The sequence below is a fragment of the Arachis ipaensis genome, chromosome B8, assembly GCF_059453495.1.
Source record: "Arachis ipaensis isolate K30076 ecotype BB chromosome B8, ASM5945349v1, whole genome shotgun sequence".
In the NCBI taxonomy this organism is placed as follows: Eukaryota; Viridiplantae; Streptophyta; class Magnoliopsida; order Fabales; family Fabaceae; genus Arachis; species Arachis ipaensis.
The window spans coordinates 73,724,601-73,868,779 of record NC_142443.1 but is presented as its reverse complement, the minus strand read 5'-3'; the positions used below and the strand labels follow the sequence as shown (position 1 = coordinate 73,868,779).

The 144,179-nt window shown below is 38.2% G+C and overlaps 1 protein-coding gene and 1 pseudogene across 1 annotated transcript; both read left to right on the top strand.

The window, feature by feature from the left end:
* LOC107611162 (putative exonuclease domain-containing protein At3g15140) overlaps positions 1-524 on the top strand; it is a 3,016-nt pseudogene extending 2,492 nt beyond the window's left edge.
* Positions 525-768: 244 nt separating this feature from the next.
* On the top strand, positions 769-1,063 carry LOC148548494 (protein transport protein Sec61 subunit gamma-like). The gene is made up of 2 exons (XM_088497374.1): positions 769-862; positions 948-1,063. Exons 1-2 carry the CDS (start codon positions 769-771, stop codon positions 1,061-1,063), a joined length of 210 nt encoding a protein of 69 aa, XP_088353500.1.
* Positions 1,064-144,179: the final 143,116 nt, after the last annotated feature.

Here is a 144,179-nt window from a genome sequence, read left to right as displayed (position 1 = left end):
ATGCCAGCTCATTTAGTTAGAATGATAGCTAAATTAGTTAGTCTTCCAGTAGCTTCCAGTAGAGTGTAGCTTGTGTAAATAGTAGCAACGTAACTAATTCGCAGTAGATGAGTTCATTCTCCCAATTTACATCAGCTTCATTCTTCTTTTCTTCCCTTTTTCTCCTCTCCTTCATCAAATTCTATGTTTCCCTTCACTCAATTTCTCATCCTTCTCTCAAGAGCTCACACCATAGAGATTGATGAGAGCTCCATCTTCTTAGGATGCAGTTTCCAGAGTTTATTGGCTTGGTTTTGTCTTAATCTTAGTGGTAAGGGTAGATCAAAGATCGGAGCATGAAAAATGTACGACAAACAAGACAAAAAATATAAATACTATATAAAATTCATAAGCTTGAGCTTTTAGCAAGTTTCTTCCATTGACTGACTGACAGCATAAAATTGATTAAATTTCAGACTGCTGCAGTTTTGCTTTTTGATTTGTTCTGCATAATATTAATATTTTGGGTGGCTGAAACTTCTTAATCTGTTCTTTTTAGATTCATATTTATTTCTACCATATCTTTCAAATTATTGTTCTGTGTGTCCATAGCTAGCACTTTTTTTTTCCTCTTCTATATTCCCCCTGCTTATCATCATCTCTCCTGTTTTTTGGTATATGGTTTCCATTTGTCTTTGATGCATGTTATTGCCTATTTAGGAATATTCCTTGAGGAATGGACTCTCTTTGTCGAAATTCAATTTTTGTTTCGAAAGCACAAGACAGACAATGGACGCCATTGATTCAGTGTTCGAACCTCCCAGAGGGTTCTCCAAGGACAGCGTAAGGCTCATCAAGCGTTGCCATAAACCCGATGGCAAAGGTACCTTTTTTTTATTAATTTAATTATGATTATTTTGAGTTGAATCACGATGCTGTGAATCTAAATTTTTCCTTTTCGTTTGTAGAATATTACAAGGTTGCTATTAGTACTGCAATTGGAATTACGGTTATGGGATTCATTGGCTTCTTCGTCAAGCTCATCTTCATTCCCATTAACAACATCATCGTCGGATCTGGTTAGGTATATGATTTCTAATTATTTATTTTTCAAAAATTTGTGAAATTTTTAAAAATTGTTGTGTTTATAGCTTAGCTTGATGTGTTGTTTGAGTGTGGTGCAGCAATTTGCTATGAAACTATGAATAAGGAGTTTAAAAGGGGGAAATTGTAATGTTGTTTTATTGTATTCAGAATGTGGTTGGTTTTGTGCTTTCTTACTGTTACTTGAGATTAGGGTTTGAAATTATGAAAATTTACTTTAGATGAAGTTCTTTCATACAGTTACTGTTCTGTGCATAGTTCATTATTGAGAGGGTGTGGTAGATTTACAAATCAATTTTCTTCTTTCTAGATATTAGAGAGGGAGCAATGTCTTTTGATTATACCAGTGAACTTTATTGAAACTTGTATGTTCTTCACTTTTTTGTGTTGTTTTTGCTTATGTTGAAATTAATAGAATAGGTCTATAATTAATACATATTTGCAGGATGATGAGAGCCACAATCACAGAGTGTTTTAAAGCAAATGGTAGCAGGAGTTCTTCCTCCCACATCAACTTTTTATTAATCATAGTTCTGCTGTATATCACTTTTTGTTTTTCCATCCTTCATATCTTTGGGAACATTACAGTTTTAATTTAAATTATTATTATAGCATGTAAATAATTAATGTAAATAAATAAAAAATTATTTCTTATGCCTTCTAATTTTCTGTTTTTAATTATGATAGAACTGTAATTTTTTAATTATTATTATGCATTCTAATTTTTTCTTTTTTTTTTTAATTTGACAAAGGAATAGGCCACGCTTTGAAAAGCGTGGCTGTATGTGCTCTATCGGCACGCTTTCAAAGCGTAGCCAAAACCAACTTTCTTGGCACCCCTCAAAAGTGTGGCGATATGTGAACTTTTCGGTACGCTTTAAAAGCGTACCGATAGATTAACACCTATGGCCACGCTTTTAAGCGTGGCAAGATTTGAAAGCATGGCCAAAAAGAAAGCGTCCCGATAGATCTACAAAAGCGTGGCAATAGAGCAACCGGCACGCTGGCAGATGTGACCCTTTCAAAAGCGTACCGATAGCTCAAAAAGCGTGGCGAAAAGCTATTGGCACGCTTTTAAAGCGTGGCAAAAAGCTTATTTTCTTATAGTGTGAATCTTTGATTAACCTAAGCTCTCACCTAACACATATAACAACCTATACAATTCTAATACACAACCTAGCTACTCATGATTCCTACTTTTTCACATACTCATGCATTCTCTGTAATTCATATTCCATATGCATTGATTTTTATTGAACTTTACTTTGGGGCATTTTTGTCCTCTTTTTATTTCTTTTTCTCTTTTTTTTTCTTTTTTTCTTCTATATATATATATTTTTTTCTTTTATATATATATATATATATGTTCTTTTTCTTTTTCTTTATCATTTTTTTTTCTAAAGTATGTACAAACATATCAATCCATATGATTTTATATATGGTGCATGAATATGTACCCAATTCCCAAAAATCTTTAACAAAAATACAAAAATACACTTTTCTCTCAACCAATGTCCCAAGTCTCCCATATCCAAACGATACACACCCTCACTAGCCTAAGCTAATCAAAGATCCAAATCAAGGAGATTTATTGTTTTTTCACGTAGGGGTAGTGATGTGCTAACATTAAGAACAAAAGCGATTAAATAGGCTCAAAATTGGCTAAAAATGGTTGATGAAAGGTAGGCTATTTGGGTAAGTAAGCTAAATGAAATGATAGCCTCAATCATATAAATGCATGTATACATGGAATGATGGACATATAGAATCAAACAAATTAAAGATTACAATCATAGAAAAAGAACAATGCACACAAGAATGGAAAATAAGTGGTTAATAGATGTAACCACACAATTTGGCTCAAAACTCACATGCTTGTGTTCTTAGCTCAAAAACCATGTTCCAAAATACATTCTTCAAACAAGTTTGTCACAAATTTTTTTTTTCAAATTGGTAGGGTGCCCTAAAAATAATTTTTCTTGGAAAAGAAATCATCACCCTAACCAAGTAGTCCTAACATAAAAAGGAAGTGGTAAAAATATGTACAAATTCTAACTAACATGCAACCTATCATGCAATACAACAACTAACTAACAAAGACAAAAATTAAAAAAATTGGTGTTGAAAAAGAAAATTGTTACCCATGGAGATCGGTCGGACGACCTCCCCACACTTAGAAATTTGCACCGTCCTCGGTGCATACAAAGAAGAACAAGGTGGATTGATTGCTACAATTGATGAGTGATAAACCCCGCTTTTAGGGTTTATCATGCATAGATTTAAGGGGCTTTGTCAATAATCTTCTACACTTATTCATATAAAATTGCATGATTTTGTGTTCCTTTCCCCATTTTGCCTCATAGATGAAAATATGCTTCCTTTGCATCAAAATTGATACATTGTAATCCTCCTCTATTACCATTCGATGCCTTGATCTGTTTGTTAAGTGATTTCAGAAGTTACAGGGCAAAAATGGCTAATAGGACTAAAGGAAGCATGCATAAATGGAAGGAGCATGGAATAAATTAAAGATTTGAAGTTTGCACATGCACGCGCATGCACACCGTGCGCGTACGCGTGGATGCGTACACCCAGAGCCAGCGCAGTGGAGCTGAGCGAGGAGCCGACGCGCTTATATGGCTGGACCATATCTCCTATGACGCTCGCGCGCACCGTATACGTGGATGCGTACACCCGGAGCCAGCATAGTGGAGCCGAGCAAGGAGTCGGCGTGCTTATATGGCTAGACCATATCTCCTATGACGCTCTCGCGCACCATACGCCTGCGCACAGATCGCAAAAAGACACCAGGGACGCGTACGCGTGCCGTGCGCTTACGCGTCGATGGACGCATGTGATTTTTTAATCAAAATACGTGACCAACGATTTCAAGGAGTCCCAGGCCCTGTTTTGGAGCAGAATTTTGGAGGAAAAAGCTTAAGAAGACCAAGGATTAGGAGTGTTAGGATAATTAGTCATAATTCTAGATATTTTTAGAGAGTTAGATACATTTTGTTTTTAGAGAGAGAAACTCCAACTTCTCTCTAGGTTCTCACTTCCATCATTGCAAGTTTCCTTTGAATTCTTAGTGAGATCTATTGCTAATTGACTTTTTGTTTTGATACAAGCGTAGATCTACTCTTCTCCTACTCTTAATTGATGTTCTTTTGATTCAATCTCTTAGATCTAGATTTGTTTGATTTTGTTACTTTGGATTTGGATTAATGAATTGTGTCATTTCATTCAATTGCTCTATTGTTGATGATTGTTTGGATTAGATAGTTTTAATTCAGTTTCCTTTTCTCAATTACATCATGTCTTCTATAATTGTCTACCAATTGTTTGTGAAAATGACAACCCTAGCTATGGAGTAGACTTTCCTTACTTGGCTTAGGGGTTGAGTTATTGGAGGCACTTAAATAGTGGATATCAATTGTAGATTATGAATTGAGAATTGCTAATTTACTTGGAGTGCACTAAAGCTAGACTTCTCTAGGGTGAGACTAGGACTTGTGACTCAAGTTAGTTACTCTCACTTGACTTTCCTCCGTTGTTAAGGGGGTTAACTAAGTGAAACAATAATCAACTCTTATTTTAATTGAAGGAAACTATAATGATGGAGGAAACTATAATTTACTTGGAGTGCACTAAAGCTAGACTTCTCTAGGGTGAGACTAGGACTTGTGACTCAAGTTAGTTATTCTCACTTGACTTTCCTCCGTTGTTAAGGGGGTTAACTAAGTGAAACAATAATCAACTCTTATTTTAATTGAAGGAAACTATAATGATGGAACTTCCAATGCTTACCCTTAGCCAAGGCCTTTATCTCAATTAATTGTCGTTTGCTTGTGTTAGCTTGAATTCTTGCATTAACTCTCAAAACCGTAAAAGCTTTCCTAATCAATGATGTGCATTCTAAGGCAATTCCTAGGGAGAATGACCCGGGATCAACACTCTCGGTCATAGATATTAGAATTGTTTGATGCGATATTTGCGTGTTGGTTAGACTATACTCACGATTGAATTCATTACTAATTTCTAACTGGCATAAGAATATTTAGTTCATCAAATGGTGCCATTGCCGGGGAGTTGCTTATGTGTGCCATTCTATTGGTTAGTGTGAATATGTTGATATGTGAATATTTTCAATTCTCTCTTAATTGATTATTTGTTTGATTGTTACATAGGATTAGATTTTGCTTAGATACTAATTGATGTCATGAGCTTCTTATCTCCTTCATTGTATGACGCGTTCACTACCAAATTCGAGCTTAGCACCATTTGATTCAGAAATTGAAAGAACTTTGCTTCATATTAGGCAAGCTCGGAGGCGGTTAGCCTTTGAAGAAGGTGAAAAGATTTTTACCAATTCACCAACCATATCATCGTCATCCAACGAAGGCACTAATTATTCTTCCATTGATACTACTAATAGTTCTTCTTTTAATTTAGGTTCTGACAACATGGCCGCTCCAAGGAGAGTTACTCTCAAGGAAGCAGGTGCACCGGATTTTGTTCTCCAACCTCTACATGTGCTTCATCCCAACTTGAATGCAAACTTTGAACTCAAGACCGCTCTCATCAATCTCTTACCAAAGTTCCATGGACTTCCCGCACAAGATCCAATTAGACACCTCAAGGACTTTCATGGTGTATGCTCGACTACTAGGCGGGAAGGATCCGATGAAGTGGCTATATAGTTGTTTGCCTTCCCTTTCTCTCTTGAGGGAAGAGCCAAGGAGTGGTTCTATACTTTACCTAGTGATGTTGTGTCCGATTGGGACTTGCTTAGAAGAGAATTCCTTGATAAATTCATGCCCGTGGAAATGGCAGACAAGCTAAGGAAGGAGATCTCATGTATTGTGCAAGGCGAGATGGAAACTTTATATGAATATTGGGAGCGATTTCGAAAACTCCTTGATTCATGTCCTAACCACATAATTGACACTCAAGTCTTGCTTAGCTATGTATGCCAAGGCATGAGGGAGCAAGATAAGAATTTGTTGGATGCTTCAAGCAACGGTTCTTTGTCAAAGTATAGGATGGCGGAGGAGGCATGACAACTCATTACCGACTTGGCCGAGTCCACTCAACATGCTAGACGGAGAGTTAATCGCCCAAGGGCCATGAATGAAGTTTCTTCTAGTGGTGAGACCGCTACCCTTACTAAGACCTTGTGTGAGATGACAAGCCTTCTAAAGCAATTTCAAGTGAATCAACAACAACCTCCACCTCAACAACATTCACCTTCCCCTCAAAACCAACAATGTCAACAATTGGTCCCCCAAAAAGTGTGTGGCATTTGCTTATGCTACTCCCACTACACGGATGAATATCCAAGTCTCCAAGAAGATAACACTCTAGCGGCTACCCACAACTTTTATGATCGCTCCTATTATGAACGTGCTAATCAAGGATATCATAACCAAGGGAGCAATTACAACCAAGGGTACCCCCAACAAGGAGGCAACTATAACTAAGGGAGTAACAACTCTAATCAAAGATGGAGGGATAACTCCAACCAAAGTTGGCGGGATAATTATCAACAAGGAGGAAGGGACAATGGAGGCAACCAAAGGTGGAACAACAACACTCCACAAAATCGTTATTCATAAAACCCTCCCAACCAACAACCAAATCAAGGAAGGAACTATCAACCCTACATACCACCTCATAGACAACCACTTCCACCCAACCAACCCCAAGCACCACAAATCACCTATCCCTCCGCATCTCCAAATCAAGATGACACACTCCGGTCCATACTCCAAAGACAAAAAGAACTCCAAAATACACTCAACTCAAGTCTGAATGGTCTCACTTCCACCCTCCAAGCTCTCATTGCTCGCATGGAGCCACCTTCTACTTCCACTCCTCAAGCCTCAACCTCTAGTGCTATACCTTCTCAACCTTTACCTAACCCTAAGGGTGGAATCAACGCCGTAACCTTGAAGTCCAAAACTCAATTGAAAGAAAGGGACTCAAAAGCACCTAGTCCAGTGAAAGTCACTCAAGAGGAAGATGGAGTTGAGATAGAAGAAATCGAAGAGGAGGAGGAATCACATGTGGTAGTTGAAGATAAAGACCCTCAACCAAGGAGTGAAATCCCTAGAAAGGAGCAATTCTTGGAGGAAGTGGCTCAACCAATCCCATTTCCTACATTGGCAAGAAAGGCTAAGAAGCGTGTGGAACATAACCCAACAATGGTAAAGATGTTCAAGAAAGTGGAGGTAACTATCCCCCTCTTTGATGCTATACATCAAGTATCTAAATATGCGAAATTTCTTAAGGACTTGTGTATGAACAAAGATAGAATTCATGAGTTGGAAACCATTCCATTGGGGACTTCCATTTCGGCTTTGATGGGATCTATTCCAGAAAAGTGTGTTGATCCGGGTCCTTATTTAGTCTCTTGTGTCATTGATGGAGTTCAATTCATTGACTGTATGTACGACCTTGGTGCATGCGTTAGCATTATGCCTCTTTTCATTTATCATCTATTGAAGCTCCCACCGTTGAAGCGGTCGGCGGCTAGGTTTGTCTTGGCGGACAAGAGCATAATAACCGTGTTGGGTATTGCGGAAGATGTGTTGGTCGACATAAAGGGTTTGATATTTCCAATTGATTTCCATATCATTGAGATGCCACCAAGTGAATCTGAGAGGGCATTATCCATCCTACTTGGGAGGCCGTTTTTGAGGACCTCTAGATTCAAGTTGAATGTCCATTCGGGAACCTACTCATTTGAAATAGATGGGAGATTTGTAAGTTTTAGCCTAGAAGAAGCAATGAGGCACCTACCGGAGAACCATTCCATATTCCGGTGTGATCTAATTGACAACAATGTGGCCGAAGTGCGTTAGGCAAAGCTAGAAGAAAAACATATGATTGAAGAAGATAGTGAAGATCCAAGTGAAGAAGTTCAAGTGACAAGCCAAGAGCAAAAGCTAGAATTGAAGCCACTACCACCCCACCTAAAGTATTCATACCTTGATGAAGCCCATAAATTCCCAGTGATCATAGCAGGCGAACTAAATCCTCAACAAGAAGAGAAGTTGCTATGTGTTTTGAGGAAAAACAAAAGGGCGATAGGGTGGAGTTTAGCGGATCTAGTGGGGATAAGTCTCCAAGTGTGTGCACACCGGATCTTTTTGGAAGAAGAAGCTAGACCCATGAGACAACCTCAAAGGCGATTGAATCCTACTATTTTGGAGGTTGTCAAGAAAGAGGTAACCCGGTTAGTTGAGGCGGACATCATCTACCCCATTTCAGATAGTGAATGGGTGAGTCCCGTTCAAGTTGTGCCAAAGAAGTCCAGGGTAACCACAATCATGAATGAAAGCAGGGAGCTCATAGCAACACGAGTGCAAAACTCTTGGCGAGTATGCATAGACTATCGAAGGTTGAACTCGGCTACTAGAAAAGATCATTTTCCACTTCCGTTTATCGATCAAATGCTCGATCGATTATCCGGTAAATCCCATTATTGCTTTCTAGATGGCTATTTGGGATACTTCCAAATACACATTGCTCTAGAGGACCAAGAAAAAACAACATTTACTTGCCCTTTTGGAACTTAGGCCTACAAGCGTATGCCATTCGGCTTATGCAATGCACCAGCAACTTTCCAAAGGTACATGATGAGCATATTTGCGGATTTCCTAGAGCAATACATGGAGGTATTCATGGATGACTTCACGGTATATGGTGATTCTTTTGATCACTGCTTAGATAATCTTGAAAAAGTTTTTGAAAGATGTACTAAAACCAACCTTGTCTTGAATTTTGAGAAGTGTCATTTCATGGTTAGGCAAGGGATAGTTTTAGGACATATTGTTTCCAAAGATGGAATTTCCGTAGATCCGACAAAGATTAATGTCATATCTAGTTTGCCTTACCCCTCTTCCGAGAGGGAGGTCCGCTCTTTCCTTGGACATGCAGGATTTTATCGGAGATTCATAAAGGATTTTAGCAAGGTAGCATTGCCTCTCTCAAGGTTGTTGCAAAAGGATGTTGCGTTTGATTTAAGCAAGGAATGCATGGAGGTTTTTGACAAGCTCAAGGTAGCATTGACCCAAGCTCCTATTGTGCGAGTGCCGGATTGGAGTCGGCCATTTGAAAGAATGTGTGATACTTCAAATTTTGCCGTGGGAGCCACGTTAACACAACGTGAGGGTAAGAATCCATATGTCATAGCCTATGCATCGAAAACACTAGATGGAGCCCAATCCAACTACACTACCACCGAAAAAGAACTTATGGCCATTGTCTTTGCCTTGGACAAGTTCCGAGCATATCTACTTGGTTCAAAGGTGGTAGTGTATTCGGATCATGCGGCGTTAAAGTATTTGTTGGCTAAGAAGGAATTCAAACCGAGATTGATTAGATGGGTTCTATTGTTGCAAGAATTCGACTTGGAAATTAAGGATAGGAGTGGTACACAAAACCTAGTGGCAGACCACTTACGTCGCCTTGAACATACAAAAGGTGATACCACTCCTATTAATAATTCTTTTCCCTTTGAGGGCTCGCATGCAATCTCGGAAACCATTCCTTGGTATGCACCGATCGCCAATTACTTGGTATCTCGCTCCTTTCCTCCTAATCTCTCCAAACATCAAAGGGATAAGCTAACAAGTGAATCCAAATACTATGTGTGGGATGACCCATACCTTTGGAGATGTAGGGCGAATCAAGTAATTCGGAGGTGCATTCCACAAACCGAATTCCACTCAATCTTGGAAGCTTGCCACTCCTCCGACGGAGGAGGCCATTTTGGACCTCAAAGAACGGCGAGGAAAATCCTAGATTGTGGATTTTGGTGGCCAAATCTTTTCAAGGACTCTTCTCATTTTTGTAAATCTTGTTCTCAATGCATTAGATTTGGTAATATCTCCAAGAAGGATGAAATTTCCCAACAAACCATGCTATTTTGTGAGATTTTTTATGTGTGGGAAATCGACTTCATGGGGCCATTCCCAAATTCTAATGGTTTTCTCTACATTCTACTTGTCGTTGATTATGTGTCCAAATGGGTGGAAGCGATACCCACCCGGACGGACGATGCTAATGTGGTCCTTTCTTTTATGAGAAACAATATCATTTGTAGATTTGGATCGCCACGAGCAATCGTGAGCGACCAAGGCTCACATTTTTGCAAAAAAAGAATGGAAGTGCTAATGAGGAAATATGGCATCATGCAAAAAGTAGCCACGGCCTACCACCCACAAACAAACGGCCAAGCCGAGGTTTCAAATCGGGAGATTAAACGCATCTTAGAAAGGATTGTGAAACCCAATAGGAAAGATTGGAGTGCCAAGCTCACCGATGCATTATGGACCTACCGAACGGCATACAAAATGCCAATTGGCATGAGTCTCTTTCGGTTGGTATATGGCAAGGCTTGCCACTTACCGGTGGAGATAGAGCACAAGACATATTGGGCCATCAAGGAGTGTAATCCAAGTTTGGGTGGAGCCGGAATAGAGAGAAAGCTACAACTAACGGAGTTGGAATGTTTGAGACTTGAAACTTATGAGAACTCTAGACTTTACAAGGAGAAAATTAAAGTCGTGCATGATAGGAACATAAGAGGTAAAAAATTTAAAGCCGGTGATTGATTGAAGGATTTATACCGGTTCGGAATTCCACAAAATAATTCCGTTGTTAGTATAGTCCAAACCAATAGTCAATCTTCAAATCAAATTAAATTTGATTGTCACAAGTAACAAACCCCAAATAAGAATTAACCGAAGTATTTAGACTCCAGGTCGTCTCACAAGAAATTGCAATGAAGTGATCAATTATTGGCTATGAAAATGCAAGGGGGTTTAAATTTTGTATTTTTGCAAGAAATTAAATGGTAAGAAAAGTAAACTAACAAGAACTAATAAAAGAAATGAAAAGTACTCTTGGCTAGACATATGTAATTGAGGTCACCATCCTTGTCTACAAACCAAACATTGATAATTATGAGAGGCCAACCTATTAAGTCTACTTCCAAAAGCCTTAAGTACGTAATATCTACTCCTAGGCTTGAAGTATGTCAAATAGGCTTGATCACATCAACCCATAATTTCCAACCTATCTACTAATTAGATTAGTAATGGGTTGGTGTCAATGAGTATCAAATTGATCACCAAGGATTCTCAAATCACCAAATCATTGAGACCTAATGACTCAAGGTCACTCAATTCTCTTAGCCTAGGCCAAGAGTAAAGGAAACTACTCAAAAACTAAAAGAAACATTTTAACAAACACCTAGAGTGCAAGGAAAGTAAACATCACAAAATGCTAGAATTAATGAAAACCCATAACTACCATAAGCAAGAAATCAATAATAACAACTAAGATAAGCAATAAAAAAGCATGGAAACATAAAATTACATTAGAGAAAATTAAGATCCAACAATGGTTCATCAACATAAAAGAGAGAGAAAAATAAGAAATCAACAAGAGAAACTAAGAAGATTATGACAATAGAACACTAAAATATAATGAGAATTAAAATCAAAACAAGAATTGAAAGAGAAATTTGAGAGTGATTAACCTAACTTTACCCTAATTTGTATCCTAAATCTAGAGAGAGGAGAGAGCCTCTCTCTCTAGAATTCTATCCTAAAACATGATGAAAACTAAACTATGACTACTTGGTTCATTCCCCCATCAATCCTTGGGTTCAATAGCATCAGAAATGAGTTGGATTGGGCCCAAAATGAGCTACAAATCACTGGCCACGATTTCACTTTTAATGGGCAATGTGCAGCATCAGCGTGCACGCGTACATGGCGCGTGCGCGCCCCTGAACATGAAGTAACATATGGCAAATTTTATATCATTTCGAAGTCCCAGATGTTACCTTTCCAACGCAACTGAATCCGCCTCACTTAAATCACTGTAGCTCAAGTTATGGTCGATTGAGTGCGAAGAGGTCAGACTTGACAGCTTTACGGTTCCTTCATTTCTTCATGAGTTCTCCCACTTTGCATACTTTTCTCTTCACTTCTTCCATCCGATACTTGCCTTATGAACCTGAAATTACTCAACAAACATATCAAGGCATCGAATGGAATTAAAGTGAATTAAAATCACCAATTTTAGGGCCTAAAAAGCATGTTTTCACATTTAAGCACAAATCAAGGGAGAATTGCAAAACCATGCTATTTCATTGAATAAATGTGGGAAAAGGTGATAAAATCCCCCAAATTAAGCACAAGATAAACCACAAAATTGGGGTTTATCAAATTTCCCCACACTTAAACCAAGCATGTCCTCATGCTAAGAATAAAGAAGGACAAGAAAAGGGGTATGAACATTTATTCAATGCAAATAAACTATATGCTCCTATCTATATGCATGCAACTAAATGCAAAATGATTCTACCTACTTGGTTAAAAGTAAATCAATCCCCAAGAACACATATAAGCAAGTAGGGCAAAGGTCATATGACGACTCATAAACTCTACCAATTCAAATATCAAAATGAAGTTCAAATAGACTTGCAAGAAGAACGCTCATGAAAGCCGGGAACAAGGAATTGAGCATCAAACCCTCACCGGAAGTGTATCCGCTCTAATCGCTCAAGTGTATAGGGTCGATTCACTCAATTCTCTTCTACTCATGCTTTCCATGATTTGTTTTTCATCTAACAATCAACAATTATTCAATGCATGTATACATTCATCATGAGGACTTGTTCATAGGTTCATATGGTCAAGTGAGCTTGAAATTTGAATTTTTGATTAGCCAAAGCTCTCACCTAACACATATAACAACCTATACAATTCTAATACACAACCTAGTGATAAACCCCAATTTTGTGGTTTATCTTGTGCTTAATTTGGGGGATTTTATCAATTTTTCTCACATTTATTCAATGAAATAGCATGGTTTTGTAATTCTCCCTTGATTCGTGCTTAAATGTGAAAACATGCTTTTTAGGCCTTAAAATAGCTAAATTTAATCCACTTTAATTCCATTCAATGACTTGATATGTTTGTTAAGTGATTTCAGGTTTAGAAGGCAAGTATTGGATGGAAGAAGTGAGGAGAAAAGCATGCAAAGTGGGAGAACTCTTGAAGAAATGAAGGAACCGTAAAGCTGTCAAGCCTGACCTCTTCGCTCTCAAACGACCATAACTTGAGCTACAGAGGTCCAAATGAGGCGGTTCCAATTGCGTTGGAAAGCTAACATCCGGGGCTTTGTAATAACATAAAATTCGCCATATGTTGCTTCACTTTTAGGGGCGCGCACATGCCATGTACGCGTGCGCGCCGATGTTGCACGTGGATCCATTTTGCGCAACTTGTTGGGGGTGATTTCTGAAGCATTTTGGGCCCAATCCAACTCATTTCTGATGCTATTGAACCCAAGGAGTGAGGGGGAGAATAAACCAAGTAGTCATAGTTTAGTTTTCATCATGTTTTAGGGTAGAATTCTAGAGAAAGAGGCTCTCTCCTCTCTCTAGATTTAGGATAGAAATTAGGGTAAAGTTAGGTTAATCACTCTTAAATTTCTCTTTCAATTCTTGTTTTGATTTTAGTTCTCATTATATTTTAGTGATCTATTGTCTCAATCTTCTTAGTTTCTCTTGTTAATTTCTTATGTTGCTCTCTTTTATGTTTATGAACAATTGTTGGATCTTAATTTTCTTTAATGCAATTTTATGTTTCCATGTTTCTTTTATGTGATCTTCATTGTTATTGTTGATTTCTTACTTATGTTAGTTATGGGTTTCTTTTAATTTTTGCATTTTATGATGTTTGCTTTTATTGCACACTAGGTGTTTGATAGAATGTTTCTTTTAGTTTTTGAGTAGTTTTCTTGACTCTTGGCCTAGGCTAAGGGAATTGAGTGACCTTGAGTCATTGGGTCTCATTGAATTGGTGATTTGAGAACCCTTGGTGATCAATTTGATACTCATTGACGCCAACCCACTACTAATCTAATTAGTAGGTAGGTTGGGACTTATGGGTTGATGTGATCAAAGCCATTTGACGTACTTCAATTCTAGGAGTAGATATTACGTACTTAAGACTTTTGGAAGTAGATTTAATGAGCTTGGCCTCTCATAATTATCAATGTATGGTTTGTTGACAAGGATAGTGATCTCAATTACCTATGTCTAGCCAAGAGTTGTTTTCCTTTATTTTATTAGTTAATTGTTCATTTACTTTTCTTGCCATTCATTTTCTTGCCAAAACACAAAATCAAACCCCCTTGCATCTTCATAGCCAATAATTGATCACTTCATTGCAATTCCTTGTGAGACAACCCGGAGTCTAAATACTTCGGTAAATTTTCATTTGGGGTTTGTTAATTGTGACACAACCAAATTTTTTATTGGGAGGATTGTTTGTTGGTGTAGAACTATACTTGCAACGAGAATTCAATTGTGAAATTCTATTCCGACACGTCAATTTTCTTGAATCAAAATGGCGCCGTTACCGGGGAGTTGCAATGGTGTTACATTATTGGCTATTGTTAATATGTGAATATGTTTGCCTTTTGTTTGTTTGTTAGTTTTTCTTAGGTTTAGGACTTTGTTCTCATTTTTGTTAGTTTTTGTTTTTATTTGCTATTATGAATTCTCACCCCTTTGGCTATGAGTTTGGCTCAAATTATGTTGTAGGGAATAGAAGCTTCAATGGAAATATGCATCAAGGATAGAACAATCAAAGATGGGAGGAGCCTCAAGGGATTGATCAACCTTCTTGGCAACAACAACCTCCGGATTCTTATGGGTATAATTCTCATCCTAATGCATATCAATCTAATGGATGTGGTGACCTTTATTGTAATTGTCAACAACCACCACCACATGCCTATGAACCACCCCCTCAACATGATTTTGAACCACATTACTCACAAGTCCCCTACCACCAAACACCTCATTATGAACCTAATCCTTATCCACCATACCAACCACCTTATGAACCATATGAACCATACATGGAACCACCACCATTCCAACACAATTACTCTCAAGAACCACCTCAATATACGTCATCTCCATACCCTTACCAAGATGAACCAACTTCCAATTATGAAATCTCCTTCCCAAACAATGAACCTTCTTTTTCTACACCACCTCCAATGGATGATCCTCTCCAAGAATGTGTTAGTTCTTATATTCGAAGGCAAGAGAACCAAAAGGAGTTTAAGGAGCTAGAAGCCAAGATGGCTATCCTAGCAGAAGCCGTTAGCAATATGGTCTCCTCCCGCCTAAGCCTATGCGATCAAGGAACTCCCATTGTTGAATGTGGAGAAGTAATCAAGGAGCATAGTGAGGGAGTGAGCTTAGAGCTTCAAGGTGAAGAAGAGGAGTTGAAGCAAGAATTGTCACAAGGGGAAGAAGTTGAGATAAATGAGCCAGAAGAAGTGGTTGAAGATCTAGGAGATGTAGGAAGTCCATGGGAATGTAAAATTAGAGAGCCCTCTTCCAAGATGTTTGATGTTGATGTTGAGGAGGGTGTACAACCTCCAAAGCATATCATGATTGAAGACTTTGAAGAGGTTAATCAAGAGATGAATTCAATCATTGAGGAGTTCCTATCTACAATTGAATCCTCTCTCATTGGGATTGAAATTGAGGTCAAAGAAGAAGATGTACAACCTCTCATGACCTTGGTGAGCAATAAAAAAGAGATTGAATAGGAAGAGAGCTACCAAGAGGAAGAAGTTAAAGTTGAAGAAAGTTGTAGAGAGGTGGAGGTAGTCAAGAAGGAGCACAAGGGCGTAGACCTCGCATTGGCTAAGTGTGGGGAGGTCCCCCTTCCTAAGTCACCATCATCCAACACAACATTCAAGTGGATAAAATTCTTATCTCTAATCTTTACTTTCCCACTTGAATATGGTTTGATTGAAAATGATGGTCAACTTAGAGCTCTTTGTGGAGTTAAGAGTAAGAGAGAGTTGTGTAGTGGTTGGGAACATCACTCTAAGTTTATAATGATTGCATGCTCAAAGTTGAATAGCAATAGTTGGTGTACAACCAAATTGCATGGGTCTAGGAGAATGTTTGGGTGCTTAATTGAGAATTCTTAGGTCATGCCACCCAATTGGAATCATAATGATCAATTTGAAGATGGGTGTCAAAACAAAGTGTGGGATCCCGGATTGCACAAGGAGAATCAACTTTGGGAGCTCATGGTTTGTGAAGAACTCCATCAAAGCTTGAAGATATTAACATTGAAGAATGGAGCTTATTGGAGACTCAAGCATTGGTGGATGTTCAAGGATAGCTTCAAGCACAAGCCACCTTGAGAGGAGCTCCCCATAAGTCCAACTTAAGGACAATAAACAAAAGTGCTAGGTGGGAGACACCCCACCATGGTAATATCTTTTCATTTTCTCTTTTGTAAATATTGTTAGCATTAGTTCAAATTCATGTTTAGAGTAGTTTGTTGAGTTTATTTGGTAGTTTGATATGTTAAATAAGGTTTTAAGGTGTTTTGGGTAGCTGTTTGGAGGTTTGGAATGCTTGGTTTGGTGCAAGAACTTGAAAACAAATTTTTGAAAAACAGAGCACCAACCCGCGCGTGCGCGCACCTGGCGCGTACGCGCGCCTCAAGCATTTTCGATCATCCACGCGGACGCGCCATGTATGCGTACGTGTGGATGCAAAAATTTCCACCCCAGCCTAAAATCAGAGAGTTATGCCCAGTTTGTGCCTATTCTGTGCCCGCACTGACGCGCAGGCGTACTTGGCGCGTCCGCGTCGATCGCCATCTTCACATCCGCGCGTAAGCGTACATGGCGCGTACGCGCCCTTCGGCCAAACTGCGCATCGGCGCGGAAGTGTGCATGACGCGTCCACGCCTGTCAAAAAAAATTTTTTTTTTCTTTTCTTCCAATTTCTTTTATTGCATTTGCTTATTTTCATTTATTGCATTTTAATTTTGTTTTTATAGCTTGTTCTTGTTTTCTTTTCTAAGTTTCTTATTTTAATAATGGTGCTGGATTCTTATATTCAATTGTTGAGAATTTCTTGGTTAATCTTGGTGCTTTGTGACTTGTTTGACATTAATTGTAATATTTGCTCTACACACAAGATTAGTGCTTTAGTCCGTCCTGACTCATGATCCCTTATTTCTGTACCTCATCATCATTGAGTTAGGATGGGACCAAATGCTCTCATGCTTATCACTAATCTTGTTTGTGTCAATTCTTGATTAAGCTTGATGCAACATGTTCTTCATGTCATGTACCCATGCTTTAACTTGTTCTTGCATCAAGTATTAGTTGATATGCCCTTTGCCTATATTGCTTTCTCACTCACATGCGTAGCTAACATGTAGTGAGAACCTTACTCTTATTTGGCATTAGCCCCCGCTTATGTTCTACTTGCTTTGCTATCTTTGTTGTAGGCTTAATTTTCTTTCTTTTTCTCTCCTTTGAGGTTGGCCACCAAGAAGGAAAGAAATGGAAAAGCTTCAAATGGGGCAACAAACAAGTTCACCCGCACAACCCTTTGAAGAAACTCATCAATTGCAGCAACCCCTCCACCTTGCTCTTCTTTGCATGCACTGAGGACGGTGCAAATTTCTAAGTATGGGGAGGTCGTCCGACCGATCTCCATGGGTAACAATTTCTTTCTTTCAACACCAATTTTTAAAATTTTTTTCTTTGTTAGTTAGTTGTTGCATTGCATGATAGGTTGCATGTTAGTTAGAATTTGTACATATTTCACCATTTCTTTTTATGTTAGGACTACTTGGTTAGGGTGATGACTTCTTTTCCAAGAAAAATTATTTTTAGGGCACCCTACCAATTTAAATTTTTTTTTGACAAACTTGCTTGAAGAATGTATTTTGGAACATGGTTTTTGAGCTAAGAACACAAGCATGTGAGTTTTGAGTCCAATTGTGTGGTTACATCTTATAACCACTTATTTTCATTCTTGTGTGCATTGTTCTCTTTCTATGATTGTAATCTTTGATTTGTTTGATTCTATATGTCCATTGTTCCATATATACATGCATTTATATGATTGAGGCCACCATTTCATTTAGCTCACTTACCCAAATAGCCTACCTTTCATCAACCATTGTTAGCCAATTTGAGCCCATTTAATCCCTTTTGTTCTTAATTGTAGCACATCACTATCCATAAGCGAAAAACAATAAATGTCCTTAATTTGGATCTTTAATTAGCTTAGGCTAGTGAGAGTGTGTATCATTTGGGTATGGGAAAATTGGGACATTGGTTGAGGTAAAAGTGTAATTTTTATTTTTGTTGAAAATATTGGAAATTGGGTACATATTCATGCACTATATGTAAAACCATATGCATTGATACGTTTGTATATACTTTAGAAAAAAATGATAAAGAAAAAAAAAAGAAAAAGAACATATACATATATATATATATAAGAAAAAAATATATATAGAAAAAGAAAAAAAAAGAAAAAGAAATAAAAAGGGGACAGAAATGCCCCAAAGTAAAGTTCAATAAAAATCAATGCATATGAGTATGTGAAAAAGTAAGAATCATGGGTAGCTAGGTATTGTGTTAGAATTATATAGGTTGTTATATGTGTTTGGTGAGATCTTAGGTTAATCAAAGATTCGAATTTCAAGCTCACTTAACCATATGCATCCCACCTTGACCCTAGCCCCATTACAACCTATGAACAAGTCCTCATGATAAATGTATGCATGCATTGAATAATTGTTGATTGTTAGATGAAAAATAAATCTTGGAAAGCATGAGTAGAAGAGAATTGAGTGATCGACCCTATACACTAGAGCGACTAGAGCGGATACACATCCGGTGAGGGTTCGATGCTCAATTCCTTGTTCCCGACATTCATGAACGCTTTTCTTGCAAGTCTATTTGTACTTTATTTTGATATTCAAATTGGTAAGATTCATGAATCATCATACTACTTAGCCCTACTTGTTCATATGTGTTCTTGGGGAATGATTTACTTTTAACCAAGTAGGTAGAAGTATTTTGCATTTAGTTGCATGCATGTAGATAGGTTTATATAGTTTCTTTGCATTAAATAAATGTTCATACCCCTTTTCTTGTCCTTCTTTATTCTTAGCATGAGGACATGCTTGGTTTAAGTGTGGGGAGATTTGATATACCCCAATTTTATGGTTTATCTTGTGCTTAATTTGGAGGATTTTATTAACTTTTCTCACATTTATTCAATGAAATAGCATGGTTTTGTAATTCTCCCTTGATTTGTGCTTAAATGTGAAAACATGCTTTTTAGGCCTTAAAATAGCTAAATTTAATCCCCTTTAATTCCATTCGATGCCTTGATATGTTTGTTAAGTGATTTCAGGTTTAGAAGGCAAGTATTGGATGGAAGAAGTGAGGAGAAAAGCATGCAAAGTGGGAGAACTCATGAAGAAATGAAGGAACCGTAAAGTTGTCAAGTCTGACCTCTTCGCACTCAAACAACCATAACTTGAGCTACATAGGTCCAAATGAGGCGGTTCTAATTGCGTTGAAAAGCTAACATCCGGGGCTTCGAAATGATATAAAATTTTCCATATGTTATTTTGCTTTTAGAGGCGTTCACGCGCCATGTACGCGTGCGCGCCGATGTTGCACGTGGATCCATTTTGGGCAACTCATTGGGGGCAATTTCTGAAGCATTTTGGACCCAATCCAACTCATTTCTGATGCTATTGAACCCAAGGATTGAGGGGGGAATAAATCAAGTAGTCATAGTTTAGTTCTCATCATGTTTTAGGGTAGAATTCTAGAGAGAGAGGCTAGCCTCTCCTCTCTCTAGATTTATGATAGAAATTAGGGTAAAGTTAGGTTAATCACTCTTAAATTTCTCTTTCAATTCTTGTTTTGATTTTAGTTCTCATTATATTTTAGTGATATATTGTCTCAATCTTCTTAGTTTCTCTTGTTAATTTCTTTTGTTGCTCTTTTTTATGTTTATGAACAATTGTTGGATCTTAATTTTTTTTAATGCAATTTTATGTTTCCATGTTTCTTTTATGTGATCTTCATTGTTATTGTTGATTTCTTACTTATGTTAGTTATGGGTTTCTTTTAATTCTTGCATTTTATGATGTTTACTTTTATTGCACACTAGGTGTTTGATAGAATGTTTCTTTTAGTTTTTGAGTAGTTTTCTTGACTCTTGGCCTAGGCTAAGGGAATTGAGTGACCTTGAGTCATTGGGTCTCATTGAATTGGTGATTTGAGAACCCTTGGTGATCAATTTGATACTCATTGACGCCAACCCACTACTAATCTAATTAGTAGGTAGGTTGGGACTTATGGGTTGATGTGATCAAAGCCATTTGACATACTTCAAGTCTAGGAGTAGATATTAGGTACTTAAGACTTTTGGAAGTAGACTTAATGAGCTTGGCCTCTCATAATTATCAATGTATGGTTTGTTGACAAGGATGGTGATCTCAATTACCTATGTCTAGCCAAGAGTTATTTTCCTTTTGTTTTATTAGTTAATTGTTCATTTATTTTTCTTGCCATTCATTTTCTTGCCAAAACACAAAATCAAACCCCCCTTGCATCTTCATAGCCAATAATTGATCACTTCATTGCAATTCCTTGTGAGACGACCCGGAGTCTAAATACTTCGGTAAATTTTCATTTGGGGTTTGTTAATTGTGACACAACCAAATTTTTGATTGGGAGGATTGTTTGTTGGTGTAGAACTATACTTGCAACGAGAATTCAATTGTGAAAATCTATACTGACACGACAATTTTCTTGAATCACCTAGCTACCCATGATTCCCACTTTTTCACATACTCATGCATTCTTTTTGATTCACCATACATATGCATTGATTTTTGTTGAACTTTACTTTGGGGCATTTTTGTCCCCTTTTTATTGATTTTCTTTTTCTATTTATTTTTCTTTTTCTTTTTCTATAATTTTTTTCTTTATATATATATATATATTATTTTTTTTTCACATTTGTTTTCTAAAGTATATACAAATGTATCAGTGCATATGGGTTTACATATAGTGCATGAATATGTATCCAATTACCAATATTTTTAACAAAAATAAAAATTACACTTTTACCTCAACTAATGTCCCAAGTTTCCCATACCCACATGATACACACCCTCACTAACCTAAGCTAATGAAAGATCCAAATTAAGGACATTTATTGTTTTTTTCACTTAAGCGTAGTGATGTACTATAGTTAAGAACAAAATGGATTCAATAGGCTCAAATTTGGCTAACAATGGTTGATGAAGGGTAGGCTATTTGGGTAAGTGAGCTAAATGAAATGATGGCCTCAATCATATAAATGCATGTATACATGGAATAAGGGACATAAAGAATCAAACAAATGAAAGATTACAATCATAGAGAAAGAACAATGCACACAAGAATGGAAAATTAGTGGTTATATGATGTAACCACACAATTAGGCTCAAAACTTACATGCTTGTGTTCTTAGCTCGAAAACCATGTTCCAAAATAAATTCTTCAAGCAAGTTTATCACAAAAATTTTTTTTTTCAAATTGGTAGGGTGCCCTAGAACAATTTTTCTTGGAAAAGAAATCATCACCCTAACAAAGTAGTCCTAACATAAAAAGAAGTGGTAAAATATGTACAAATTTTAACTATCATGCAATGCAATAACTAACTAACAAAGAAATTTAAAAATTGGTGTTGAAAAAGGAAATTGTTACCCATGGAGGTTGGTCGGACGACCTCCCCACACTTAGAAATTTGCACCGTCCTCGGTGTATGCAAAGAAGAGTAAAGTGGACGGGTTGCTACAATTGATGAGTTTCTTCAAAGGGTTGTGCGGGTGAACTTGTTTGTTGCCCCCATTTAGAACTTTTCCCTCTTTTTCCTTCTTGATGGCCAACCTAAAAGGAAAGAAAAGAAAGAAAATTATGCCTACAACAAAGATAGCAAAGAAAATATAACATAGGCGAGGGCTAATGTCAAATAAGAGTAGGGTCCTCACTACATGTTAGCTACGCATGTGTGTGAGAAAGCAATATAGACAAAGGACATATCAACTAACACTTGATGCAAGAGTAGAGTCAAAGCATGAAGAGCACTTAAAAGCATCAAGTTCAACTAGAAAGGGTGGGTCATGAAAGACATGCAAGTTCATATCAATGCACAAAGAATATAAGAGTCATACAAGATTAAGCATTGATTTAAAAGTTTCATCACCCAACAATATCAAACAAGTCAAGAAGCACCAAGAATAACCAAGAAATTCTCAACAATTGAATATAAGAATCTAACACCATTATTAAAACAATGAACATAGAAAAGAAAACATGAACAAGCTATAAAAATAAAATTAAAATGCAATGAATGATAATATTCAAATGCAACATATAAAAGAAGATTAAAATAAGAAAAATAAAGAGTGAAAATTTTGAAAACAAAGTAAGAAAGGAAGAAAGAAGAAGAAAGAAAGAGGAAGAAACTAGAAGGAAAAGAAGAGAAGAAGGAAAAAAGAAAACAGGGCAGAACAGGGAAAAAATAGGGCACGGAGGGCGACGCGTATGCGTCACGCACGCGTGCGCGTGGGTGGGCAGGCGAGACAGGCGACGCGGACGCGCATAGCACGCATACGCATGGATGTGAAGTTGGCGACCGACGCGGACGCGTCATGTACGCTTGCGCGTTAGGTCGCGGGCACAGAATATGCACAACTTTGGCACAACTCTCTGTTTTTGTACCAGGAGTGTTAGATGCACCACCGGCATGCGCAGATGCCCATTTTTTTTTAAAACAGGGCACTCCTCTAATCTATAAGCATTCTAAAACAACCAAAAATCAAATTTAACAATAAATCTTTTTGGTTTTTGAAAAATTTTCAAACATACTAAAAACAAAACTTAACTACAAGTAAAATACAATTCAACAATAACTAGACTAATCAAAGCATGAATGCAACAAAAATACCTATCTATAAAAGCAAAATGCATAAGAGTATAGAAAATAAGAAGAACTACCTACAATGGCAACTCCAATCACTTATTAACCAAATCTAAAAGAGAGTGGAAAGAGTTTACCATAGTGGGGTGTCTCCCACCTAGCACTTTTAGTTTAAGTCCTTAAGTTGGACATTTGGAAGGCTCCTTGTTATGGTGGCTTATGCCTGTACTCATCTTGAAACCTCCACCAATGCTTGGACTTCAAGTAAGCTCCAAAATTCAAAATCAATGGCACCAAGCTTTGATGAAGTTCCACACAAGCTACGGGCTTCCAAAATTGATCTTCATATATTCCCGGATCCCAAATATTGTTTCTACACCCATCTTCAAGTTGATAATCACAATTCCAATTGGATGAGAAGTGATCCAAATTCTCAAGTAAACACCAAAGCATCTTCCTAGACCCCTTTAGTTGAGAACTATACCAACCATTGCACTTAGACTTTGAGTTTCCAACCAAAAGGAACCTTGATTGGCATTTTCACCCACTAATAAATTCTCTTTTGCTCTTAACCCCACAAAGAGCTCTAAGTTGCCCATCCGTCTCAATCAAACCATATTCAAGTGGGAAAGTAAAAATTAGAGATAAGAATTTTACCCACTTGAATATTATGTTGGATGGTGACTTAGGAAGGGACGTCTCCAATGGTCTTGTAAGTTCCATTCCCTTGTGCTCTTCTTTGAATACCTCCACCTCTTGGCAAGCTTCTTCCATGTTCACCTCTTGACAAGGCTCTTCATGTTCAATTACTTCATCACCAACCTTTTCTAGCTCTTCTCCATTCTTCATATCACAACTTGGAGGTAATGTGGAACTTGTCTCAACATCCACCTCATTTTCAATAGGAGAAGATTCCTCAAATACCAAAGGATCATGTGTTGGTGTGGGCTCATCTCCAAGAGAAAGATTTGTTATTTGCTCACCTTCTTCCAATTCTTCATCTTTCATTATATGCTTAGGAGGTTGCGCATTATCCTCCTCAACACCAAATTCAAGCTCATTGGAAGAAGGTTCAACAACTTCCATAAGATAATCAACAATATCACTTGGAGTGGAAATGTTCTCAAGCTTGAAATCCACCTCTTGTTCAACTTCCTCTAGCTCTTCAACCACTTCTTCTTCATTAACAATCCATTCACTCTCCACTTGTTGCAAGACATACCCCATTTCCTTGTCCTCATGTTGAGATTCTAAAATCTCCTTCATGCTCCTTTCTTCATTTGATTCATCACATTCATTCGTGGAGGTGCTTTTCTTATTGCATGAGTCCCGTGAGTCCAAGGTGGCTTTAATTTTAGCAAGGTTAGCCTCAATAACTTCATTCCTCCTCCTTTGGGCTTCCTCTTGCTCTTTTTGACGGATTATTGCTTGAAGCCGATCCATTGCTTCCTTGAGATGATCCATTGGCTCTTGGATGGATGGGTATGGGTGTTCTTCCATAGAACAGCAAGAGAAAATAAAAACAAAACTAGTAAGAACTAATAAAAACTAACTCCTAGAACAAATAAAAACTAGCAAAGAAGTATATTAACAAATATACAACAGCCAATAACATAACACCATTGCAACTCTCTGGCAACGGCGCCATTAATTTGATTGAAGGATTTATACCAGTTCGGAATTCCACAAAATAATTCCGTTGTTAGTATAGTCCAAACCAATAGTCAATCCTCAAATCAAATTAAATTTGGTTGTCACAAGTAACAAATCCCAAATAAGAATTAACCGAAGTATTTAGACTCCAGGTCGTCTCACAAGGAATTGCAATGAAGTGATCAATTATTGGCTATGAAAATGCAAGGGGGGTTTAAATTTTGTATTTTTGCAAGAAATTAAATGGTAAGAAAAGTAAACTAACAAGAACTAATAAAAGAAATGAAAAGTACTTTTGGCTAGACATAGGTAATTGAGGTCACCATCCTTGTCTACAAACCAAACATTGATAATTATGAGAGGCCAACCTATTAAGTCTACTTCCAAAAGCCTTAAGTACGTAATATCTACTCCTAGACTTGAAGTATGTCAAATAGGCTTGATCACATCAACCCATAAGTCCCAACCTATCTACTAATTAGATTAGTAATGGGTTGGTGTCAATGAGTATCAAATTGATCACCAAGGGTTCTCAAATCACCAAATTATTGAGACCCAATGACTCAAGGTCACTCAATTCCCTTAGCCTAGGCCAAGAGTAAAGGAAACTACTCAAAAACTAAAAGAAATATTTTAACAAACACCTAGAGTGCAAGGAAAGTAAACATCACAAAATGCTAGAATTAATAAAAACCCATAACTATCATAAGCAATAAATCAACAATAACAACTAAGTTAAGCAATAAAAAAGCATGGAAACATAAAATTGCATTAGAGAAAATTAAGATCCAACAATGGTTCCTCAACATAAAAGAGAGAGCAAAATAAGAAATCAACAAGAGAAACTAATAAGATTAAGACAATAGAACACTAACATATAATGAGAATTAAAATCAAAACAAGAATTGAAAGAGAAATTTGAGAGTGATTAACCTAACTTTACCCTAATTTGTATCCTAAATCTAGAGAGAGGAGAGAGCCTCTCTCTCTAGAATTCTATCCTAAAACATGATGAAAACTAAACTATGACTACTTGGTTCATTCCCCCCTCAATCCTTGGGTTCAATAGCATCATAAATGAGTTGGATTGGACCCAAAATGAGCTACAAATCGCTGGCCACGATTTCACTTTTAATGGGCCATGTGCAGCATCAGCGCGCACGCGTACATGGCGCGTGCGCGCTCCTGAACGCGAAGAAACATATGAAAAATTTTATATCATTTTGAAGCCCCAGATGTTAGCTTTCCAACGCAACTAAAACCGTCTCATTTGGATCTCTGTAGCTCAAGTTATGATCGAATGAGTGCGAAGAGGTCAGGCTTGACAACTTTACAGTTCCTTCGTTTCTTCATGAGTTCTCCCACTTTGCATGCTTTTCTCTTCACTTCTTCCATCTGATACATGCCTTATGAACCTGAAATTACTCAACAAACATATCAAGGCATCGAATGGAATTAAAGTGAATTAAAATCACCAATTTTAGGGCCTAAAAAGCATGTTTTCACATTTAAGCACAAATAAGGGAGAATTGCAAAACCATGCTATTTCATTGAATAAATGTGGGAAAAGGTGATAAAATCCCCCAAATTAAGCACAAAATAAACCACAAAATTGGGGTTTATCAGTGATCTAGTCCTTCTTTACAATTCTAGATTGAGATTGTTGCCCAGAAAATTAAGGTCAATATGGGAAGGCCCGTATCAAGTAGTGAAAGTGGAACCCTATGGGGTTTACCATTTGCGCCATCCCTCAAGTTCGGATATCTTCAAGGTCATTGGGCACCATCTCAAGTTGTATCATGGTGAGCAAATGAAGAGCAACAAGGAGATTGAGGTATTCCTTTTGGAAGATGCACCTCTTGGTAAAGAGCAATGAGCTAGTGGAAGTCTAACTTAAGGACAATAAACAAAAGTGCTAGGTGGGAGACACCCCACCATGGTGAGATTTATCCTTTTTACCCTTTTGTATATAGTTCTTACAATCTTGATTGTTTTGCGATTGCTTAGCTATAGTCTTATTTGATTAGAGTTAATTGTGAATACCTTGGATAATTTGTTCATGAAGACTTGCATTTAGTTTTCAATGAATGAATTGATTATGTGGTAGAAGAACACCCCTTCTTTAGGTTTTGCAATAGGTTTTGGGTGTTTTTAGCCTATTTGGCTTGTTTGACCATTAAATTCATGATAATTAGGCAGTCTTCATGCGCATTCAAAAAAAATATAATAAAAAGGGGGCACGTGTGTGCGCACTAGGCGCGTACGCGTCCATAAGCCTTCGCAGCTCTTAGGCCATTTTCCAGAGAGTTGTGCAAACTCTGGGCCAGTTCTGGGCCCTGGGCACAAACACAGTCACGTGTGCGCACACTGTGCGCGTACGCGTCCATGGCCATTTGCGCAAAAGCACGCGTCTGCGCCCTGTGCGCGTCCGCGCCACTATTGCGATTTGCAATCCTGGGCCATTCCTCCCGAGAGTTGTGCCCAAGTTGGGCAACCTCATGCTACTGGTCCACCTCATCCGCACCACCAAAATCATCCATGCAATGTATAGAGGAACTCCACAAGAAGCTTGACCGTTATGAGCAGCGTAACCAACGCCGATACGCTTTTGTCAAGAAGCTTCTAAGTTGCCTAGCACCACCTATGGAAGAACCGGAAATTTCCACGTCCACCGGCACCGATAATGAGAAAAGCGATAATGAAGAAGAGGATGGACACTCGGAAGCCACTCAACCACTGCGTCTCACTCAAGGCACGGAGGACTGTGCCAACTTCTAAGTGTGGGGAGTCGGTCGGCCGACCGGTCTTCATAGGTAACACCCGAATAAATTCTTTGAATCTCTTTTGTTAATTAGGAAAGATTGCATAATTAGGTTTTTCACCCCTTTTTTACCCCTTTGCATGTTAGTATCTCTTAATAAATCCACTTGGTTAGAGTAATGACTTCTCTCCTAGAAAACTAGAATTTTAGGGCGACCCTACCAATTTTGAAAAAAAAAAATAATTTTTTGATGCTAAGCTTGTTCGAAGAATGTAATTTGGAACATGGATTTTGAGTCAAGAACACAAGAAAGTGAGTTTTGAGCCTAATTGCATGGTTACATCTTATAACCACTTATTTTCCTTCTTGTGTGCATCGTTCTCTCTCTATGATTGTGATCTTTAATTTGTTTGACTCTATATGTCCAATGTTATATGTATGAATGCATGTGCATGATTGAGGCCATCAATTCACTTTGCTATTTACCCAAATGAACTTACCTTATAACAACCATTGCAACCAATTTTGAGCCTACACTTAACCCGCTTATTCTTAATTTTAGCACATCACAAGCCAAAGGTGAAAAACCATGAATGTCCCTATTTGAATCCTTGAATAGCTTAGGCTAGTGCGTATGTGCCGTTCAAGTGTGGGAAAACGCAGGGAAGCATTGGTTGAGATAAGAGCATGTTATTTTTGTTGAAAATATTGGGAAGTGGATACATACTCATGTGTTGATTAAATGTATAGACCTTATGCATTGACGTTCCTGTATAAAGTTGAAAAAAATATATGAAAAAAAAAGAAAGAAAGAGAAAAGACAAGAAAAGAAAAGAAAAGGGGACAAAATGCCCCAAGGTAAGGCTTAGAGACAAATCAATGCATATGTGTAATGATCAAAAGTAAATGCATGAGTATGTGAAAAGTGAGGAATGGGTAGTTAGGTTATTACATAATTGTATAGGATGTTATATAGGCTAGGTGGGAGGCTCAAGTTAATCAAGGGATTCAATTTTTAGCCCACTTAGCCAAATATATAACCCTACCTTAACCTTAACCCCATTACAACCTAAGGAAAGACCTCATGATATATGTATGCATGCATAGAACAATTGTTGATTGTTAGAGGAAGAACAAATTTTGGAGGAGCATGAAGTAGGGGAGGATTGAGTGATCAACCCTATACACCGAGCGAATAGAGTGCAAATACTTCCGGTGAGGGGTTCGAAGCTCAATTCCTTGTTCCCGGCTCTCGCGAGCATTCTTCATGCAAGCTATGCATATTTCACTTTGATACTAGAATTGGTAGAGTTCATACATTGCTCATCATCTTGCCCTATGTGTGTATATATATATTCTAGGAAGATTGAATTGCTCTTGACCAAGTAGATAGTAGCATACACCCTAGTTGCATTCATGTAGGTAGATTGCATTCCATGAGTCCCACTCTCTTGTGATCCTTTAATCCTTTTCTTTTCTTTAGCACGAGGACATGCTATACTTTAAGTATGGGAAGATTGATAAACCCTGCGTTTAGGGTTTATCATGCATAGATTTAAGGGGCTTTGTCAATAATCTCCCACAATTATTCATATAAAATTCCATGATTTTGTGTTCCTTTTCCCATTTTGCCTCATAGATGAAAATATGCTTCTTTTGCATCAAAATTGATACATTGTAATCCTCCTCTATTACCATTCGATGCTTTGATCCGTTTGTTAAGTGATTTCAAAAGTTACAGGGCAAAAATGGCTAAGAGGAGTGAAGGAAGCATGCATGAATGGAAGGAGCATGGAATAAATTAATGATTTGAAGTTTGCACATGCATGCGGACGCGCACCGTGCGCGTACGTGTGGATGCATACACCCGGAGCCAGCGCAGTGGAGCCGAGCGAGGAGCCGGTGCGCTTATATGGCTGGACCATATCTCCTATGACGCTCGCGCGCACCATACGCCAGCGCGCAGATCGCAAAAAGACACCAGGGACGCGTATGCGTGCCGTGCGCGTACGCGTCGATAGACGCACGTGGGTTTTTAATCAAAATACGTGACTAGCGATTTCAAGGAGTCCCAGGCCCTGTTTTGGAGCAGAATTTTGGAGGGAAAAGCATAAGAAGACCAAGGATTAGGAGTGTTAGGACAATTAGTCATAATTCTAGATATTTTTAGTGAGTTAGTTACATTTTGTTTTTAGAGAGAGAAACTCTAACTTCTCTCTAGGTTCTCACTTCCTCCATTGCAAGTTTCCTTTGAATTCTTAGTGAGATCTATTGCTAATTGACTTTTTGTTTTGATAAAAGTGTAGATCTACTCTTCTCCTACTCTTAATTGATGTTCTTTTGATTCAATCTCTTAGATCTAGATTTGTTTGATTTTGTTACTTTGGATTTGGATTAATGAATTGTGTCATTTCATTCAATTGCTCTATTGTTGATGATTGTTTGGATTAGATGGTTTTAATTCAGTTTCTTTTTCTCAATTACATCATGTCTTCTATAATTGCCTACCAATTGTTTGTGAAAATGACAACCCTAGCTATGGAGTAGATTTTCCTTACATGGCTTAGGGGTTGAGTTATTGGAGGCACTTAAATAGTGGATATCAATTGTAGATTATGAATTGAGAATTGCTAATTGACTTGGAGCGCACTAAAGCTAGACTTCTCTAGGGTGAGACTAGGACTTGTGACTCAAGTTAGTTACTCTCACTTGACTTTCGTCCGTTGTTAAGGGGGTTAACTAATTGAAGCAATAATCAACTCTTATTTTAATTGAAGGAAACTATAATGATGGAACTTCCAATGCTTACCCTTAGCCAAGACCTTTATCTCAATTAATTATCGTTTGCTTGTGTTAGCTTAAATTCTTACATCAACTCTCAAAACCGTAAAAGCCTTCCTAATCAATGATGTGCATCCTAAGGCAATTCCTAGGGAGAACGACCCCGGATCAACACTCTCGGTCATAGATATTAGAATTGTTTGATGCGATATTTGCGTGTTGGTTAGACTATACTCACAATTTAATTCAATACTAATTTCTAACCGGCATAAGAATATTTGGTTTATCAATGAGCTTCTTCAAAAGGTTGTGCGGGTGAACTTGTTTATTGCCCCATTTAGAAGCCTTTCCAATCTTTTCCTTCTTGGTGGCCAACCTAAAAGGAAAGAGAAAGAAGGATAATTAAGCCTACATCAAAGATATCAAAGCAAGTAGAACATAGGCGGGGGCTAATGCCAAATAAGAGTAAGGTTCTCACTACATGTTAGCTACGCATGTAAGTGAGAAAACAATATAGGCAAAGGGCATGTCAACTAATACTTGATGCAAGAGTAAAGTCAAAGCATAGGTACATGAAATGAAAACCATGTTGCATCAAGCTTAATTAACAATTGACACAAACAAGATTAGTGATATGCATGAGAGCATTTGGTCCCATCCTAACTCAATGATGATGAGGTATAAAACAAGGGATCATAAGTCAGGAAGGACTAAAGCACTAATCTTGTGTGTAGAGCAAATATTACAATTAATGCAACAAGTCACAGAGCACCAATACTGACCAAGAAAGTCTCAACAATTGATTAGGAAAGTTCAACACCATTATTAAAATAAGAAACTTAGAAAAGAAAATAAGAACAAGCTATAAAAATAAAATTAAAATGCAATGAATGATAATATGCAAATGCAACATATAAAAGAAGATGAAAATAAGAAAAATAAAGAGTGAAAATTTTGAAAGAAAAGTAAGAAAGGAAGAAAGAAGAAGAAAGAAAGAGGAAGAAACTAGAAGGAAAAGAAGAGAAGAAGGGAGAAAGAGAACAGGGCAGAACAGGGGAAAAACAGGGCACGGAGGGTGACGCGTACGCGCACAGCACGCGTGCGCGTCGGTGGGCAGGCTGGACAAGCGACGCGTATGCGCATAGCACGCATACGCATGGATGTGTAGATGGTGACCGACGCGTACACGTCATGCACACTTGCGCATGGTCGCGGGCACAGAATAGGCACAATTTTGGCACAACTCTCTAGTTTTTGTACCAGGAGTGTTTGATGCACTACCAACGCGTGTGCGCACAGCACGCTCGCGCGCGGATGCTTCCTTTTTTTTAAAGATGCTTAGAATAGAAATAGGGTACTCTCCTAATCTATAAGCATTCTAAAACAATCACAAATCAAATTTAACAACAAATCTTTTTGGTTTTTGAAAAATTTTCGAATACACTAAAAACAAAACTTATACTACAAGCAAAATGCAACTCAACAACAACTAAACTAACCAAAACAAACTAAGAAACAACCAATCAATCAAAGCAAAATGTATAAGAGTATAGAAAATAACAAAAACTACCTACAATGGCAACTCCAATCACTTATTAACCAAATCTAAAAGAGAGTGGAAAGAGTTTACCATGATGGGGTGTCTCCCACCTAGCACTTTTAGTTTAAGTCCTTAAGTTGGACATTTGGAAAGCTCCTTGTCATGGTGGCTTATGCTTGAACTCATCTTGAAACTTCTACTAATGCTTGGAGTTCAAGTAAGCTCCAAAATTCAAGATCAATGGCACCAAGCTTTGATGAAGTTCCACACAAGCTAAGGACTTCCAAAATTGGTCTTCATATATTCCCATATCCCAATTCTTGTTTCTACACCCATCTTCAAGTTGGTCATCAAGATTCCAATTGGGTGAGAAGTGATCCGAATTCTCAAGTAAATACCAAAGCATCTTCCTAGACCCCTTTAGTTGAGAACTATACCAACCATTGCACTTAGACTTTGAGTTTCCAACCATAAGGAACCTTGACTGGCATTTCCACCCACTAATAAATTCTCTTTTGCTCTTAACCCCACAAAGAGCTCTAAGTTTCCCATCCGTCTCAATCAAACCATATTCAAGTGGGAAAGTAAAGATTAGAGATAAGAATTTTACCCACTTGAATGTTATGTTGGATGGTGACTTAGGAAGGGACGTCTCTAATGGTCTTGTAAGTTCCATTCTCTTGTGCTCTTCTTTGAATACCTCCACCTCTTGGCAAGCTTCTTCCATGTTCACCTCTTGACAAGACTCTTCATGTCTAATTACTTCCTCACCAACCTCTTCTAGCTCTTCTCCATTCTTCATATCACAACTTGGAGGTAATGTGGAACTTGTCTCAACATCCACCCCAATTTCAAGAGGAGAAGATTCCTTGAATACCAAAGGATCATGTGTTGGTGTGGGCTCATCTCGAAGAGGAAGATTTGTTAATTGCTCACCTTCTTCCAATTCTTCATCATTCATTATATTCTTAGGAGGTTGCATTATCCTCCTCAACACCAAATTCAAGCTCATTAGAGGAAGGTTCAACAACTTCCACAAAATCATCAACAATGTCACTTGGTGTGGAAGTGTTCTCAAGCTTGAAATCCACCTCTTGTTCAACTTTGCCTAGGCTTTCAACAACTTCTTCTTCATTAACAATCTCTTCACTCTCCACTTGTTGCAAGACATACCCCATCTCCTTGTCCTCATGTTGAGATTCTAAAATCTCCTTCATGCTCCTTTCTTCGGTTGATTTCTCACATTCATCCGTGGAGATGCTTTGCTTGTTGCATGAGTCCCATGAGTCCAAGTTGGCTTTAATTTTGGCAAGGTTGGCCTCAATAGCTTCATAATTCTTTTGGGCTCTCTCCTCTTGCTCCTTTTGACAGATTATTGCTTGAAGCCGATCCATTGCTTCCTTGAGACGATCCATTGGCTCTTGGATGGATGGATATGGGTATTCTTCCATAGAGGGTTGTGGTGGGGAGGGGAATTCATTTTGTGGTTGAAAGTTATCATACATGGGAGGTGATTCATCTTGGTGATAATATGGAGGTGGTGGTTCTTGAGGGTATTGGTGGTGGAATTGGGGTGGTTCTTCATATGGTTCATATGGTTCACAAGGTGGTTGGTATGGTGGATATGGGTTGGGGTCATATGGAGGTGTTTGGTGAAAAGAGGCTTGTGAGTAAGGTTGTTCAAAATCATGTTGAGGAGGTGGTTCATAGGCATATGGTGGTGGTTGTTGACAATCACAATAAGGGTCACCACATCCATTAGATTGACATGCATTAGGATTAGGATTATACGCATAAGAATCCGGAGGTTGTTGTTGCCAAGAATGTTGATCAATCCCTTGAGGCTCCTCCCATCTTTGATTGTTCCATCCTTGATGCACATCCTCATTGTAGCTCCCATTCCCTACAACATAATTTGAGCCAAACTTATAGCCAAAGGGATGAGAATTCATAATAGAAAATAAAAACAAAAGCTACAAAAATAAGCAACAAGTCCTAAGCCTAACAGAAGCTAACAAACAAGCAAAAGACAAACATATTCACATATTCACAATAGCCAATAATATAACACCATTTCAACTCCCAGGCAACGGCGCCATTTTGATAATAGAGAATTTGTAGTGCCGGTATAGAATTTCTCAAAATTAATTCTCGTTGCAAGTATAGTTCTATACCAACAAACAATCCTTCCAATAAAAAATTTGAGTTGTCATAAATAACAAACCCCAAATAAGAATTAACCGAAGTATTTGAACTCCGGGTCGTCTCACAAGGAATTGCAATGAAATGAATGATTATTGGCTATGGAGGAACAAAGGGGTTTGATTTTTATATTGTTGCAAGAAATTAAATGACAAGAAAATAAAATAACAAGAACTAATAAAATAAGGGAAAATACTCTTGGCTAGACATAGGTAATTGAGATTACCATCCTTGTCTACAAACTAAATATTGATAATTATGAGAGGCCAACCTATTAAGTCTACCTCCAAAAGCTTTAAGTACGTAATATCTACTCCTAAGCTTGAGGTACGTCAAATAGGCTTGATCACATCAACCCATAAGTCCCAACCTATCTACTAATTAGATTAGTAGTGCGTTAGTGTCAATGAGTATCAAATTGATCACCAAGGGTTCTCAAATCACCAATTCAATGAGACCCAATGACTCAAGGTCACTTAATTCCCTTAGCCTAGGCCAAGAGCAAGGAAAGCTACTCAAAATCTAGTGAAAGCATTTTAACAAACACCTAGAGTGCAAGAAAAGTAAACATCACAAAATGATAGAATTAGTGAAACTCATGACTACCACAAGCAAGAAATCAATAATAATAACTAAGATAAACATATAAGAGCTTGGAAACATAAAATTGCATTAAAGAAAATTAAGATCAAACAATGTTCATAAACATAAAAGGGAGCAAAATAAGAAATTAACAAGAGAAACTAAGAAGATTAAGACAATAGCACACTAAAATATAAAGAGAATTGAAATCAAAGCAAGAATTGAAAGTGAAATTTGAGAGTGATTATCCTAACTTTATCCTAATTTCAATCCTAAATCTAGAGAGAGGAGAGAGCCTCTCTCTCTAGAATTCTATCCTAAAACATGATGAAAACTAAACTATGACTACTTGGTTCATTCCTCCCTCAATCCTTGGGTTCAATAGCATCAAAAATGGGTTGGATTGGACCCAAAATGAGCTGCAAAATCGCTGGCCACGATTTCACTTTAGTGAACCACGTGCTCCATCGGCACGCATGCGTACATGGCGCGTGCCTGCCCCTATACGTCAGGCAACTATGGAAAATTTTATATCATTTTGAAGCCCCGGATGTTAGATTTCCAATGCAACTAAAACCGCCTCATTTGGACCTTTGTAGCTCAAGTTATGGTCGATTGAGTGCGAAGAGGTCAGGCTTGACAGCTTTACGGTTCCTTCATTTCTTCATGAGTTCTCCCACTTTGCATGCTTTTCTCCTCACTTCTTCCAACCAATACTTGCCTTATGGACCAGAAATCACTCTACAAACATATCAAGGCATCGAATAGAATTAAAGTGAATTAAAATCACCAATTTTAGGGCCTAAAAAGCATGTTTTCACATTTAAGCACAAATCAAGGGAGAATTGCAAAACCATGCTATTTCATTGAATAAATGTGAAAAAAGTTGATAAAATCCCCCAAATTAAGCACAAGATAAACCACAAAATCGGGGTTTATCAATGTTCAAGGATAGCTTCAAGCACAAGCCACCTTGAGAGGAGCTCCCCATAAGTCCAACTTAAGGACAATAAACAAAAGTGCTAGGTGGGAGACACCCCACCATGGTAACTTCTTTTCACTTTTCTCTTTTGTACATATTGGTAATTAGTTTAAATTTCATGTTTGGTTGAGTTTTTTGAGTATCATTGATAGTTTAGTATGTTAAATAAGGTTCTAAGGTGTTTTCGTAGCTGTTTGGAGGTTTAGAATGCTTGGATTGGTGCAAAAACATAGAAATTTTTTTTTGAAAAAACAGAGCACCATCCACGCGTACGCGCACCTCTTGCGTACGCGTGCATTAAGCATTTTTGCCTCTCCACGTGCACGCGCCACGTACGCGTACGCATGGATTGTAAGATTTTGCCTCCCCGCCATTTTCCCGAGAGTTGCGCTTACACTGCGCTAGCACTATGCCTGAGGCACAAGTGAACTCGCGCGTACGCACACCTGACGAGTACGCACCACTCTCGAAATAACCCATCGACGCGGACGCGCCATGTACCCGTACACATCGCGTCCATTGCACCATCATCCACGCGCGCGCGCTGTGCACGTGTACGCGTGGATGCCCTTCGTTCACTCTATTTCTTTTCTTCTCCTCTTCCGATTTCTTTCCTTCTCATTTCTTCTTCCCTTCTCCTACCCCTTATCCAACACTCCCAAACACCATTGATAACCATTTATTTTAGTTAGTTAATTAGTTAGTTAGTTAGTTGATTAGTTAGTTTTAGTTCAGTTCTCATTTCAATTTCTCTTTTTCATTATAAGTGTTGGATTATTGATTTTGTTTGCTATTCATTGCTGCTTATTCTTAATTGCATTCTATCTTAGCATAATTAATTTTTGATATTCATTGTTGGATTCCTTGATTGAGGTTATCTTTTGCTACTTGGATTTGAGCTCTTCATGCTTACCTTTTGAACATACCAAGTGATGAGAATTGCCTTCGGGCTTGTAACTCTTCTTGAATTGCATGTTGTAGCTAGCCACCATGTGATTTGAATGCTTTCCCTCGAGTAGGCAAGTTCTTGATGGTTGATGTTGAGCATTTACCTTAATGCATTGTGCTTCATGATCATATGCATCCATATGCTTTTGGCTTGAATGTTTTCATGCTTCTTTAATGCTTGTTTTACCTTACAAGTTTATCTAAAGCATCTCAAGCACACTAGGACAAGTGAAGTGTATGCTTCTTTTGTGACATCACTTTTTATGTTAGTGTGTTCTAAAAGGCGCCTAATTTAGAATTCACACACCTTTTTGTCATTAATGTCACACTAATTCACTCACTCAATTCTAGCGATTATTACCTCATTCTAACAATGTATGCTTCCTTGCTTATGTATTTTCTCATCTATGGTATTGTTTTATACTTTGCATGATTGATGCACTACAAGCAAAAACGGAAGCAAGACTAAGAACACGTAGCAACCGGTTGATCTACCAGCTGAAGGTGGCAATCCGGAAAGTCGCCGTACCCCCTTGCTCATCTTTGAATGCACCAAGGATGGTGCAAACTTTTATGTGTGGGGAGGTCGTCCGACCGTTCGGCAATTTTGGGTGACAAGTTTTTAATCTCAACACTTTTGCATTTCATTTTAGGTTTTAGGATTTTTGTTGCATTTTCTTATTTTTGCATATATATACACAATAAGCTTAGTCAAAATAATGAAATTTTTATGAAATCTATCTATAGGGCACCTCAATTGATTTGAGTGAAAACTTTTCATTGAACTTGCTTGAATTATATATATTGTGGAACATGGTTTTTGAGCTAAGAAAACAAGCTTGTGAGTTTTGAGCCTAATGGTGTGGTTACATCTTATAACCACTTATTTCCCTTTCTTGTGTGCATTATTCTCTTTTTATGATTGTAATCTTTGATTTGTTTGATTCTTTATGTCCATTATTTTGTGTATTCATGCATTTATATGATTGAGGCCATCGTTTCATTTATCTCACTCACCCAAATAGCATTACCTTTTATCTTCCATTGTTAGCCAATTTGAGCCTACGATTAACCCACTTGTTCTTAATTAGCACATTACAAACCTAAAGCGAAAAACAATAAATGTCCTTTATTTGGATCTTTGATTAGCTTAGGCTAGTAAGTGTGTATCATTCAAGTGTGGGAAAACTTGGGACATTGGTTGAATAAAATGGTATTTTTGTATTTTTATTGTAAATATTGGGAATTGGGTACATTCTCATGTGTAATAAATGTAAAACCTTATGCATTGATGCTTTTATATATATAGAAAAAGAAAAGAAAAAAAAGGTGAATGAGAAAAGAAAAGAAAAGAAGAAAAAAGAAGAGTATGGAAAAAAAAAAGAGAAGAAAGTAATAAAAGGGAACAAAATGCCTCAAAGTGAAGCCCAATAAAATCAATGCATAAGTGTTGTGAAATGAAAATAAAATGCATGAGTATGTGAAAAAGTGAGAAATGGGTAGTTAGGTTAGCTTTGAAATTGTATAGGTTGTCATAGGTTAGGTGGGAAGTTTAAGTTGATCAAAGATTCAAATTTCAAGCTCACTTGACCAAATATGCATCCTACCTTGACCCTAGCCCATTACAACCGATGAATAAGACCTCATGATACTTGTATACATGCATGGAATAAATGTTGATTGTTAGATGAAAAATAAATCTTAGAAAGCATGAAATAAAGGAGAATTGAGAGAATCAACCCTAAACACTTGAGCGAATAGAGTGCAAACACATCCGGTGAGGGTTCGACTGCTCAATTACATGTTTTCACCTATCATCACTCTTTTCTTGCAAGTTTGTAAAAATATTTAATAACTCAATTCAATTGTGGATTAGATTTGCTATTGCCTTAGCCCTTGTGCTTATATTGATATTCTTGGGAATCGGTTATTTTGGCTAAGCAATTGCATTCATATAGATAGTTGCATATAGGTAGATTGGATTTAGTTAGTTTTCATTGAATAAATGTTGACACCCTTTGTTCTCTCTTGGATCAAGCATGAGGACATGCTTGTTTTAAGTGTGGGGAGGTTGATAAACCCCATATTTAGGGTTTATCTTGTATTGATTTTAGGGGATTTTATCACCTTTTACCCACATTTATTCAACGAAATAGCATGGTTTCATGATTGTCTCTCAATTTGTGCTTATGTGTAAAAACATGCTTTCTAGGTCCTTAATTGTTGATTTTAATTCACCTTTGATTCCACTAAATGCCTTGATTTGTTTGTTAAGTGATTTCAGGTTGAAAAGGCTAGAAATGGATCAAGGGAGTGAAGAGGAAAGCATGCAAAATGGAGAAATCATGAAAAGCCAAAGATTTGGAAAACACCCATGGACGCGCGCGCGCACTATGCGCCTACGCGTGGATTACGGAAAGCTCCATGGACGCGTACGCTGGTGCACAAAATTGTGATCTCAACTGTGCCAACATCTTAGTACGCACGATTGTAATCTCAATTATTCTTCACAACTCCACACAACTAACCAGCAAGTGCACTGGGTCGTCCAAGTAATAAACCTTACGTGAGTAAGGGTCGATCCCACGGAGATTGTCGGCTTGAAGCAAGCTATGGTCATCCTTGTAAATCTCAGTCAGGCGGATTCAAATGGTTATAAGGTTTTGATAATTAAAAGATAAATAAAATATAAAATAGGGTAGAAATACTTATGTAATTTATTGGTGGGAATTTCAGATAAGCGTCTGGATATGCTTTGTTGCTTCAGAACCTCTGCTTTCCTATTGCCTTCTTCCAACCATGCATTACCTCCTTCCATGGCAAGCTGTATGATCCTCTCGGATGAAAATAAATCCATCTGCGCTGTCACCGCAGGGCTAATCATCTGTCAGTTCCCGCTAGTGTCGGAATAGGACCATTGTCCTTTTGCACATTGTCACTTGTGCCCCACATTCGCATGTTTGAAGCTCGTCACAGTCATCCCTTCCCAGATCCTACACAGAATACCACAGATAAGGTTTAGACTTTTCGGATCCTGGATCATACTCAGAATACCACAGATAAGGTTTAGACTTTCCGGATCTAGGAATGCTGCCTTTATTCTAGCCTATACCACGAAGGTTCTAATCTTAGATTAGAAACCCAAGAGAATATACTCCAGCTGTCGTCCAATGACTACGTTGAACGTCATGTAGATCGCTTTGTGGTTGTCAGGCACGCGACCTTGGCTAAGCGAGTAACGAAGATTGGGTGATTGTCACGGGTCACCCCTTCATTCTGACTTAACTAAATTAAGTACGAGAGTATATCTTGGAGAAGAAGTAGGCGTGAATTGGATAGAAAAACAATAGTAATTGCATTAATTCAAGAAGAACAGCAGAGCTCCACACCTTAATCTATGGGGTGTAGAAACTCCACCGTTGAAAATACATAAGTGAAAGGTCTAGGCATGGCCGTGAGGCCAGCCCCCAAACGTGTACAATACAAAATGTAAAAATGTCATATCTATCTCTAAATAAATCTCTAAAAGTAGTTTTTATACTAAGCTAGCAACTAGGGTTTACAGAAAATGAGTAACTAAATGCAGATAGTACAGAAATCCACTTTCGGGACCCACTTGGTGTGTGCTTGGGCTGAGCATTGAAGCTTTTTCGTGCTTAGGCTATTCCTGGAGTTAAACGCTAGCTTTGGTGCCAGTTTGGGCGTTTAACTCCAATTCTGGTACCAGTTTGGGCGTTTTACGCCAGAATTCCTTGGGCTGACTTTGAAAGCCAGTTTGGGCCATCAAATCTCAAGCAATGTATGGACTATTATATATTGCTGGAAAGCCCAGTATGTCTACTTTCCAAATAAATTGAGAGCGTGCCAATTGGGCTTCTGTAGCTCCAAAAAAGTCACTTCGAGTGCAAGGAGGTCAGAATCTAACAACATCTGCAGTCCCTTTTCAGCCTCTGAATCAGATTTTTGCTCAGGCCCCTCAATTTCAGCCAGAAAATACCTAAAATCACAAAAAAACACACAAACTCATAGTAAAGTCCAGAAATGTGATTTTGGAATAAAAACTAATAAAAATATAATAAAAAGTAATTAAATTATACTAAAAACTATGTAAAAATAATGCCAAAAAGGGTATAAATTATCCGCTCATCACAACACCAAACTTAAATTGTTGCTTGTCCCCAAGCAACTGAAATGAAAATAGGATAAAAAGAAGAGAATATACAATGAATTCTAAACTTATCAATGAAAATTAGTTTCAATTAGATGAGCGGGACTTGTAGCCTTTTTGCTTCTGAACAGTTTTGGCATCTCACTTTATCCTTTGAAGTTCAGAATGATTGGCTTCTATAGGAACTCAGAATTCAGATAGTGTTATTGATTCTCCTAGTTCAGTATGTTGATTCTTGAACACAACTACTTTATGAGTCTTGGCCGTGACCCTAAGCATTTTGTTTTCCAGTATTACCACCGGATACATAAATGCCACAGACACATAACTGGGTGAACCTTTTTAGATTGTGATTCAGCTTTGCTAGAGTCCCCAGTTAGAGGTGTCCAGAGCTCTTAAGCACACTCTTTTTGCTTTGGACCACGACTTTAACCGCTCAGTGTCAAGCTTTTCACTTGACACCTTCACGCCACAAGCACATGGTTAGGGACAGCTTGGTTTAGCCGCTTAGGCCAGGATTTTATTCCTGTGGACCCTCCTATCCATTAATTCTCAAAGCCTCGGATCCTTTTTCTACCCTTGCCTTTTGGTTTAAAGGGTTACTGGCTTTTTCTGCTTGCTTTTTCTTTTTCTTTCTTTTTTTTCGCCATTTTTTCTTTTTTTTTCTGCAAGCTTTGTGTTCACTGCTTTTTCTTGCTTCAAGAATCAATTTTATGATTTTTCAGATTATCAAATAACATTTCTCCTTTTTTTTTATTCTTTCAAGAGCCAACAATTTTAACATTCATAAACAACAAATTCAAAAATATGCACTATTCAAGCATTCATTCAGAAAATAAAAAGTATTGTCACCACATCAAAATAATTAAACTGATTTCAAGATAGAATTCAAAATCATGTACTTCTTGTTCTTTTGCAATTAAAACATTTTTCATTTAAGAAAGGTGATGGATTCATAGGACATTCATAGCTTTAAGACATAGACACTAGACACTAATGATCATATAAGAAAGACACAAACATAAAACATAAAGCATAGGGAACGAAAAACAGAAAAATAAAGAACAAGGAAATTAAAGAACAGGTCCACCTTAGTGATGGCGGCTAGTTCTTCCTCTTGAAGATCCCATGGAGTGCTTTAGCTCCTCAATGTCTCTTCCTTGCCTTTGTTGCTCCTCCCTCATGGCTCTTTGGTCTTCTCTAATTTCATGGAGGAGGATGGAATGCTCTTGGTGTTCCACCCTTAGTTGTCCCATGTTGGAACTCAATTCTCCTAGGGAGGTGTTGATTTGCTCCCAATAGTTTTGTGGAGGAAAATGCATCCCTTGAGGCATCTCAGAGATTTCATGATGAGGAATTTCCTCATGCTCTTATTGAGGTCCATGAGTGGGCTCTCTTATTTGCTCCATCCTCTTTCTAGTGATGGGCTTATCCTGTTCAATGAGGGTGTCTTCCTCTATGACAACTCCAGCTGAATTGCATAGGTGACAAATGAGATGAGGGAAGGCTAACCTTGCCAAAGTAGAGGACTTGTCCGCCACCTTATAGAGTTCTAAGGATATGATCTCATGAACTTCTACTTCCTCTCTATTCATGATACTATGGATCATGATAGCCCGGTTTATAGTAACTTCAGACCGGTTGCTAGTTGGAATGATAGAGCGTTGGATGAACTCCAACCATCCCCTTGCCACTGGCTTGAGGTCAAGCCTTCTTAGTTGAACCGGCTTGTCTCTTGAATCTCTCTTCCATTGAGTGCCTTCCACACAAATGTCCCTAAGAACTTGGTCCAACCTTTGATCAAAGTTGACCCTTCTAGTGAAAGGGTGAGGATCTCCTTGCATCATTGGCAAGTTGAATGCTAGCCTCACATTTTCTAGACTAAAATCTAAGTATTTCCCCCGAACCATTGTGAGCCAATTCTTTGGGTTCGGGTTCACACTTTGGTCATGGTTCTTAGTGATCCATGCATTAGCATGGAACTCTTAAACCATTAAGATCCTGACTTGTTGAATGAGGTTGGTGAGGATTTCCCAACCTCTTCTTCGAACTTCATGTCGGATCTCCGGATACTCACTCTTTTTGAGTTTGAAGGGGACCTTGAGGATCACCTTTTTCTTGGCCACAACTTCATAGAAGTGGTCTTGATGGACCTTTGAGATGAATCTCTCCATCTCCCATGACTCGGAGGTGAAAGCAATTGTCTTCCCTTTCCTCTTTCTAGAGGTTTCTCTGGCCTTTGGTGCCATTAGTGGTTATAGAAAATAAAAAGCTTAAGCTTTTCCCACACCAAACTTAGAGGATTTGCTCGTCCTCGAGCAAAAGTAGAAAGAAAGGAGTAGAAGAAGAAAAAATAGAGGAGATGGAGGGGGCTATGTGTTTCGGCCAAGAGGGAGAGAAGTGTGTATGTTGTGTGAAAATGAAGGTGGTAAGGAGGGGTATTTATAGGGTAAGGGAGAGAGGGTATTCAGCCATGTGTGGGTGGGTTTGGGAGGGAAATGGTTTGAATTTGAATGGTGAGGTAGGTAGGGTTTAATGATTGATGGATGTGAGTGGTGAAGAGAATATGGAGAAGAGGGTAGGATTTGATAGGTGATGGTTTTTGAGGAAGAGTTTTATGGAAAGGTGTGAAGGGGAGAGAAGAAGAAGTGGGGTAGGTGGGAATCTTGTGGGGTCCACAGATCCTGAGGTGTCAAGGAATTTGAGTCCCTGCACCAATCTAGTGTTCAAACGCCCATTCTGTGCCAAAACTGGCGTTTAACGCCAGCTCTGCTACCTTTCCTGGTGTTAAACGCCAGTCCTGCTACCTTTCCTGGTGTTAAACGCCACTCTGCTGTCCATTTCTGGCGTTAAACGCCAGCCAGATGCCCATTTCTGGCGTTTAACGCCAGCCTGTGCCAGACAGCCCTTTCTGGCGTTAAACGCCCAGAGTGCTGCCTATTCTGGCGTTTAACGCCTAGAATGCTGCCAGGCTGTGCGTTAAATGCCCATTCTGCTGTCCTTACTGGCGTTTAAACGCCAGTAAGCCTGTCCTCCAGGGTGTGCTATTTTTTATGCTGTTTTTCATTCTATTTTTGATTTTTCAGTTATTTTTGTGACTTCACATGATCATCAACCTAAAGAAAATATAAAATAACAATGGAAAACAAATAAATATAATAAATAACATTGGGTTTCCTCCCAATAAGCGCTTCTTTAATGTCAGTAGCTTGACAGTGAAGCTCTTAGAGAGCTTCACAGAGACTCAGAGCTTGATGTTGGCCTCTGGTGCACGAAATCACAATCACACTTTTGCAATTCCACAGAACTAACCAGCAAGTGCACTGGGTCATCCAAGTAATACCTTACGTGAGTAAGGGTCGATCTCACGGAGATTGTCGGCTTGAAGCAAGCTATGGTTATCTTGTAACTCTTAGTCAGGATAGCAACAATAATTCTCAATTTTAATTGGAATAAGTAAAAGAGCATGGAATAAATGATACTTGTTATGCAGTGATGGAGAACAGGTTGAGGTTTTGGAGATGCTCTATCTTCTGAATTTCTCTTTTCCTACTGTCTTCTTCTTCACGCACGCAGGTCTCCTTCCATGGCAAGCTGTATGTTGGTGGACACCGTTGTCAATGGCTACCAGCCATCCTCTCAGTGAAAAGGGTCTATGTACATGGCTAATCATCTGTCGATTCTCACTAATGTTGGAATAGGATCCATTGATCCTTTTGCACACTATCACTGCGCCCAGCATTCATGAGTTTGAAGCTCGTCACAGTCATCCCTTCCCGGATCCTACTCGGAATACCACAGACAAGGTTTAGACTTTCTGGATCTCAGGAATGCTGCCAATTGATTCTAGCTTATACCACGAAGACTCTGATCTCACGGATTTGAATGCTCTGTTGTCAGGAGAGGCAGTCAAACTCGTGAACCAGATACCCAAGAGATATACATTCAATCTAAGGTAGAACAGAAGTGGTCGTCGGGCACACGTTCATAGGTTGAGAATGGTGATGAGTGTCACGGATCATCACATTCATCATGTTGAAGTGCGAATGAATATCTTAGAATAGAAACAAGCGTGATTGAATGAGAAACAGTAGTAATTGCATTAATCCATCGAAACACAGCAGAGCTCCTCATCCCCAACCATGGAGTTTAGAGACTCATGCCGTAGAAGATACTAAATTCAGATGTAAAAATGTCATAAGGTCCATAGTAAGTCTCTAAAAGTAGTTTTTATACTAAACTAGTGACCTAGGTTTACAGAAAATGAGTAAACTAAGATAGATAGTGCAAAAATTTACTTCTGGGGCCCACTTGGTGTGAGTTTGGGCTGAGCATTGAAGCTTTCACGTGCATAGGCTGCTCCTGGCATTTAACTCCAGCTTTTGTGCCAGTTTGGGCGTTTAACTCCAACTTTTATGCCAGTTCTGGCGTTTAACGCCAGAATAGGGTAGAGACTTGGTGTTAAACACCAGTTCGTGTAATCTCAACTCGAGCAAAGTATGGACTACTATATATTGCTGGAAAGCCCAGGATGTCTACTTTCCAACGCAATTGACAGCGCGCCAATTGGGCTTCTGTAGCTCCAGAAAATCCATTGCAAGTGCAGGGAGGTCAGAATCCAATAGCATCTACAGTCCTTTTTCAGCCTTGAATCAGATTTTTGCTCAGATCCCTCAATTTCAGCCAGAAAATACCTGAAATCACAGAAAAACACATAAACTCATAGTAATGTCTAGAAATGTGATTTTTGCATAAAAACTAATAAAAATATACTAAAAAGTAGCTAGATCCTACTAAAAACTATATGAAAATACACCCAAAAAGCGTATAAAATATCCGCTCATCACAACACCAAACTTAAACTGTTGCTTGTCCTCAAGCAACTAGATAAATAAAATAGGATCGAAAGAAAATCAAGAGGCAATAACATCTCAGAGTTTTATATGAAGCTCAAATTCTCATTAGATGAGCGGGACTAGTAGCTTTTGCTTCTGAACAGTTTTGGCACCCCAATTTATCCTTTGAAGTTCAGAATGATTGGCATCTATAGGAACTCAAAATTCAGATAGTGTTATTGATTCTCCTAGTTTAGTATGTTGATTCTTGAACACAGCTACTTTATGAGTCTTGGCCGTGGCCCTAAGCACTTTGTTTTCCAGTATTACCACCGGATACATAAATGCCTCAGACACATAACTGGGTGAACCTTTTCAGATTGTGACTTAGATTTGCTAAAGTCCCTAGTTAGAGGTGTCCAGAGTTCTTAAGCACACTCTTTTTGCTTTGGACCACGACTTTAACCACTCAGTCTCAAGTTTTTCACTTGACACCTTCACGCCACAAGCACATGGTTAGGGACAGCTTGGTTTAGCCGCTTAGGCCAGGATTTTATTTCTTTAGACCCTTCTATCCATTAATGCTCAAAGCCTTGGATCCTTTTTACCCTTGACTTTTGGTTTAAAGGGCTATTGGCTTTTTTTGCTTGCTTTTTCTTTTTCTTTCTTTTTCTTTTATTTTTCGCCATTTTTTTTCGCAAGCTTTGTATTCACTGCTTTTTCTTGCTTCAAGAATCAATTTTATGATTTTTCTGATTATCAATAACATTTTTTCTTTTTCATTATTCTTTCAAGAGCCAACAAATTTAACATTCATAAACTTCACTATCAAAAATCATGCACTGTTCAAGCATTCATTCAGAAGACAAAAAGTATTGCCACCACATATAAATAATTTGAATTTTTCTTATTAAGAACTCGAAAATAAAACTGCCTCCTTATTCTAAAAAAAATTTGCTATTTTATTCATGTTTAATGATGATGAGAAAAATAATTTATAGCTTACTTGGAGATAAAAAAATAAAAAATAAAAATAAAGATACTAATTACTATTATTCATGTGACTCCTAAGGTAGACCTCTAATAGCAAAAGTTATCACAGAGTTAAGATTAGGACTCAACAATCTTTATTTTGGGAGATGGATGCTCCTTCATTCCGTGGGGTGTCTGGTCCTTCAGGAGACAGCTTCCAGCGCTTCAGCTCCTGTAGCTCACGCCCTTGCTTCTCTTGTTCCTTCAGCAGTTTGCAGAGCATGCTATTTTGAATTTGTTGTTCTTCTTTCAGTTGATCCATAGCTTCTTGTAGCTTGGTGACAGATGCTTCTAGGCGGGTCTAGTAGTCAATCTGAGGGATTTCTGGGAGGAACTCCTGTGCCCTCCTTTTGATGGAGTTATCTTGCACTTGTTGTCCGTCCATTGACTTTTTGGTGATTGGGTGCTCAACTGAGATATACACATCCACTCCCATCTTTACCCCAGCATCTTTACATAGCAGAGAGATTAAGCTTGGGTAAGCCAATTTGGCGTCAGTGGAGTTCTTGTTTGCAATTGTGTAAAGCTCACAAGAAATCAGATGATGAATCTCCACTTCATTTTCCAGCATAATGCAGTGGATCATCACTACTCTTTTGACAGTGACTTTAGAGCAGTTGCTGGTGGGTAGTATAGAATGCCCAATGAAGTCCAGCCAGCCCCTAGCAACTGGTTTGAGATCTCCTCTCTTGAGTTGATTTGGGACACCCTTTGTGTTGGTTATCCACTTGGTTCCAGAGATGCATATGTCCTCTAGAACTTAGTGCAAGTGCTTATCTAATCTCACCATTCTCCTATTAAAGGATTCTGGATCATCTTGTAGTTGAGGCAGCTTGAAGACCTCTCTTATTTTGTCCAGGTAGAAGTAAATAATCTTCCCTCTGACCATGGTTCGAAAGGTATAGAAGGCGGTTCCAGTCCTTCTCTGCTTATCTGTTTGCCACAGATTTGAGTAGAATTCCTGAACCATGTTTCTACCCACCTTTGTCTCAGGATTAGCTAGAGTTTCCCAGCCCCTTTTCAAATCTGCTCTTGGATCTCTGGATATTCGTCTTCTTTCAGATCGAATTTAACTTCCGGGATCACTGACCTTAGACCCATTATTTTGTGGTAATGGTCTGCATGTTCTTTGATTAAGAACCTCTCTTGATTCCAAAGTGGTTTTGGAGTGTTTTCTTTCTTGCCTCTTGAAGTGGTTTGTTTTCCCTTCGGAGCCATGATCTTAGTGAATCTTAGCTCAGTGATCACGAAAAACATACCAAACCTAGAGGTTTGCTTGTCCTCAAGCAAAATAAAGGAAATGAGAGGAATAGAAGGAGAGTCAAATTCGAGTTATGGAGGAGAGGGGGAGGCCGAGTGTGAATTTATAAGGGAGGGGGTTGGTTCGAAAATTTTGAAAAAGATATGATAGAAGATATGATTTGTAAAAGATAAATATGTTATGAAAAAGATGAAATTTTAAAATTGAAAAGATATGAGAGATTTGAAAAAGATAAATCTGAATTTGAAAAGATAGTATGATGAGTTGAAAAAGATTTGAGAAGAAATTAAAAGATAGATGAGTTTTGAAAAAGATTTGAAAAGAAATCGAAGAAGATTTGAGAAAGATTTTTAGGATTAAAGAAAAATTTATTTTTAATTTGTTTTTTTTTTAAATTGAAATTGAAAGATGATAATTTGTAACATGTTTATGCAAGAAATTTTGGATGGAACCATGAAAATTTGAAAAAAATTTGAGTTGGAAACAAAACTTCCTCCCCTCCACATTCCTGGCGTTAAACGGCCAGAATGGCACCCATTCTGGCGTTTAACGCCCATTCGTTGCTTCTTTTGGGCGTTTAACACCTACCTGGCTGGTGTTAAATGCCAGATAGCCTTTATCACTGGGCATTTTTCTAAACGCCTAGGATGCTGCAATTCTGGTGTTTATTGCCCAAAATATCCCTTACTGGCGTTTTTGTGCCAGTGAGCTCCTTTTATCTGCTTCATGCTCTGAATCCTTCTATAACTCTGTGAACTCCTGCAATTGATAATTAACCTTGAAGATAATTTATATCAAACTCTTATAATTATTATTTGAATAACAAATAAACTTTGCTAATGGCTGGGTTGCCTCCCAGCAAGCGCTTCTTTATTGTCTTTAGCTGGACCTTACTGAGTTTTAATCTAGTATCAGCTTTGAGCATTCTTGCTCAACATTGCCTTCAAGATAATGCTTGAATCTCTGTCCATTAACAATGAACCTCTTATTAGAATCAATATCTTGAAGCTCCACGTAGCCATATGGTGACACACTTGTAATCACATATGGTCCCTTCCACCGGGATTTCAGTTTTCTGGGGAACAATCGGAGCCTAGAGTTGAATAGCAGAACCTTCTGTCCTAGCTCAAAAACTCTGGATGACAGTTTCTTGTCATGCCACCTTTTTGCTTTTTCCTTGTAAATTTTTGAATTTTCAAAAGCATTGAGTCTGAATTCTTCTAGCTCATTCAACTGGAGCAATCTTTTCTCTCTAGCTAACTTAGCATCAAGATTTAGGAATTTAGTTGCCCAGTAGGCCTTGTGTTCCAGTTCCACTAGCAAATGGCATGTTTTCCCATACACAAGTTGGTATGGAGATGTCCTTATGGGAGTCTTGAATGCTGTTCTGTATGCCCACAGAGCATCATCCAGACTTCTTACCCAATCCCTTCTACGGTTACTCACAGTCCATTCCAGGATTCTTTTAAGTTCTCTATTCGAGACTTCAGCCTGCCCATTTGTCTGGGGATGATACGGAGTTGCCATTTTGTGGTTAATTCCATATCGGACCAGAGCGGAGTCAAGCTGTTTATTACAGAAATGAGTGCCCCCATCACTGATCAGTATCCTAGGGACACCGAACCTGCTGAAGATATGCTTCTGGAGGAACTTCATCACTGTCTTAGTATCAATGGTGGGTGTTGCAATTGCCTCCACCCACTTAGATACATAATCTACTGCCACCAGGACATAAGTGTTTGAGTATGATGGTGGGAAAGGCCCCATGAAGTCAATACCCCATACATCAAATAACTCAATCTCTAAGATTCCTTGTTGAGGCATGGCATAACCGTAAGGTAGATTGCCAGCTCTTTGGCAACTGTCACAGTTACGTACAAACTCTCGGGAGTCTCTGTAAATGGTGGGCCAGTAGAAGCCACATTGGAGGACTCACTTCCAAAATGGCCTCCATATTGTGATCCATGGCAATGCCATAAGATCTTCTGTGCCTATTCCTTGGGCACACATCTACGGATTATTCCGTCTGCACATATCTTAAAGAGATATGGTTCATCCCATAAGTAGTGCTTTGCATCAGAAATCAATTTCTTTATTTGCTGCATGCTGTACTCTTTGGGTATGAATCTTACAGCCTTATAGTTTGCAATGTCTGCAAACTATGGTGTTTCCTGAATGGCAAATAATTTCTCATCCAGAAAGGTTTCAAAGATCTCAATAGAGGGGGAGGACGCCCCTTCTACTGGTTCTATTCGGGACAGATGATCAACCACTTGGTTCTCTGTCCCTTTTCTGTCTCTTATTTCTATATCAAACTCTTGCAGAAGCAACACCCATCTTATGAGCCTGTTTTGAATCCTGCTTTGTAAGTAGATATTTAAGAGCAGCATGGTCAGTGTACACAATCACTTTTGATCCTACTAAGTATGATCTAAACTTGTCAATGGCATAAATCACTGCAAGCAGCTCTTTTTCTGTGGTTGTGTAATTTTTCTATGCATCATTTAAAATACGGCTAGCATAATAAATGACATGCAGAAGCTTGTTATGCCTCTGTCCTAATACTGCACCAATGGCATGGTCACTAGCATCACACATTAGTTTGAATGGTAATGTCCAGTCTGGTGCAGAAATAACTGGTGCTGTGACCAGCTTAGCTTTCAGAGTTTCAAACGCCTGTAGACACTCTGTGTCAAACACAAATGGCATCTCAGCAGCTAGCAGATTGCTCAGAGGTTTTGCAATTTTTGAAAAATCCTTTATAAACCTCCTATAGAATCCTGCATGCCCCAGGAAGCTTCTGATTGCCTTAACATTGGCAGGTGGTGGTAATTTTTCAATTACCTCTACTTTAGCTTGATCCACCTCTATTCCCTTGTTTGAAATTTTATGACCAAGGACAATTCCTTCAGTCACCATAAGGTGACATTTTTCCCAGTTTAAAACTAGGTTGGTCTCTTGGCACCTTTTCAGAATAAGTGCTAGATGGTTAAGGCAGGAGCTGAATGAGTCTCCAAATACTGAGAAGTCATCCATGAAGACTTCCAGAAATTTCTCTACCATATCAGAGAAGATAGAGAGCATGCACCTCTAAAAGGTTGCAAGTGCATTGCACAGACCAAAAGGCATCCTTCTGTAGGCAAACACTCCAGAAGGACATGTGAATGCTATTTTCTCTTGGTCCTAAGGATCTACTGCAATTTGGTTATAACCTGAATAGCCATCCAAAAAGCAGTAATATTTATTGACCTGCTAGTCTCTCTAGCATCTGGTCTATGAATGGTAAAGGAAAGTGATCCTTCCTGGTGGCTGTATTGAGCCTTCTGTAATCAATACACATACGCCACCCTATAACTGTTCATGTAGGAACCAGTTCATTCTTTTCATTATGAACTACTGTCATGCCTTCCTTCTTGGGGACAACTTGGACAGGGCTCACCCAGGGGCTATCAGAAATAGGATAAATAATCCCAGCCTCCAGTAACTTGGTGACCTCTTTCTGCACCACCTCCTTCATGGCTGGATTTAGCCGCCTCTGTGGTTGAACCACTGGCTTAGCATCGTCTTCCAACAGGATCTTGTGCATGCATCTTGCTGGGCTGATGCCCTTAAGATCACTTATGGACCACCCAAGAACTGTCTTATGTGTCCTTAGCACTTGAAGTAGTGCTTTCTCTTCCTGTGGATTTAAAGCAGAGCATATGATCACCGAAAAAGTGTCACCTTCTCCCAGAAATGCATATTTCAGGGATGGTGGTAGTGGTTTGAGCTCGGGTTTAGGAGGTTTTTCCTCTTCCTGAGGAATTTTCAGAGGTTCTTTTATTTCCTCTGGTTCCTCCAAATCAGGCTGAACATCTTTAAAGATGTCTTCTAGCTCTGATTCAAGACTCTCAGCCATGTTGATCTCCTCTACTAGGGAGTCAATAATATCAACACTCATGTAGTCTTTTGATATGTCTGGATGCTTCATTGCCTCAACAACATTCAGCCTAAACTCATCCTCATTGACTCTCAAGGTCACTTCCCCTTTTTGGACATCAATGAGGGTTCGTGCAGTTGCTAGGAAAGGTCTTCCTAGAATGAGAGTTGCACTCTTGTGCTCCTCCATTTCCAACACTACAAAGTTAGTGGGAAAGGCAAATGGCCCAACTGTGACAATCATATCCTCAATTATGCCTGATGGGTATTTAGTGGAGCCATCAGCAAGTTGAAGACAGATCCGGGTTGGTTTGACCTCTTCAGTCAAGCCAAGCTTTCTAATAGTGGATACAGGGATTAAGTTAATACTTGCCCCAAGATCACATAGAGCTGTCTTGGTACAAGTACCCTCTAATGTGCATGGTATCATAAAGCTCCCAGGATCCTGAAGCTTTTCTGGTAAGCTCTTTAAAATGACTGCACTGCACTCTTCAGTGAGGAAGACTTTTTCAGTTTCCCTCCAATCCTTCTTATGACTTAAGATCTCTTTCATGAACTTAGCATAAGAAGGTATTTGCTCAAGTGCCTCTGCAAATGGAATCTTGATTTCAAGAGTCCTGAGATAGTCTGCAAAGTGGGCAAATTGTTTATCCTGTTCCGCTTGGCGGAGTTTCTGAGGATAAGGCATCTTGGCTTTGTATTCTTCAACCTTAGTTGCTGCAGGTTTATTCCCTACAGAGGTGGTTAAAGAAGCCTTCTTAGAGGGGTTACCATCAGTACTTGCAGGTGTCTGATCCCTCATTGGCGTTTGAACGCCAGGCTTGGGGGCTGGATGGGCGTTTAACGCCAGATTCCCGCCCCTTTCTGGCGTTTGAACGCCAGAACTGGACATGGACTGGGCGTTTAACGCCAGTTTTCACCCTTTTCTGGCGTTTGAATGCCAGAGTTATTCCTCTCTGGGCTCTTACTGTCCTCAGAGGGATTTTGGGTAGCAGGTTGCTCGTCCTCTGTCAGCTGTTCTTTTCTTGGCTTTCTGCTGCTTTGAGTTGAGGTATTCAATGTTTTTCCACTTCTTAATTGAACTGCTTGGCACTCTTCTGTTATCTGTTTTGATAACTGCTGTTTTGTCTGATTCAATTGTGATTCCATATCCTTGTTAGCATTTTTGGTTTCTTGTAGCATCTCATTAAATTCTGTTAACTGCCTTGTTATAGAAGATAGTTACTGATTGAGTTCAGTAACTTGTTCCTGAGGACTAAAGTCAGTTGATACTGCCTTAGCTTCTTCTTTCATGGAGGACTCACTACTTATGTACAGATGCTGATTTCTAGCAACTGTATCGATAAGCTTTTGAGCCTCTTCAATAGTCTTTCTCATGTGTATAGATCCACCAGCTGAGTGGTCTAGAGATATCTGAGCTTTTTCTGTAAGCCCGTAGTAGAAGATGTCTAACTGCACCTACTCTGAAAACATTTCAGAGGGGCATTTCCTTAGCATCCCTCTGTACCTCTCCTAGGCATTATAAATAGATTCATCATCCTCTTGTTTAAAGCCTTGGATGTCCAGCCTTAGCTGTGTCATCCTTTTTGGAGGAAAATATTGATTCAGAAATTTGTCTGATAACCGTTTCCATGTTCTTATGATTGCTGTGGGTTGGTTATTTAACCACCTCTTAGCTTGATGTTTTACAGCAAATGAAAATAGTAATAATCTGTGTACATCCTGATCTACCTCCTTGTCTCGCACTGTGTCAGTAATTTGCAAGAACTGTGCCAGAAACTCAGTAGGTTCTTCCTGTGGAAGACCGAAATACTGGCAATTTTGCTGTACTATGACAATGAGCTGAGGATTTAGCTCAAAACTGCTTGCTTTAATGGGAGGTATACATATACTACTCCTGTATGTAGCGGTAATGGGGTTAGCATATGACCCCAGAGTCCTTCTAGATTATTCATTTCCACTTATGTCCATGATGGAGAAAAGAGAATTGATATGAATTGCAAATAAATTATATTTTTATTTATTTTATTTTATTTAATTAAAAGCAATTGAATAAAGTAAAATAAAATAAAATGAAATAGAAGTTTTGAAAACTAGAATAATTGATTGATTAAGAAAATTTGAAAAACCTTGAATATGATTTTTGAAAAAGATTTGAATTTTGAAATTTCAAAACTAAGATAAGAATAAATAAGAAGTTTTAAAATAAAAATCTGAATTTTTAAAGGTAGAATTCGAAAATCAATTAAAATAAAGAGAAAAGATATTATTGAATTTAATGAAGAAAAAGAAAAACAGGAAAAAGGACACCAAACTTAAAATTTTTAGATCAAAACCAAGAAAACAAACAAGGAAGCTTTGAATATCAAAAATGAACACTAAGAGCAACTTTTGAAATTTTTTAAGAAAACAGAAACATAAAGGACACCAAACTTAAAAATTTTTATACTTTGAACACAAATAATTCAAAAAAAACGAAAGAAAAATAAACTTATGCAATTGACACCAAACTTAAAATATAAAACTAAACTCAAACGAAAGACTTTAAACTAAAAAGAAAAATTTTTCCTAATCTAAGCAACAAAATAAACCGTCAGTTATCCAAACTCAAACAATCCCCAGCCACGGCACCAAAAACTTGGTGCACGAAATCACAATCACACTTTTGCAATTCCGCACAACTAACCAGCAAGTGCACTAGGTCGTCCAAGTAATACCTTACGTGAGTAAGGGTCGATCCCACGGAGATTGTCAGCTTGAAGCAAGCTATGGTTATCTTGTAACTCTTAGTCAGGATAGCAACAATAATTCTCAGTTTTAATTGGAAAAAGTAAAAGAGCATGGATTAAATGATACTTGTTATGCAGTGATGGAGAACAGGTTGAGGTTTTGGAGATGCTCTGTCTTCTGAATTTCGGCTTTCCTACTGTCTTCTTCTTCACGCACGCAGGTCTCCTTCCATGGCAAGCTGTATGTTGGTGGATCACCGTTGTCAATGGCTACCAGCCGTCCTCTCAGTGAAAAGGGTCCATGTACATGGCTAATCATCTGTCGGTTCTCACTAATGTTAGAATAGGATCCATTGATCCTTTTGCACACTGTCACTGAGCCCAGCATTCATGAGTTTGAAGCTCGTCACAGTCATCCCTTCCCGGATCCTACTCGGAATACCACAGACAAGGTTTAGACTTTCCAGATCTCAGGAATGCTGCCAATTGATTCTAGCTTATACCACGAAGACTCTGATCTCACGGATTTGAATGCTCTATTGTCAGGAGAGGCAGTCAAACTCGTGAACCAGATACCGAACAGATATACATTCAATCTAAGGTAGAATAGAAGTGGTTATCAGGCACGCGTTCATAGGTTGAGAATGGTGATGAGTGTCACGGATCATCACATTCATCATGTTGAAGTGCGAATGAATATCTTAGAATAGAAACAAGCGTGATTGAATGAGAAACAGTAGTAATTGCATTAATCCATCGAAACACAGCAGATCTCCTCACCCCAACCATGGAGTTTAGAGACTCATGCCGTAGAAGATACAAAATTCAGATGTAAAAATATCATAAGGTCCATAGTAGTCTCTAAAAGTAGTTTTTATACAAAACTAGTGAAGTAGGTTTCCAGAAAATGAGTAAACTAAGATAGCTAGTGCAGAAATCCACTTCCAGGGCCCACTTGCTGTGTGTTTTGGCTGAGCATTGAAGCTTTCACGTGCATAGGCTGCTCCTGGTGTTTAACTCTAGCTTTTGTGCCAGTTTGGGCATTTAACTCCAACTTTTATGCCAGTTCTGGCGTTTAACGCCAGAATAGGGTAGAGACTTGGCGATAAACGCCAGTTTGCATGATCTCAACTCGGGCAAAGTATGGACTATTATATATTTCTAGAAGCCCAGGATGTCTACATTCCAACACAATTGAGAGCACGCCAATTGGGCTTCTGTAGCTCCAGAAAATCTATTTTGAGTGCAGGGAGGTCAGAATCCAACAGCATCTGCAGTCCTTTTTCAGCCTTGAATCAGATTTTTGCTCAGGTCCCTCAATTTCAGCCAGAAAATACCTGAAATCATAGAAAAATACACAAACTCATAGCAAAGTCTAGAAATGTGATTTTTTCATAAAAACTAATAAAAATATACTAAAAAGTAGCTAGATCCTACTAAAAACTATATGAAAATACCCCCAAAAAGCGTATAAAATATCCGCTCATCAGCCTCCCAACACCAAACTTAGAAGTTGTGTGTAGGGGCTCTATTTAACTCTGTATTGAGAGAAGCTTTTCATGATTCCTCTCCATGGTTACAGAAGAAGATCCTTGAGCCTTAAACACAAGGTGGCCCTCCTTCAATTGAAGGACTAACTCTCCTCTGTCCACATCAATCACAGCTCTTGCTGTGGCTAGAAAGGGTCTTCCTAGGATGATGGATTCATCCTCATCCTTCCCAGTGTCTAGGATTATGAAATCAGCAGGGATGTAATAGCATTCAACCTTCACTAAGACATCCTCTATAAGTCCATAAGCCTGTTTCCTTGAATTTTCTGCCATCTCTAGTGAGATTCTTGCAGCTTGCACCTCAAAGATCCCTAGTTTCTCCATTACAAAGAGAGGCATGAGGTTTATACTTGACCCAAGTTCACACAGAGCCTTCTTAAAGGTCATGGTGCCTATGGTACAAGGTATTAAGAACTTTCCAGGATCCTGTTTCTTTTGAGGTAATTTCAATTGAACCAGATCATTCAGTTCATTGATGAGCAATAGGGTTTCATCCTCCCAAGTCTCATTACTAAATAACTTGGCGTTCAGCTTCATGATTGCTCCTAGATACTGAGCAACTTGCTCTTCAACAATGTCTTCATCTTCTTCAGAAGAAGAATACTCATCAGAGCTCATGAATGGAAACATTAAGTTCAGTGGAATCTCTATGGTCTCTATATGAGCCTTAGATTCCTTTGGTTCCTCATTAGGGAACTCCTTGGAGGCCAGTGAATATCCATTGAGGTCTTCCTCACTGGAAATCACTGCCTTTCCCTCCTCTACAGGTTCGGCCATGTGGGACGTGTTTATTGCCTTGCACTCTCTTTTGGGATTCTCTTCTGTATTGCTTGGGAGAGTATTAGGAGGGAGTTCAGTAACTCTTTTACTCAGCTGACCCATTTATGCCTCCAAATTTCTAATGGAGGACCTTGCTTCAGTCATGAAACTGATAGTAGTTTTAGATAGATCAGAGACTACAGTTGCTAAGTCAGAGTGGCTCTCACTACAAGAAAAATACCCATTCAGCCACACTTTTTTTAAGCTACATTTAAAAAGGTAGCCTATTCTATGAATAGGCTACGCTTTTCTCTGTGTTGCCTTTTTATATGAGAAAAGGATACACAATTGTGGCATCATTTAAAAAGTGTAGCCTTAGGTATTTTAGAAATCACTTATAAAGCGTAGCCGTAGGTTGATATCTATAGGTTCACTTTTTGTATCAAAGGAGACGCTTTTAGAGAGTAGCCTATTTATTAAGTTTTGGGTGCATTTTAAAAGTGATGCCTAATGTGTCTAGAGCAAAAAATTTAACACTTAGTGAATTTTTTTCCTCTTTTCCCTAAAAGCAAAGTCACACTTAGTAAAATTTTTGTCATTTCCCTCCAGAAGAAAACTCATACACTAAGTAAAATTTTTAACCATTATTATTCCCTCCAAAGCACCTTCATCGTTGTCTTTCAGAAACCCTTACTGCACCGTCGCAAGGAAGAAATCCTGCCTCGCTCCAAAGCACACCATCGTCGCCCCCCACTCACTCTCTTCACTCTCGCCATTGACCCTCTCGCTCTCGTCATTGACCCTCTCACTCTCGCCATTGACCGTCGTCGCCCCCCACGCACCACTCACCCGCACTCACCACTCTCCACATTGCTGCACTACTGACCGTCGCTGCGCCGCCCTCACCATCATCGCTGCGTCGCCCTCACCACCGTCATCACCCCCAAATCAGAGAAAAGCGTTTGCCATCACAACTCACCACTCACGGCGTCACCACTCACCACTCCAGGAAGACTCTGCGCTCACTCATCTTCCCCACTCATCTTCATCGTCGCTTCTCTTCGCTGCACGGTCACATCACGAAGACTCTGCGCTCAACTGAAAGCTTTCTTCATTCGTGAGGTTAGGGTTCTGATTTTAGGTTTCAATTTGGGGGTTTTGGTACAATAATCTGTGACATCGTGAATTGATGAACATGCATGCTATTGTTGCAGCGCAGGAGAACTCGTGAATTTAGGGGTTTTATTACATTAACACAGGTGAGTTTGGCCATGATTAGTTACTGCGCAGGAATACCAAGATGAGTGACAAACCCCAATTTGACGGTTTGTTTTGCCTTGAATTTAGAACATTTTGATAACCTTTTGTCACATTTAGCCTAAGAATTAGCATGGTTTTGTTATCTCTTCCATGATTGTGCTTAAGTGTAAAAACATACTTTTTAAGCCTTATTTTGGTGAATTCTAGTTTCTGTTTGATTTCATAAGATGCCTTGATGTGTTTGCTAGTAATTCCAGGGTTGAAATAGGCTAGGCATGGATCAAAGGAAGCAAGGAAGGAAGCATACAAGTGGAGAGAAGCATAAAAAGTCAAAGAAGCAAAGTCAGTCATGCACGCGCACGCGCACAAGGCGCTCGCGCGCACATCGCAGAATCGACCAGGGACGCGCACGCGTACCATGCGCGCACGCGCCGATGATGGCACATGACCTCATTAATGCAACACGTGCCTGGCGATTTGAGAGGTTTTCTGAACCCATTTTGGCGCCAAATTGCTAAGGGAAAGGAATAAAAGGGTGAAGGATTAAGGAGAAGGCATGATTGATCACTTTAGATGTTAGTTACCATTAGTTTAGTTTTAGCTTAGTTTAGTAGTGAGAGTTAGTTTCTAGAGAGAGAAGCTCTCTCTTCTCTCTAGAATTAGGATTAGGATTAGGTTTAGTTCTTAGATCTAGGTTTTAATCTTTGCTTTCTTCTACTTCTACCTTTCAATTCCTTGTTGTTACATTCATTCTTCTTCTATTCTTTTGTTGTAATTTCCTTTATGTTGTTCTTATGTTTTGTTGTAGATCTACTTTTGCTCCTTCTATTTTCTTTCAATTCAATTAGAGGTAATTCATAATAATTGTGTTCCTTTTGATTGTTGTTGTTAATTCATTGCCATAATTGTTGTTAGATTCTATTTTTGTTATCAATTTACTTTCTTTTCTTTTATGCCTTCCAAGTGTTTGATGAAATGCTTGGTTGGATTTTAGTATAGATTTTGTTCCTCTTGGCTATGGTAGAGTAATTAGTGACGCTTGAGTTATCTAATGTCTTTGTTGATTGATAATTAGAAGTTGCTAATTGATTTAGATACCACTAAAGCTAGTCTTTCCCTTGGGAGTTAGCTAGGACTTGTGGAATCAAGTTGATTCATCCACTTGACTTTCCTCCATTATTAGAGGTTAACTAAGTGGTAGCAATGGACAATTGTGGTCACAATTGAGGAGGATAACTAGGATAGGACTTCTAATTCTCACAACCTTGCCAAGTGCTTTTTAGTTGTTAGTTTATTTTCATTGTCATTTACATTTCATGTCTCTTATCCCAAAACCCCAAAATACAACCCATAACCAATAACAAGACACTTTATTGTAATTCCTAGGGAGAACGACCCGAGGTTTGAATACTTCGGTTTATAGAATTTAGGGGTTTGTTTTAGTGACAAACAATCTTTTGTATGAAAGGATTATTGTTTGGTTTAGGAACTATACTTGCAACGAGAATTCATTTGTGAAATTCTAAACCATCAAAAATCCGTTCATCAAAATGGCGCCGTTGCCGGGGAATTGCAATGGTGTTGTGTTATTGGTTATTGTACATATGTGAATATTGTGAATAGGTTTATCTTTTGTTGTTTCTTAATTTTTGTTAGTTTTATTTTGTTCTCTCATTATGAATTCTCACCACTTTGGCTTTGAGTTTGGTTCTAAGTGTGTTGTAGGAAATGTGGACTTTAATGGCAACATGTACCAAGGATGGAACACTCCAAGATGGGAGGAGCCTCAAGGAATTGATCACTCCTATTGGCATCAACCTCCGGACACTTATAGGTATAACCCTCATCCTAATGCATGTCAATTCAACGGCTATGGTGAATCACCTTGTGACTTCCAAGCACCACCACCATATGCCTATGAATCTCATCCTCAACATGAACCTCAACCATTCTCACAAGCCTTTCATCACCAAGCACCACCCTATGATCCATATCCATCATATAACCAATCATCCATACCATATTTTTATGGCCATTATGAGCAAGAACCTCTAGAATCACCACAACCATATCAAGATTACTCCCAAGAACCACCTCAATACTCATCATTTCCATACCTTTACCAAGAAGAACCACCTTCCTACTATGAACCCTCTCTCTAAAATAATGAGCCTTCCTATTCACCCCAAGCCCCAATAGACGATCCTCTCACTTTGTTACTCCAAGGACAAGAAGCCATGAAGCGGGATACACTTGAGTTTGTGACCAATTTGACCAAGGTGGTGCACACTTTAGCCCACCAATGCTTGAATACTCAAGGTACTTCCGTGACCACATGTGAAAAGTCAAAAGAAGAGCAAAGTATGAAGGTGAAATTGGAAAATTCGGTGGAGAAAGAGGAGTCAAATTTTGTATTGGAGCAACTAGAGGAACCTATAATCATTGAAGAAAAGGAAGAAGTGGTTGAAGATTTAGGAGATGTTGAAAGTCCAAGGGAATGTAGCATCATTGGAGACTTGGAAGAAGCTTATCAAGAGATGGATTCAATCATGGATGAATTTCTCTCTACAATGGAATCCTCTCCCATTGGACATGGAGTTGAAACTATAGAAGAGTATGCACAACCTCCCAAGGAAGATGAGAAGGACATGGTGTATATTGAAATTGAAGAATATGAAGAGGTTGATCAAGAGATGACCTCGTTCATCAATGAATTTCTATCCAAAATTGAATCGCCTCTCATTAAACAAGATAAAGTTCTTGAAGGTAACACCAAGCCACGTACCAAAAAGGGAAAGGTTGAAATCAAGGAAGCCCGTAAAGAGGTGGAAATACACAAAGAAGAGCACAAGGAAGTAGACCTTGAATTGTCTAAGTGTGGGGGAGCCTCCCTTCCCGAGACATCATCCAACGCAACATTCAAGTGGGTAAAATTCTTATCCATAAGCTTTACTTTCTCGCTTGAATATGGTTTGATTGAAACGGATGGACAACTTAGAGCTCTTTGTGGAATTAAAAGCAAGAATGAGTTGTGTAGTGGTTGCAAGTTAGGAATTAGGCTCATTAAGGTCAAAGCTTCAAGGTATAGGGATGATGTTGGGACAAGAATTACTTTATATGGATCTAGGAGGAAGCATTGGTGGAGTAAAGAGAATTCTATGTGCCAATCACCTTTATGTCAACCGCTCATCCGACAAAACCATGAAACTCAACTAACGGATGGGTGTGAAGACAAGATATGGGATCCCGGTTCGCTATGTGAAGACCAACTATGGGGACTCATATCTTGGGTAGAACTTTGCCCAAGTTTGATGAATATGGTTGGAAATTCTGTCAACCAATTGAGGAGCAAAGATCCTTGGAGATTCAAGGATGAATACAAACATAAGCCACCATGACAATAAGCATCTCAAAATGTCCAACTTAAGGACTTAAACTAAAAGTGCTAGGTGGGAGACACCCCACCATGGTATACTCTTTCCATTCCCTTTTAAATTTGCCTAATAAGTGATTTGAGTTACCATTGTAGGTAGATGTTTCACACAAATTTGTTTGTACAATTTAATTGTTAGCTTAGTCACATGCATGTTGTGTTTAGTAGTAGATGAATAATATCGAAAATTGCATTTTTTTGTGAATTCTATGATGGTTGAGTGAATAAGAGTTGTGAACACTAAGGGGAGCCCCAGCAAAAAAAAAAAAAAAAAAAAAAGGAGGGGCGCAGACGCGCACTACGTGCGGGCGCGCCAACTATTAGATCCTGGAAGTTCGCGCGCACGCGCATCTGCCGCGTTCGCGCCGATTTGCTGCTGCAAATGTTTGGGCCAAACCCCAGAGAGTTAAGCTAAATCTGGGCTAGCTCTCAGCCCCAGGCCCAACCCCATCTGCGCGAGCGCACGCATCGCGCCAGCGCGCCATTTCACAAATTCGTCAATATACGCAGACGCGCACTTGCCGCGTGCGCGTCCTTGCTCGGTGCCACCAAACTAGGCCATGGACCAGAGAGTTGGGCGTGCCTCAAGCCCATTCTATGCCTCAAGCCCAATCTCATGTACGCGTGCGCGCCTGGTACGCGCACGCGCCCCTGCCTAATATGCCACCCCACGCTAACGCGCACTGTACGCTCACGCGTGGTTCTCCATTCCCCTCAATGCACGCGGACGCGTACTTGCCGCGTGCGTGCAGATCTCGTAGCGCGACTCCCAGGCCAGTCTCCAGAGAGTTAGGCCTGGGTTGGGCCAACTCTAAGCCCCTAGCCCAACTCCATGCACGCGTGCGCGCACGGTACGCGCACGCGCCCTTCCCTATTTCACTCACCCTCGCCTAAGTGCGTTGTACGCGCGCGCGTAGGATCCACGATTCTCTCAATGGACGCGGACGCGCAAGGTGCACGCGCGCGCCGATTCAAAAAATAGGGATAACCCTAGCTCGCGAAGCCACTGCGCAGTCGCGCAACCCCCCCTCCAACGTTCCAGTTCTTCTCCCCCATCCTTCACCTTCGTCCCCTCCCGACCGACCTCCGACGAGCGCTCCGTCACCCCCGCCGCCGCCATCACTGCTCACCTTCCCCTCCTTCTTCCCCCCCTCTTCTTTCACCACCACCCGTTCTCCCTCTCTTTCTCACTCCTCTCTTCCTCCTCTCGGCCAACCTTCCACCGCGCCACCATCCTCGACGCCGCGCCGTCTTCACCGCCGGCGACTCGCCTTCCCTCATCACTCCATCTCTCTCTCACCCGTCCATTAGGCTCATTCTCGCACGCCACCGGCGACTCTCCTTCACCGCCCTACCGCTACCGCCACCACCCACGGCGGCCAGCCTCACTGATTCTGCTGCTTCCGTTCCGACCCCAATCCCCTTTCTCATTTTTTATTATTCGGCCCAGCTCCCAGGTTCCTGCTCCATTTCTGCTATCTCTGTTTCTATTTTCCCTTTCTCATTTTTTGTTAATTCCTAGAATTGCATGATTAGTTAGCATTGGACTGTTGTATGTTAGGATTAGTTAGAAATACTTGCGGTTAGGTAGCTAGGACTGGATAGAGGATTCTAGGCCTGATAAGTGCTCCGTATGTGCTTACTTGCTGTTTGTCTGTTTGAATGTTGTATGCTGGTTTTAGACTGCTTTTTATGCACTTCTTGCTACCTGAATGCTGTATCACTGCTGCTGTGCTTAATTGATGCTGCTTTCTTACTGTTTGTGCTATTCTGCTATCCGGGAACATCCAATTTTAAGCCGAAATGCTGCCCGATTTTCAAGGAAATTAGTTTCATTTTGATTTTTATTTCAATTTTGGGCAAATTTCCGTTTCCTTTTTGACTTCCCGGATTTGCACAATCATCGTGAACATGAACCGCAGTTTCTCGTTCAATTGAGCCTATATATCATCATATCGCTAATCCATTTTTCCTAACTCACTAATTTCTTTCACCATTTTACTTACACCCACTTTTAACCCTCTTTAACAATTCTTTCATGACTATGATGATATTAGTGCCTTTTGCATATGAGGTGTTACCTTTAATGAGGATTACGGTTTTGGTTCAGTCACTTATGCTTACTTGTTCACTTTTACATATTCAGTGCAACATCATGATTGCTCTTTGATAATGATATCCTGAACATGTCTTCTTTGTTACATGCTAAATGTTTTATATATTCTATCATATTCTTTTCAGGATGTCGGATAAAGGCAAGGCCATAGCCACCGCCTCCAAGAAGAGAAAACACTCTACCCCCTCCATTCCTTCCATCTACAAGAACTATGCTAGGAATCCTTTGCAAGACGAGGATAAAGAAAATCAGCAGTTACCTTCTACCAATCCTGGCAAATTCCCCAATCTCTATTGTGAGCTTCGGTTCTCTAGATATCGAACCACGAAGCTGAATATTGAGAAGAAGTTGCTCCTACCTAATGATGTGAGACGGCGCATTAATGGTCGGATCCTTGAGTTAGGTATTGATTTTGTTGACCGGGACTTGGGTGACATCAATATATCTTGGGTGAAGGAATTTTACTGCAACTTCTTCCGTCCGACCTTGGATTCAGTTCAGGTGAGGGGTAGAGAGATTCTGCTCACCGAGGCCGCCATTGGGGAGGCACTTCATTGCCGACACATTCCACATAACCAGTGTGCCCATCATCAGGCTGAGATAGCCATCCATACCATGACTTTTGATTATGAGGCGCTTCGGCGCGTGATTGGGATACCGGAGGCTTCTTGGGTTATGGATGCGGGCAACACCAAGCCAAAGGGGATGTTGTTCAATCATTTGACTAGGGAGGCCAAAACTTGGCAGATGATCTTCGCCCACTACGTCCTGCCTACCACACACTTTTCTGAGGTCCCCATGGAGATGCTTCTGCTAATCGGGTGTGTTATGGAAGGGAAGGATGTCTCCTTCCCTAGACTTATCCGACAGTGCATGTGGCGGGCGCATATTCGTGGCCTACTTCCGTTTCCTACACTGGTCACGAGTATGGCAGCCCTGGCTAATGTCCCGTGGTCAGATGATGATGTGCGACCACCACCAGCTGATGCCGATGACAGGGAGATTACTATCCCCTGGGGTGTTTGGGTGCACGAGAAGCCACCTGCTAGCCGCTGCTCTCGGGCTAGGGCTGCCTTAGGGACACCTTCACCACCAGCCCCTGCAGCTGGCCCATCATCTTCTACAGCCGCAGCTCCTCCACCATCTACAGACCCTCCAGCAGCACCTGAGCCTACATATCTCCTGGTCCAACGTCTCTTCCGGTTCTTGGAGCGAGAGCGACACCATGTCAGACGCCGTTTGGATCGGATGGACCAGGCCCTTATCTCTCTGGGCGCTGAGCTACCTCCGCTTCCCGATTCTCCGGCCTCCGATGAGCAGGATCATCAGGAGGAGGACGCGGAGGCACCAGCTCAGCAGGATGCCCCTGACACTACGGAGCCAGCACACATGGAGGCACCACCTCAGACACAGGAGACTCAGCCGGTCCCACAGCCACAGTCAGAGCCAGAGCCTATCGTTGTACCTCCCACTGATCCTCCGGTTTAGCATCGAGGATGATGCTTAATTTTAAGTGTGGGGAGGGCACCGGTAGCATTATTTGGGAACCGGTGAACTTTTTTCGGCCTAGTTATCTCATTTTGCACATTTTTTGTATATATTTTGATGCATTTCTAGTTGCTTTGGATACTTTTATTGCTTATTTTGGATCTTAGATATTTTGATGCTTTTGGATATTTTTAGATATTTTGGATGATAGATTCCATATTTTAGTTTGATTTTCCTTTATACATTTTTGCATATCTCCTTTTGTATATTCCCTTTTTTTAGTTTGTGGTTGTGATTAGAAATCATGTTTTAGGTGAAACTTAGTCACCCTTTTTGCATAAGAAATTGGTTTTGAGTGAAAAAGAAAAGGGTAAACTAAGAAAAATTTTTGAATTTTTCAATCACAACAATGCTTAGTCAAACATTGAGGTTTTTCAAGAAAGTTTAAATATAGGGCATTAACCCAATTGATTGAAAGAAAATTTTTGAAACTTGCTTGAAATTCATACCTTTTGAAGCATGTATTGAATTGAGAACACAAGCTGTGAGACTTGAGCCTATTGATGTGGTTACATTTTATAACCACTTATTTTCCATTCTTGTGTGAAATTGTTCTCTTTCCATGATTGTGATCCTTAATTTGCTTGATTCTATATATCCGTTTATTTCTTGTGTTTGTGCATTTATATGATTGAGGCCATTATTTCATTTGCCACTTACCCAAATAGCCAACCTTTTACTCTCCATTGTTAGCCAATTTTGAGCCTATGCTTAACCAACTTATCCTTATTTTAGCTCATTACAAGCCCAAGGCGGAAAACCAATGAAAAGTCCTTGTTTGGATCCTTGATTGGCTTAGGCTAGTGAGAGTGTGTATTATTCAAGTTGGTGAGGCTTGGGAACATTGGATGGGATAAAAAGGGGCAATACACTTTTATGTTTAGGAATTGGGCACATATTCATGTATTAATCAAATGTAGAGACCTTATGCATTGATGTTCTTGTATTTAGCTTGAAAGAAGAAAAAGAAAAAAATATATATATATATATAAAGAAAAAAAAATAATAATAATGATGAAAAGAAAAATAAAATGAAAGAAAAAAAGAAAAAAAAAATAAAATAAAAGGGGACAAAATGCCCCAAAGTGAAGTCAATAAAAAGGAATCAATGCATAAGTGTTGTGAAATGAAAAAAAAAATGCATGAGTATGTAAGAAAAAGTGAAGAATGGGTAGTTAGAATAGCTCGCATTTGTATAGGTCATTAATTAGGTTAGGTGGGAAAGTCTATGCTAATCAAAGACTCAAATCCTAGCCCACTTGACCATAAATGATCCTACCTTGACCCTAACCCCATTACAACCTAAATGAAAGACCTCATGATGAATGTATGCACGCATTGAATAAGTGTTGATTGTTAGAAGAAAATCAAATTTTGGAAAACATGATTAGAAGAGAATTGAGTGGATTAACCCTTAAACACTTGAGTGAATAGAGCGGATACACATCCGGTGAGGGTTCAAGAGTTCAATTACATGCATTCACCTATATTATCTATATTCTTGCAAGTTTGAACTCCTTTTAACAATTCAATACAATTGTGGTTTGGACTTGGTCCTTATTACTTAGCTCTTGTGCTTACACATGCTCTCTTGGGAATTGATTTGTTTGAACTAAGCATTTCCAATTGCTTTAGATAGTTGCATTTAGATAGGACTCATATAGTTTAGTTGCATTCAATAAATGCCATGCCCCTTAGTTCCAATCTTATTTCAGCATGAGGACATGCTAAGGCTTAAGTGTGGGGAGGTTGACAAACCCCAATTTGACGGTTTGTTTTGCCTTGAATTTAGAACATTTTGATAACCTTTTGTCACATTTAGCCTAAGAATTAGCATGGTTTTGTTATCTCTTCCATGATTGTGCTTAAGTGTAAAAACATACTTTTTAAGCCTTATTTTGGTGAATTCTAGTTTCTGTTTGATTTCATAAGATGCCTTGATGTGTTTGCTAGTAATTCCAGGGTTGAAATAGGCTAGGCATGGATCAAAGGAAGCAAGGAAGGAAGCATACAAGTGGAGAGAAGCATAAAAAGTCAAAGAAGCAAAGTCAGTCATGCACGCGCACGCGCACAAGGCGCTCGCGCGCACATCGCAGAATCGACCAGGGACGCGCACGCGTACCATGCACGCACGCGCCGATGATGGCACATGACCTCATTAATGCAACACGTGCCTGGCGATTTGAGAGGTTTTCTGAACCCATTTTGGCGCCAAATTGCTAAGGGAAAGGAATAAAAGGGTGAAGGATTAAGGAGAAGGCATGATTGATCACTTTAGATGTTAGTTACCATTAGTTTAGTTTTAGCTTAGTTTAGTAGTGAGAGTTAGTTTCTAGAGAGAGAAGCTCTCTCTTCTCTCTAGAATTAGGATTAGGATTAGGTTTAGTTCTTAGATCTAGGTTTTAATCTTTGCTTTCATCTACTTCTACCTTTCAATTCCTTGTTGTTACATTCATTCTTCTTCTATTCTTTTGTTGTAATTTCCTTTATGTTGTTCTTATGTTTTGTTGTAGATCTACTTTTGCTCCTTCTATTTTCTTTCAATTCAATTAGAGGTAATTCATAATAATTGTGTTCCTTTTGATTGTTGTTGTTAATTCATTGCCATAATTGTTGTTAGATTCTATTTTTGTTGTCAATTTACTTTGCTTTTCTTTTATGCCTTCCAAGTGTTTGATGAAATGCTTGGTTGGATTTTAGTATAGATTTTGTTCCTCTTGGCTATGGTAGAGTAATTAGTGACGCTTGAGTTATCTAATGTCTTTGTTGATTGATAATTAGAAGTTGCTAATTGATTTAGATACCACTAAAGCTAGTCTTTCCCTTGGGAGTTAGCTAGGACTTGTGGAATCAAGTTGATTCATCCACTTGACTTTCCTCCATTATTAGAGGTTAACTAAGTGGTAGCAATGGACAATTGTGGTCACAATTGAGGAGGATAACTAGGATAGGACTTCTAATTCTCACAACCTTGCCAAGTGCTTTTTAGTTGTTAGTTTATTTTCATTGTCATTTACATTTCATGTCTCTTATCCCAAAACCCCAAAATACAACCCATAACCAATAACAAGACACTTTATTGTAATTCCTAGGGAGAACGACCCGAGGTTTGAATACTTCGGTTTATAGAATTTAGGGGTTTGTTTTAGTGACAAACAATCTTTTGTATGAAAGGATTATTGTTTGGTTTAGGAACTATACTTGCAACGAGAATTCATTTGTGAAATTCTAAACCATCAAAAATCCGTTCATCAATGAGTTGCTTATTATGTTTGTTACTTATTATTAGTTTTCTTTTTCTTTCAATTGTACTAATTAATAGTTTCAAGTACTGTGTAGTTTCAATTCTTATTATTAGGTCTCAAGCTAAATTTGTTGGATTCTTGATGAACTCAAAATAAAATAAAATATGACTGTGAAAGTCTGATCCCTTAAATAATGTGTGAATCACCTGAAAAATGTTCTACTTCAACTGATGGATGGCTTCATCGTTCTCTCTTTGGAAAATGTATAGGTAATAATTGAAATTGAAGAGTTCATAACAAATCTGCACTATTTTTTTGTTGTTGCTTTCTAAGTGTTTGTGAAATTGTTTGTGTGTGTGTGTGTGTGAGTGAGTGAAATAAGGACTTGTTCTGAGTAGTTTTTTTTTTTTTTAGGAAGTGTTTGGATAACTATGGTTCAAATTTGTTGAATTGTTTGTATGTAGGGATGAGCAAGGAATCTGAGGCATGCTGGTGTACTTTTTGATTCTTTGGCTAGGAGGAGGGATATCCATGTGGATTCAATTAATAAGGCTCAATTGAAGGACTTTTGGGACCAGATTTCTGACCAGAGTTTTGATTCCAGGCTCAGAACCGTCTTTGACATGTAACTAATTCATTACCTCTTTACTTAATTTTAGAACTAGGAAAAGAAATTGGTTGGTATTTTCTTTATTTCCCACCATTAAGTATGTTAACCTTCATTTGGAATAATGCAGGGTTGATAAAGATGCAGATGGAAGAATCACCGAGGAAGAAATTAAAGAGGTTTATATGAATTTTCTTTTTAAATTCATCAACAGAAAAATTAGAATGAAGATAATGAAGTAGTTTTTATCGGCAACCTTTTTTCCTTTCCTAGCTTTGCATTTTGTTCCCATGAGAATAGGAGTTTCCTTGATCACAAATGATTAATTCTGTTTTTTGATCATCTGCCTTAGTGCCACAACAAACAAACTCTCAAACATATAGCAGCAGGCTGAAGAATATGCAGCTTTGATCATGGAAGAACTAGACCCTGAAGAGACGGGATTTATCATGGTATTTACATCATCCTATTTCAGATCATTTTGGTATAAAACTTATCAAAATTAAGTAAAATTAGTCATTATTATAGTTTCACATACATATAAGTACTTATATTTCAAATCATAACTCATATGTATGAAGTTGATTTATATTTAAGATGATGAGAGGGACTGATTTCACTTGTATTTAGGAAATTAGATCAAATCCATAAGAAAAATTTGACATAGACCAAAATCATAAATAGCTAACTCTAGAAGTGACTAGAAATTTATTTGAAAAGAAATTTAATTCAGGGGTTTTAGGGTTATAGGTTCTTTTTTGGGTACTGATTCGCCAAAAATAGATTAAGCCAGGGGATTCATGTTTGGTCCATCAATTGCATTGGTGATATTGGTGCAAAATTGATATATCTGTCTCAATTCATTTTTAATTTACAATTTAGGTTGATAATTCTCATTTTACTGTTTGAAGCAATGCCGTTTTCCCCTTTTGCACTTGAAATTAAGCTGATTAGCATGATTTTGTGAATTTTGCATTCAGCTTTAATGAGAATAATAAAAAATAAATAAGTTGAGAAGAGAAAAAGTAAGTGATCAATCAAATAGATACTGTGGTATTGTATCTTATTTATTTAATTTAATGAGCAGGCTTATTATCTTATGAATCTACTCTGAATTCTGTTTGAGTGAACATTTTTTATTTTACTGTATGAATGGTACATGATAGGAGTTAAAGTTAATTTTTTGCGTTTATGTTGCTTGCTTCGTTTGAATTTGCTTTTTGATTTTACATCTTGCTTTATTTGCCCGAGTATCCTGCTTCAGCTCCCATTTTGGAGATAGCTTTGTGTGTGTGTGTGTGTGTGTGTCTGTATTCATTGGCTGTACAGGTATCTAGATGTATTACTACTGATTTGCTAAATATATCAGATTAGTTTACATTTAGAATTGTTTCAGGTTCTCTGTGTCCTACTACTTCAGAATGCTGGGCCGAAATCTAAGGATGTCTCTGCATGTTCCTCTTTTGTAAAAGGGAGAGATTAAGTATCAAATTCTAAACAGTATTATCAAGGATTCGGTAAGATTAATAGAGATCTAAAGCAACTAACTTATCCTGTGACCTACAGGTCATGGTAGCAGCCTCATTCATTGGGGCACTAGTTTATGCAATAGCTGCTGTTTTTGTAGTATGTCAGTTCAAAACTAACTAGTATTTTGCTACTAAGTAAAGGGAATATTTGCACTGACAGAGACACAATACACAATACACAATGCACATATATATCCAAATCAGTTAGATATATCTATGTTTATGAGTTACAAAATATAAATCTGATTAACTTGTTTCTAAATTCTTGTTAACAAGTATAGACTTTTTTGACCTGTCCTTCTCTTGTGGTTTTTCTGCTGATATATAATTTAGATTCAGCTTTTATCTCAGTTAAAGTAAGTAGTCAAACAAGTTCTCCTGGTTCTGTTCACATTGATAATTTGGATAAGGTGAGCTTTTTATAGCCCTTTTATTCTGTTTCTTCTGAACTTCCATCTTTGGTTAATAAATTGCTTACTCTCCTTTATTTAGTAAAGCTTTCATGGCCCAAGACATTGGTCAATAAGTGGTTGAATATCAAGTGCAAAACTGATAACTTTCAAGCAGATGATGATGTCCTTTATCAAGGTAATTGACCAATTTTTCACATGGCTTCAATGCAATCTAGGACTCTAGAATTGGGATTCTTAGCTTTCATTTAAAAATATTGTTTTTTATTTACTTTTTAAATGGCTAGACTAGTTAACTATACATATATCTTTTCAATAATACACCCTCAATTCTGTTTAGCTTTTGTGAGCAATGTTCTTTTCTTTTCTTTCTTTGTTTATTTAATTTACCCTTAGTTATGTTGTTTTCCAGCTTCCATGGTTTTTCCTACCATTATTGGTACCCCCAAAAAAAGTTTTTTGTTTTGTTTTGTTGTGTTGTGTTTGATTGAGTGACATGATTAAATAACAGTGGAAAGAGCACATTTTTATTTACTTTATGGTTTTTCCTTTTGCATTTGGGATATTGGTGCAAAATTGATATATCTATCTCAATTCATTTTTAATTTTACAATTTAGGTTGATGATTCTCACTTTACTCTTTGAGACAACGCCGTTTTTTCCTTTTGCACTTGAAATTAAGCTAATTGGCATGATTTTGTGAATTTAGCATTCAGCTTTAATGAGAATAATAGAAAAGTAACAAGTTTGTTTTCTTGTATTTTTAATCTTTAATCTGATACTTGCAATTGGAACATGTGCTTCATTTGTTGTTCTTGCCAGGCAGACTTTTCAGAATTCATTCGGTTCTATGATTTTGTTTTCTTCATGTGTCGTGAGAATGGTCAAAAGAATATTTGTAAGTAGCCCGGTCATTTCCTTCAAAATAATCTTGTATTGATTGCGTATGGTGGTGAATCAGTATGCAAAATCCTTACATGCTTCTCTTTTTGAATTATGATAATCTGCAGCTGTAAGCAGAGCAGTAACTGCTTGAAAATTAGTTCTTGCTGGGAATGAACAAGGGAATGAACACTGATACAATTGTTAAGGCCAATAGTTTTTTTGATGGTGATGAAGATCAGCATGAAAGATGTGTTTGAGAAGAATTTGAAGGTGCTTCAGAATATTTTTTAGTCATTATGCCAAGATTAGAAGATTAATGATTTTTTGTTTGTTAAGTTCTTTTCGGATATAGAGTGCAAACTTTGCATTTTAATTGATGTGATACAAGTTTCATGTGACTTAAATTATCTCTTCTTAAGATTATGTCTTTGAATTGTGTAAGGATGATTTTTATTATTTAAAAAAATTATTTAGTATAATTATGTGTTTAATTTTATTTTATAATATTTAACTCATTTAATTAAAAATGTTAAATTATATATGTAATAATATTATTAAATATTATGTTGTATAAAAAATTATTAGAATATTATATACATATAGAAAATTAAAAAAAAAAACAATGAAGGACCTAAGGCTACACTTATATAGAGTAGCTATGGTTATACAGAAAATTTAAAAAAAAAAGGACCTAGGGCTACACTTATATAGAGTAGCTATAATATACAATGCGGCTACGTTTTACAAGTGATGCAGTAGCGTTGAAAAGCGTAGCCTATTCTGGTAAAAATGGAACCAGAAAAGCGTAGCCTTTGGTCCTGGACAGCATCACTTGAAAAGCGTAGCCTATTCCCAAACGCCAAAAGCGTAGCCTTTGGTGCTGAAAAGCATAGCCTTTGAGAATAGGCAACGGCCGAATAGGAATCACCCCAAAAAGCGTAGCCGTAGCCCAAAAAGTGTAGCCGTAGCCTAAGGCATCATTTTTTTTCACTTTTGGCTACACTTTTCAAGTGTACCTAAATGACTGTTTTTCTTGTAGTGTCTGCTTAGAATTCTCTGTCTGTTGCTGAGAAGAGGATGGAAAAGGTTTGCTATTGCCAAACCTGTTTCTTCCACCATTGTTATTTTTGAAGCCTTGTTTAGGCTTCTGTTGATCCTTCCATGAGAGATTAGGATGATTCCTCCATGAAGGATTGTAGTTGTTTCCATAGGATTTTCCCACGTAATTCACCACTGCCATTGTAGGATTCTCAGGGTCATAGGCTTCTCCTTCAGGGGAGGCTTCTTTAGTACTGCCTGATGCAGCTTGCATTTCAGTCAGACTCTAAGAAATCATATTGACTTGCTGTGTCAATATTTTATTCTCAGCCAATATTGCATTCAGAGTATCAATCTCAAGAACTCCTTTCTTCTGAGTTGTCCCATTATTCATAGGATTCCTTTCAGAAGTGTACATGAACTGGTTATTTGTAACCATTTCAATGAGTTCTTGGGCTTCTACAGGCGTCTTCTTCAGATGAAGAGATCCTCCAGTAGATTGGTCAAATGACATATTGGACAATTCAGACAGACCATCATAGAATATACACATGATGCTCCATTCTAAAAACATGTCAGAAGGACACCTTCTGATCAATTGCTTGTATCTTTCCCAAGCTTCATAGAGGGATTCACCTTCCTTCTGTCTGAAGGTTTGGACTTCCACTATAAGTTTACTCAACTTTTGAGGTGGAAAGAATTTGGCCAAGAAGGCATTGACCAGCTTTTCCCAAGAGTTCAGGTTATCTTTAGGTTGTGAGTCCAACCATGTCTTAGCTCTGTCTCTTACAGCAAAGGGAAAAAGCATAAGTCTATAGACCTTAGGATTAACCCCATTGGTCTTAACAGTGTCACATATTTGCAAGAATTCAGCTAAGAACTGATGAGGATCATCCAATAGAAGTCCATGAAACTTGTAATTCTGCTGCATCAGAGAAACTAATTGAGGCTTAAGCTCAAAGTTGTTTGCTCCAATTGTAGGAATTGAGATACTCCTTCCACAGAAGTCAGAAGAGGGTGCAATAAAGTCACCAAGCATCTTCCTTGCATCTCCACCATTGTTGTTGGGTTTGGCCATGTCTTCTTCTTTTTTGAAAAATTCTTTCAGGTCCTCTTCAGAGTGTTGTGCTTTAGCTTCTCTTAGCTTCCTCTTTAGAGTCCTTTCATGTTCTGGATCAGCTTCAACAAGAATGTTCTTATACTTGCTCCTGTTCATATGAAAAAGAAGAGAACAGAGAAAGAAGAGGAATCCTCTATGTCACAGTATAGAGATTCGTTATGTGAGTAGAAGAAGAGAAGAATAGAAGAATGAGAAGAGAGAAATTTGAACACAGAGGGGGAGAGAGGGTTCGAATTTTAAGAAGAAGAGAAGTGTTAGTGATTAAATAAATAAATAGAAAGAGATGAGAGAGAGAGAGAATTCAAAATTTAAATTAAAATAAAAGGAAAATATTTTTATTTTTATTTTAATTATTGGTTAGTATTCAAAAATTAAGAGAAGAAATAAAATAAAATTTGAAAAAGATAAGAAATAGTAATTAATTTATTTAGTTTTCAAATTTTAGAGAAAAGATATGATTGAAATAGAAAACTTTTAAAATCAAACAAAAAGTTAAGTAGTTAATTGAAAAAGATTTGAAAATCAATTTTGAAAAGATAAGAAGTTAGAAAAGATTTTGAAATTAAGTTTTGAAAAAGATATGATTGAGGTAAAAAAGATATGATTGAAAATCATTTTGAAAAAGATTTGAATTGGAAATTAAAAAGATTTGATTTTGAAAATTAAAGTTGATTACTTGACTAAAAAGAAACTAAAAGATATGATTTTAGAATTTAAAGATTGATCCTTTCTTAATAGGGAAGTAACAACTTGAAAATTTTTGAATCTAAACATTAAATGTTAGCATTAATTTTGAAAATATGAAATAAAAATAAGAAAAAGATTTTGAAAATCAAATTTTTAGAATTTTCGAAAATATTGAAAAAAAATGAAAAAGATTTGATTTTTGGAAAAGATTTGAAAAAGATAGAATTTTTAATTTGAAACTTTGACTTGACTAATAAGAAATTACTAAATTTTAAAATTTTATGACTAAGTCAATTCAAATTTTCAGAAATTTATGAGTGAAATAAGGGAAAGATATTTTTTTATTTTTGAATTTTTAATGAGGAAAGAGAAAAACATAAAAATGACACAAAACACAAGAAATTAAGATCAAAACTAATAATGCATGCAAGAACACTTTGAATGTCAAGATGAACACCAAGAACACTTTGAAGATCATGATGAACATCAAGAACTTATTTTTGAAAATTTTTAAGAAAAGAAAAACATGCAAGACACCAAACTTAAAAATTTTTATTCTCTAGACACTAATAATTCAAGAATGCATATGAAAAACAAGAAAAGACACCAAATAAGAAAATGCAAAGATCAAACAAAGAAATTCATCAAGAACAACTTGAAGAACATGAAGAACAAAACTCAATGAATGAATTTTTTTTCGAAAATTTTTAAGATAATTTAAAAATATGCGATTGACACCAAACTTAAAATTTGACACTAGACTCAAACAAGAAACACAAAATTTTTTGGTTTTTATGATTTTATTAAAATTTTTGTACTTTTCGAAAATATTTTGGAAAAAGAAAAATAAAGAAATTCAAAATTTTTAATACGAATTCCAGGAATCATGCAATGTTAGTCTAAAGCTTCAGTCTAAAAAGATTAGACATGGCTAGCCAAGCTTCAGCAGGACATTAGATACAACAGCCAAATTGATGGGAATCAACTAGCTCTTGTGATGATAAAAGCATCATCTGAAACTCTAGAATTCATTCTTAGAAATTCTGAAGAATTTTTAGAAAACTAAACATATTTTATTTTGTTCTTCAGAAAAAAATTTTTTTTTGAAATAGTAATTTTTTTTGAATTTTTTTTTGAAAATAAAAAAGTAAAAAGCTTAAAAATAAAATAAAATTACCTAATCTGAGCAACAGGATGAATCCGTCAGTTGTCCAAACTCGAACAATCCCCGGTAATGGCGCCAAAAACTTGGTGCACGAAATTGTGATCTCAACTGTGCCAACATCTTAGTACGCACGATTGTAATCTCAACTATTCTTCACAACTCCGCACAACTAACCAGCAAGTGCACTGGGTTGTCCAAGTAATAAACCTTACGTGAGTAAGGGTCGATCCCACGGAGATTGTCGGCTTGAAGCAAGCTATGGTCATCCTTATAAATCTCAGTCAGGCGGATTCAAATGGTTATAAGGTTTTGATAATTAAAAGATAAATAAAATATAAAATAGGGTAGAAATACTTATGTAATTCATTGGTGGGAATTTCAGATAAGCGTCTGGAGAATGCTTTGTATCTTCAGAACCTCTGCTTTCCTATTGCCTTCTTCCAACCATGCGTTACCTCCTTCCATGGCAAGCTGTATGATCCTCTCGGATGAAAACAAATCCATCTGCGCTGTCACCACAGGGCTAATCATCTATCGGTTCCCGCTAGCGTCGGAATAAGACCATTGTCCTTTTGCACACTGTCACTTGTGCCCCACATTTGCAGGTTTGAAGCTCGTCACAGTCATCCCTTCCCAGATCCTACTCGGAATACCACAGACAAGGTGTATACTTTCTGGATCCCAGGAATGATGCCTTTATTCTAGCCTATACCACGAAGATTCTAATCTTAGATTAGACACCCAAGAGAATATACTCTAACTGTCGCCCAATGACTACGTTGAACATCATGTAGATCACTTTGTGATTGTCAGGTACGTGACCTTGGCTAAGCAAGTAATGAAGATTGGGTGATTGTCATGGGTCACCCCTTCATTTTGACTTAACTGAATTAAGTACGAGAGTATATCTTGGAGAAGAAGTAGGCGTGAATTGGATAGAAAAATAGTAGTAATTGCATTAATTCATGAAGAACAGCAGAGCTCCACACCTTAATCTATGGGACGTAGAAACTCCACCATTGAAAATACATAAGTGAAAGGTCTAGGCATGGCCGTGAGGCCAGCCCCCAAACGTGTACAATACGAAATGTAAAAATGTCATATCTATCTCTAAATGAATCTCTAAAAGTAGTTTTTATACCAAGCTAGCAACTAGGGTTTACAGAAAATGAATAACTAAATGCAGATAGTGCAGAAATCCACTTCCAGGTCCCACTTGGTGTGTGCTTGGGCTGAGCATTGAAGATTTTTCGTGCTTAGGCTGTTCCTGGAGTTAAACGCCAGCTTTGGTGTGTGCTTGGGCTGAGCATTGAAGATTTTTACGCCAGAATTCCTTGGGCTGACTTTGAACGCCAGTTTGGTCCATCAAATCTCAAGCAAAGTATGGACTATTATATATTTCTGGAAATCCCAGGATGTCTACTTTCCAACGCAATTGAGAGTGCGCCAATTGGGCTTCTGTAGCTCAAGAAAATACACTTCGAGTGCAGGAGGGTCAGAATCCAAAAGCATCTGCAGTCCTTTCTCAGCCTCTGAATCAGACTTTTGCTCACGTCCCTCAATTTCAGCCTGAAAATATCTGAAATTACAGAAAAACACACAAACTCATAGTAAATTCCAGAAATGTGATTTTTGCATAAAAACTAATAAAAATATAATAAAAAGTAACTGAAACATACTAAAAACTACCTAAAAATAATGCCAAAAAGGGTATAAATTTTCCGCTCATCACAACACCAAACTTAAATTGTTGCTTGTCCCCAAAAAACTAAAGACAAAATAGGATAAAAAGAAGAGAAAATACAATAAATTTCAAAATATCAATGAAGCTTAGTTCCAATTAGATGAGCGGGACTAGTAGCTTTTTGCTTCTGAACAGTTTTGGCATCTCACTTTATCCTTTGATGTTCAGAATGATTGGCATCCATAGGAACTCAGAATTCAAATAGTGTTATTGATTTTCTTAGTTCAGTATGTTGATTCTTGAACACACCTACTTTATGAGTCTTGGCTGTGACCCTAAGTATTTTGTTTTCCAGTATTACCACCGGATACATAAATGCCACAGACACATAACTGGGTGAACCTTTTCAGATTGTGACTTAGCTTTGCTAGAGTCCTCAGTTAGAGGTGCCCAAAATTCTTAAGCACACTCTTTTTGCTTTGGACCATGATTTTAACCGCTCAGTCTCAAGCTTTTCACTTGACACCTTCATGCTATAAGCACATGGTTAGGGACAGCTTGATTTAGCCGCTTAGGCCAGGATTTTAGTCCTTTTGGGCCCTCCTATCCACTGATGCTCAAAGCCTTGGATCCTCTTTACCCTTGCCTTTTAGTTTAAAGGGTTACTGGCTTTTTCTTTTTCTTTCTTTTTCTTTATTTTTCGCCAGTTTTTTTCTTCGCAAGCTTTGTGTTTTTCACTGCTTTTTCTTGCTTGAAGAATTAATTTTATGATTTTTTAGATTATCAATAACATTTCTCTTTTTTCATTATTCTTTCAAGAGCCAACAATTTTAACATTCATAAACTTCACTATCAAAAATATGCACTGTTCAAGCATTCATTTAGAAAACAAAAAGTATTGCCACCACATAAAAATAATTAAACTATTTTCAAGATAGAATTCGAAATTCATGCACTTCTTTTTCTTTTTCAGAAAACATTTTTCATTCAAGAAAGGTGAAATATTCATGGAACATTCATAGCTTTAAGACATATACACTAAACACTAATGATCAATGAAGACACAAACATAGACAAAACATAAAGCATAAAAACGAAAAACAGAAAAATAAGAACAAGGAAATTAAAGAACGGGTCCACCTTAGTAATGGTGGCTTCTTCTTCCTCTTGAAGAACCAATGGAGTGCTTGAGCTCCTCTATGTCTTTTCTTTGCCTTTGTTGAGGTCCATGAGTGGGCTTTCTTATTTGCTCCATCCTCTTTCTAGTGATGGACTTTTGAGATGAATCTCTCCATCTCCCATGACTCAGAGTTGGAAATAACAGCCTTCCCTTTCCTCTTCCTAGAGGTTTCTCCGGCCTTAGGTGCCATTAGTGGTTATGGAAAGCAAAAAGCTGAGCTTTTCCACACCACACTTAAAAGCTTTACTCGTCCTCGAGCAAAATAAGATAGAAGGGAGTAGAAGAATAATGATGCAATTAATTTTGAAAACTTATTACTGTATACAAGAAAAAATTAAAAAAGAGTTGAAAAGAATTTGAAAAGATATGTAAGTTTTGAAAACGTTTTGGAAGGAATTAAAAAGAATTGAAAAAGAATTAAAAAGAATTGGAAAGATTATTAATTTTTGAAAATAGAAATTGAAAGATGAATGTTTAAAATATGTTAAATGCAAAAAAATTATGAATTAAAACATGAAAAATTGAAAACAAATCGAATTGGAAACAAAATTACCTCCCTTGTGTCATCCTGGCGTTAAACGCCCAGAATGCTCCCACTTGACTGCCTCTTTGGACGTTTAATGCCCAGCCAGATATCCTGGCTGGCGTTAAACGCCAGGAATCCTTCTTTACTGGGCGTTTTTCTGAATGCCCAGAATGCTGCCCAAATGGGTGTTAAACGCCCATTCTATTATCCTTACTGGCGTTTAAATACCAGTAAGCCTGTCCTCCAGGGTGTGTTATTTTTGATGCTGTTTTTTATTCCGCTTTAATTCAGCAGCTGTTTTTGTGACTCCACATGATCATCAACCTAAAGAAAACATAACATGGCAATGAAAAACAAATGTCTATAAAAAATAAATATAATTAAATAACATTGGGTTGCCTCTCAATAAGTGCTTCTTTAATGTCAATAGCTTGACAGTGAGCTCTTAGAGAGCTTCACAGAGACTCAGAGCTTAATGGTGGCCTCCTAACACCAATCTTAGAATTTGAATGTGGGGGCTCTGCTTGACTCTGTATGGAGAGGATTGGATGAAGCTTTTCATGCTTATTCTCCATGTTTACAGAAGAGGATCCTTGAGCCTTAAACACAAGGTAGTCCTCATTCAATTGAAGGACTAACTCTCCTTTGTCCACATCAATCACAGCCCTTGCTGTGGCTAGGAAGGGTCTTCCAAGGATGATAAATTCATCCTCATCCTTCCCAGTGTCTAGTATTATGAAGTCAGCAGGGATGTAAAGGTCTTCAACCTTTACTAAGACATCCTCTACAAGTCTATAAGCCTGTTTCATTTATTTGTCTGCCATCTCTAGTGAGATTCTTGCAGCTTGTACCTCAAAGATCCCCAGTTTCTCCATTACAGAGAGTGGCGTGAGGTTTATACCTGACCCCAGGTCACATAGAGCCATCTCAAAGTTCATGGTGCCTATGGTACATGGTATTAAGAACTTTCTGGGATCCGATTTCTTCTGAGATAATTTCTGTTGAACCAAGGCATTTAGTTTCATGATTGCTCCTAGATACCGAGCTACTTGCTCTTCAACAATATCTTCATCCTCATCAGAGGAAGAATCTTTATTAGAGCTCATAAACTGCAGTATCAAGTTCCATGGAATCTCTATGGTCTCGATATGAGCATCAGATTCTTTTGGTTCCTTATTAGGGAACTCCTTAGTGGTCAGTGGACGTCCATTGAGGTGTTCCTCACTGGAAATCACTGCCTTTTTACTCTCTCCAAGTTCGGCCACTTTGGATATGGTTATGGCCTTGCACTCTCTTTTGGGATTCTCTTCTGTATTACTTGGGAGAGTACTAGGAGGAGTTTCAGTAACTCTTTTACTCAGCTGACCCACTTGTGCCTCCAAATTTTTGATGGAGGACCTTGTTTCAGTAATAAAACTGAGAGTGGTCTTAGATAGATCAGAGACTATGGTTGCTAAGTCAGAGAGGCTCTGCTTAGAATTCTCTATCTGTTGCTGAGAAGATAATGGAAAAGGCTTGCTATTGCCAAACCTATTTCTCCCACCATTATTATTATTGAGTCCCTTGATTAGGCTTCTGCTGATCTTTTCATGAGAAATTAGGATGATTCCTCCATAAAGGATTGTAAGTATTTCCATAGGATTCTCCCATGTAATTCACTTCTTCCATTCCAGGATTCTCGGGGTCATAAGCTTCTCCTTCAGAGGAGGCTCCTTTAGTACTGCCGAATGCAGCTTGCATTCCAGTCAGATTCTGAGAAATCATATTGACTTTCTGAGTCAATATTTTATTCTGAGCCAATATATTCAGAGTATCTATCTCAAGAACTCCTTTCTTCTGAGTCATCCCATTATTCACAGGATTTCTTTCAGAAGTATACATGAACTGGTTATTTGAAACCATTTCAATTAGTTCCTGGGCTTCTGTAGGTGTTTTCTTCAGATGAAGATATCCACCAGTAGAGTAGTCCAATGACATCTTGGACAATTCAGACTGACCATCATAGAATATACATAAGATGCTCTATTTTGAAAGCATGTCAGAAGGACACCTTCTGATCAATTTCTTGTATATTTCCCAAGCTTCATAGAGGGATTCACCTTCCTTCTGTCTGAAGGTTTCCACTCTAAGCTTGCTCATCTTTTGAGGTGGAAAGAATTTGGCCAAGAAAGTATTGACTAACTTTTCCCAAGAGTTCAAGCTTTCTTTAGGTTGTGAGTCCAACCATATCTTAGCTCTGTCTCTTACAGCAAAGGGGAAAAGCAGAAGTCTATAGACCTCAGGATTAACCCCATTGGTCTTAACAGTGTCATAGATTTGCAAGAATTCAACTAAGAATTGATGAGGATCTTCCAATGGAAGTCCATGAATCTTGCAATTCTGCTGCTTTAGAGAAACTCAAAGTTGTTTGCTCCAATTGCAGGAATTGAGATGCTTCTTCCATAGAAGTCGGAAGTTGGTGCAGTAAAGTCACCAAGCACCTTCCTTGCATCTCCACCATTGTTGTTGGGTTTGGCTGCCATGTCTGCTTCTTTTTCAAAATTTTCTGTAAGGTCTTCTTCGGAGTATTGTGCTTTAGCTTCTCTTAGCTTCCTATTCAGAGTCCTTTCAGGTTCAGGATCAGCTTCAACAAGAATGTCCTTATCCTTGTTCCTGCTCATATGAAAAAGAAGAGAACAAAGAGAGAATGGGAATCCTCTATGTCAAAGTATAGAGATTCCTTTATGTGAGTATAAGAATAGAAGAATAGAAGAATAAGAAGAGAGAGAGGAGATGAGTAATTCAAACAGAGAGAAGAGAGAGGGGTTCGAATTATGAGTTGAAGAGAAGTGTTAGTAATTAAATAAAATAAATAGAAAGAGATGAGAGAGAGAGTATTCGAATATTAATTAAAAGAAAAGAAAAATGTTTTTGTTTTTATTTTAATTATATGTTAGAATTCAAAGTTTAAGAAAAGAAATAAAAGCACATTGAAAACTAAATAAATTAATTAATTAAAAAGATTTTTGAAAAATTTTTTAGTTAGTTTTCAAAATTAATGAGAGAGAAAAGTAGTTAGGTGGTTTTGAAAAAGATAAGAAATAGTAAACTTTTTAAAATTAAAACAAACAAGTCAAGTGGTTAATTGAAAAAGATTTGAAAATAAATTTTGAAAAGATAAGAAGTTAGAAAAAGATTTTGAAATTAAAATTTTAAAAAGATATGATTGAAATTTATTTTGAAAAAGAAGTGAAACAGAAATTAAAAAGATTTGATTTTTAAAATTAAAGTTGATGACTTGACTAATAAGAAGCTAAAAGATATGATTCTAGAATTTAAAGATTGAACCTTTCTTAACAAGAAAGTAACAACTTAAAATTTTTGAATCAAAACATTAATTGTTAGCAAGAATTTTCGAAAATATGAAATAAAAATAAGAAAAAGATTTTGAAAAATTTTAAGAAGGAAATTTTAAAATCATAAAAAAAATGAAAAAGTATTGATTTTGAAAGAGATTTGAAAAGATAAAGTTTTTAATTTGAAATTTTGACTTGACTAATAAGAAACAACTAAATTTTAAAAATTTTTGACTAAGTCAACTCAAAATTTCAAAAATTATAAGAAGAATAAGGGAAATATATTTTTTTGACTTTTGAATTTTTAATGAGGAGAGAGAAAAACAACAAATGAAACAAAACATAAAATTTTAAGATCAAAACAGATAATGCATGCAAGAACACTTTGAATGTCAAGATGAACACCAAGAATACTTTGAAGATCATGATGAACATCAAGAACATATTTTTGAAAATTTTTAAGAAAAGAAAGACATGCAAGACACCAAACTTAAAATTTTTTTTAATGTTTAGACACTATGAACTCGAAAATGCATATGAAAAACAACAAAAAACACAAAACAAGAAAATCACAAGATTAAACAAAGAAAATCATCAAGAACAACTTGAAGATCAAGAAAGAACACATGATGAATTTTCAAAAATTTAAGAAAATTTAAAAACATGCAATTGACACCAAACTTAAAATTTAACACTAGACTTAAACAGGAAACACAAAATTTTTATGATTTTATTAAATTTTTTTTGTATTTTTTTTTAAATTATTTTGGAAAAAGAAAATAAAGAAATTCAAAATTTTTAATAAGAATTCCAGGATTCATGCAATGTTAGTCTAAAGCTTCGGTCCAAAAGAATTAGACATGGCCAAATGGCCAGCCAAGCTTTAGCATAACAAATACAGATATGTCCTTTCTACAATGGAAAGTGGAGACCTCAGTCCAAAAGATTAGACATGGCTTAACAGCTAGCCAGGCTTCAACATATCTCATGAAGCTCTAGAATTCATTCTTAAAAATTTTTTGAATTTTTCGAAAACTATTTTTTTTTTTGTTTTTAAAATATTTTTAAAAACTTTTTGAAAAGAAAATAAAGGTTGAAACAAGAAAGAAAGTTACCTAATCTAAGCAACAAGATGAACCGTCAGTTGTCCAAACTCGAACAATCCCCGGCAACGGCACCAAAAACTTGGTGCACAGAATTGTGATCACACTTTTAACAACTCCGGTACAACTAACCAGCAAGTGCACTGCGTCGTCCAAGCAATAAAAACTTACGCAAGTAAGGGTTGATCCCACAGAGATTGCCAGCTTGAAGCAAGCTATGGTCATCCTGTAAATCTTAGTCAGGCGGATTCAATTGGTTATGAGTTTTGATAATTGAAAGATAAATAAAACGTAAATTAAAATAAAGATACTTATGTAATTCATTGGTGGGAATTTCAAATAAGTGTTTGGAGATGCTTTGTTGCTTCTGAACCTCAGCTTTCTTATTGTCTTCATCCAATCTTGCGTGCTCCATTCCATGGCAAGCTGTATGATCCTCTCAGTGAAAATGGTCCAAGTACGGTTTCTGCACGGCTAATCAACTGTCAGATTTTTCGTCTCGAATGAAAAATACCAAGTACAGCTACCACACGGCTAATCATCTGTCGGTTCTCACTTGTGTCAGAATAGGATCTCTCTATCCTTTTGCACACTATCACTGCGCCCAACATTCGCGAGTTTGAAGCTCGTCACAGTCATCGATTCCCACATCCTACTCGAAATACCATAGACAAGATTTAGACTTTTTGGATCTCAGGAATGCTGCCAATTGATTCTAGCCTCTACCACGAAGGTTCTAATCTCACGCACTCGGTCCGTGAATTAGAGACCCAAGAGACTATACTCTGGTTGTCGTCCAATGACTACATTGAACATCATGTAGACCGCTTGTCATTGTCAAGCATGCGGATCTTGGCTAAGCGAGTAACGAAGATAGTGGGTGATTGTCACGGGTCACCCCTTCATCTGACTTAACTGAATTAAGTATGAGGGTATATCTTGCAGAAGAAGTAAGCATGAATTGAAAGAGAAACAATAGTACTTGCATTAATTCATGAAGAACAGCAGAGCTCCACACCTTAATCTATGAGGTGTAGAAACTCCACCGTAGAAAATACATAAGAGAAAAAGGTCTAGGCATGACCGAATCGCCAGCCTCCCAAATATAACATAAAAGTCCAAAGATCAGATCTAAAGTTAATAAGATTCCCTAATACAGCGCAATTGAGAGCGCGCCAATTGGGCTTCTGTAACTCCAAAAAATCCACTTCGAGTGCAGGAGGGTCAGAATCCAATAGCATCTGCAGTCCTTTCTCAGCCTCTGAATCAGACTTTTGCTCAAGTCCCTTAATTTCAGCCAGAAAATACCTGAAATTACAGAAAAACACACAAACTCATAGTAAATTCCAGAAATGTGATTTTTGCATAAAAACTAATAAAAATATAATAAAAAGTAACTAAAACATACTAAAAACTACCTAAAAACAATGCCAAAAAGCGTATAAATTATCCGCTCATCAGCGTGGCATGCCAGTAATGATTTCCAGAGAAGCATGCTTGGGTTTCTAACAAGTGCGTGTCACACCAGTATCAGTTTCCAGAGAGCAATATTGAAGGCCACAAAAGGGGCGTGGCACGCAAAGCCCATCACACACCATGGGCGTGCCACTTGAACCTTGGGGCATGGCATGCCAGTTTATCAATCTAGAAGAGAACAACCACTTGGGCGTGTGGTGCACGAATTGTAAATCACACTTTTCACAACTCGTACCACTAACCAGCAAGTGCACTGGGTCGTCCAAGTAATACCTTAGGTGAGTAAGGGTCGATCCCACGGAGATTGTCGTCTTAAAGCAAGCCATGGTTATTTTGTAATTCTTAGTCAGGTAATCAATGATAAGAGTGATTATATTTATGAAGAGTAAAAAGCATAAATTAACTAGTACTTGTTATGCAGTAATCGAGAACAGATTGAGGTTTTGGAGATGCTCTGTCTTCTGAATCTCTGCTTTCCTGCTGTCTTCTTCTTCACGCACACAGGTCTCCTTCCATGGCAAGCTGTATGTTGGTGGATCACCGTTGTCAATGGCTACCATCCGTCCTCTCAGTGAAAATGGTCCAAATGCGCTGTCACCACACGGCTAATCATCTGTCGGTTCTCACTTATGTTGGAATAGGATCCATTGATCCTTTTGCGTCTATCACTACGCCCAGCACTTGTGAGTTTGAAGCTCGTCATAGTCATCCCATCCCAGATCCTACTCAAAATACCACAGATAAGGTTTAGACTTTCCGGATCACAGGAATGGCCGCCAATAATCCTAGCCTATACCCACGAAGACTCTGATCATGAACCAAGAGGCTAAGAGATACACGCTCAATCTAAGGTAGAACGGAAGTGGTTGTCAGGCACGCGTTCATAGGTTGAGAATGATGATGAGTGTCACGGATCATCACATTCATCACGGTTAAGTACAAGCGAGTATCTTAGAATAGAAACAAGCGTGATTGAATAGAAAACAGAAGTAATTGCATTAATTCATCGAGACATAGCAGAGCTCCTCACCCCCAATCATGGAGTTTAGAGACTCATGCCGTAGAGATACAATGTAAAACGTGAAAATGTCATGAGGTACAAAATAAATCTCTAAAAGTTGTTTAAATACTAAACTAGTAACCTAGGTTTACAAAAAAATGGGTAAACTATGATAGATAGTGCAGAAATCCACTTCCGGGGCCCACTTGGTGTGTGCTGGGACTGAGACTTGAGCTTTACACGTGCCTAGGCTGTTTCTGGAGTTAAATGCCAGGTTGTAACCTGTTTTGGGCGTTTAACTCCAACTTGTAACCTGTTTCTGGCGTTTAACGCCAGAATAGGGGCAGAAAACTGGCGTTGAACGCCAGTTTGCGTCATCTAAACTCGGGCAAAGTATGGACTCTTATATATTGCTGGAAAGCCCTGAATGTATACTTTCCAATGCAATTAAGAGAGCGCCATTTGGACTTCTGTAGCTCCATAAAATCCACTTTGAGCGCAGGGAGGTCAGAATCCAACAGTATCTGCAGTCCTTTTTCAGCCTCTGAATCAGATTTTTGCTCAGGTCCCTCAATTTCAGCCAGAAATTACCTGAAATCACAGAAAAACACACAAACTCATAGTAAAGTCCAGAAATGTGATTTTTATTTAAAAACTAATAAAAATATAATAAAAAGTGATTAAAACATACTAAAAACTACCTAAAAACAATGCCAAAAAGCGTATAAATTATCCGCTCATCACAACACCAAACTTAAATTGTTGCTTGTCCCCAAGAAACTAAAAACAAAGTTGGATAAAAAGAAGAGAATATACAATGAATTCCAAAAACATCTATGAAGATCAGTGTTAATTAGAGGAGCGGGGCTATTAGCTTTTTGCTTCTGAACACTTTTGGCATCTCACTTTATCTTTTGAAGTTCAGAATGAATGGTATCTATAGGAACTCAGAATTCAGATAGTGTTATTGATTCTCCTAGTTCAGTATGTTGATTCTTGAACACAGTTACTTTATGAGTCTTGGCCGTGACCCTAAGCATTTTGTTTTCCAGTATTACCACCGGATACATAAATGCCATAGACACATAACTGGGTGAACCTTTTCAGATTGTGACTCAGCTTTGCTAAAGTCCCTAGTTAGAGGTGTCCAGAGCTCTTAAGCACACTCTTTTTTCTTTGGACCACGACTTTAACCGCCCAGTCTCAAGCTTCTCGCTTGACACCTTCACGCCACAAGCACATGGTTAGGGATAACTTGGTTTAGCCACTTAGGCCAGGATTTTATTCCTGTGGGCCCTCCTGTCCACTGATGCTCAAAGCCTTGGATCCTTTTCATTTTACCCTTGCCTTTTGGTTTAAAGGGCTATTGGCTTTTTCTGCTTGCTTTTTTTTCTTTTTCTTTCTTTTTCTTTTTTTTTTCACCCTTTTTTTTCAAGCTCTCTATTCACTGCTTTTTCTTGCTTCAAGAATCATTTTTATGATTTTTTAGATTATCAATAACATTTCTCCTTTTCCATTATTCTTTCAAGAGCCAACAATTTTAACATTCATAAACAACAAATTCAAAAATATGCACTGTTCAAGCATTCATTCAGAAAACAAAAAGTATTGCCACCACATCAAAATAATTAGACTATTTTAAAATTCGAAATTCATGTACTTCTTTTTCTTTTTCAGAAAACATTTTTCATTTAAGAAAGGTGATGGATTCATAGGAAATTCATATCTTTAAGACATAGACACTAGACACTAATGATCTGATCATGTAATAAAGATACAAACATAGATAAAACATAAAGGATATAAATCGAAAAACAGAAAAATAAATAGACAAGGAGATTAAGGAACGGGTCCACCTTAGTGAGGGTGGCGTCTTCTTCCTCTTGAAGAACCAATGGTGCTCTTGAGCTCCTCTATGTCTCTTCCTTTCCTTTGTTGCTCCTCCCTCATGGCTCTTTGATCTGCAGTCAAATGCTCTACCACTGAACTATGGACCCTTGGAAGCAACTACCTTCCTTTTCTTCTTTCTAGAGGTTTCTCCGGCCTTAAGTGCCATAAATGGTTATGGAAAAACAAAAAGCAACGCTTTTTTCCACACCAAACTTAAAAAGTTTGCTCGTCCTCGAGCAAAAGAAGATAGAAGAGAGTAGAAGAAGAAGTGGAGGAGATGGAGGTGTGTGAATAGGTGGGTTTGAGAGGAGAATGGTTTGAATTGGAATGGTGAGGTAGGTGGGGATCCTGTGGGGTCCACAGATCCTAAGGGATCAAGGACTTAGCATCCCTGCTCCATTGAGGCATGCAAAATGCCCTTAGTGTGCAATCCTGGCGTTTAACGCTAGACTACTGCTTGTTTCTGGCGTTAAACGCCAGCTTTTCCCTTTTCTTGGCATTGAACACCAACTTGGTGCTTGTTTCTGGCGTTAAACACCAGACTGTAGCTTATTTCTGGTGTTTAACGCCAGTTTGATGCTTCTTTCTGGCGTTAAATGCCAGTCTGATGCTTTTTACTGGCGTTTAAACGCCAGTAAGCTCTTCCTCCAGGGTGAGCTGTTTTTAATGTTGTTTTTGACTTTGCTTTGATTTCTCTGACTCCACATGATCATCATCCTAAAGAAAACATAAAATAAAAATGGAAAACAGAAAATTAACATAGATAGGTAAAAATTGGGTTGCCTCCTAATAAGCGCTTCTTTATTGTCTTTAGCTGGACCTTGCTGAGCTTTTAATCTAGTCTCAACTTTGAGCATTCTTGCTCAAAATTGCCTTCAAGATAATGCTTGACTCTCTGTCCATTAACAATGAACTTCTTATTAGAATCAATGTCTTGAAGCTCCACATAGCCGTATGGTGACACACTTGTAATCACATATGGTCCCCTCCACCGGGATTTCAGTTTCTCGGGGAATAATCTGAGCCTAGAGTTAAACAGCAGAACCTTCTGTCCTAGTTCAAAGACTCTAGATGACAGCTTTCTGTCATGCCACCTTTTTGCTTTCTCTTTGTAAAGCTTGGCATTTTCAAAAGCAGTATGTCTGAATTCCTTTAGCTCATTTAGCTGGAGCAATCTTTTTTCTCCAGCTAATTTGGCATCAAAGTTTAGGAATCTGGTTGCCCAGTAAGCCTTATGCTCCAGTTCCATGGGCAGATGACAGGCCTTACCATACACAAGCTGGTATAGAGAGGTCCCTATAGGAGTCTTGAATGCTGTTTTGTAAGCCCATAGAGCATCATCCAAGCTTCTCGCCTAATCCTTTCTACGGGTACTTACAGTCCGTTCCAGGATTCTTTTTAGTTATCTATTAGAGACTTCAGCTTGCCCGTTTGTCTGTGGATGATATGGAGTAGCCCTCTTGTGACTAATTCCATACCGGACCATAGCAGAGTAAAGTTGTTTGTTGCAGAAGTGAGTGCCCCCATCACTAATTAGTGCTCTATGGACACCAAACCTGCTGAAGATATGTTTCTGGAGGAACTTCAGCACTGTCTTAGTATCATTAGTGGGTGTGGCAATGGCCTCTACCCATTTGGATACATAGTCGACTGCCACCAGAATATAAGTGTTTGAGTATGATGGTGAAAAAGGCGCCATGAAGTCAATACCCCATACATCAAACAACTCAATCTCCAAGATTCCTTGTTGAGGCATGGCGTAACCATGAGGCAGATTACCAGCTCTCTGGCAACTGTCACAGTTACGTACAAACTCTCGGAAATCTCTATAGAGGGTAGGCCAGTAGAAGCCACATTGGAGGACCTTGGTGGCTGTTCGCTCACCTCCGAAGTGGCCTCCATATTGTGACCCATGGCAATGCCATAAGATCTTCTGTGCTTCTTCTCTAGGCACACACCTTCGGATTATTCGGTATGCACATCTCTTAAAGAGATAGGGTTCATCCCACAAGTAGTACTTTGCATCAGTAATTAATTTTTTCTTTTATTGCCTGCTGTACTCCTTGGGTATGAACCTTGCAGCTTTATAGTTTGCAATGTCTGCAAACCATGGTGTTTCCTGAATGGCGAACAAATGCTCATCCGGAAAGGTTTCAGAGATCTCAATAGAGGGAAAGGACGCCCCTTCTACTGGTTCTATCCGGGACAGATGATCAGCCACTTGGTTTTTTGTTCCATTTCTGTCTCTTATTCCTATATCAAACTCTTGTAGAAGCAACACCAATCTTATGAGCCTGGGTTTTGAATCCTGCTTTGTAAGTAGATATTTAAGAGCAGCATGGTCAGTGTACACAATTACTTTTGATCCTACTAAGTATGATCTAAACTTGTCAATGGCATAAACCACTGCAAGTAATTCTTTTTCTGTGGTTGTGTAATTTTTCTGGGCATCATTTAAAACACGGCTAGCATAATAAATGACATGTAGAAGCTTGTCATGCCTCTGCCCCAATACTGCACTAATGGCATGGTCACTGGCATCACACATTAGTTCGAATGGTAATGTCCAGTCTGGTGCAGAAATAACTGGTGCTGTGACCAGCTTAGCTTTCAGAGTTTCAAACGCCTGCAGACACTCTGTGTCAAACACAAATGGTGTGTCATCAGCTAGCAGGTTGCTCACAGGTTTTGCAATTTTTGAAAAATCCTTTATAAACCTCCTATAGAATCCTGCATGCCCAAGAAAGCTTCTGATTGCCTTGACATTGACAGATGGTGGTAATTTTTCAATTACCTCTACCTTAGCTTGATCCACCTCTATTCCCTTGTTCGAAATCTTATGCCCAAGGACAATCCCTTCAGTCATCATAAAGTGACATTTTTCCCAGTTTAAAACCAGGTTAGTCTCTTGGCATCTTTTCAGAACCAGTGTCAGGTGATCAAGACAGGAGCTGAATGAGTCTCCATATACTGAGAAGTCATCCATGAAGACTTCCAAAAATTTTTTCACCATATCAGAGAAAATAGAGAGCATGCATCTCTGAAAGGTTGCAGGTGCGTTACACAGCCCAAATGGTATCCTTCTGTAGGCAAATACTCCAGATGGACATGTGAATGCTGTTTTCTCTTGATCCTGGGGATTTACTGCAATTTGGTTGTAGCCTTAATAGCCATCCAAAAAGCAGTAATAATCATGACCTGGTAGTCTTTCTAGCATCTGGTCTATGAATGATAAAGGAAAATGATCCTTTCTGGTGGCTGTATTGAGCCTTCTATAGTCAATACACATGCGCCACCCTGTAACTGTTCTTGTAGGAACCAGTTCATTTTTTTCATTATGAACTACTGTCATGCCTCCCTTTTTGGGGACAACTTGGACAGGGCTCACCCAGGGGCTATCAAAAATAGGATAAATAATCCCAGCCTCTAGTAACTTGGTGACCTCTTTCTGCACCACTTCCTTCATGGATGGATTTAGCCGCCTCTGTGGTTGAACCACTGGCTTAGCATCGTCCTCCAATAGGATCTTGTGCATGCATCTTGCTGGGCTGATGCCCTTAAGATCACTTATGGACCACCCAAGAGCTGTCTTGTGTATCCTTAGCACTTGAAGTAGCGCTTCCTCTTCCAGGGGGATTTAAAGCAGAGCTTATAATCACCGGAAAAGTGTCACCTTCTCCCAGAAATGCATATTTCAGGGATGGTGGTAAGGGTTTGAGCTCGGGTTTAGGAGGTTTTTCCTCTTCCTGAGGAAGTTTCAGAGGCTCTTTAAATTCCTCTGAATCCTCCAGATCAGGCTGAACATCTTTAAAGATGTCTTCCAGCTCTGATTCGAGACTCTCAGCCATGTTGATCTCCTCTACCAAAGAGTCAATAAGATCAACTTTCATGCAGTCTTTTGGTGTGTCTGGATGCTGCATGGCTTTGACAACATTCAACTTAAACTCATCCTCATTGACTCTCAGGGTTACTTCCCCCTTTTGGACATCAATAAGAGTTCGTCCAGTTGCTAGGAAAGGTCTTCCTAGAATGAAAGTAGCACTCTTGTGCTCCTCCATTTCCAGCACTACAAAGTCAGTGGGGAAGGCGAATGGCCCAACCCTGACAATCATGTCTTCAATCACGCCTGATGGGTATTTAATGGAGCCATCAGCAAGTTGGAGGCATATCCGGGTTGGTTTGACTTCTTCAGTTAAACCAAGCTTTCTGATAGTGGATGCAGGTATTAGGTTGATGTTTACCCCAAGATCACATAAAGCTGTCTTGGTGGAATTATCCTCTAATATGCATGGTTTCATAAAGCTCTCGGGATCTTTAAGCTTTTCTGGAAAGCTTTTCAGAATGACTGCACTGCATTCTTCAGTGAGGAAAACTCTTTCAGTTTCTCTCCAATCCTTCTTATGACTCAAGATCTCTTTCATGAACTTGGCATAAGAGGGTATTTGCTCAAGTGCCTCTACAAACGGAATCTTTAATTTAAGAGTCCTGAGATAGTCTGCAAAGCGGGCAAATTGCTTATCCTGCTCCTCTTGGCGGAGTTTTTGAGGATAAGGCATCTTGGCTTTGTATTCCTCAAACCTTGGTTGCTGTAGGTTTATTTCCTACAGAGGTGGTTGGAGAAGCATTTTTAGAGGGGTTGTTATCAGCACTTGTGTGTGTCTGATCCCTCACTGGCATTTGAATGCTAGGGTTAGAAGCTTGATTGGCGTTGGACGTCAACTTCTTACCTGTTTCTGGCGTTTGAACGCCAGAACTGAGCTTCCATTGGGCGTTTGACGCCAGCTCCTTGCCTGTTTCTGGCGTTTGAACACAAAACTGCGCGTAGGTTGGGCGTTTAACGCCAACTTTGCATCCTTTTCTGGCGTTTGAACGCTAGATTTATTCCTCTCTGGGCTCTTACTGTCCTCAGAGGGATTTTGGATAATATTTTGCTCATCCTCTGTCAGTTGTTCTTTTCTTGGCTTTTTGCTACTCTGAAGTGAGGTATTTAATGTTTTCCCACTTCTTAATTGAACTGCCTGGCACTCTTCTGTTATCTACTTTGATAACTGCTGTTTTGTTTGATTCAATTGTGCTTCCATATTTTTATTAGCATTTTTAGTATCTTGTAGCATCTCTTTGAATTCTGCTAGCTATTTTATTAGAAAACACAATTGTTTATTGAGTTCAGCAACTTGTTATGGAGGACCCACTACTTATGTACAGGTGCTGATTTCTAGAAATTATATCAATAAGCTCTTGAGCCTCTTCAATAGTTTTTCTCATGTGTATAGATCCACCAGCTGAGTGGTCTAGAGATATCTGAGCTCTTTCTGCAAGCCCATAGTAGAAGATGTCTAATTACACCCACTCTGAAAACATTTCAGAGGGGCATTTCCTTAGCATCCCTCTGTACCTCTCCCAGGCATTATAAAGGGATTCATCATCCTCTTGTTTAAATCCTGGGATGTCCAGCCTTAGCTGTGTCATCCTTTTTGGAGGGAAATATTGATTCAGGAATTTGTCTGATAACTGTTTCCATGTTCTTATGCTTGCTGTGGGTTGGTTATTTAACCACCTTTTAGCTTGATCTTTTACAGCAAACGGAAACAGTAACAGCCTGTATACATCCTGATCTACCTCCTTGTCATGCACTGTGTCAGCAATTTGCAAGAACTGTGCCAGAAACTCAGTAGGTTCTTCCTGTGGAAGACCAGAATACTGGCAATTTTGCTGCACCATGACAATGAGTTGAGGATTTAGCTCAAAACTGCTTGCTTTGATAGGAGGTATACAGATACTACTCTCGTATGCAGTAGTAATGGGGTTAGCATATGACCACAGAGTCCTTCTGGACTGTTCATTTCCACTTTTGTCCATGATGGAGAAAGGGAGAAAATGTGGATTGTAAATATTTTTTTTGAAACCGAAAATAAAATAAAATAAGTGAAAATTCGAATATAAGTTCAAAAATTAAAAGGAAATTGAAAACCAAAATAATTAATTAATTAAAAAGATTTGAAAAATAAAGGGTAAGGATTTTCGAAAAATGAAGAGAGAGAAAGTGGTTAGGAAGTTTTGAAATTTAAATTTTAAATTTTAAATTTTTGAAATTTGAAATTTGAATTTTGAAATTTGAAAATTTGAATTTTGAATTTTGAAAAAGTCAACAATATAAGATAAGGATTTTGAAAAAGATATGATTTTTGAAAAAGATTTGATTTTTTTTTTAAATTTAAAACTAAGATAAGATAAGATAAAAATTTTAAATTAAAAAATCTGAATTTTTAAAGTTAAATTTCGAAAATCAATAAAAATTAAAGAGAAAAGATATTTTTGAATTTAATGGGGAAAGAGAAGAACACACAAAAGACACAAGACTTAAAATTTTTAGATCTAATGTTCCTTGTTTTTCAAAAATTTTGGAGGAAAAACACCAAGGCACACCAAACTTAAAAATTTTAAGATCAAAATACAAAGAAGACTCAAGAACACCTTGAAGACTCACAAGAACAACAAGAATAAAATTCAAAGACTAAAGAACATAAAAAGAACATCAAACTTAAAACTTTTGGAAAACTAAAAATAAATTTTCAAAAATTGAAGAAAAATAACAAGAGAACACCAAACTTAAAAGTTTGACACAAGATTTAATCAAAGAAAAATTATTTTTGAAAAATTTTTAAAAGGAAGATACCCAATTACCAAGAACATAAGCACAACGCTCTAGCCAACTAAGCTATAAATTTAACGTGTTTTAAAAATGTATTTAATGTATATAAATTTCTTGAATACTGATAATTTGAAAACGCAAAAGAAAAACAAGAAAAGACACAGAACAGGAAAAACTAAAGATCAAACAAGGAAAATAGTAAGAACAGCTTGAAGATCAAGAAAGAACAATGAACAAGAATTCGAAAATTTAAAGGAAAATAAAAACATGCAATTAACACTAAACTTAAAATATGAATCTAAACTCAAACAGAAAACTCTAAAGATTAACAAAGATAAATAATAAATTTTTGGAAATTTTTTTTTTGAAAAGAAAGTAAAAGACTCTGACCCAAAAGACAAAATTTTCCTAATCTAAGCAATAAGATGAACCGTCAGTTGTTCAAACTCGAATAATCCCTGGCAACGGCGCCAAAGACTTGGTGCATGAATTGTAAATCACACTTTTCACAACTCGTACCACTAACCAGCAAGTGCACCAGGTCGTCCAAGTAATACCTTACGTGAGTAAGGGTCGATCCCACGGAGATTGTCGTCTTGAAGCAAGCTATGGTTATTTTGTAATTCTTAGTCAGGAAATCAATGATAAGAGTGATTATATTTATGAAGAGTAAAAAGCATAAATTAACTAGTACTTGTTATGCAGTAATGGAGAACAGATTGAGGTTTTGGAGATGCTTTGTCTTCTGAATCTCTGCTTTCCTACTGTCTTCTTCTTCACGCACACAGGTCTCCTTCCATGGTAAGCTGTATGTTGGTGGATCACCGTTGTCAATGGCTACCATCTGTCCTCTCAGTGAAAATGGTCTAAATGCGCTGTCACCACATGGCTAATCATCTGTCGGTTCTCACTTATGTTGGAATAGGATCCATTGATCCTTTTGCGTCTATCACTACGCCCAGCACTTGTGAGTTTGAAGCTCGTCACAGTCATCCCATCCCAGATCCTACTCGGAATACCACAGATAAGGTTTAGACTTTTCGTATCTCAGGAATGGCTGCCAATAATCCTAGCCTATACCACGAAGACTCTGATCATGAACCAAGAGGCTAAGAGATACACACTCAATCTAAGGTAGAACGGAAGTGGTTGTTAGGCACGCATTCATAGGTTGAGAATGATGATGAGTGTCACGGATCATCACATTCATCACGGTTAAGTACAAGTGAGTATCTTAGAATAGAAACAAGCGTGATTGAATAGAAAACAGAAGTAATTGCATTAATTCATCGAGACACAGCAGAGCTCCTCACCCCCAATCATGGAGTTTAGAGACTCATGCCGTAGAGATACAATGTAAAACATGAAAATGTCATGAGGTACAAAATAAATCTCTAAAATTTGTTTAAATACTAAACTAGTAGCCTAGGTTTACAGCAAAATGAGTAAACTATGATAGATAGTGCAGAAATCCACTTCCGGAGCCCACTTGGTGTGTGCTGGGGCTGAGACTTGAGCTTTACACGTGCCTAGGCTATTTTTGGAGTTAAAAGCCAGGTCGTAACCTGTTTTGGGCGTTTAACTCCAACTTGTAACCTGTTTCTGGCGTTTAACGCCAGAATAGGGCAGAAAATTGGCGTTGAATGCCTGTTTGCGTCATCTAAACTCGGATAAAGTATAGACTATTATATATTACTGGAAAGCTCTGGATGTCTACTTTCTAACACAATTAAGAGAGCGCCATTTGGACTTTTGTAGCTCCAAAAAATCTACTTTGAGTGCAGGGAGGTCAGAATCCAACAACATCTGCAGTCCTTTTTCAGCCTCTGAATCAGATTTTTGCTCAGGTCCCTCAATTTCAGCCAGAAATTACCTGAAATCACAGAAAAATACACAAACTCATAGTAAAGTCCAGAAATATGATTTTTATTAAAAAACTAATAAAAATATTATAAAAAGTGATTAAAACATATTAAAAACTACCTAAAAACAATGCCAAAAAGCGTATAAATTATCCGCTAATCAGCGTGCCACTTGGTATCGAAGACGTGGCACGCCAGCTATAGCCCATCACTTGGGCATGCCACTTGAAGACCCAGGCATGGCACGCCAAGCTTGCAGGAGTCAACTTAAGATGGGCGTGCCACTTGAACATCAAGGCGTGGCACGCCAGTAGTAAATTCTAGAGAAGAAAGTGAAGCAACCACAATGGGCGTGGCACGCCAGGTCTTAGGTGTGCCACGATAGTTCAATTGTCCAGGGAAGAAGAACAAGCAGGAAGAGCCTGGGCGTGCCACTTGGGCTCGAAGGCGTGGCACGCCAGGCCAACCAAAGCTTAAGAAGACCCTGGGCGTACCACTTGGGTTCGAAGGTGTGGCACGCTAGGGATTCCAACACATGGGTCTGCCACTTGAAGTGCTGGGCGTGGCGCGCCAAGCCAAATTAGAGGCTAGGCGTGGCACGCCACTTAAATGCCAGTCACACGCCAAGCTTGGAAGGTCACATTTATTGAGTTTTCTTTTCCCTCCAATTGTAATTTTCTTTTTCTTTTTCTTTTTTTGTATTTTCTCAATTCTAGTGATAGGAGTAATATAAATACCTCCTGGAAGTACTGAAGAGGGGGTTGGATTGGGTTGCCATTACTAAGTTTAGATCTAGTTTTACTTTACACTTCATCTATTCCATCTATTGTACTTTTCTCTGAAGCTATGAGTAGCTAAATTCCCTCTCATTGGGAGAGGGAGCTCTGTTGTACTTGATGGATTAATGATACTGAATTTCTCCTTCTCTTCATCTTCTCTTTAATTTTATAGAAGGAATTTCGTTTTAATGCTAGTGTTCAATCATCTTGGGAAAGAGGTTTAATGCAAAATGGGTTTCATGGGAACCTTGGAAAAGGAAACATGAAACCATGCTTGAAATCCCTTCTCACACTTGAGTAGATCTGGGTTTTGGTGATTGGATATGGTGACATATAATCCACCCTCTATTTGGATCTATGAGGATGTGTGGTATAATCAGGGACCAAGCATATCTCTCTTCATGAGCAATTAGACCAAGGAATTGGCTATTGATCAAGATCTGAGAGATTGAACCACCAAGGGATTGGGGTTCAATCAATTATGATTGCCAAGAGGTCAATGAGTTACATGATTGAAGATGAGATGAGCTGGAGTTAATCTGAAGAGAACAACATCTCCTGATCTCAATGAATTCCCCCTATCCTTATATTTCACCTTCTTTATAGCTTCATTTACATTCTGTTATTCCCCATTCCCATTTACAATTAAGTTATTTATGTTTCTGCCTTTTACATTCTTGCTATTTCCTTTTCTGCATTTTACTGCTTATCTTTACTTTTGAGTCATTTACACTTCTGCTCATTTAAATTCCTACAATCACACTCTATACTGCTCAGCTTGACTAATTCACCCATTGATTAAAATTGCTCAAATCTACCAATCTCTGTGGATACGATCCCATTCCTAGTGGGTTATTGATGACATGTCACCATGTCATGTTTTTTCTATGCTTTTTCATTTGTTTTCAATAGGTTTTATGCACTTTCTTGAGCCATAAGCAAGCCAATTGGGTAGATTTTCATGTTTCCTTTGATTTAATCAACCATGTATGAATTAATGCTATTTCATGAGGTTTTATGCTATAATTGTCACATATTATGAAAGAATGAATATCTCATGATTTTTGAGCATAGCTTTGATGTGTTTGGTTGATTAATGATAGGTGAAGAAAGCTTGGAGAAAGGTTGAAGCAAGAAGGAATGGCTAGGAGGAAGAGAGGACAAAAAGTTTGAGCAAAAGTTTGCCTCAAACTTTAGCTCAAACTTTTGGATTAATTGAAAATGAACCAGGGAGCAAAAAGCTGGACCAAAAGTTAGCCTCAAACTTTTGTGCAAACTTTTGGGCAAAAAGCTGGAGCAAAAGTTAGCCTCAAACTTTTACTCAAACTTTTACTCAAGCTTTTAAGATTCACAACCCGGTTCACATTGGTTCTCTCTCCAACTCCAAGAGCAATCAACCAAGGCCTCTATCAACCCAATTCCATCAAGAGCAAGGGCCCAATTGACACCACTCAAAGGCACAAGAGATAGTTAGAATAGAAATTTCATTTTAATTGTAATTTGTTTTGAATTTCATTTTCATTTTGTAAAAACGCCTATAAATAGGTATCTATTTCATTTTATAAGGGAGGTGAGCTCCACTAGGGAGCATTAGGAATACAGAGCTCTCTCTCTCTTTAGTTTTCTTTTCTTTGTTTTTAAGTCTTGGGTGGAGAATTGAAGGTGTTCTGTTTCATTCTCCCTCTAAGATTTCTCTCTGTTTACTTGCTGCATAATTTGAAGGAATTGTGATTTGAATCAAAAATCTCTTTACTGCTTTCCTCTCTATTTTCTTCTGCAATTATTCTCTGTTGGATCAAGGAAGGAATTGAGATCTAGACTTGGTCTCTAGTCTCATCCAACCCCTGAGATCTTCAACCTCTCATTCAGATTTTACATTTGAGCCACTGTGATCTGAATTTACTTTTCATGCAATTTTAATTTCCTTGCAATTGTTCTAAGCTTTGATTTACTGCTTTCATTTAATTTCCCTGCACCCAGTCCTCTTTACTTTCATGCAATTTATATTTCTTGCAATTTAAGTTTCAGCTATTTTACTTTCTTGCTCTTTAAGTTACTTGCAATTTTACTTTCTGCACTTTATAATTCCTGCAAGTTTACATTCTATTGGCTTCAATTGTCATTCAAATCACTCAATGTTAGCTTGACTAAACTAATCACCCACTAAAGTTGCTTGATCCATCAATTCCTGTGGGATCGACCTCACTCCCGTGAGTTTTATTACTTGATACGACCCAGTGCACTTGCCGGTGAGTTTTGCGTGTTTTGGAGAAATTCGTTTTTCCACAGAAATACCCATCAGTTATTACTTGACAAAAAATTTTGGTGCGCTTGCCAAAAGAACGGATTCATTATTTTATATGGGGAGTGAATTCCGGTCATCAAGAAGATAAGATATTAATTAAGAAAAGATACAAATAAAAAACGAAAATAAAAGATAAGATAAGAAAAGATTTAAATTTTAAAAATAAAATAGAAGATAAGATAAGAAAAGTTTTAAAATTAAAATTTGAAATTAGAAAAAGATAAGATTTTGAAATTTGATTTTGAAAAAGATGTGATTTAAAAATTAGAAGTTAGAAAAGATAAGATAAGAAACAAAAAGATAAAATTAGAAAATTGATTTTGAAAAAGATTTAATTATTTTTTTAAAAAAAATTGAAATTTGAAAAAGATAAGATGAGATTTTTTAATTCTGAAAAAGATATGATTTTTTTGAAAAAGATATGATTTTTACTTTTGAAAATTTTGATTTTTGAAAACTTGACAATTAAGATATGATAAGATAAAATTTTAAAATCAAAATCTGAATTTTTTGAAAAATTTTCGAAAATTTATGGTTAAAATTAGTTAGAAAATATTTTTTTTTATTTTTTGAATTTATGATGAAAGAGAAAAACACAAAAAAGACACAAGACTTGAAAATTTTTAGATCTAGCACCCTTGTTTTTCAAAAATTTTTGGAGGGAAATACCAAGGGACACCAAACTTAAAAATTTTAAGATCTAAACACATTCAAGACTCAAGAACAACTTGAAGACTCACAAGAACACGAAGAACAAAATTTAAAGACTCGAAGAACACAAGAACATAAAAAGAACACTAAACTTAAAATATTAGGAAACTAAAACAAGATTTTTGAAAATTGCAAGAAAATAAATAAGAAAACACAAAAATTAAAGACTTGACACAAGATTATACAAAAGAAAAATTATTTTTGAAAATTAAAAAAAAAAAAAAAGACTCAAAGAAGATGAAATTACCAAGAACATAGACACATTAAAAAAATGCAAGGATTAAACAAAGAAAATAATAAAAAAACTATTTTTGGAAAACTTTTTGTGATTTTCAAAAATTTTGAGGAAGAAAATTAAACTAAAGACTCAATAAGAACACTCTCGAAGATTCTCAAATAGAGAAAAGACAAATAGCTTAAAAAATAGTAGGAAGAAGTTTTAAAATTTTTGGAATGGAAAAACAGGAAATAAGAACATTGAAGACTCAACACCAAGAACCAAAATTGAACAGAGAATAGAAAAATATTTTTTAAAAAGGTTTTAAATTTTTCGAAAATTAAGAATAAGAAAGTAAAAATAAAAGACTGAACAAAACAGAGTAAAAATAATAGAAAATTACCTTATCTAGGGAGCAGGACAATCCGGCAATTTGTCCAAACTCAACAATCCCCGGCAACGGTGCCAAAAACTTGGTGCGCATGTACGCAAAACCCACACTATTTCGTACAACAGCAGTAGTACCAGCAAGTGCATTGGGTCGTCCAGGTAATACCTGAGCAAGTCAGGGTCGATCCCACGGGGATTGTGGCTTGAAGCAAGCTTATGGTTGTCATGCAAGTCTTAGTTAGGCAGAATCAGAAAGAGTTGGATACATAAATATTTATGTGATTATTTGAAATAAGGATAGGAATAGAGTTGAGAGTTGGAGTTGCGTTGTCTTTCTGAAGTAACTCTGGTACTACTGTCTTCTTTGCTTGTGAATGATCTTCTTCTATGGCAGGCTGTAAGTGATCAAAGCCATGCCAATGGTCCTTGATCTCCTCTACTACAGGTTGAACACGGCCATGGCCAGTGGTCGTGATATTCAATCTAACGAAGGGTGAAGCACATAGCAGTCCATTCTCTTGGCGATACTACATAAAACTCCACAGACAAGGTAGAATCTTTCGGATCAGAGAACGCTGCGTCTTGGATCTAGCCTATACCACGGAGACCTTAATCTCCCCGAAGATCGGCTGAACTGGTGTTTCGAGAAGTTCCCAACGAAATCGTGGATTAACCATCTGAGAGTTGTATAATCATAGTTGTTGGCTCGTGCTTTTCTTCCAGGTACTCACACGAACCTAAGTAGACGCGGGTGTTTATCAGTTACTTTCGTCTTAATGTGATGAACAGAGCCAATTTGTCAGATCGTCCTGTTCATCACGATGAAGATCGGAATATACATCTTAGAGATAGATCAGACACAGATCGAAGAAGAAAAAATAGTACTTTTATTAATTCATAGGACTCAGCAAGGCTCCTCCTCTCAACCTAGGAGGTTTAGAAACTCATACTGAAAATAAAAACAAAGATAAAAATGTGTATGGAGCTCTCCTGAATCGGAGAGTGATGATGTTATCCTCACTCGGAGAATAATAGTGAATTACATAGATAAAATCCCTTAAATACTAAACAAATGACTAGTAAAGGTAAAGTAGTCTATTTGGTGCTAAAATCCACTTCTGAGGCCCACTTGGTGAGTGTTTGGGCTGAGCTTTAATGAGATCCATGTGCTATGAGGTTCTTTAGGCATCGTGATAAACCCCATTTTTAGGGTTTATCTTCTGCTTGATTTAGGGAATTTTATTACCTTTTACCCACATTTATTCAATGAAATCGCATGGTTTCATGATTGTCTCCTAAATTGTCCTTAAGTGTGAAAATATGCTTTCTAGGCCCTTAATTAGCTAAATTTAATTCACCTTTGATTCCACTAGATGCCTTGATGTGTGTGTTAGTGATTTCAGATTTAGAAGGCTAGGAATGGATCAAAGGAATAAAGAGAAAAGCATGCAAAGTGGAGAAATCATGGAAAAGCAAGGATTTGGGATGAGATCAACGACGTGCACACGTGGATTGTGACGTCGCATGGCGACGCGTACGCGCACATGACGCGTACGCGTGGATGGAAAATTGTCAAGTGACGCGTACGCGTGACCTGCGCGTACGCGTCGATGTTCGCACGTGACCCACTTAAAGTGAATCCACTGGGGGCGAATTCTGGGCTTCCCAGGCCCAAATCCAACTCACCTCTGATGCTATTTAACCCAAGGAATGAAGAGGAATCAACACACTTTACACATTACTTCATGTTTTAGTTTTAGTCTAGTTTTTGGAGGAAAAGTTAGTTTTAGATAGAAAAGCTCCCACTTCTCTCTAGAATTAGGATTAGGTAAGATCTAGATTAGAATCTCTTAGATCTAGGTTAATTTCATATTTGATTTACTTTTTCTTTTGTAATTCTTCTTCTTCTACTTCTCCTTCCTCTAGTTTAGCATTTAATTCATGTAATTCTCTACTTTTATGTTGATGCAATTTTGTTCTTCCATTTCCCTTTTATGCAATTTATGATTTCTCCATTGTTGAAATGCTTTGTTGTTGCTTAATTCATTTTACTTTCCTTTAATGCCTTCCAAGTGTTTGATGAAATATTTGGTTGGATTTTAGTATAGATTTTGTTCCTCTTGACTTTGGTAGAGTAATTAGTGACTCTTGAGTTATCTAATGCCTTTGTTGATTGATAATTAGAAGTTGCTAATTGACTTGAATGCCACTAAAGCTAGTCTTTCCTTTAGGATTTGGTTAGGACTTGTGGAATCAAGTTAATCCATCCACTTAACTTTTCTCCATGGTTTAAGGTTAACTAAGTGGGAGAAATGGACAATTGAGGTCACAATTGAGGAGGATAACTAGGATAGGACTTCCAATTCTCATACCTTGCCAAGAGCTTTGTTAGTTGTTCATTTATTTCCTTTGCCATTTATCTTTCTTGTCTATTATCTCAAAAAACCCAAACATACCTCATAACCAATAACAGGAACACTTTATCATAATTCTTAGGGAGAACGACCCGAGGTTTAATACTTTGGTTTATAATTTTAGGGCTTTGTACTTGTGACAAACAATCTTTTGTATGAAATGATTATTTGTTGGTTTAGAAACTATACTTGCAACGAAGATTCATTTGTGAAATTCTATACTATCAATAATCTATTGATGGTGTGCAGAAATTGGAAAATTAAAAATTGTTAAAACATTTACGTTGTAAGTATAGTTCTTAACTTGCCAGAAATCTGCTCCTCAATTTAGAAAGGTGTCACAGAAAATTGAATTTAAAATACTGGGAGTATGAATCCCAGGTCGTCTCCCAACGAGTTGCAGAAAAGTGTGCTATTTTATTAATCAGAGGTTTTCAAAAAAGGTTTGAATTGGGTAAACAGGAAATTAAATTGGTAAATTTGAATAATGTAAATAAAAGCCTTGACTGGGAATTGATTATTTGGAATCCCTACTATTGTTGGAATGAATTTCAGGATTAATTGACAATTAAAGGTTATCCTGTTTAGTTATCCTTCACTAGGTGAAGGAAAGTCAAACAAGTTGGAATGCTATGTCCGTTCACAAGTTGCAATCCACTTAATAAAAAGGGATTGGTGTTAGTGATTAGGAGGCAATCCAACCATAAACCAAATTACAATTTTTCTTTCAAGCCTTCCAACTCAAGGGTTCCTTTCAATCAATTCCCCATCAAGTTAGGGAACTACTCGCTCATTGTGAATGTAAAATTCATAGCATATAAAAAGGAATTAAAGAAAGACATTGTAAATAAAGTTAAAATAGTCAATTAAAAATAAAAGTGATTCTTGTATTAAATAATGCTAAGAATATTCCAATGGTAAAATTAAACAAAGCAAGGAACATGGAAGATTAAACCAAGTAAAGAAAACGAACTAGAATGACGAAGTCTTGATGAGGTAATAACTCTTCTCAGTGTTCCAATGCCAAAAAAGTAAGAGAAAACTAAAATCCTAAGAACTATGAATGTGTAGAGAGAAAACCTAGAGGAGGAGCAAAACTAGATCTAAAACTGTGTAGAATGAATGTCGTCCTTTGTTTCTGCATGTTCTCTGGCTCTAGTCTGCTGTTCCGGGCCGAAAACTGGGTCAAAATAAGGCCCGAATTCGCCCCCAGGGAATCTATAAGTTATGCAGATCGCGCACGTCACGCGATCGCGTCGCTCATGCGTACGCGTCATTCGTGTTTCTGCTTTGTCACGCGGACGCGTCGTCCACGCCTCCGCGTCGCTCGTGCTTTTCCGTTTCTCGTGGTCGCGTCATCCATGCGGCCGCGTCACTGCGATTTGATCTTCTCCGCGTGGTTGCATCGCCCATGCGGCCGCGTCACTTCTCGCTGGTCATCTCCTCAATTTCTTGTGTTCCTTCCATTTTTGCTAGCTTCCTTACCAATCTCCAACTCATTCTTGCCCTATAAAGCCTGAAACACTTAACACACAGATCACGGCATCGAATGGAATAAGGGAGAAATAAAATACATAATTAAAAGTCTCTAGGAAGCAAGTTTTCAACCATAAAACATCTTTAGGAAGGAAATATAAATGCATGCTTATTTAATGAATAAGTGGGTAAAGATCATGATAAAACCACACAATTAAAGACAATATAAACCATAAAATAGTGGTTTATCCACCTCCCCACACTTAAACATTAGCATGTCCTCATGCTTAATTGAAGGAGATAAAGTAAACAAGTATGAACATGCAGAAACTCATGCAATGCAATGCAATCCTATATATATATGAATGCAACTATATGATTCTTGTCCACTTGATCAAAAGTAAATAAGTTCTTCAAAACAATTATAATTCAAATTCCACTAATTTAATTCTTATAAAGTAAGAGCAGATAAAAATACAAGAGGATAGCTCATGAAAGCAGGGAACATAGAAATTCAAGTATGGAACCCTCACTTATGGTGTATGTACACTCTAGTCTCTCTAGTGTATAGGGTAATCACTCTATCCTTCTCTAATCATATTTTCTAACTTTTGTTCTTCTCCTAACCAATCAACAACAGTTAACATACCAATGCAAACATCATGAGGTCTTTTCAAGGTTGTAATGGGGCTAAGGTAAAGGTAGGGATACATATATGGTCAAGTGAGCTTATAAATTGAATCTTTAATTAACCTAAGGTTCAACCCAACCTATATATTTTACATGACTTTAGAATTCATGCCTAGCTACCCAGAGTTCCCCTTTTACATTCCATACTCATGTATCAACTTTTTTATTTTAATTTTTATCATATGTGCATTGATCCTTGAATTCTTAATTCAGCATTGGGGTAATTTTGTCCCCTTATTTATTTATTGCTTTTTTTTAACATAAAAGTAAACATAGCTTATCAATGCACATAGATTTTTAATTCTTATAGTTTTACATGAGTAGGTATCCAAATTCCCATTATATTATCATGACATATTCCCTTAATAACTTTTGTTCCCACAATTTCCCATACTTAACTAGCACACACAATTCTATCTTAAGCTAACCAAAGATTCAATTTGGGATATACAATTGTTTTTCTGCTTAAGGCTAGTAATTTGGTGAAATACAGAACAAATGGGATTTAAAGGCTCAAAGTGGTTAAAAAAGGTAATTAAAAGGGTAGGCTTAATTGGATAAGTAAGCTAAACAAATAATGGCCTCAATCATATGCAAGCATACAAATATAATAAATATTGGACATATAAGATAAAACAAAATATAGATTACAATCATAGAGAAGTAAACACACAAGAATAAAATAATTATGGTTAAATAATGTAACCATTCATAAAGGCTCAAATCTCACGGTTTGTGTGTTCTTTAGCTCAAACATCATGTTCCAAATATAACTTCAAGCAAATTTATCATAAAAATTTTGAAAATTAGTGAAATTTTGTTCCAAAGATAGAGTCTTAGAAGAAACTTATTGTCTTTTCAATCAAGTAGAGCATGCATGCAACTAACCTATTACTATGTAATTTATCCTATTCTATAAAAGAAAGAAAAAACTAACTAAAATATCCTAATTTATTGGTGCTAGGGAAGAGAAGTTACCTCCGGAAGTCAGGTACTGACCGACCTCCCCACACTTAAGGCTTTACACTGTCCTCGGTGCCATCTGTCAGGAACAGGGGTGGGCTGGTAGTAGTATCTCCATAGTCGGGACCATCATGGCTCCCTGTGCTAGTAAAGGAAGTGGAGTCCGGGGTGTCTGAGTCCTTGAATTTTCCCTTGAGTAGCTTCTTGAGGTGTTTGAATCGGCGCTCGTTACGGCGCTCTCTTAACTTCACTTTCTGTTCTTGCCGATCCAATCTTCTGATTATCTGCTGGAGCAGTTCATCAATTGTAGGTGCTTGTGGTGGTGAAGAAGGGATATCTTCAACCGGAGCAGTGGGAAGGCTTATAGTGGCTGCTGAAAGTCTGAGGTATTTCCCATTAGGGACATACTGATCATCCCGTGGGAGCATGGCTTTAGTGTCTCCAGCTCTGTAGGAAACTCCGGCTGCTGAGACAAGATCTGAGACCAAGGCGGAAAAAGGTAAATTGCCCGTAATTTGTACGTGTCCCATGGCATTCCGGATATGTCTTGGTAGATTCAGAGGCTGGTCTGTAAGGATGCACCATAGTAGAACGGCCATGTCTGCAGTGAAGGAGGACTCGTGAGTGCTTGGAAAGACGTAATGGGACATGATTTGTGCCCATACGCGAGCCTCCAAGGTAAGTGCTGAAGCCAATATACCCTTAGGGTGGGTATGATGGTATCCGTAGATCCAACGGCTGCCAGGTAGTGCGATAACTCTGAGAACAACTTCCCAGTCAAATTGGTACATCTGGCGCTTGAGTGCGGCTTCTTGAAAGGCGTCCATTCCTTCTGGAATAGGGGGAAGACTCAAAGCTTGTTGGATAGCCTCTTCTGTAATGGGGACTTGCTTCTGACGTACATAGACAGACTACAGAGTAGGCAGGTAGAAGTTAGAGTAGAACTTGACTACCCAAGAAAGATTGACCTGCTTCTGTTGTCTCTGTAAGAAACCCCATTGTCTTCGTGCAATTTGTGGCTCAACAAAAGTAGCAATATTGGGCGGGAGGATAAGAAGGTGTTCGTTGTTGTAACTCCTTTCAGCTAGAATAGGGAACATCTGCTCACAATAGCGATTGGAAAATCGCGCAGTGTCCTTCGCTGGAAAGGCTTTCTCCTTTTCATCAACCTTTATGATCCTCTTAACTCTTTTTGTTGAGGGCTTGGCTGCAGTTGAAGAAGGCTCTGCCACTAGTGCTCTTTTAGTTCCTCTTCTTGTTGCAGATTTGGGAGTAGCTTTCTCTTTTTCTTTCTTGGTGGCCATCCTGAAAAAGGGAAGAGAAGGTAAATGAAATTCAAAGAGATATATAGCAATGAAGAGAACGAAAAAAGGATGGTTGTAAATGCATACTAAAAGGTAAATGATGTTAACACATGCTCATGAGTACATGTGAAAGATCATTAATGGAGAATAGTTAGTGCATATGATGACAAGTGAATGCAAGGTGTTTATTGGCATGCCGGCAAAGGGCATGAGTAGCATAGACCAAGCATTACTCTGTAACAAACCATCACGTTTGTATTGACAATTAAATTCAATTAATATAATAGTAAAGGGGATTTGTGAAAAGCAAGCATTGAATGGTAGAATAACATAGAGAAGTGCATAATGCCATATGGGCTTTTTCACAAACACATAGCATGCAAGGTAAATAAATTATAGAAAGTATTAAAGTAGAACATGCAAGCAACCCTTTAAAGAAAATAATATATAATTTTCAAACAATTTGCAACAATCCACAAGATACAATGAGGAATAATAACTCAAATAAAATTCTAACACCATGTAAAAAGGAAAGAGTGGGAAGAAAATAGGAAGAATGAAAAGAAAAAGAAAAGAAAAGAAAATAACATATAAAATAAGAAGAATGATAGAAAAGAAAAGGGTGAAGAAGAAAATAAAACCTTGTTAATGGAGGTGAGGGAGAGAGAGTGAGAGGTGAGATAGAAGGAAGAAGAGAGAAGGAAGAAATAGGGAGGGAAAAGAGAAAAATAGGATTTGGAGAGAAAAAGATATGATATTTGACAAAATTAGAGAAACTGTGCGCCGCAAGCAACGCGATCGCATGGGGCATGCGGTCGCGCGACTTGTGCTTAAGGTGGTTGACGTGGTCGCGTCGGTCACGCGGTCGTGTGACCCAATTTGTGCCAGTGGCGCGAGGGTTGCCTCGCACTCGCACAACTCTCTGTTCAAAATCATTAAATGCCAAATTCTAGGTGACGCAATCGCGTGGGGCATGCGATCGCGTGAGTGGGCTTTAGAAGGAAACGACGCGGCCGCGTGGGGCACGCGGTCGCGTGAAGGGGATTGTGCGTCCAGCGCCAGTCCAGCACCACTCTAGCACAACTTTCAGCTGTGCACCATTTTTACGTCGAAAATCAGGGCACGCGGTCGCGTGGGAGATCAGTATGCCCATATGACGCGGTCGCGTGGGACGATTTGTGCCATTGGCACGCCTCCAGCCATGCCCCAGCGTGACTCTCTATTCGTTTTTATTTTTCTCCCCTCTCCATGCGACACGAACGCGTCGCCGATGCAGTCGCGTCGCGTGGCAAACTTTTTTTTTTAATAAATATGCAGATACAGATGCACGAAAGTACTGATAAAGAGAAGAGTTATTGAATATGAGAAACTAAAAATAAAGAAAAGAACGGTCATACCATGGTGGGTTGTCTCCCACCTAGCACTTTGCTTTAACGTCCGTAAGTTGGACGCTCCACTAGCTCAATCTTCTGCTATGTGGGGGTCTTCCAAGAGGAAGATATCAAGCTCTTTATTCTTCTGTATCTTCTCACCATGGTATAGCTTGAAACGGTGTCCATTAACTTTGATAAGTTCATAGTGTGAAGGATGGCTTAGGTAATAAACTCCGTATGGTTCAGCCTTCTCTACTCTGTATGGACCTTCCCATCTTGATCTTAATTTGCCTGGCATGAGCCTTAGACGAGATTTGTAAAGGAGGACTAAATCCCCAGGCTGGAACTCCTTTTTCTTAATGTTCTGATCATGTACAGCCTTCATCTTTTCCTTGTATAGTTTTGAGTTCTCATAAGCTTCTAGGCGAAGGCTTTCCAGTTCTTGCAGTTGCAACTTCCTTTCAGCTCCGGCGTTCTCCATCCCTATGTTGCACTCCTTGACTGCCCAAAAGGCTTTGTGCTCTACCTCAACAGGGAGATGACAAGCTTTTCCATAAAGTAAGCGGAACAGACTCTTCCCAATGGGTGTTTTGTATGCTGTTCTGTATGCCCAGAGTGCATCTTGTAGCCTGGTGCTCCAGTCTCTTCTATGAGGTTTGACTATCTTCTGCAAGATACGCTTTATCTCTCTATTTGACACCTCGGCTTGCCCATTGGTCTGAGGATGGTATGCTGTTGCAACCTTATGAATTATCCCATGCTTTTTCATTAGTCCTGTTAGTCTCCTGTTACAAAAATGGGTGCCTTGATCGCTCACGATTGCTCGTGGGGATCCAAAGCGACAGATAATATGGTTTCTCACAAAGGAAACAACAGTGTTAGCATCATCAGTACGGGTCGGAATTGCTTCCGCCCATTTGGAAACATAATCCACAGCTAACAATATATAAAAATAACCATTAGAATTTGGAAATGGACCCATGAAGTCAATGCCCCAAACATCAAAAATCTCACAGAAAAGCATAATTTGTTGAGGCATTTCGTCCCTCCTGGATATATTACCAAATTTTTGGCATGAGAGACAAGATTTACAAAACTCAACAGCATCTCTAAAAAGAGTAGGCCACCAGAATCCACAGTCCAAGACCTTTCTAGCTGTTCTTTGAGGGCCAAAATGTCCTCCACTCTCAGATGAGTGACAGGCCTCTAAGATGGACTGGAATTCTGATTGAGGCACACACCGTCTAATTACCTGGTCAGTGCCACATCTCCATAAATATGGGTCATCCCATATATAATATTTAGACTCGCTTTTCAGCTTGTCTTTTTTATGCTTAGAAAAGTTTGGAGGAAATGTGCGGCTAACTAGATAATTAGCTACAGGTGCATACCAAGGGGATACTTCAGATACTGCTTGCAGGTTATCAAATGGAAAATTATCATCTATAGGAGTAGAATCATCCTTAATGTTCTCAAGGCGACTCAAGTGGTCTACCACTAAATTCTGGTTACCACTCCTATCCTTTATTTCTAAATCAAATTCTTGTAATAGCAGTATCCAACGTATAAGCCTTGGTTTGGACTCCTTTTTAGCTAATAGATATTTTAAAGCTGCATGATCCGAATACACTACTACTCTAGTACCAATTAAATAAGCTCGAAATTTATCCAGAGAAAAAACAATAGCAAGAAGCTCTTTCTCAGTAGTAGTATGATTGGACTGGGCAGTGTCTAAGGTCTTAGACGCATAAGCAATAACAAAAGGGTCCTTACCTTCGCGCTGAGCCAGCGCTGCTACTACTGCATGGTTGGAAGCATCGCACATGATTTCAAACGGCTGGCTCCAGTCTGGTCCTCTTACAATTGGAGCTTGAGTCAGTGCGGTCTTCAGCTTATCAAACGCTTGCTTGCAATCTTCACCGAACTCGAACTCAATATCCTTCTGTAGTAATCTGGATAAGGGAAGTGCTACCTTACTAAAGTCCTTTATGAATCTCCTGTAAAAACCTACATGTCCAAGGAACGAACGGACTTCCCTCACAGAAGAGGGGTAAGGTAAACTAGAAATAACATTCACCTTTGCTGGGTCTATAGAAATGCCAGTATTAGATACCACATGTCCTAGTACAATCCCTTGTTTTACCTTAAAGTGACATTTTTCAAAATTTAATACAAGGTTTGTACTGACACATCTATCCAGTACTCTAGATAATCCATCTAAGCAAAGGCTAAAAGAATCACCATAAACACTAAAATCATCCATAAAAACCTCCATACAGTCCTCAATAAGATTAGAGAAAAGACTCATCATGCACCTTTGGAAAGTAGCTGGTGCATTGCACAAGCCAAAGGACATTCGTTTGTAAGCGTAAGTCCCAAAAGGACATGTAAAAGTGGTCTTTTCTTGATCCTCAGGAGCTATATGAATTTGGAAATAACCTGTGTAACCGTCTAAAAAGTAATAATGTGATTTACCTGACAGGCGATCCAGCATTTGATCAATAAATGGAAGTGGGTAGTGATCCTTATGGGTTGCTTGGTTGAGACGCTTGTAATCAATGCAGACTCTCCAAGCATTCTGAACTCTAGTTGCTATGAGCTCTCCATGCTCATTCTTCACTGTAGTGACTCCAGACTTCTTGGGCACCACTTGTACTGGGCTAACCCATTCACTGTCTGAAATAGGATAGATGATACCTGCTTCCAATAGTCTAGTCACTTCCTTTTTGACAACTTCCAAGATAGTGGGATTCAATCTCCTTTGGGGTTGACGGACAGGTCTTGCTCCCTCTTCTAAAAATATTTTGTGCTCGTATACTTGAGGGTTGATGCCTACTATATCTGCCAAACTCCACCCAATTGCCTTGTTGTGCTTCCTCAGTACATCAAGTAACTGCTCTTCTTGTTGAGAAGTAAGTTCCCTTGCAATGATGACTGGAAACTTTTGCTCATCTTCAAGATAAGCATATTTGAGATGTGGAGGGAGGGGTTTCAACTCTAACTTCTGATCATGGGCAGGCTCTGGATTATCTGGAGCTTGTGAAAATGGCGAAGTGCCCTCATTGTCAGTTAAGAGGGTCCCCACACTTGGACCTTGTCCAGTGTGCCTCTCTTCTAATTCTTCCTTGTGAACTGCAGCTACAGTTTCATCTATGACATCACATTGGAAGATAGAATGATCTTCTGGAGGGTTGTTTATGACTCCATTCAGATTGAAGATTACTGTGCGGCCATCTATTTCAAAAGAGTATGTTCCTGAAAAAGCATCCAATTTGAATTTTGATGTCTTCAGGAATGGTCTTCCAAGTAGGATTGATGATGGCTTATCTGAGTCATTATGGGGAATCTCCAAGATATAAAAATCAGTGGGAAATGTAAGCCCTTTAATGTTCACTAAAACATCTTCAGCAACTCCAGCCACTGTAATAATGCTTTTATCTGCTAACACAAAACGAGCTGCCGACCTTTTTAAGGGAGGGAGCCTCAAAATATCATATATGGACAAAGGCATTATACTGACACATGCTCCTAAATCACACATGAAATCATAAATTACTACTCCACCAATAGTACAACTAACTATACAAGGACCTGGGTCACTACACTTTTCAGGTAATCCTCCCATTAAAGCAGATATGGAACTACCTAAAGGAATAGTTTCTAATTCATTAATTTTATCTTTATGTATACATAAATCTTTTAAAAACTTTGCATATTCAGGTACTTGTTGAATAACATCAAAAAGAGGAACGATTACCTCAACCTTTTTGAATATTTCTAACATTTTGGGATCGGGTTCCAGCTGCTTCCTGGGCTTCCTTGCAAGTTGTGGGAATGGAATAGGAGTATTATTTTCTGCAGTGTCTACGCCTCTTGGTGCTTCCTCCTGTGGTTGGACTTCTTCTTTTTTAGCTATGTCCTGTATGTCCTCTTCCTCTTCAACATCTTCTATTTCTACTACCTCTTCAGCTGAGGTGTGTTCTGGTGAGCTTGGCTCCTCCTGATTCCTCTCCTGCAGTGTGGTTCCGAACCTCAGGGTGATGGCATTAATGCCTCCCTTTGGATTGGGTAATGGTTGAGAGGGGATTCCAGTGGAGCTTGAAGGTTGGTTACTGGAATTTTGCATTGATCCAATCTGTGAAACAAGAGCTTACAAAGTAGAGAGGTCAGACCATTCAGACTGGCATTAATGTTATTCATAATGTTATTTTCCATGGTCTGTTGCCTTCACTCAAAAGATTGTAGTAACTCTTCATTAGGAGATAAAGAAGAATGAGTAAATTGAGAGGTCTGCTGTTGGGTATTCTGTGGTCCTTGGGATTGCCTCAAGTGAGGTGCTCTATAAGGTTGGTTCTGCTGCCTGTTATTATTATTATTCTACCTCTAATTTTCTTGATTATCTCTGCCTCCTCTGTTATTGTTGTCTCTCCAATTCTGGTTAGAATTGTCCTGCCATCCATGGCTGTAGTTGCCACCTTGATTGTACCCTTGGTTGGGGCGGTCGTAGAAATTATGAGTGGCTGCCACGGTGTTATCTTCCTACTAGAGCTGCGGACACTCATCAGTATAATGGCTATAATCTGTATAGATTCCGCAGACTCTCTGTGGGACTAACTGTTGGCCTTGCTGTGGTGAAGGAGGTTGAGCTTGCTGAACTTGTTGTTGATTCAATTGCATTTGCTTCAGCAAGTTGGTCATTTCACAGATACTCTAAGTTAGAGCAGCAGTCTCTCTGCTAGAGGATACTTCTGCAACGGCTTTTGAACGGCCTTGCTTCTGTCTGTGGTTCCTAGTAGATTCAGCTAAGTCGCTGATTAATTGCCATGCCTCATCAGTGGTCTTGTACTTCTTCATAGACCCATTGCTAGCACTTTCCAATGTGGTCTTATCTTGGGGCCTCATACCCTGTGTGATATACCTGAGTAACACTATCTTGTCAATCATGTGGTGGGGGCATGCTTCCAGAAGATTATTGAAGCGCTCCCAATATTCAAAGAGAGTCTCGTTGTCATCTTGAACAATCGTGGAAATGTCTTTCCTCAGTTTATCAGTAACTTCAACTGGAAAGAACTTCTCCAAAAACTCTTTTCTAAGCGTATCCCAGTTGGATACGTTTGCTAGGGGTTGAGTGTAGTACCACTCTCTTGCTTTTCCCTTAAGAGAAAACGGGAAAGCTTTCAGCAGAATTGAAGTTTCATCTGTACCATAACGCCTGATAGTAGAACAGGCTGCCTGGAAATCTCTCAGGTGCTTGATGGGCTCTTGAGCAGGTAAGCCATGAAACTTGGGCATCAAATTGAGTAGTGCGGTCTTCATTTCGAAATCTGTAGCCACTGGTGGGTGATGCGCTTGAAACGGTTGCATTGTAAAATTAGGGGCTCCTTCCTCCTGGATGGTAACTCTCCTAGGTTCTGCCATGTCTTCTGTACATGAATCAACCGAATCAGTAGAACGGGAGCTGGTTTCTTCCTCAAGTTCACTTTCAGATCCGCCCTCAGAGCGGACTAACCGACGCCGAGCTCGCCTTATTCGTGAAATAGTCCTTTCAATTTCAGGATCGAATACTAGCAAGCGCGGATCAGGAAGTGAACGCGTCATTTGACGAAAGAAACATGCAGCTCATAGTAGCAAAATAAAATAAAATGCAAATAAATAAATTCTAATTAATAACTTTAGCACTCTATTGCAACTCCCCGGCAACGGCGCCAAAAAATGATGGTGTGCAGAAATTGGCAAATTAAAAATTGTTAAAACATTTACGTTGTAGGTATAGTTCTTAACTTGCCAGAAATCTGCTCCTCAATTTAGAAAGGTTTCACAGAAAATTGAATTTAAAATACTGGGAGTATAAATCCCAGGTCGTCTCCCAACGAGTTGCAGAAAAGTGTGCTATTTTATTAATTAGAGGTTTTCAAAAAAGGTTTGAATTGGGCAAACAGGAAATTAAATTGGTAAATTTGAATAATGTAAATAAAAGCCTTGACTGGGAATTGATTAGTTGGAATCCCTACTATTGTTGGAATGAATTTCAGGATTAATTGACAATTAAAGGTTATCCTGTTTAGTTATCCTTCACTAGGTGAAGGAAAGTCAAACAAGTTGGAATGCTATGTCCGTTCACAAGTTGCAATCCACTTAATAAAAAGGGATTGGTGTTAGTGATTAGGAGGCAATCCAACCATAAACCAAATTACAATTTTTCTTTCAAGCCTTCCAACTCAAGGGTTCCTTTCAATCAATTCCCCATCAAGTTAGGGAACTACTCGCTCATTGTGAATGTAAAATTCATAGCATATAAAAAGGAATTAAAGAAAGACATTGTAAATAAAGTTAAAATAGTCAATTAAAAATAAAAGTGATTCTTGTATTAAATAATGCTAAGAATATTCCAATGGTAAAATTAAACAAAGCAAGGAACATGGAAGATTAAACCAAGTAAAGAAAACGAACTAGAATGACGAAGTCTTGATGAGGTAATAACTCTTCTCAGTGTTCCAATGCCAAAAAAGTAAGAGAAAACTAAAATCCTAAGAACTATGAATGTGTAGAGAGAAAACCTAGAGGAGGAGCAAAACTAGATCTAAAATTGTGTAGAATGAATGTCGTCCTTTGTTTCTGCATGTTCTCTGGCTCTAGTCTGCTGTTCCGGGCCGAAAACTGGGTCAAAATAGGGCCCGAAATCGCCCCCAGCGAATCTGTAAATTATGCAGATCGCGCACGTCACGCAATCGCGTCGCTCATGCGGACGCGTCATTCGCGTTTTTGCTTTGCCACGCGGACGCGTTGTCCACGCCTCCGCGTCGCTCGTGCTTTTCCGTTTCGCGCGGTCGCGTCATCCATGTGGCCGCTTCACTGCGATTTGATCTTCTCCGCACGGTTGCGTTGCCCATGCGGCTGCGTCGCTTCTCACTGGTCATCTCCTCAATTTTTTGTGTTCCTTCCATTTTTGCTAGCTTCCTTTCCAATCTCCAACTCATTCTTGCCCTATAAAGCCTGAAACACTTAACACACAGATCACCGCATCGAATGGAATAAGGGAGAAATAAAATACATAATTAAAAGTCTCTAGGAAGCAAGTTTTCAACCATAAAACATCTTTAGGAAGGAAATATAAATACATGCTTATTTAATGAATAAGTGGGTAAAGATCATGATAAAACCACAAAATTAAACACAATATAAACCATAAAATAGTGGTTTATCATCCATTCATCAATGCCAGCTATGGGGTCCTCTCTGGGCCTTTGGACGTTGGGCTCAGCTCTTTGGGCGCTGGACGCTGGAAGGGGGCAGGAAGCTGGCGTTGGACGCTAGTTTTAGGCCTTCTAATCAGAAGCAAAGTATGAACTATTATATATTTCTGGAAAGCTTTGGAAGTAAGCTTTGCATAGCCATTGAGAAAACTCTATTTGGATCTCTGTAGCTCAAGAAAAGCTCTTTCAAATGCAGGCAGATCAGATCCAGACAACATCTACGGTGCTTTCTCTGTCTCTGAATCAGACTTCTGCTTCAACTCCTCAATTTTAGCCAGAAAATACTTGAAATTTCCCAAAAATAGAAAAACTCATAGTATAATCCAAAAATGTGATTTTAACACTAAAACCTATAAAAACTTAATAAAAACTAAATAAAAACTACTAAAAGCTATATGAAAGTAATGTCAGAAAGCGTATAAAATATCCGTTCATCATCTGTGATAAGAACTATGCTATAAAAACAATTCCAAGAGATTTATTTAGGGTAATTGATGACCTTGAGTCTGATTCCCCCATAATATATGCAAGGAAGCCATGCGAACCTGAAGTGATTCCAAGTCTTCCAAATGATATTGGCGAAATTGATCTTGTGAGGAATGATCTACGAGCAACTATTATAGATATGGATCCAAACATGTTTGCCAAACAATATTGCGAGGAAGACGAGGAAAGCGAATATGAGTACATGGAGGACCTTGACTCTGAAACATCTTGACAAGTTTTTTTGGTAGAATCCTAAACAACCCACTTTTCTTAGTTGTTTTATTCATTGTTATTATTTTGTGTATGAAGAATGGAGAAAAGGGAGATCACCAAAAGAAAACGGATACTTACCTTAGGCCAAAAAATGAAAAGAAAAAGCCCAAAAAAAAAACAATTCCTTTGAGGTTACACAAGTGAAATCAAGTGCTGAATTGATATAACAATACAAGATTAAGAGAGAAAAGATCATGGCTGAAAATAAGAAGGCTAGCTTGTAAGCTCAAGACCCAAAGGATCCAACAAGTAAACAACCCATCACAATAGTGGAGGATGCATTTGAAGAGCAAGCTAGGACTTCGAAGAAAACATGGAAGGTCCAACCAACGGCACTTTTTCAAGAATGCGAGAATAATGGAAATGGGACAATGTTTGAAGTTGAAAAGAACTCTAAAACTAGGAATCAAAGGACTGCTGAACCTGATGCAATGGAACAAAATGACATAAATTCCGATGATGACAGAGAAGATACAAACGAGATGAGTGCAACTTCAAATAAAAAAGGAATGAGTCTTGACATGTATTTTAAGGTACATGGGATAAATTTGGAAGATGAAGAAGATGAGGAAGATGAATAAAATGAGCTTGATGATAATGCAAATGATGCGGGTAGTGGAGGACAAGCTAGTAATGAAGGTACTTTTTCTTATTTACTTTATTGTCTAATTAGAGCTTATATTAATTCTCAATTGAATTATGTTATTTTATTCGGACTTAGGCATAATAAAGAAGAAAACCCGTGGAAAAACTACGTGCAAAAACCTTCATGTTATAGATTTTAATGATCGACGGGAGGTAGAATTTTTTCAAGGGCAGCCTATAGGTCCAACAAACGAGGTTGTATCTTACCTCAACCAACTATTGGGCACAACAGTTAGAAACCCTCGTTTTGTGACTTTGTTATATACTAGTTAGCATGGTGTGCCTAATAAACTCAAAGAAGACATGTAAATATGGCATTATGGATAATTTTTTGTTAATTTATTTGTCACATTATTTGTGCTAACCATTGACATTCTAATGTGTTATGTTGCATAGAAAATGTTCATTCTTCCGATAAGTTCAAAGCCGTGGGTAATGCGGGAATTTTGTGGTGCATGGAAAAAATATAAGAGAGAAATAAAGAAATAGAATTTCGTGAAGTACAACAAAAAGAAAGAAATGATAAAGAACTGACCATTAGAGATTTCCGAGGTTTAATTTCGTAAACTAATTCGGTATTGGAGTTTTCCAGCCATCAAGGTAATATTGTCTTTTATTTCTTCCTATACCATCAAGCATACTATCATTGATTCTTCATGTTCCTAAACCTAGGTGTTTTGAAGAAATTTGACATGATATCTTATAAAAATAATAATCTCTCTTCTTCATGTTTATATTCAGACTATCTCTGCTAAGAATACTGAAAATAGGTCAAAACAAACACGTCCTCACCGAATGGGATCCATAAATTTTGGAATAGTGCATAAGCAGTTGGTAATATAACTTATTCTTTGTGATTTCTCTTTTATATATTCATGGTGTAGTTGTCTAGTTAGTATGCTTCTTGTAAACTTTTCTCTATGTACTCTAGCGCGACTCTAAAGAGAAAAGTGAAGAACCATCAAGGGCTGAAGTTTTCATAGCAACTCGCACAAGTAAAAAAGGAAAAGAAATTGATGCTAAAATACAAACTGCAATTGTGAGTTGTTTGTATTTGTATTTTGGATATTTGTATTATGAATTCTAATGTGATTTCTATCTAAATTGAATTAATGCGACTTTGTATTTTATTGGTTGTTGCTTTTTGATAGACTGAAATTCAGAACCGCTTAGAGGCAGGAGAAAATGAAGAGGATACATTTGTAGGAGTGTTAGGAAAGGACCAACCAGGTCGAGTTTGCTGTTATGGGGCTTCGATTACAAAGTGATAAAGTGGAGAAAGCTTATGCTGTATATGTTGTGTATAAAGCAAGCTGACCATTAGGGTGAAGCCGCTTTAGGTAGATATATAATGCTCAAAATTTTCTTCTTTAACTAATTATAATAATAACTTGTTGCGGGTATATATATATGCTCAAAATCATCAATAATGAAAAGAACTTGTTGCGGGTAATACTAGTTTACTATTCCATAGCTCACAAATGGTTCTTTGTTCTTTGGCTCATAATACTAGTTTAGTTTACTACATCATCCATTTTTCATTTGTAGGTGTTTATTTATGTTTTTTATTTTGCAGGGCAATGGTTTGATGAAAAGTCATCTTATGCTAGCTTTTCAAGCATTTTTCACTTGTTTCATTAGGTTTTATGCACTTTCTTGCATTATAAGTAAGTGATTTAGAGTGGATTTGCATGGTTATGTCAATTCAATCAACCATCAATTATTTGCCACAAAATCATGAGGTTTAAGCTATAATTAGTTAGTTTTTGAATGATTTAGAAATCTTGTGAATTTGGTGATGCTTTGATTGGTTGTTTTGATTACTTGTAGGTGAAGAAATGATGAAAAAAAGGGAAAAGGGAATCCTAGAGCACACTTTGGACCTTAGGCCACGCTTTGAAAAGTGTCTCAAAGCGTGGCCATGGCCATAAAAGCGTAGCACTCAAGGAACAAGGCCAAGCAAAGCGTTCACTCATTGAACGCCAGCGTTTACTCTTTGAACGCTAGTTGGAGAGACCAAGGTCCCACCAAGAAACAATCAAGCATGGCGCTACGTTGGTTTACCCAACTGAGCGCTACAAGGAACCAAAGAAAGTAAGGGCGCTCCATTAACTCTTTTGCCTTTTTCGGGCTTGGCAAAAAGAAAATGGCAAGGCGCGACATAGCCAAGGGTGGCAGCCAAGGTTCGAACCAAGCACACAAGGGAGTGCTACGCTACACAACAAAGCTTGGCACAAGTAAAATGCCAGCCAAGAGGGAGCACCAAGGTTCGAAATGGGGACCAAGAGAAGCGCTACAAGGCTTGGCAAGGAAATTGGCCAAGGTGGCTTCACCAAGGCTCGAAGAGGGAGCCTCATTCCAAGGCAAGAAGCGCTGTGTTGGCAATTTGTAAAAAAAGCGTGGCAAAAACAAAAGCGTGGAGATAGGCTGAAAAAAGTGTGACGATAGAGCAACCGCCATCCTTTCAGAGGTCACCCTTTCAAAAGTGTGGTGGTAGCTCAAAAAGCGTGCCGAAAAGCTATCGCCACACTTTTTTCAACTTTTTGCCACGCTTTAAAAGCGTGGCAACAGAGCTGTTTTCTTATAGTGGGGGAAGAGTGAAAGTAAGAGAGAGAAGAAGGTGGGGTAGTGGAGATTCTGCGAGACCTACTAGTCTTGGGAGGCTAGGGAATTGGAATTTCCTGCCCCTTTGTGGGCATTGAACGCCCAGCTTATGCTGAACGCCAGCTGCATGTTCTATTCAGGGCATTGGACGCCCTCTAGGGATCTCCATCCTAGCGTTGGCAGGTTACTGCCTCCCCTTGGGCGTTGAACGCCCACTAGGGGTTCCACCATTGGCGTTCAACGCCGGTTTCACTACTCTTTTTGTGCATTAAATGCACATTCAGCCTCCTTGTACCTGCTCCAGGATGTTTTATTTTCATTTCTGATTGTCTCTATTTCTGTTCTATCTACTACACATGATCACAACATAGAGAAACAAATATGAAATTTAAACTGATATAACTTAAATAAACTTAAAAAAAATAGGAAAACTCTAATTATTCATGGGTTGTCTCCCGACAAGCGCTTCTTTAACATCACTAGCTTGACTGTTAGCTCCTTTATTGAGTTAGATAGGGTCTCAGAATTTCACCCCTTACATCGAACTTCTTGCCTATGCTCTCATGGATGAGTTCCACATGTTCTAGAGACAGGATCTTATTCACAGTATATGGAATGACTGGGTTGTCAGTGAAGACAACTCTCATGCCAGGTGAGAGGCCTTTAGTGGGGATTTTCTTGCCCATCTAACCTTTAGGTACTTTCTTCTTAGTACCTTTATTCTTAGTGCTTGATGATGGTTGCCCAACACCAAACTTAGAATTGGTATTTGGGGGCTTTGTATAGCATTGCACTGAAAGAGAGGGTTGGAACACTAAGTGTTGCACAATTGTCTCTCTTTTGTCAAAGGGAGAGTTAGGGCTAGGTATCTTGAATAAGATACAGTCCTCATGCAATTGCAGGACTAGCTCTTCCCTTGCTATATCAATTATGGCATTGGCAGTGGCTAGGAATGGTCTTCCAAGGATGATGGATTCATCCTCTTCTTCCCCAGTATCCAAGATTATAAAGTCCGCAGGGATGTAAAGGTTTTCAACCTTCATTAGGACATCTTCCACTAAACCATATGCATTTTTCATTGACTTGTCTGCCATCTCAAGTACAGCTTGCACCTCAAAGATTCCCAGTTTCTCCATTACAGAGAGTGGCATGAGGTTTATACTTGACCGTAGGTCATACAGAGCCTTCTCAAAGGTAATTGTACCTATGGTGCAAGGAATTAGGAAGCGTCCAGGATCCGGCAGCTTCAAGGTATTTTCTGCTAAACCAAGGCATTGAGTTCATTGGTGAGCACTGGAGGTTCTTCCTCCATTGTCTCTATTCCAAATAACTTGGCATTTAGCTTCATGAGGACTCCTAGGTAACAAGCAACTTACTCTTCCCTCGTTTCTTTTTCCTCATCAGAGGAGGAGTGATCCTCATAATCCATAATTTGTAACAAGGCATTCAATGGAACTTCTATAGTCTCCTCATGAGCCTTAGTTACCTTCAGTTCTTCAATAGGAAAGTATTTAGTGGGTATTGAATGCCCAGCTGCCCCATTACTGGCGTTCAAAGCCAGCTATTGTGCCACTTTGGGCGTTGAATGCCTAGTAAGCACTCCCTTACTGGCGTTCAACGCCAAGGATGACTCTTCTTTGGTCGTTGAACGCCCTGTAAGGACTCTCTTGCTGGCGTTCAATGCCAACAACGGCTCCCCTTTGGGCATTGAATTCCCAGTAGGGACTCCCTTACTGGTGTTCAACCCTAGGAATGGCTCCTCTTTGGGCTTTGAATGCCCAGTAGGGACTCCCTTACTGGCGTTCAATGCCAGAGCATCCCCTTCAGATTCAGCCTCAATGTCTACAGTGATGGCCTTGCACTCTTCCCTTGGGTTTACTTCAGTGTTACTTGGAAGAGTGTTAGGAGGGGTCTCAGGGATTCTCTTACTCAGCTGACCAACTTGTACCTCCAAATTTCTGATGGAGGACCTAGTTTCTGTTATAAAACTGTGAGTGGTCTTAGAGAGTTCAGAGACTATGGTTGATGATGACTTGCATCATCTACCTCTTTTTCTTATCTAAAAGGACTATAAAAAGAACATAATCCCATTAAATCAATGCAATTTCATGAACCAAATGATAAATATTATGTACATTGCTTTGAAATGGGTTTGTGTTGAGTTTCATGTGAAAAGAGCAACAAAAAGGGGAAGGAAACAATAAAAAGAGTTGGGCATGTGAAGCTGGGCATGCCACTTGGAACAAACGCCATGAAATTGTATGGGCGTGGCACGCCAGCACCAGGGCATGGCACGCCAGTTTTATTTTCCAGAGAAGAGTCCTTGAAGTTTTAACAAGGGCGTGGCATGCCAGGAGCCAGGCATGGCACGCCAGTTACAATTTCCAGAGAGCAAGATTGAAGGCCACAAAGGGGGCGTGGTGATAAAGAAGAACTATTGTCGATCTAGAATTTCTCAAAATAGAATATGTTTGTTGTAAGTATAGTCTAGACCAACAATGGATTCCCCAAATCAAATGTTTAAATTCAATACAAAATAACTGAGATCAAGAGTACTTCAACCTCGGGTCGTTCTCCCTAGGATGCAATTGAAAGTGTCACGCTTTTGGTTGTGGAAGCAAAGGGGGGTTTTGAAATCAAGGAACGTAAGATTAAAAGAACTAAGCAATATAAGAACTAAGAGATGATCAAAATTGGGAATTAGTGCAAGTAAAAAGGAAACAAGATGAAAACTAGTGAAAATGTTATAAATGCAATAAAAGGGCCTTGACTTGGGAATGAGGATCCAAGGAATCCTATCATCGCCATAACCATAATTATGATAATTATGATGAGTCAATCTCGCCTAGTCAACCCCAACCATCGAGGAGTAAGTCAAGCAAGCATAATTGACCATAATCCATAAGTCCTAACAAACTTACCAAACTTGTTGATAAAGGGCTAGCGTTAATGGAAACAAGAGTCAACTAACTACCCAAGAATTACCACTAAATGTTGGACATTATGACTCTAGTATCCTAGGAACTCAAACCACAAGCCAAGGTGAGAAAATCTACTCAAAACTTAAAGTTGGCATTTTCATAAACACCTTATGTGCATAAAAGTAAAACATGGGAAATTGTAAAGGAAAATGGAAAACAATAACCAATTATCAACAAAACCAATCATAAACAAGCAATCAAACAAAAAGGAAGCATGAAACATAAAATTTATTGATCAAAACTTCAAGAAACACAAAATTGTAAATATGAACAAGTAACTTGAACCAAAAGGAAATGAAAGTAAAGACAATGTAATTAAAGAAGAAATTGAGAGTACTTACAATTAAAGAAGCAAAATCCAAAAGAAAAGCTTGCTATAAAATGCTACAATAGAGATGGAAATTAAACCCTAGGAGAGCTCTCTACTCTACACTACTCCTACTCCTAATACTATATGAAAACTATGGAAAATAAAATCTAAATCCTAATGAAAGCTTCCCATTCATATGTGTTGAATTCCCCTTATATAGCTCTTCAAAATCAGCATCCAAGCCTTCCAAAATGGGCCAAAAGGCCTCAGAAAATGCACAGCATGCGTTTCATTAATAAAATCACGTGCAGAGACCTATGCGGATGCACAGACGTGTGCGTCTGCACACTTGGCTGAATGGTCTCCTGTGCGTACGCACGGATACTTGTGGGAACGCACACATGTAAATTTTCTCTTGTGCGTACGCACGCTGACTTGTGCGCACGCACACTTGGCTGATGCGCACGCACGCTTGCTTGTGCGCACACACACCTTGCTGTGTGTGCTTTTCCTTATTTTTCTTCATGTTTTTTCCCTTGTACATGCTTTCTTCCACTTTTGGTTATCCATTCTTGCCTCTAAGGCCTGAAAACACTCAGCAAACATGTCATGGCATCAAATGGAATAAAAGTGGAATTAAATTGTTAATTTCAAGCACAAAAATACATATTTTCACATTTAAGTTCAAATTATGGATCAAACACAAAAGTATGCTATATTGGTGCTTAAGTGTGAGTTCATGTGCTAGAATCTATCCAAATTGAGTCAAAATATACCAAAGTATGTATCTATAGTTTCCTATTGATTTGGTGAAAACAAGCAATCAAATTCCAAGCAAGATTATGGACATATAGGGCAAAGAAAAAAATTAGCTCAATGCAAACAAAATCTATTGAATCCATTCATAAAAAGAAGCAACTTGCAAGAATGCATGATAAGAAGGGTGGAAACATAGAATTGAGTGATCGAACCCTCACTTGGTGTTATACACTCTCAACGCTCGGTGTTTAAGGGTTAATCACTCAAGTCTCCTCCTAATCATGTGATGCGTGGCAGAAGCTAACCAATTTAGAGATTTCAATTAAGAGACAGCGTTGCACGTATAGCTCTTAATCAGCTAAGATCTGCCTCACCAATTTAAAATGGGTTGTCACAAATTTTAGAAATAAAATACTGGGAGTATGAGTCCCAGGTCGTCTCCCAACGAGTTGCAGGAAAGAGTGCTATTTTATTAACTAGGGTTTTTCAGAAAAATTGAGTTTTGATAATGAGTAATTAAAATGCTTAAAAATTAAAATAATAAAAATAAACTTGAGAATGATTATTAGTACTCTAAATAAAAGGCCTTGACTGGGGGAATAATTAAGTGGAACTTCTATCCTTGTTGGGATCTTCTCAAGTGTGGTGTAAAAAGGTTGTTGTTCTCACTCGATTACCCCTTACTAAATAAGGAAAAGTACGGTGATTGAACTAACTCTTACCCTCAGATCCTAGTCCTCTCCCTTGGGGAGGTCTAGTGTTAGTAGGTATGGAATTAGCTAACAATGTCCAGTTTAACCAAGCACTTGAGCATTCCAACTCAAGTATCACCTCTTAATCAACCCCCATGTCAAGTAGAAATTCTACTCCATTGACATGAAATTAATAATCATAAAAATATGAGAAGACATAATTAATTAAAATAAAATAGAGAATTAAAATTAATTAAAATAAAAATAACTCTATATGTTAATAAATTCAAAACGCAACATAATTATCTGAACAGAGTCAATGAGTAACTAATTAAAAATAAGGGAATAAGGAAACAAACTAAAGTAATGTCTTCAACGGAGGTAATGACTCTCAGCATCCAAAAATCCAAGCAAAAGCATAAACTATCAATGTAACACTAATCTAGAGACAGATCTAAAACTGAAGTAATCCTAATGTGATGAATCTGAATGTCTGTGGATGCCTCTTGAGTTTCTACATGTTCCCTAGGTTTAGTCTGTATTTTTGGGCCAAAAACTGGGTCAAAAAACGACCCGAAATTGTCCCAGCGTATTCTGTTATATTTGCAGATCGCGCAGGTCACGCGTACGCGTCATTTACACGTTCGCGTCAGTCAGTGCTTTTCCTTGTCACGTGTTCGCGTCACTCGTGCAGACTCCAATCCACGCGTTTGCGTCAGGCACGTGTCCGCGTCATTGCGAATTCTCCATTTCGCGCGTTTGTGTGGCTATGCGCTCGCGTCATTGCTCGCTGGTCGCTCCTTAGTTTTTTGTGTTCCTTCCATTTTTGCAAGCCTCCTCTCCAATTTCCAAGTCATCCATGCCCTATGAAGCCTGAAACACTTAAGATACGGATCACGGCATCGAATGGGATAAAGGAGAATTAAAATACATAATTAAAGGTCTCTAGGAAGCAAATTTTCAACGATAGAGTGATTTTGGAAAGCAATTGTAAATACATGCTAATCATATAAATAAGTGGGTAAAGATTTGATAAAACCACACAATTAAACACAATATAAACCATAAAATAATGGTTTATCAACCTCCCCAAACTTAAACATTAGCATGTCCTTATGCTTAGTTGAAGGAGATAAAGTAAATGAGTAGGGACATGTAAAACTCATGAAATGCAATGAAACATATATATATATATATATATATATATATATATATATATATATATATATATATGAATGCAACTATATGATCCTTGTCTACTTGGTTAAAAGTAAATAAGCTCTTTAAGACAAACATAAATCAAATTCCACTAATTCAATTTATACATTAAGAACAGATAAAAATGCAAGAAGATAGCTCATGAAAGCAGGGAACATAGAATCATGCATTGAACCCTTACTGATGGTGTATGTGCACTCTAGTCTCTCAAGTGTATAGGGTAATCACTCAACTCTTCTCTAATCATGCTTTCTAAAATTTGTTCTTCACCTAACCAATCAACAATTTTTAACATACCAATGCAAACATCATGAGGTCTTTTCAAGGTTGTAATGGGACTAAGGTAAGGGTGAGGGTATATATATGGCTAAGTGTGCTTTATAAATTGAATCTTTAATTAACCTAAGCTTTCACCCAACATATATATATACTCTATATAACTTTAGAATCATGCCTAGCTACCCAAAATTTTCACTTTTGCATCACATACTCATGTATCAACTTTTCTTTAATTTTATCACATATGCATTGATTTTTCATTAACTTAACATTGGGGTAATTTGTCCCCTTATTTATTTACTTATTTATTGAATATATATATATATATATATATATATATATAGAGAGAGAGAGAGAGAGAGAGAGAGAGAAAAATAAACATAACTTATCAATGCACATGGATTTTTTAATTTTTTTCTAGTCTCACATGAGTAGGTACCCAAATTCCCAATATTTTATCATGACACGTTCCCTTATTAACCCATGTTCCCACAGTTTTTCCATACTTAATTAACACACAATTTCTATCTTAAGCTAACCAAAGATTCAATTGGGATATTTAATTGTTTTTCCGCTTAAGGTTAGTAATGTGGTAAAATATAAAACAGATGGGATAAAAAGGCTCAAAGTGGCTGACAAAGTTAATTTAAAGGGTAGTCTTATTTGGGATAAGTGAGCTAAAATCAAACAATGGCCTCAATCATATGCAAGCATGTAAATACATTAAACATTGGACATATAGGATGAAACAAAATAAAGATCACAATCATAGAGAAGCAAACATATAAGAATAAAATATTTATGGTTAAATAATGTAACCATACAATTAAGCTCAAATTCTCACAGGTTGTGTGTTCTAGCTTTAAACTATGTTCCAAATACAACTTCAAAGAAGTTTAACACAAATGTTTTGATTTAAATTAGTGAAATTTTCCAAAAATAGGGTCTTTAGAAGAAACTTATTATTTTCAATCAAATAGAACATGCGAATAACCTATCTCTATGCAATCTATTCTATTCTACAAAAGAATAATTAACTAAATATCCTATTTTATTGGTGTTTCAAGGAAAAGAAATTACCTCCGGAAGTCAGGTACTGACCGACCTCCCCACACTTAAGGCTTTGCACCGTCCTCGGTGCCATCTGTCAGGAACAAAGGGGGGCTGGTAGCAGCATCTCCACCATTGGGATCGTCATGGCTCCCTGTACTGGTAAATGAAGTGGACTCCGAGGTGTCTAGGTCTTTGTAATTTCCCAAAAGTAGCTCATTGAGGTAAGTGAATCAGCGCTTGTGACGGCGATCTCTTAGCTTTGCTTTGTGTTCCTGCCGATCCAACCTTTTAAGTATCTGATGGAGCAGTTGGTTTGTTGTAGGTGCTTGTGGTTTTGAAGGAGGAATGTCTTCAGCCGGTTCTGTAGGCTGGCTTGTAGTGGCTGCTGGTGGTCTGATATATTTCCCGTTAGGGACATACTGATCATCCCGTGGAAGGAAAGCTTTGGTGTCCCCAGCTCTGTAAGAGACTCTGGCTGCCGAGATGAGATCTGAAACCAAGGCGGGAAAAGGTAGGTTTCCTACAATTTGTACGTGTCCCATTGCATTCCAGATGTGTCGTGGTAAGTTTAGGTGCTAGTCTGTAAGGATACACCAGAGTAAAACAGCCATGTCTGCAATGAAGAAGGACTCGTGAGTGCTCGAAAATACATAATGGGACATAATCTGTGCCCATACTCGAGCCTCCAAGGTAACTGCTGAAGCCGATATCCCTTTTGGTCGGGATCGATGGTATCCGTAGATCCATCTGCTGCCAGGTTGTGCGATAACTCTGAGAATGGCGTCCCAGTCAAATTGGTATGTCTGGCGCTTGAGTGAGGCTTCTTGGAATGCGTCCAATCCTTCTGGAGCAGGGAGAAGATCTAAAGCTTGTTGAATGCCCTCTTCAGTTATGGGGAGTTGCTTCTGACGGACATAGACAGACTGCATGGTTGGCATGTGAAAGTTGGAGTAGAATTCTACTACCCATGAGAGATTAACCTGCCGTGGCTATCTCTGTAAGAATCTCCATTGTCTTCGTTTAATTTGCGGATCAACAAATTCAACAATGCGGTGTGGGAGGATGAGAAGGTATTCATTGTTGTAATTCCTCTTTTCCAGGATGGGGAACATCTGCTCACAGTAGCGGTTAGGAAACCGCGCAGTGTCCTTTACTGGGAAGGCTTTTTCTTTTTCGTCGACCTTGATGATCCTCTTGATTCTTTTTGTTGAGGGCTTTACTGCTGTTGAAGATGGCTCTGCCACTAATGCTCTTTTTGTTCCTCTCCTTGCTGGTGGTTTGGGAGTAGCTTTCTCTTTTCCTTTTTTGGTGGCCATCCTGAAAAAGGAAAGAGGTAAGTACTACGTAAAGTGAAGGGTTCGAGCAAGGGAGCGAACATGATGGTTGGTAATCAATGCACGGTGAAAAAGGATGTCATTAACACATGGTCTAGACTACATGTGAAAAGTTCATCAAAGGTAATATAATAAGTGCATGTGATGGGAATTGAATGCGAGATGTTTATTGGCATGCCGGCAAAGGCATGAGTAGCACAGATCACGCATTCAATGTCCAAGTTAGATTACCAAGTCTTTCACACTAATAACTTGTTTGTGTTGACAATTAAATCGAATTAATAAAATATAAAAGGGGCTTTGTGAAAAGCAAGCATTAAGGTAGTATCATAACATAAAAGTAGTGTAAGATGCCATACGGGCTTTTTCACAAACACATAGCATGCATGGTAAATATGTTTTTGAAAATATAAAATAGAACATGCAAGTAACCCTTTTAAAAGGTAATATTAATTGTCAAACAAATCCATGATAATCCACATGCAAAGTATAGAAAATAAAGACCGAAATAAATTTCCAACACCAATTAAAAGGAATAAAAAAAAGAAGAAGAAAAAGAAAAAGAAAATATAGATAAAGAAAGTAAAAAGAAAAAGAAGAATAAAACATAATAAAAAGTAAGAATAATAATGGAAAAGTAAAGAAGGAAGAAGAAAATGAAAACCTTGATAATGGTGGTAAAAAAGAAAGAAAAAAAAGGGGAAGAGTAAAAAGTGAGAAAGAGTAAGAAGGATGAAGGGAGAAGAAGGAAGTAAGAAGGAATAAGAAAAATTAGGATTTGGGGAAGAAAAGATAAGATATTTTGGCTGATCTGGATTGTGCGCCGCACGTGACGCGGACGCGTGGGTCACGCGGTCGCTTGGTGGGTGATATTTTTCAAGTGACACGGACGCGTGGGTCACGCGGTCGCGTGACTTGATTTGTGCGAATGGCGCGAGGGTAGCGACGCATTCGCACAACTCTCTGTCTCAAATTTATTAATGCCAAAATATTTGGGTGACGCGGATGGCCATTTCTGGAGGATGATGCGGACGCGTGGGGCACGCGGTCGCGTGTAAGGGCTGGTGCTTCTAGCATCACTCCAGCCCTACTCCACCATAACTTGCTGCCATACACCCATTTACGTCAATTTCACAAGGCCACGCGTTCGCATGGATGACGCGGACGCGTGGGAGGCTTATTTTCCAAATGACGCGGCCGCGTGGTTGACATGGACGCGTAGGCATGTTTGTGCCTAAGGCACGCCTCCAGCCACGCTTTCACGTGACTCTCTGTCCAATTCTCTTTTCTTCAATACGCCCTGGTGACGCGGACGCGTCAGCGACGCTGCCGCGTCGCGTGCGTGTTTTTTTTTTATTAAAATAATATGCAAAATGCTCATGCAAACTATATGCAGCTATATGCAGGGATGATGAGAAAAGTCATTAACATCATAAAAATAAAGTAAAAACAAAACTAAGACTGAAACGGAACGATCATACCATGGTGGGTTGTCTCCCACCTAGCACTTTGCTTTTACGTCCTTAAGTTGGATGCTCTTTAGGCTCATTCTGCTTCTCTTGGTGGGTCTTCCAAGAGGAAGATCTCTAGTTCCTTTTGATTCTTCATCTTCTCACCATGATAAAGCTTTAGGCGATGTCCATTGACCTTTAGAAATTCGGAGCTAGTAAGATGACGAAGGTGGAAAACACCGTATGGCTCTACTTTCTCTAATCTATATGGACCTTCCCATCTGGATCTCAGTTTACCTGGCATGAGCCTCAGTCTAGAGTTATATAGTAGGACTAACTCCCCTGGTCTGAATTCTTTCCTCTTAATGTGCTTGTCATGGACAGCCTTCATTTTCTCCTTGTAACGCCTGGAGTTGTCATATGCTTCTAGGCGGAGGTTCTCTAGTTCTGCTAGTTGCAGCTTTCTTTTAGCACCAGCTTTCGTAAGGTTCATGTTGCACTCTCTTACAGCCCAGAAAGCCTTGTGTTCCACGGGGAGGTGACAAGCCTTTCCATATACCAAACGGAAGGGGCTCATCCCAATGGGTGTCTTGTACGCTGTTCTATATGCCCAGAGTGCATCTTGTAGCCTGGCACTCTAGTCCTTCCTATGAGGTTTTACTATCTTCTCCAGAATACGTTTAATCTCTCTGTTAAAGACTTCTGCTTGCCCATTGGTCTGGGGATGATAAGCTGTTGCTACCTTGTGAATTATCCCATGCTTTTTTAGTAATCCTGTTAGTCTCCTGTTATAAAAATGTGTGCCTTGATCGCTCACGATTACTCGTGGTGATCCGAAGCGACAGATAATATGGTTTCTAACAAAGGAAACAACAGTTTTAGCATCATCATTGCGGGTAGGAATTGCTTTCACCCACTTAGAAACATAATCTATGGCTAACAGTATATAAAAGTAACGATTAGAATTTGGAAACGAACCCATGAAGTCAATGCCCCAAACATCAAAAATTTCATAGAAAAGCATAAGCTGTTTAGGCATCTCATCCCTCTTGGATATATTACCAAACCTTTGGCATGGGAACAAGATTTACAAAATTTAGTAGCATCTTTAAAAAGAGTTGGCCACCAGAATCCACAGTCTAGAATTTTTCTAGCTGTTCTTTGAGGGCCAAAATGTCCTCCACTCTCAGATGAGTGGCAGGCCTCTAAAATAGACTGGAATTTTGATTGAGGCACACATCGTCTAATTACCTGGTCAGCACTACACCTCCATAAATATGGATCGTCCCATATAAAATATTTGGACTCACTTTTCAGCTTGTCTTTCCGGTGCTTAGCAAAATTTGGAGAAAAAGTGTGGCTAACTAGATAATTAGCTACAGGTGCATACCAAGGAACTAATTCGGATACTGCTTGTAAGCTATCAAATGGGAAATTATCATTTATAGGAGTGGAGTCACCCATAATGTGCTCAAGGCGACTCAAGTAGTCTGCCACTAAATACAGAAGTTAACCAATTTAGAGATTTCAATTAAGAGACAGCGTTGCACGTATAGCTCTTAATCGGCTAAGATCTGCCTCACCAATTTAAAAAGGGTTGTCACAAATTTTAGAAATAAAATACTGGGAGTATTAGTCCCAGGTCGTCTCCCAACGAGTTGTAGGAAAGAGTGCTATTTTATTAACTAGGGGTTTTCAGAAAAATTGAGTTTTGATAATGAGTAATTAAAATGCTTAAAAATTAAAACAATAAAAATAAACTTGAGAATGATTATTAGTACTCTAAATAAAAGGCCTTGACTGGGGGAATAATTAAGTGGAACTTCTATCCTTGTTGGGATCTTCTCAAGTGTGGTGTAAAAAGGTTGTTGTTCTCACTCGATTACCCCTTACTAAATAAGGGAAAGTATGGTGATTGAACTAACTTTTACCCTCAGATCCTAGTCCTCTCCCTTGGAGAGGTCTAGTGTTAGTAGGTATGGAATTAGCTAACAATGTCCAGTTTAACCAAGCACTTGAGCATTCCAACTCAAGTATCACCTCTTAATCAACCCCCATGTCAAGTAGAAATTCTACTCCATTGACATGAAATTAATAATCATAAAAATATGAGAAGACATAATTAATTAAAATAAAATAGAGAATTAAAATTAATTAAAATAAAAATAACTCTATATATTAATAAATTCAAAACGCAACATAATTATCTGAACAGAGTCAATGAGTAACTAATTAAAAATAAGGGAATAAGGAAAAAAACTAAAGTAATGTCTTCAACGGAGGTAATGACTCTCAGCATCCAAAAATCCAAGCAAAAGCATAAAGTATCAATGTAACACTAATATTGATTCAGATATAAAACTGAAGTAATCCTAATGTGATGAATCTGAATGTCTGTGGATGCCTCTTGAGTTTTTGCATGTTCCCTAGGTTTAGTCTGTTTTTCTGGGCCAAAAAATGGGTAAAAAGCGGCCCGAAATTGCTCTAGCGTATTCTGTTATTTTTGCAGATCACGCAGGTCACGTGTACACGTCGTCCACGCGTTCGCGTCAGTCAGTGATTTTCCTTGTCACGCGTTCGCGTGGTTCTCGGGTTTGCGTCACTCGTGCAGACTCCAATCCACGCATTTGCGTCAGGCATGTGTCCGCGTCGTTGCGATTTCTCCATTTTACGCGTTCGCGTGGGCTATGCGCTCGCGTCATTGCTCGCTGGTCATCTCCTTAGTTTTTTGTGTTCCTTTCATTTTTGCAAGCCTCCTCTCTAATTTCCAAGTCATCCATGCCCTATGAAGCCTGAAATACTTAACACATGGATCACGGCATCGAATGGGATAAAGGAGAATTAAAATACATAATTAAAGCTCTCTAGGAAGCAAGTTTTCAACCATGGAGTGATTTTAGAAAGGAATTGTAAATACATGCTAATCATAAAAATAAATGGGTAAAGATTTGATAAAACCACACAATTAAACACAATATAAACCATAAAATAATGGTTTATCAACCTCCCTACACTTAAACATTAGCATGTCCTCATGTTTAGTTGAAGGAGATAAAGTAAATGAGTAGGGACATGTAAAACTCATGAAATGCAATGCAACCTATATATATATATATATATATATATATATATATATATATATATATATATATATATATATATATATATATATATATATATATATATATATACAACTATATGATCCTTGTCTACTTGGTTAAAAGTAAATAAGCTCTTCAAGACAAGCATAAATCAAATTCCACTAATTCAATTTATACAGTAAGAACAAATAAAAATGCAAGAAGATAGCTCATGAAAGCAGGGAACATAGAATCATGTATTGAACCCTCACTGATGGTGTATGTGCACTCTAGTCTCTCAAGTGTATAGGGTAATCACTCAACTCTTCTCTAATCATGCTTTCTAAAATTTGTTCTTCACCTAACCAATCAACAATTTTTAACATACCAATGCAAACATCATGAGGTCTTTTCAAGGTTGTAATGGGGCTAAAGTAAGGGTGAGGGTATATATATGGCTAAGTGAGCTTTATAAATTGAATCTTTAATTAACCTAAGCTTTCACCCAACATACATATACTCTATATAACTTTAGAATCAGACCTAGCTACCCAAAATTCCCACTTTTGCATCACATACTCATGTATCAACTTTTCTTTAATTTTATCACATATGCATTGATTTTTCATTAACTTAACATTGGGGTAATTTTGTCCCCTTATTTATTTACTTATTTATTGAATATATATATATATATATATGTTTTTTTTTTACTTTGTTTTTCTAAAGTATATACAAATATATTAATGCGTATGGTTTTACATATAGTGCATGAATATGTACCCAATTCCCAATATTTTTAACAAAAATAAAAATTACACTTTTACCTCAACTAATGTTCCAAGTTTCCCATACCCAAATGATACACACCCTCACTAGCCTAAGCTAATCAAAGATCCAAATTAAGGACATTTATTGTTTTTTACTTAGGGGTAGTGATGTGCTAAAATTAAGAACAAAAGGGATTCAAATAGGCTCAATCATATAAATGTATTTATACATGGAATAATGGATATAAAGAATCAAACAAATCAAAGATTACAATCATAGAAACAGAATAATGCACACAAGAATGAAAATAAGTGGTTATATGATGTAACCACACAATTAGGCTCAAAACTCACATGTTTGTGCTCTTAGCTCAAAAACCATGTTCCAAAATAAATTCTTCAAGCAAGTTCAACAAGAAAAAAATTTTCAAATTGGTAGGGTGCCCTAAAAACAATTTTTTTTCTTGGAAAAGAAATCATCACCCTAACCAAGTAGTCCTAACATAAAAAGAAGTGGTGAAATATGTACGAATTCTAACTAACATGCAACCTATCATGCAATGCAATAACTAACTAGGAAAGAAAATCAAAAATTGGTGTTGAAAGAAAGAAATTGTTACCCATGGAGATCGGTCGAACGACCTTCCCACACTTAGAAATTTGCACCGTCCTCAGTGCATGCAAGGAAGAGAAAAGTGGACGGGTTGCTACAATTGATGAGCTCCTTCAAAAGGTTGTGCGGGTGGACTTGTTTGTTGCCCCATTTAGAAGCTTTCTCATTCCTTTCCTTCTTGGTGGCCAACCTAAAAGGAAAGAGAAAGAAAGGAAATTAAGCCTACAACAAAGATATGAAAGCAATTAGAACATAAGCGGGGGCTAATGCCAAATACAAGTATGGTTTTCAAATACATGGTAGCTACAACATGTGAGTGAGAAAGCAATTCAAGCAAAGGCAAATTAACTAACACTTGATGCAAGAGTAAAGTCAAAGCATGAAGAGCACTCAAAAACATCAAGTTCGACTAGAAAGAGTGGGTCATGAAAGACATGCAAGTTCATATCGATGCACAAAGAATATAAGAGTCATACAAGATTAAGCATTGATTTAAAAGTTTCATCACCCAACAATATCAAACAAGTCAAGAAGCACCAAGATTAACCAAGAAATTTTCAACAATTGAGTAAGAGCATTCAACACCATTATTAAGAAACTTAGAAAGGAAAATAAGAATAAGCTATAAAAATAAAATTAAAATGCAATAAATGAAAATAAGCAAATGTAATAAAAGAAAATGGAAGAAAAGAAAATTTTTTTTTACCGGCGCGAACGCGCACAATGCGCGGGCGCGTGCCTAATAAAGGTGGCGATCGGTGCGGACGCGTGAAGTGCGCCTGCGCGTTAGTCGTGGGCATGAAATAGGCACAAAATTGGCACAACTCTCTGGTTTTTGTACCAGAGGGGTGGGTGGCGCTATCGGCGCGCGCGCACAGCGTGCATACGCGTGTATTGCGCCATTAAAGTCAGTGGCGTGCGGGTAGTTGGTGCCTCAGGCATGGTGCTAGCGCAGTGTAGGCGTAACTCTCGGGTCAATGAATGGAGGGATGAGATTTTTCAATCCACGTGTCCGCGCACATGGCTCGCCCGCGTCGATGGTCGAAAATGCTTGAGGCGCGCGTACGCGCCTGGTGCGCGCACGCGCGGGTTGGTGCTTTGTTTTTCAAAATTTTTCCAAGTTCTTGCACCAATACAAGCATTCCAAACCTCTAAATAGCTACCCAAACACCATAAAACCTTATTTAACATATTAGACTACCAAATAGACTCAACAAACTAAACAAAATATGAAATCAAACCTATTCTACCAATATTTACAAAAGAGAAAATGAAAAGAGTTTACCATGGTGGGGTGTCTCCCACCTAGCACTTTTGTTTATTGTCCTTAAGTTGGACTTATGGGGAGCTCCTCTCAAGGTGGCTTGTGCTTGAAGCTATCCTTGAACATCCACCAATACTTAAGTCTCCAATAAGCTCCATTCTTCAATTTTAATATCTTCAAGCTTTGATGGAGTTCTTCACAAACCATGAGCTCCCAAATTTGATTCTCCTTGTGCGATTTGGGATCCCGCACTTTGTTTTGACACCCATCTTCAAATTGATCATCATGATTCCAATTAGGTGGTTTAGCCTTGGAATTCTCAAAGAAGCCTCCAAACAACTTCCTAGACCCATGCAATTTGGTTCTACACCAACCATTGCTATTCAACTTTGAGCATGCAACCATCAAGAACTTAGAGTGATGTGTCCAACCACTACACAACTCTCTCCTACTTTTAACTCCACAAAGAGCTCTAAGTTGACCATCATTTTCAATCAAACCATATTCATGTGAGAAAGTGAAGCTTAGGGATAGAAATTTTACCCACTTGAATGTTGTGTTGGATGATGGTGACTTTGGAAGGGTGACCTCCCCACACTTAGCCAATGTGAGGTCTATGCCCTTGTGCTCCTTCTTGGCTACCTCCACCTCTTCATAAGCTTCTTCAATTTCAACCTCTTCCTCTTGGTAGCTCTCTTCCAATTCAATCTCTTCTTCATTGCTTACCAAGGGCATGGGAGGTTGTGCATCTTCTTCTTTGATCTCAATTTCAAGCCCAATAGGGGAGGATTCAATTGTAGATAGGAACTCCTCAATGATTGAATCCATCTCTTGATCAACCTTTTCAAAGTTTTCAACCATGATATGCCTTGGAGGTTGCACACCCTCCTCAACATCAACATCAAGCATCTTGGAAGAGGACTCTCTAATTCTACATTCCCATGGACTTCCAACATCTCCTATGTTTTCAACCACTTCTTCTGGCTCATCTATTTCAACTTCTTCCCCTTGTGGCAATTCTTTCTTCAACTCCTCTTCTTCATCTTGAAGCTCTAAACTCACTCCCTCACTATGATCCTTAATTGCCTCTCCACATTTGTCAATGGGAGTGTCTTGGTTTCTTAGGCTTAGTTGGGAGGAGGCCATATTGCTAACGGCTTCCACTATGATAGCCATCTTGGCTCCTAGCTCTTTAAACTTCTTTTCATCCTCCTCTTGTCGCCTTAGGATATGAGATTCAAGATCTCTCAATTCATGCGTGGGGGCTTCATCGGAAGGTGATGGTAGAAGAGAAGGTTCATTGTTTGGGAGGAAGGTTTCATGATTGGAAGTTGGTTCACCTTGGTAAGGGTGTGGAGGTGTATATTGAGGTGGTTCTTGAGAGTAGTTATGTTGGAATTGTGGTGGTTCTATGTATGGTTCATATGGTTCATAAAGTGGTTGGTATGGTGGATAAGAATCAGGGTCATAATGAGGTGTTTGGGGGTAGGGGGCTTGTGAGTAAGGTGGTTCAAAGTCATGTTGAGGGAATGGTTTATAGGCATGTGGTGGTGGTTGTTGATAATTACAATAAGGGTCACCATATCCATTAGATTGATATCCATTAGGATTAGAATTATACCCATTAGAAGGGTGATCAATCCTTTGAGGCTCCTCCTATCTTTGATTCCCAAATCCTTGATGCATATTGTCATTGTAGCTCCCATTTTCTACAACATAATTTGAGCCAAACTCATAGCCAAAGGGATGGGAATTCATAATAGCAAATAAAAACAAAAGTTACAAAGAATAAGCAACAAGTCCTAAGCTTAACAAAAACTAACAAATAAGCAAAAGGCAAACATATTCACAATATTCACAATACCCAATAACATAACACCATTCCAACTCCCCGGCAACGGCGCCATTTTGATAATTGATATTTGTCGTATGGTTTAGAATTTCTCTTCTAGAAATAAGAACTTCGTTGTAAGCATAGTTCTAAACCAACAAACAATTCCCACATCAAAAATTTTGAGTTGTCACAAGTAACAAACCCCAAATAAGAATTAACCGGAGTATTTGAACTCCGAGTCGTCTCACAAGGAATTGCAATGAAGTGATCAATTATTCTCTATGAAGATATTTTGGGGTTTTTGTGATAAGAGACATGAAATGTAAATAGCAATGAAAATAAACTAACAACTAAAAAGGTCTTGGGAAAGGTTGGCGATCAAGGATCTCTATCCTTATCACTAACCACAACATGAGAATTAGAAATGATCAACCCCATTAAGTCATCCTTTAACTAATAAAGGAAAATCAAATGAGCTATGTCAATCCAAGTCCATAAGTCCTAGTTCTACACCAAATCAATTAGTGAGATCTAGCGTTAATCAATTAGTGAGATCTAGCGTTAATGGCTCCCAATCGTCAATCACTTGGACATTAGTAACTCAAGAGTTCCTAAGTTACCTTCCCAAGCCAAGAGCATAAAATTCTACTCTAAAATCCAACCAAGCATTTTATCAAACACTTGGAAGGCATAAAAGGAAAGCATGGTAAAAGTGCAAGAATAATAAATCTACCAACTATCAATTGCAAGAAAAGTAAATCAACAACTCAAATCATCAATAAAAGAACATCTAACATTAGATTTCATTAAATGTAAACAAATTCAACATGAGCATTCATAAACATAAAAGAGATATAAAAGTAAAATTAACAAGAGAACTAAGAAGAATAGAGTAGTAGAACAAGAAATTGTAAAGGAAATAAGATGAGAACATGTAGTTGAACCTAAATCCAAGAGAGATTAACCTAACCTAATTCTAGAGAGAAGATGGAGCTTCTCTCTCTAGAAACTAACCTACATGATGCTATACTATCAAAAAATTGCTCCCCCCTTGCCCAAGCTTGAATTCTGCATGAAATAGCATCAGAAATGAGTTGGGTTGGGCCTAAAGTGCTTCAGAAATCGCTGGGGGCGATTTCACTTTAGTGGGCCATGAGCAGCATCGGCATGCACGCGTATATGACGCGTGAGCACCCCTATACGTGAAGCAACATATGGCAAATTTTATATCATTTTGAAGCTCCGAATGTTAGCTTTCCAACGCAACTGGAACCGCCTCATTTGGACCTCTGTAGCTCAAGTTATGGTCGTTTGAGTGCGAAGAGGTCAAGCTTGACAACTTTACGTTTCCTTCATTTCTTCATGAGTTCTCCCACTTTGCATGTTATTCTCCTTACTTTTTTCATCCAATACTTGCCTTATGGACCTAAAATCACTCAACAAACATATCAAGGCATCGAATAAAATTAAAGTGAATTAAAATCACCAATTTTAGGGGCTAAAAAGCATGTTTTCACATTTAAGAACAAATCAAGGGAGAATTGCAAAACCATGCTATTTCATTGAATAAATGTGAGAAAAGTTGATAAAATCTCCTAAATTAAGCACAAGATAAACCACAAAATCGGGGTTTATCAAATCTCACCACACTTAAACCAAGCATGTCCTCATGCTAAGAATAAAGAAGGATAAGAAAAGGGTATGAACATTTATTCAATGCAAATAAACTATATAAACCTATCTACATGCATGCAACTAAATGCAAAATGCTTCTATCTACTTGGTCAAAAGTAAATCAATCTCCAAGAACACATATGAGCAAGTAGGGCTAAGATCATATGGTGATTCATGAATCCTACCAATTTGATTATCAAAATAAAGCACAAATAGACTTGCAAGAAGAAAAGCTCATGAAAGCCGGGAACAAGGAATTGAGCATCAAACCCTCACCGGAAGTGTATCCGCTCTAGTCGCTCAAGTGTATAGGGTCGATCACTCAATTATCTTCTAATCATGCTTTCCATGATTTGTTTTTCATCTAACAATCAACAATTATTCAATGCATGCATACATTCATCATGAGGACTTATTCATAGGTTGTAATGGGGCTAGGGTAAAGGTAAGGATGCATATGGTCAAGTGAGTTTGAAATTTGTATCTTTGATTAGCCTAAGCTCTCACCTAACACATATAACCTATACAATTCTAATACACAACCTAGCTTCCCATGATTCCCACTTTTTCACATACTCATGCATTCTCTTTAATTCACATTCCATATGCATTGATTTTTATTGAACTTTACTTTGGGACATTTTTGTCCCCTTTTTATTTCTTTTTTTTTATTTCTTTTATATATATAGATATGTTTTTTTTTTTACTTTTTTTTTCCTAAAGTATATACAAATATATCAATACGTATGGTTTTACATATAGTGCATGAATATGTACTCAATTCCCAATATTTTTAACAAAAATAAAAATTACACTTTTATCTCAACCAATGTCCCAAGTTTTCCATACCTAAATGATACACACCCTCACTAGCCTAAGCTAATTAAAAGATCCAAATTAAGGACATTTATTATTTTTCACTTAGGGATAGTGATGTGCTAAAATTAAGAACAAAAGGGATGCTCAAAATTGGCTAACAATAGTTGATAAAGGGTAGGCTATTTGGGTAAGTGAGCTAAATGAAATGATGGCCTCAATCATATAAATGTATATATACATGGAATAATAGACATAAAGAATCAAACAAATCAAAGATTACATTCATAGAAAGAGAATAATGCACACAAGAATGAAAATAAGTGGTTATATGATGTAACCACACAATTAGGCTCAAAACTCACATGCTTGTGTTCTTAGCTCAAAAACCATGTTCCAAAATAAATTCTTCAAGTAAGTTCAATAAGAAAAATTTTTTCAAATTGGTACGGTGCCCTAAAAACAATTTTTTTCTTGGAAAAGAAATCATCACCCTAACCAAGTAGTCCTAACATAAAAAGAAGTGGTGAAATATGTACAAATTCTAACTAACATGCAACCTATCAAGCAATGCAATAACTAACTAGGAAAGAAAATCAAGAATTGGTGTTGAAAGAAAGAAATTGTTACCCATGGAGATCGGTCGAACGACCTCCCCACACTTAGAAATTTGCACCGTCCTCGGTGCATCCAAGGAAGAGCAAAGTAGACGGGTTGCTACAATTGATGAGCTCCTTCTAAGGGTTGTGCAGGTGGACTTGTTTGTTGCCCCATTTAGAAGCTTTCTCATTCCTTTCCTTCTTGGTGGCCAACCTAAAAGGAAAGAGAAAGAAAGGAAATTAAGCCTACAACAAAGATATGAAAGCAATTAGAACATAGGCGGGGGCTAATGCCAAATACAAGTATGGTTCTCAAATATATGGTAGCTACAACATGTGAATGAGAAAGTAATTCAAGAAAAGGCATATTAACTAACACTTGATGCAAGAGTAAAGTCAAAGCATGAAGAGCACTCAAAAACATCAAGTTCGACTAGAAAGAGTGGGTCATGAAAGACATGCAAGTTCATATCAATGCACAAAGAATATAAGAGTCATACAAGATTAAGCGTTCATTTAAAAGTTTCATCATCCAACAATATCAAACAAGTCAAGAGGCATCAAGCTTAACAAAGGAATTTTCAATAATTGAGTAAGAGCATTCAACACCATTATTAAGAAACTTAGAAAGGAAAATAAGAATAAGCTATAAAAACAAAATTAAAATACAATAAATGAAAATAACCAAATGTAATAAAAGAAAATGGAAGAAAAGAAAAAAAAATTTTTACCGGCGCGGACACGCACAGTGCGCGGGCGCGTGCCTAATGAAGGTGGCGATCGGCGCAGACGCGTGAAGTGCGCCTGCGCGTCAGTCGCGGGCATGAAATAGGCACAAAATTGGCACAACTCTCTGGTTTTTGTACCAGAGGGGTGGGTGGCGCTATCGGCGCGCGCGCACAGTGTGCGTACGCATGTATTGCGCAATTAAAGTCAGCGGCGCGTACGCACCAGGTGCGCGTACGTGCGGGTAGTTGGTGCCTCAGGCATGGTGCTAGCGCAGTGTAGGTGCAACTCTCGGGTCAATGTATGGAGGGGTGAGATTTTTCAATCCACACGACCGCGCACCTGGCGCGCTCGCGTGGATGGTCGAAAATGCTTGAGGCGCACGTACGCACCAGGAGCGCGCACGCGCGGGTTGGTGCTCTGTTTCTCAAAATTTTTCCATGTTCTTGCACCAATCCAAGAATTCCAAACCTCCAAACAGCTACCCAAACACCATAAAACCTTATTTAACATATTAGACTACCAAATAGACTCAACAAACTAAACAAAATATGAAATCAAACCTATTCTACCAATATTTACAAAAGAGAAAACGAAAAGAGTTTACCATGGTGGGGTGTCTCCCACCTAGCACTTTTGTTTATTGTCCTTAAGTTGGACTTATGGGGAGCTCCTCTCAAGGTGGCTTGTGCTTGAAGATATCCTTGAACATCCACCAATGCTTGAGTCTCCAATAAGCTCTATTCTTCAATTTTAATATCTTCAAGCTTTGATGGAGTTCTTCACAAACCATGAGCTCCCAAATTTGATTCTTCTTGTGCGATCCGGGATCCCACACCCATCTTTAAATTTATCATCATGATTCCAATTAGGTGGTTTGGCCTTGGAATTCTCAAAGAAGCCTCCAAACAACTTCCTAGACCCATGCAATTTGGTTCTACACCAACCGTTGTTATTCAACTTCGAGCATGCAACCATCAAGAACTTAGAGTGATGTGTCCAACTACTACACAACTCTCTCCTACTTTTAACTCCACAAAGAGCTCTAGGTTGACCATCATTTTCAAGCAAACCATATTCAAGTGAGAAAGTGAAGCTTAGGGATAGAAATTTTACCCACTTGAATGTTGTGTTGGATGACGGTGACTTAGGAAGGGGGACCTCCCCACACTTAGCCAATGTGAGGTCTATGCCCTTGTGCTCCTTCTTGGATACCTCCACCTCTTCATAAGCTTCTTCAATTTCAACCTCTTCCTCTTGGTAGCTCTCTTCCAATTCAATCTCTTCTTCATTGCTTACCAAGGGCATGGGAGGTTGTGCAACTTCTTTTTTGTTCTCAATTTCAAGCCCAATGGGGGAGAATTCAATTGTAGATAGGAACTCCTCAATGATTGAATCCATCGCTTGATCAACCTTTTCAAAGTTTTCCACCATGATATGCCTTGGGGGTTGCACACCCTCCTCAACATCAACATCAAGCATCTTGGAAGAGGACTCTCTAATTCTACGTTCCCATGGACTTCCAACATCTCCTATGTTTTCAACCACTTCTTCTGTCTCATCTATCTCAACTTCTTCCCCTTGTGGCAATTCTTTCTTCAACTCCTCTTCTTCATCTTGAAGCTCTAAACTCACTCCCTCACTATGATCTTTAATTGCCTCTCCACATTCGTCAATGGGAGTGTCTTGGTTGCTTAGGCTTAGTCGGGAGGAGGCCATATTGCTAATGGCTTCCACTATGATAGCCATCTTGGCTCCTAGCTCTTTAAACTTCTTTTCATCCTCCTCTTGTCGCCTTAGGATATGAGATTCAAGATCTCTCATTTCATACGTGGGGGCTTCATCGGAAGGTGATGGTAGAAGAGAAGGTTCATTATTTGGGAGGAAGGTTTCATGATTGGAAGTTGGTTCACCTTGGTAAGGGTGTGGAGGTGTATATTGAGGTGGTTCTTGAGAGTAGTTGTGTTGGAATTGTGGTGGTTCTATGTATGGTTCATATGGTTCATAAGACTGTTGGTATGGTGGATAAGAATTAGGGTCATAATGAGGTGTTTGGTGGTAAGGGGCTTGTGAGTAAGGTGGTTCAAAGTCATGTTGAGGGGGTGGTTCATAGGCATGTAGTGGTGGTTGTTGACAATTACAATAAGGGTCACCACATTCATTAGATTGATATGCATTAGGATTAGAATTATACCCATAAGAAACTGGAAGTTGTTCTTGCCAAGAAAGGTGATCAATCCTTTGAGGCTCCTCCCATATTTGATTCCCAAATCCTTGATGCATATTGTCATTGTAGCTCCCATTTCCTACAACAGAATTTGAGCCAAACTCAGCCAAAGGGATGAGAATTCATAATAGCAAATAAAAACAAAAGCTACAAAGAATAAGCAACAAGTCCTAAGCCTAACAAAAACTAACAAATAAGCAAAAGGCAAACATA

Excerpts from the sequence above, each read along its gene's own strand:
- LOC148548494 (XM_088497374.1), top strand. The coding sequence starts at position 769 with ATGGACGCCATTGATTCAGTGTTCGAACCTCCCAGAGGGTTCTCCAAG. Across the intron at positions 863-947 it reads CCATAAACCCGATGGCAAAG|AATATTACAAGGTTGCTATT; the intron begins GTACCTTTTTTT and ends TTTCGTTTGTAG.